The sequence below is a fragment of the Cydia strobilella genome, chromosome 22 (assembly GCF_947568885.1).
Source record: "Cydia strobilella chromosome 22, ilCydStro3.1, whole genome shotgun sequence".
Taxonomy (NCBI): domain Eukaryota; kingdom Metazoa; phylum Arthropoda; class Insecta; order Lepidoptera; family Tortricidae; genus Cydia; species Cydia strobilella.
In genome coordinates this window covers 7,899,020-8,043,198 of record NC_086062.1, presented here as the reverse complement: position 1 = coordinate 8,043,198, position 144,179 = coordinate 7,899,020, and the positions used below count along the sequence as shown (strand labels likewise).

At 41.3% G+C, this 144,179-nt stretch overlaps 7 protein-coding genes across 7 annotated transcripts in view; 4 read left to right on the top strand and 3 right to left on the bottom strand.

Moving 5' to 3' along the window:
- The window catches only part of LOC134751605 (uncharacterized), a 30,408-nt gene extending 7,202 nt beyond the window's left edge, over positions 1-23,206 (top strand). The window contains exons 5-21 of the mRNA XM_063687081.1: positions 385-1,675; positions 2,710-2,847; positions 2,893-2,972; positions 3,015-3,171; positions 6,766-7,116; positions 8,556-8,741; positions 10,863-10,977; positions 12,332-12,461; positions 13,121-13,554; positions 13,858-14,136; positions 15,541-15,718; positions 17,063-17,171; positions 17,859-18,037; positions 18,953-19,034; positions 20,524-20,641; positions 22,124-22,346; positions 23,093-23,206. Of these exons, the coding sequence (XP_063543151.1) occupies positions 385-1,675; positions 2,710-2,847; positions 2,893-2,972; positions 3,015-3,171; positions 6,766-7,116; positions 8,556-8,741; positions 10,863-10,977; positions 12,332-12,461; positions 13,121-13,554; positions 13,858-14,136; positions 15,541-15,718; positions 17,063-17,171; positions 17,859-18,037; positions 18,953-19,034; positions 20,524-20,641; positions 22,124-22,346; positions 23,093-23,160 (4,118 nt within the window). The 3' untranslated portion in view covers positions 23,161-23,206. The remainder of the gene's footprint in view (positions 1-384; positions 1,676-2,709; positions 2,848-2,892; positions 2,973-3,014; positions 3,172-6,765; positions 7,117-8,555; positions 8,742-10,862; positions 10,978-12,331; positions 12,462-13,120; positions 13,555-13,857; positions 14,137-15,540; positions 15,719-17,062; positions 17,172-17,858; positions 18,038-18,952; positions 19,035-20,523; positions 20,642-22,123; positions 22,347-23,092) is intronic.
- Positions 23,207-25,197: 1,991 nt separating this feature from the next.
- LOC134751404 (heat shock protein 68-like) lies at positions 25,198-27,474 on the bottom strand. The gene has a single exon (XM_063686798.1). The coding sequence runs from the start codon at positions 27,380-27,382 to the stop codon at positions 25,301-25,303; it is 2,082 nt and encodes a 693-aa protein (XP_063542868.1). The 5' UTR covers positions 27,383-27,474; the 3' UTR covers positions 25,198-25,300.
- A 2,224-nt stretch (positions 27,475-29,698) lies between these two features.
- LOC134751437 (protein lethal(2)essential for life-like) lies at positions 29,699-30,542 on the top strand. Its single transcript, XM_063686846.1, has one exon. The coding sequence runs from the start codon at positions 29,782-29,784 to the stop codon at positions 30,445-30,447; it is 666 nt and encodes a 221-aa protein (XP_063542916.1). The 5' UTR covers positions 29,699-29,781; the 3' UTR covers positions 30,448-30,542.
- Positions 30,543-33,365: 2,823 nt separating this feature from the next.
- On the bottom strand, positions 33,366-34,246 carry LOC134751442 (protein lethal(2)essential for life-like). The gene has a single exon (XM_063686850.1). The coding sequence runs from the start codon at positions 34,133-34,135 to the stop codon at positions 33,602-33,604; it is 534 nt and encodes a 177-aa protein (XP_063542920.1). The 5' UTR covers positions 34,136-34,246; the 3' UTR covers positions 33,366-33,601.
- Positions 34,247-38,167: 3,921 nt separating this feature from the next.
- On the top strand, positions 38,168-49,333 carry LOC134751433 (uncharacterized). The gene is made up of 7 exons (XM_063686841.1): positions 38,168-38,388; positions 38,707-38,876; positions 44,701-44,873; positions 46,267-46,367; positions 47,056-47,216; positions 47,820-47,918; positions 49,016-49,333. Exons 1-7 carry the CDS (start codon positions 38,297-38,299, stop codon positions 49,108-49,110), a joined length of 891 nt encoding a protein of 296 aa, XP_063542911.1. The 5' UTR covers positions 38,168-38,296; the 3' UTR covers positions 49,111-49,333.
- Positions 49,334-54,261: 4,928 nt separating this feature from the next.
- On the bottom strand, positions 54,262-96,440 carry LOC134751449 (tyrosine-protein phosphatase 69D). The gene is made up of 27 exons (XM_063686857.1): positions 96,181-96,440; positions 91,308-91,497; positions 86,096-86,355; positions 83,049-83,794; positions 80,787-80,990; positions 79,790-79,896; positions 78,451-78,595; positions 76,974-77,065; positions 76,752-76,892; positions 75,504-75,728; positions 74,910-74,986; positions 74,331-74,434; positions 74,009-74,139; positions 73,219-73,363; positions 72,550-72,735; positions 68,851-68,976; positions 67,193-67,278; positions 66,643-66,746; positions 65,383-65,528; positions 64,649-64,840; positions 63,290-63,439; positions 62,035-62,212; positions 60,965-61,080; positions 60,255-60,386; positions 59,528-59,691; positions 58,029-58,164; positions 54,262-56,689 (listed from the first exon to the last, which is right to left on the bottom strand). Exons 1-27 carry the CDS (start codon positions 96,260-96,262, stop codon positions 56,618-56,620), a joined length of 4,437 nt encoding a protein of 1,478 aa, XP_063542927.1. The 5' UTR covers positions 96,263-96,440; the 3' UTR covers positions 54,262-56,617.
- Positions 96,441-96,765: 325 nt separating this feature from the next.
- Positions 96,766-142,083, top strand: LOC134751604 (uncharacterized). The gene is made up of 22 exons (XM_063687080.1): positions 96,766-97,121; positions 112,126-112,366; positions 112,919-113,090; positions 113,906-114,077; positions 116,713-116,892; positions 118,308-118,459; positions 119,842-119,949; positions 120,824-120,969; positions 122,819-122,922; positions 123,312-123,477; positions 123,749-123,858; positions 126,022-126,077; positions 126,138-126,226; positions 126,573-126,739; positions 127,973-128,136; positions 128,401-128,544; positions 129,166-129,335; positions 135,684-136,274; positions 137,146-137,257; positions 138,053-138,185; positions 138,373-138,533; positions 141,190-142,083. The coding sequence occupies exons 1-22, from the start codon at positions 97,022-97,024 to the stop codon at positions 142,081-142,083; spliced, it is 4,332 nt and encodes a 1,443-aa protein (XP_063543150.1). The 5' UTR covers positions 96,766-97,021.
- The last annotated feature ends 2,096 nt before the right edge of the window (positions 142,084-144,179 follow it).

Here is a 144,179-nt window from a genome sequence, read left to right as displayed (position 1 = left end):
TACTTTTATTTTATGGGTTTATCGACTTTTTCTTATCACTCGTTGATCGTTTCCATGCTTAGACACAAAGCGTTTAAACGTTTCTTCTTAAAAAATCAGCTACTGTTGTCTCTTATCTGACTGACTGGAAATAATAACAACAAGAAAAAGTCGAACCACCCTTCTGCTTGCTTCTGCATGTCGATAATAGCTATAAGTTTATATTAAGATTAGTTAGTAGTTACTGAATAAAATTAAGAGAAATCTGAGACACTAAAGAGATACCCATACAACAAAATTTTATAATTCTTAGTAGATTTTTTCATTCAAAAGTAAAATTGCTCTCAAGTAGTTAGTCCTGAATACTCCTAAAATTGTGTTTACATTAGTAAAGTAAAATTTCAGATGCGAGTAAAGTCGACGAGATAATCAGAGACGCAAAGAAAGCGAGGGCCGAAGGTAAACAGTTCAAATTCGATTACCAGAAGATTCTGCCCGACTACGACAATCCCTTCCAACGTAAAATAAGAGATGAAGGCGAGAAGGAAAAAGAAGATCCTGCAGAAAAAGAACAGATACACAAGTCCCCTCGCCCTCCAAAACTTAATAGAATATCTGTCAGCAGAAGTAGAGATAGCAAGAGGAAAAGTGACAGATACGAGAGTTCCAGGAGACATTCTGATAGATATGATAGACCTAGAAAAAGCGATAGGGATAGGTATAGAGAGAAACATACTGATAAGAGTAAAGAAAGGGATTCTAAGAGAGAAGCTAAAGAATCAGCAAAAAGCGGAGGTTCAGAGAATGTAATCGAACAAGACCCTAAAGAGACAGATGTTAATCTCAACGATTACTTGGTGTGTGACAGTTGGTCGTTGGACAACGATGACAAAACCGCAAGCCCTCATGTTGACGACAAATCTAAAGCTACTCCCACAAAAGAAAATAAATCTAAAGAGGTTAATAAAACTACAAAAGATTTAGATAAAAAAAATGAGGATCTGCAGAAAGAAGCAATTTTAAAAGCAGTTGACAGCCCAGGACTGAAAAAGATAGGGAAACTACAACCTGTTATCGATTCCTTTGAATATGAAATAGATCCAAATGAAGACGAAATATTGTTTGATGAGGATTCTAAACCAGAAGACTTTGCTAAAGTTAAACCTAAGAAAAGCTTCGATTACAACCAAGATACGAACATGTCTGACAGTTTAGCTGATGACAATTTCCTAGAATCGGTTATAAATGAAATTAAACAAGAAAATATAAGTGATGATGAAAGTCAAGATAAAGGTTTAGTTGAATACGATTCTCCTATAGTTGACTTTAAATGTCAAGGCACACCTGAACTAGATGATGATAGCCGGCAACGTCTAAGTCGAACAAGTGACTATAGCGATAGTTACAGATCTACTGACAGTGGCTGTAAAAGTACTGAAAGTGGATACAGAAGTACAGAGAGTGGATATACCTCTAAAAGTGACACACAGAAAAGTTCAGAAAAAAAAAGTAAAGGTAGAAAAGAAAGAGAGAAGACAGCGGAGGAAAAGGTATTTTTGTCGGTAGAGAAAGAGCTTGATGAGACGTTGGAGAGGAAGGTGTCGAGGTCTACGATAGTGTCGCTGGAAATGTGGGACTTTGTGCTCAAGATATGTCAGCCGCTGCTGTTTCGACATGATAAGACCAAGTGTTACAAGTAAGTGCTTTTCATTGTATAGCATAGACTAGTTATAAGTACCAATACGTGTTTAAGAATTTTTTGTTGTATTTGCGCACAATCCACCGCTTAATGTTTCGCGTGCTGCGGAGGAAAAATACTACTGTAGTTGCTATTCTGGTACAAGATTTGTTAAACTTTTCTATTTCTCTGGCTCTCATGTCAGAGGATCGTTGTCGGCATCACTGGTCGAAATCTATAAGCGGTTTTCGTAGTCTAGTAGTGGTATGTTGCTATATTAAGGGTGTCACATGCGCGTTTCTGACTTATGAATTACTAATACCCATACTAATATTATAAATGTGAAAGTGTGTCTGTCTGTCAGCTGTACTATATGTTACTGCCTGCAACATAAATATGCGACGCACGGAATTGCATAAATACCATGTAAGCAATAGTTGTTGGGAATCCATACACGAAAACTGCTCAAGGTGTATGAAATCTTAATTCAACAATTACAGTCGACGAGTAGAAAAATAAATTTTCACCTCAGCAGCTCGAACAGGCCTACTTTCGTCACTCCCTGGAGTGAGGAAAGTGCGACTTTCCTCACTCCAGGGAGTGAAACAATGTAGCTTTTTAATTTAGTGAAGGCCATGAACTTCATACTACGGTACGGTACGGTACGGTACGGTCCGGTCCGGTCCGGTACGGTCCGGTCCGGACTTACTTTTTTTTCTGTTTATTCTGTGTAATTCGAAATACATTTTAACCTTTAATATGTTCTCACTACTGAGGTGAAAAATTATGTGTGCAACACGAGAGCAAAGTTATTTTACATCTCGTGTTTTTGAGTCCCTCGCTACGCTCAAGATTCTACCTTAGAATCACTCGCTTCGCTCGTGATTCAATTATAGAATCTTTCGCTTTCTCGGGACTCAAAATAAACACTCGCAAGAAAAACCAACTTTCCTCTCTTGTTGCACAAATAACTATTGTATTTGAACAGCGCACAATGTTTCGCCTACAGCTTCAGCCAACCACAACCTAGTAGTTAACCCTTCGTTTTCCAGACAAACCCGCGTGCAGCCCAGCGTGTGGTGGGCGACGCGACCCACGGCCTGCAACTGCGTGCGCGGCCGCGGCGTCGTGCTCAGCGAGCTGCGCGCGCAGCGCATGGCGCTCGTGGACCGCGTCTACTCCACCGACCAGTGAGTGTACCCCGAGTGTACTCTACAAACCCGCGTGCAGCCCAGCGTGTGGTGGGCGACGCGACCCACGGCCTGCAACTGCGTGCGCGGCCGCGGCGTCGTGCTCAGCGAGCTGCGCGCGCAGCGCATGGCGCTCGTGGACCGCGTCTACTCCACCGACCAGTGAGTGTACCCCGAGTGTACTCTACAAACCCGCGTGCAGCCCAGCGTGTGGTGGGCGACGCGACCCACGGCCTGCAACTGCGTGCGCGGCCGCGGCGTCGTGCTCAGCGAGCTGCGCGCGCAGCGCATGGCGCTCGTGGACCGCGTCTACTCCACCGACCAGTGAGTGTACCCCGTGTGTACTCCACAGTGTACAGACAGGTGGACATGGCTCATGGTGGGATCGAATCGGCTGACGGACGGCGCGACTGATCTATTTGCTGCTCGGCACGGAGCGCCCCCCCTACTATGTACTATTAGTCTCTAGATATACAGAATAACAGGTTAGTTCTTATTATCTTAGCTTTTAATATTTTTAATTAATAAGGGAAGGGGTGGGAGGGGGGAAGAGCGTATATATGTCGACGGCCGATCGTAAAGTTCCTGTGTAATGTTTTGATGGTAACATTATACCAATAGATAAGTAGGATAGGTTCGTTAGGTTGCTTCAGATGCCCGAAGGAATACGAGTAGAGGAGCCCCGCGTGCGCGTCAGGGAACGAGAGAACGATTTTCACGATTCACGATATGCCTAGGAATTTCATGATCTGCCTGGTATTAAGATCGGCCGCCGACATATAGACGAAGATAGACTGGCTTAACAGCGAGTTTTAAGCATGATGATATTGATGATTAGTTTTTTTGTCATGTGCTATGCTTTTGAATCCCATTTTAATTAATTAGCATGTATATTATAGTAAAAATATTTAGGATAAAGCAAAAGTGAAACAAAAAAGATTTTAAGTGAATTACTTCAATTGCTCGAGTGTAGTTAAATCCAAAGGGTAATCGTACATCGCGCTTATATGTTTTTATTTCAGTACAATACGGTAAGGCGCTACACAAGCGTGCTAATAATTGCATCAGGCAGATCATCTTATTTTCTATAACAGAGTACTAACAAATTATACTTTGGTAAGCTTTTAATTTCTTTTTTTATCCAAACTTCGTAAGCCGTCCAACAGATTTAAGTTTCAACAAAACTGTACTTAACATGTTTAGTAGCAGTGCAGTGTTAATTGGTATGTCTTTTTTATATTTTACATCTGGTATTACATTACAACATCAGGGGCCGATTGCATAACAACTTGTAACTAATAATATTAGGGAAAGTCTCTTTCTAATCAAAGGAATTGGAAAGAGACTTCCGCTAATATTATTAGTTACAAGTTGTTAGAAGTTGTTATTCAATCGGCCCCAGTAGGCCGAGCACATGATTGACGCGACAGTATCTCGGCGCGAGATAGACTACCCGTCTTTTACTAACTGTATGAATTAAAGGGGGACGGGTAGTCATATGTCGCGGCGAGATACTCTCGCGCCAATCATGTGCTAGCCCGGCAGGTGCTATTATAATAAGCACATTACGTAACTACGTCGAAAATGTAAAGGGCCATAATTATGTACTGCAATAGTCATTTACGATACTAGTGCCAAAAATAGGAAATTCGCAACGAGTGGCGAATTTTAAAACACGACCAAATTGAGTGTTTTAAATCGACACGAGTTCCGCATTACCTATTCGCAGTGGCGTAGCGTAAACAAATCTGGCCGTGGGCGAAATCGCATCTGCGAGGCCCTTTACTTTCACTGTGCCCAAAGGGGCCTCGCGCGAGGCCGCCCTTGGAGCGCGAGGCCGTGGGCGACGGCCCACTTCGCCCACGCCTAGCTACGCCACTGCCTGTTCGCACGTGTATCGCACAACGTTTTACAGTACACATGGCCCTGTAAATTTTCTACGTAGTTACGTAATGCGCTTATTGTAACACCGGTGTCGTAATGTAGCACAAGATGTAAGATAAGATAATTATGTAAGAAATTTTTAAAGTGTAGTTATAGTATTTATAAAGATGTAGTTCTTACTATAGCAGGTAATTACAATTTAGAATGCTATTTTTTATTTTTAGTTTGTGCTTGATTGATAGATGGATGGATCTTAATTTGCTATCTCAGCTATGGCAGGCTTTGTCAATACAATCAAGGAAAAAGACATTCGCAACACGCCTCGTTAAAATATGGTATAGTATGAATTTTCTTAAATGATTTTTACCTAATCTGTTAAACAAAAGCCATTGTTACTTTTGTGCGAGCGGTCGGCGATTGTGTGCTATTGTGTCTGAGCGCGTGGCGTGCGCTCAGACACAATAGCACACGCCGTGGCACGCGTTCAAACACAATGGCACACAATGGCCGACCGCTCGCATAACAGAAACAATGGCTTTTGTTTAACAGATTAGGGTCTTAGGCGTAAAAATCATTTGAGAAGATTCATACTATACCTACAGTTTGCTTGTTTAATTATTGACTACACTTAATTTGTGGTAAGGTACGACTGCAGGGACCGGACAACCCTTTCCGCGATAAAACCCTTTCAATGGGCGACACTTAAACAAGGCTAACACATTGAAAGACTTTCCCTTTTGAACTGCAAGCCCATTCATACCCTTACCTTTGACTAACCCTTACCGAAAAGCTAACCAAAAATAAGGCTAGCTCTTAATAAGGGTTACCCTTATCTTTAAGCGCTTTTTATAAAGGTTTCCCTTTGCTTGAAAGAGACAGGATTAGTATATATCTATGGAAGTGTATGAAAAGGAAAGAAAATACGTGCCTAGTCAAAGAACGCCGCCGTCGCCGCCGACGATCGCTCGGATTCGAAGTAATGTGTGCTTTATGAACAAGGTAGACGACTTAAATTAGCACGCTTATATACTAAAAGGGAAACCCTTTATAAGGCTAACCCTTATAAGCAATATGCAAGGTGTTGGTGAGCGGATGATAAGGGTTTTTTAAGGGTATTTGGGCTACCGATTACTCAAATGTGGTAGCTTTATATAAGGGTTTTTAAAAGCAAAACAAAGGGTTTCGTCTGGCAAAGGGTATGGTGAGTTAAGCCTTATGCAATACCCTTATAAAACCCCGATAAGGGATAGCGGGCCGGTCCCTGGGTACGAGTAGGATTATTGAACCCTTAAAACTTTCCGTCAACCACAAACTTTTAAATACCCGTACCCTGTCCTGTCATTTAGAGCTAACAAATTAATTAATTAGTTATTATATTCGTGAAATGAAACCCTGAAAGCCAGCGGTATTTAATTAATGTATAATTCCAATCATTATTATCACTCGAGATATTCTCGATGTAGTGTTTTTAGCAACCGATTAATATGATAAACTTAACGAGATTATCGACACGGTATAAAGTCGTCGTCAATAGAACTTGCAAATAATATAAACAAATCATTTTAATATTGTCTTCGGTTACCGCGATAGTTACTCATGAAATAAAACTATGAAAACGGATTATATCGTCGGGATGTATTATAAATTCAATATACGCGATATAATCCGTTTTCATAGTTTTATTTCAAATCATTTTAAATTTATATAAATAAACTATATAACCCTTAAATGCATGATTTTTTTTCTGTTGAATCTGTGAGCTGTCCAATGCTTTGTATATATTTGGCAACAATATGCATTTAAGGGTTAAGTATTAGACTGTTGATAAGGTCATGGTTGTCCTTTTAAAGAGCGAGATTACGAAGTAATGAAGGTATTTCATTTTTAGTTAATTTAATTATTAATATTTCAGGGAAAATAACCTTCGTAAAAATGTTAGGTTATGTGTCAGACGCTAACAAAATCTGTCATATTTGTTTACATTATTGGCAAGTTATATTGACGACGACTTTAATATGACCGTAACAATTTCAGGATATCTGACGGCCCATTCCCAACCAAACGCAGCTGGTATCCGCCCCTAGAGCATTGCCTCACAGAGAACGTCACTGTACTATCTAGAGAGGAGGCGGTGCCCCGCGCCGAGGGGGCGCCGCCCCAAAAAGAGGCACCGCCTGAAAAAGATGGGGCGTTGCGTCAAAATGAGTTCAGCGTAGAAGGAATCTCGCTTTGTATAAAGGGAGTCGAGGGGGCGCGGACCCGCGCTGAGGGGGCAGAGGGGGCGAAGCTCCGCGTTGAGGGGGCTGAGGGAAGGCAGCGGCGGCCGAAGGGGGCAGATACGCCGCAGCATGGAGACACGCAGTTGCTAGATCGAGAATATCAGAGGTAATGATATCTTATCTTATTAAATAGTACATTTTGATGCTAGTGCGGAAAGTATGTCATTACTTGAGAAATTACTGAAGAATGACATTTACGCACGTGTATCGAACGACATTTTTTAATACAGTTGCGAAAAATAATAAAAACAACAAGTAAAGAATAAAAACTTTGGAAACTTAAAACGCCTCTTAGTAAGAAAAAAACGCCTCTTCTTTGACAGGCGTTTCAGCAGCTATTCCTACCTCTACCTTCCATAGCTATTCCGTTCCATTCAGACAAATTATTAAGAACGGTTTTTCAATATTAAATATTAAAAAATAAACTTGTTATAATGATGAAGAGGTAAGTAATAAAATATGAGATATGTATATTTTTGGTATTATTACATTAACAGTAGGTTTTTATGTTGATTACGAGGTTTAAAGGAAACTAATATGTATTAACACTCATCAATAAGTAGTCATGAATTGGAACAAGTATAAATTAAAAAAAATTGGAAAAGTAAAAAGCACTAGTTCGCGAAAACCAACTTTCCGCACGCTAGACCATGTAACTTTTATAATATCTATGTAAAACCCTTTTTATGTGCAAATACTCACTCGTTGCCATTGTAACCGTTTTCTTCCCTTGGACAACCACACTTGAAATCCTGATTTTACAGTATTTTAATGTATCAAACATGCATTTTTGTGGTAGTTTTATGCCATTTCTATAACAGGCCAGAGAGATAAGTTATTTGACACATCTCCAGCCCAGCACAAAAACACAGGGGATAAGTTCACTTTAGTACACATTGACTGTATTTCTCTCTGTGTCATGTACTTGTTTTGTGCAATAAAGTATTTACTACTACTACAAAACTACGAATTTGTTATGATCTCTAAACCCCATCACAGACGGAGCGATAATATATAGGCAGATACCGACAGATAGGAACCGTGCGCGTTGGAGGGTCTGCCATCTTGTGGCCTGAATCGGAACCATAAACATGTACATCACATGTACATTGACACTTCACGCCAAAGCAAGTGCTGCCATCTTGTGGGCTACTTTGGAAGCATAAACTACACATTTACGCCTCGCGCCAAAAAATCTGACGTCTCCTGTGCTGCCCCCTACAGTTTATGCACGCTCCCTATACGGCATCTGCCGATATCTTTTACGTACTATTTGACAGAGCCAACACGAAGCTGTAATACATATTTTAGTATCTGCCGATATCTTATCGCAAGGCATCTGCAGATATGCCTTAAGATGTCTTGCAATGTATCGGTCGGTATATTTCGTCTCTCTCACAATGTAGGCGCTAGACAGAGAGCGATATATATATTAGTATCGTTGCGTGTGTGGTGCTTAGCGATACTCGCAGATATCTGTCGGTATCTGCCGATATCGTGACGAGCTTAACCGGCTATTCTCACTTGTACATTTGTTTGTCTCAGGTTTATGGAAGCCTTAGAGGTCGCGGAGGCCCAGGTTCAATCCCGCAGCACCACGCCCGTCCGTGCAGAAGACGCAGAACAGAAGAGAGCAGAAGAGAAGGAGAAGGTGAAGCTGAGCAGCGAGGGCTGGAGCCAGGAGAGCGAGGTCGATGAGGAAGTCGGGAACACAAGTGTGGTGAAGAAGAGGTAAGTGATGACTAGAGATGGGCTGAATATGGAGTTTGCCGATTACGAATAATCGGCCGAATGTTTGGTTCATTTATATCACTAATAAACCATTTGAAAACACTTCAATTACATTAGCAGCTAAAGATAAATCGCTTCCTAGACAATTCCCTATAAACAAACGGCCAAAAGGCAAGGGACTCGCAAGTAGGGTAAATATACCGATTCTGGACCGGTGACGTCATGATGACGTCACAGGCAGAAACTGCATATTTACCCTACTCTCGCAAAATTCTTCAAATAATCACAAAATTACAAGGGAACCATTTTAATCATTCGGTTTTTAACCTGATCCGTAGTCCATAAATAAGAAATTGGTCTTTTTTTGCATAAATGTAAAGTTGTAAAAAATAGGGTTGTTGACATGTTGAATTTTATAACTTAATCTTGTTAAATAGATGGATAATGAGCAATTGTGTAATTTTCAACCAAAAGGGTACTTATTGTCGGTTGTCAATAAGGCGCTATTTCCATATAGCTTCAATTCGAAATCAACCTTATCGACAAGCGACAATGTCGTACCTTTTGGTTGAAAACGTCACAATTTATCACAATAAATGGGAAACTTAAAAAATATATGGGAATAATAAAATATACCTGTTTTTTTACTTCTAAATAGGAAAAAAGTCATGGTACCATTCGATTCCTTTCATTAAAAAAAAATTGTATGGCAACAATATAATAAACGCAATATTTCACTGACAAAATCGCAATTTCCTTGTTTTCCATACATCGAAACGCTTCTAAGCAATAGCGACGTTACATGCTAAAGTCACGATGTATTGCCATTATCATAGAGTAACTTATACTAGAGCGGTACTGTCATAGTAAATTTTGTAACCCCAGTAAATTCACTGCCATCTGTCGACACACTTTAAAACTAAAAATGAAGATTTATAAAAATACGATAGAATGTATTTAAATATAGATAAATGTTTTTTTTTATTTGCATTAATTATTTTTATGATTTTGACCCATGTTCTTCCACTGATATGCGTTAAAATTGTTAAATAACAAACGAAACCGTCAACGCCATCTATTCGACTGTAGGCCAAAACTAGTAGCGCCCTCTGAACGAGAATCAAATTTTCTTGATTTTCGAGGCACGTTTTTTCCTTAGACTGTATCTATCTATTACGGAGTTATATCTATCTTTGCCATTATGTAAGGAGCGTTTCGTCAGTGCGGGTGCCAAACTTTAACCATCATTTGTGCCATTTTCAACCAAAAGGTTACTTATTGTCGGTTGTTAATAAGGCGCTATTTCCATATAGCTTCAATTCGAAATCAACCTTATCGACAAGCGACAATGTGGTACCTTTTGGTTGAGAACGTCACATTTGTGACTTACGCTCTAAATATACGTCCTACGTACGTTTTACGTACGCTCGAAATGGGCAAAATTGTTGATACCTATAACTTTATATTTATAACATGTTATACTTTTTACACAATTTTGACAATAAATTATATTAACAAGTTTGAGAACAAATCAAATTATTTTATTAAATATTTTGATTTGTGTTTTTTAAAGTAGTCACACTACTATATATAAATTAAAAACTGTAATAGATGTCATATATTAAAGAAAAAGTGACGAAGCCCTCCAGTGGTGAAGGCCGGATTCGAACCGGCATCTTTAGCTATCGCGGCTAACGCCATGAACCCCTAGGCCACCCCGCCAGATGCCGGTTCGAATCCGGCCTTCACCACTGGAGGGCTTCGTCACTTTTTCTTTAATATATGACATCTATTACAGTTTTTAATAAATTATATTCTTATTCTTTTGTATTGCTTTAAGACAATGGGTCCCATACAGAATCCTCAAAATCTCGAGGAATTTTGTACATACACCCGCCCGTTGCTGCTCACATAGTGTCATTGACCGCCGGCACCATGGGCGGGACAGCTATTTAATTAAGCGCGTGCGATAGAGATAGCAACAGGCGGGTTGATCTACGAAATTCCTCGTTCTAAGCGTCCTTTCTTTAGAAATCATTTTAATGCATCGCCATCTGCGTTGAATTCGTCGCATTCAACCTCACTAGCAATCTAATCTGAAGTTAAACTCTCACTCTACAGCAGAAAACAGAAAGGGGGAGAGAAAGAGAAAGCTCGTAAGAGGAAGAGATCCCCCTCCACTCTCTCCTCCGCCACCGACGATGAGGAGGTAAAGAGGAAGAAAGCCAAGAAGAAGGTAAGTAAATACGATGCGGTGAAGGTAAGCGCTGGTGGCCTAGCGGTAAGTGCGTGCGACTTACAATCCGGAGGTCGCGGCTCGTACCAATGACTTTTCCGGATATACGAAATATCATTTTGATATTTACCAGTTGCTTTTCGGTGAAGTAAAACATCGTGAGGAAACCGGACTTTTTTAGTAGTTTAGTTAGTCCCAATAAGTTTCGTCCTAGAATCCTAGAAGAATTCCTAATTTCCCCTATGGGAGAATGGAAGGTGGAAGATCAGATTGTGATGGTTGGTGGCAGTCGCTTTCGTAAAACTAGTGCCTACGTCAATTCTTGGGATTAATTGTCAAGCGAATCCCAGACTTCCATTAGCCGTGGCAAATGATAACGCAAGGAAGAAGAAGAAATACGGCATGCACCTATAGAGAACGTGCGTGTTGGAGGGTCTGCCATCTCGTGACGTGAATCGAAAACGAAAACTATTCACGCCTCTAAGCGGGTGCTGCCCTTTACAGTTCACGCCCGCTCTATTTCGCATAATAGGGTCTGCCATCTACTGGCTTAAATCTAAAAATGAAATCTAGACATTATGCTTCGCGCTAATGAATAGGGGGCATGTGCTGCCGTCTACGTACGGTGCATGCACGCTCCCGTGCACAGGTCTCGTGTTTTAACCCTTAAATGCATGATTTTTTGTATAACTTTTTAATAAATTGAAATAGATGTGTCATGTTGTATAGATTGAGGGAAAAATAAAGAAAAAAATCATAGTATTTAAAAAAACCATCAAATATACGATGCATATATACATCATTCATTATGCATTTAAGGGTTAAGATGTCGCGAATGGAAAAAACTAATAGAATATATTAAACACATACAATATCGACTAACAAAAGCACAGCGTACACAATGGAAGGCAGGACCTTGAAATTTGGAACATCAAATGGTGTAGAGCTCAAGGAGTAAAAATGGGGTTGAAAGTTATTTCTGGGTGAATCAACTTTTAGAACACTTAATTTCGTGTCCCTAGACTCAAAGAAAAATCGATTTTCCATAAACCATGTTGATTTTTTAACTTTTTTGTTTACACGGGCATTATTAAATCCATAAGTATTAATTTACCATACAAAATGTAACTTTTATATTATCAAGTTGTTAATTTTAATGTGTTAATTATTAAATACCTATGTATCTAATAATGCCAGTGTAAACAAAGAAGTAAAAAAATAAACATGGTTTTTGAAAAATCGATTTTTCTTTGCTTTGTGGGTCTAAAACACGAAAAAAGTGTTCTAAAAGTTGATTCACCCTTCTACGCTAACTCGCGGTCGGATTAAGTTTGGAACTTTAATATTCTTTCAGACGAGTAAAAAGTCAAAAACGAAGCTGGCGAAACGGCGACGCACGGAGAAGAAACATATGAAGAAGCTGAGAGAAAAACAGAAGAAGAAGAAAGCTAAAGCAGTGAAGATCTCTGAAGAAGAGGAGGAATGTAAGTTTAAACTTATTGAAGGCTACTCTTATTTTGACTTCGTTTTTTTTTTTTTTTTTTTTTTTTCAATTATACTTAGTTTTTTAGCATTAGAAAAAAGGTAAACAATCTTGATGTGTCTTTTATTGAAAAACGCTTTTTAATAATTACTTATAAAAGCAAAAGAATGTAAATAATCGTATATGATTTACAATTGTTACATAATTTGCCGTTACATTATTTTTCGAAAGTGTTTTTCAATAAAAAGACACTCCGAGATCGCTTACCTTCTTTCTAATGCTAAAACAATATGGACAATTTTACACAGACCTAGTCCCACAGTTAGCTCAATAAGGTGGTGTGTGGGACGTGTATTTCATAGATTTATAAAAATCCTTAATCCTTCATCGGAAGATCAGCGCTGGAAGTCGCCAGCAGCATGCTGAGATGGAGCCATTTCGTGACACTTTATTTTCACTTTGTTCTTTTAATGTATGTCTATTGTCTGTGTGTTTACGAATAAAAACTATTATATTCTATTCTAAAAACTTCAGATAAACGCGTTATCATATAAATCTTATTAGGCTCTTTTAAGTACGTGGCTCCATACCTTCTCAGTTATATCTACAATCAAACTTCGTCAAATTTTACATGTTTAATGTCATTGTTTCGCATTCCAGCACCCAAGAAGAAATTAAAAGACAAGAAAATTAAAAAGAAACTAAAACTAAAAAAGATCCAAAAGAAGAAGAAAAAAGCAAAATCCAGCAGCTCATCCAGCAGTAGTTCGTCCAGCTCCGACTCCGACAACAGAAAGAGAAAGAAGAAAAACAAGAAAAAGAAAGAGGAAGCTTTCGACGTCAACATTCTTAACAATATCAAGACTGAGAAGTTGACAGATGACGAGAAATGCCAGGAGATGATAGAAGATTTCTCTCCTAGAAGACAGCAGGAGAAGAGACCGGAGATTATTAATGTGAAGGAGTTGGGGGTTCAGATAAAGCAGGAGGTGGAGGAGGAAAGGATGGAGGAGACGGAGGCTATGGATGATTTTGATTTGAGTAATAATAATGAATTTATGGATACCAGTAATGTGGAGAAGAATGACTTCAAGGTAAGTTTTAATTAAATTAATGAAATATCAGTAACCATTTTCTTAAGCCTACGCCGTTTGTCGTCTGTAGTTTGTAGTGTGGTTTTTACTCTGTTTTGTCATTTTACACGTCTTGGAGGGCCGGTTTCATAAATACTAAGCCATAAAAGATTGTCATAAGCAAAAATCATACGACTTTTATTATAAGGAACTTCCGCTTGTATTACAAGTTACAAGCGTTCAGAAGACCCCTGAAGCAAATTTGTACATTTGTAACTTGTTACCTTTGAAAACATGAATTGTTAAAAAACTCTTTCCTTTCAGGAACCCCAAGACCGCCTAACACCGCAAAGACCCGAGGAGAACTCCCAATGCTCCTCCCAAGACTCGGCGTGCAGCGAGAAACCTCCCTCCTACGAGAAAGACGAGAGTCATCTCCGGCCCTCCTCGCAGAACTCCAACTATAGCTTTAATGACGTGATCGCGAGCCAAACTGGACTCTATAACAAGGGCATAGAGGCGGATGACAATGAATACGAACCCGAGAATTATGAGATGTATGAGCAACTGGCGATGGCGTATCAGAGCGATGTCGCTAGTAATGTAAGTCTTTCTTTTTAACCTTTCAACGATATCATAAATGACACTGTAGCAATTTCCATGCCCAAATGTTCTGATATGCTTTCATAGCAATTTTGTGTCTGACAGCGGTTAGACAAGCGTAGTTTTACGTTTTGAAATTATAGATTATAATATTGTTTTCATACTCACAAAGCTAAAATGGAAACAATAAAATTAAATAGCGCCGTTTTAAAAAACGAGTCTCGGCATTTTATGAAGTACATTAAGTGCCGGTAACCCGCTCGGCGGGTTCTCTGTTCTTAGTCGCTTTCCTCTACAAAGAAGGAAACTCTGGGATCGGCAGTTGGCAGTGAATGTGTTAAAACTCTTTATTTATTTACTTCTCTATGTACTCATAACATCTTTATTGCTCATATATTACAGTAAATACTGACCCTGTAAGGGCACAGCAATTTATTCTTATACACCAAAGATGGGCATTATTCGAATATTTTTTTATCGAAATAATCATTCGAATAAACAATAATTCATGATTTTTTTACTCACGAATGATTTATTCGCGAATTTACTCGTAATATAGTGTTAGGTTAGATGTAGGTAACGCGAGGTTGTTATTTTGTCGAAGATTTAGCGGTTTTGTCTGTCGTTCTTTGGCTTGTAAGAAAAGATGGCTATGGGCCTTTGCAAATTTACATACTTCAAAGATATATAAGCACGCAAGTGTTAAGATTCCTAGCTCTTTGAAATTGGTTCGACAGCTCTGCATTTGTTTTATATTTACTATAATTCATACACTTTTTTTGTACAATAAACAGACTGTTTACAATCGTACTGTTGCCCCAAAGCAATATGCCGTAGCGGAACAAGGAGTGGGCATACGCATGGTAGGTTGTTAAGGCGGTTGTTATATCGGTAGTCTATTAATTCATACAGTGCATACGTAATTCGGGATAATCTACTACTACTGATTGCAATAACTGCAACCGGACGATAGTTATTGCAATCAGTAGCTGTCCTTATAAATTAGTTTTATTATAGACAGTTTAAATATGTACGTAGATTTGTATTTACTGCACGCAAATAGTTCTCAGCTATGCAGTTTTAATGTATTCCCAGTTCTAAAAACATCAAGATTAAGCAAGATCTATCATCGGAAGAAACCGTGAAGCTCCCGCGGGGGGCTATCTTATGCTTGAGGTGTCCCAGCATCCCCAAGAATAAGGTATCTCCCAGGGTGGGGTCTTCAATACGCATGGCAAGACAAGGAAGCAACAAGTCACGTGAAAATACTTAAGATTATTGAAAGAAAGTTACAAAAGTGCATGCGTATTAATCGTGCTACTGTTTATTTTTTGGGGTTGTATAAATATTTTACTATTTCTGTGTTGATATTTATATAACAAGTTGTTTTATAATGTTTTTCAGCAAGTACCTCTGCCTAGCGAAGAAGGCACGCAGCGAATAGAGACGGTGGTGCGGCGGCGGCTCGGCGAGATCAAGTGCGACTGGCGCGCCGGCGCCGCGCCGCCGCCGGGCGCGGGCGCGGGCGCGGGGGCGGGGGCGGGGGCGGGCGCCGGCGCCGCGGCCAGGCCCAGTCGCTGGGGTTAGTACATCTTACACAATTAGCTCCATGCATGAATTTATTTTTATTTTTGGATTCATAATTCGTTGGAACACCGGAAATGATAAAAATACTTTTGTAAACCTTAACATTATTTTATTAAAAAATATTTAAAATGTTGAAAATTTTTGAGCGGTTGAAACGCTCATAATTTTTGGCGCGAATTCGACAGAGCGTGATGACGTCACACGTTGGGCGGCCCAACTGACGTTTGCTACTAATGACACTAATCTGTCGAACGCGTGACGTCACGTGGCGTTTCGAGCGTTTCGCTCACTAGCTTTTCGCGGGCAAATTTTTGTACTTTTTATTTATAATTTTAAGTAATTAAATGGTAATTTAAAAACGGAAATGCATTTGTAACATGATATAACGGTAACAAACATCCGAATAAAACATATTTCGTTCAAATATAAACTTCATGCATGAGGCTAATTCTATACTGAGTGGCCTTAGTGGGTACGAGATTAAATAGCTTGATTATATCACTATTGTATATAATACTTTTTCTACGAATCAACAAAATTAATACTCTAAACTAGTATGATCATATAGGGAAACAAACCAAAAGTAAGCAGCTAGGATACTCGAGCAGCTGCGATACCTTCACACGCCTTCACCGGCCGGGCCGCGTCACTTTCTCGTAACTCATGAGGCCCTGGTACTTGCTCCGCGCTAAATTCAATTTTCATACAGGTTTTTTCTTGATTTTGGCCACAGTAGCCTATGGAGAGTAATGTGAAACGCTAAGCGGTCTTCGTAGCCTATGGATATTGCTATTTTAAGAGAGTCGCATGCGCGTTTCTAACCTATGTAGCAATTGTTGCTTCTTATACAACCTAATATAAATAATTAAGTTGGCTATCGTTTTGTTTCGTCCTCTTGACCGCGGCGGCACGTCATTGGTCAATTTAATTGGTCAAATCCATTATAGTTGACTACAGCGTTTGCTTATAAAGATTATAGTTGAGTCCCCATAGTGAAAAGTATGCGATTTCAGTTTGGTATACGAAATCTTAATAGGGAATATTACGCGAAACTCTGCGTAGAGTGCGCCACTACCACAATCTCAGGGTCTATCGCGAAACTAGAAAATCGAAATGTCTCTGAAACACACAGACACAGTATGTATAAGTTACTCTAAATAAATAAATAATTAATAAATAACTCTATGGTTTACTAAAAAGACTAGTGCTGCACTCTGGTGGCAGAACATTGCAGTAATAGCCTGCAAATAATAATTCAACAATTACAGTCGACGTGTAGAAAAAGTAATTAATAATACCAACAAAGAAACTTAAATATACATGTACCTATACGTTCCAGGTTTGAAGCCTGGCGAGGTGAACATCGTGCTAACAGGAGGCTCGGACTTCACTCCGGAGCCCGTGTACCGCATCGACACCATCACCAGCAGGAACGACAACAGCTCGGGGTACGACTCTATTACACTACACTCTGGAACAATGAAAATGGATTACTTTGTATTGACATTATAGGAATAAAAGCCTGGCGACGGGCGGCTCGGACTTCACTTCTAAGCCCGTGTAGTCATCGACACGATTACTAGCAGAAACAAAAACAGCTCGGGGTACGACTCTATTACACTAAACTCTGGAAAAATGGAAACGGGTTACTTTGTATTGACATATCCTTTATCCTTTTTCATTTTCATGCCAACTGTCTTCAAGAAGTTTGGAGACGGAAAAACCTACTTGCTAAGAGAGAAAATGTTTTACTAAAATGTACTATTTTAATTTATTGAAAAAATTTCATTACAAAGCGCATATGTATTTGTCTAAAATAGAATTTCACTTCAATCCTTAACAGACCAACTTAAGAAACATAATTTAAGAAAAAAAAATTAAAAAGATGATGATTAAGCATGGCAAGTATTGCCCAATAAAAGTCGCATTTTTATTGCAAAAGTCACATTTTTGTCCTCGAACCAAAATTTAAAAAAACGGCCATGTCATAATTCACGCACAATGTAGCACATGTCACAGACAAGGGCCAAAAGTCACGAAAAATGTGACTTGACCATCTGGCAACATGAAGGGTTAAGTAACCTAAAAACAAAATATTGAAGAATATTAATAATATACCATTTAAAAATTTCCAGCAGCTACGATGAAGCCTACATGGACATGTACGGCGCGATGGACCGGCTGCAGTACGGCGACTGCTTCTCCGCGTCCGACGCGCAGTCGCAGTCGCAACAACAATCGCAGTCGCAGTCGCAGGAGAAGGACCGACGCGGAACACTGGACGATAGGATCGATCAGGCGTTGAGGCACACTGGTGAGGACCATTTGTGACATTTTCAACCAAAAGGTACCACATTGTCGCTTGTCGATTAGGTTGATTTCTAATTGAAGCTATATGGAAATAGCACCTTACTGACAAGCGACAATAAGTACCCTTTTGGTTGAAAATGGCACATTTACTTATAAACAAAGAAGATATAATAGGATAGAGCGGTATTGTCATAGTAAATTTTGTAGCCACTGTAAATTCACTGCCAACTATCGACACACGATTAAAACTGATGTACCATACACATGATGATACACATGATGTGATATGATGATGGTGTTGTATGGTGAATACCATAAAATTATTTATTTATAGGGGTTAAAGTTTTTTGTTTTAAATAGAAAATATCCACAAGGAGTACCTATACCATGTGAACGGTACAATGCATGAAGCTAGGCGTACACTAGCAAGACCTTGCAATTTACGTTACATTGCCTACTACTAAGGGAGACTGCATTCAATAGTTTGGTCAGATACCGCAATGTAATGAAAATTGCATGCAAGTTCTTGCCAGTCTAAACCTCGCTCAACGAACGACGATCTTAGAATCGTGCTCAAAGTAGGAAATGTACAGTCAGCAGCAGAAGTTGCTAAGCGGGCGAGGTGTTCAAAATGATCTTGACGCGACTTTAGTGTTAAGAGAATAAGAGCGTGTCAAAGTAATTTTGAACACCACGCCCGCTTAGCAATTTTTGCCGCTGACTGTACCGAGATATGTTTGTTTAAGGGGATACCATGCCCCAATGCCCAAGGGGATACAATGACCTTCGATCTGAATCCCTTAGTTTTCTAATGTTTTTTGTGGCTTATCATAATATATGTAGTGCAAAAGTATACGATTCAAAACTTGTCAAAAATCGATGAAAACCTCGGTTTTAATAAATTGTAATATTGTTATAGTTTTGGGTGACATAGCGATGGAGCCGGAAAATAAGGAGGCGGACGCTGACAAGGACAACAGGGACAAAGGCATACTGAGCACGTGAGTACAGAATAGATAACTAAAGACAGGACGCTGATCACGAGGAAGTTTGTATAAAAATAGTTATTGATTCTCGCAGTAAAAACAAAAAAAGAAAAGAAACAGCAATGGACAACATGATATTTACATCAATAACAATAAAAGTCATTTGTTCAGAGGGTCTACTGCGAAATACGAAAATCGAAAATCGTTATCTGCCTCTCTATCACTCTTGCATATTTGTGACGTTTTTAAACCAAAAGTTACCACATTGTCGCTTGTTGATAAGGTTGATTTCTAATTGAAACTATATGAAAATAGCGTCTTACTGACAAGCGACAAAGTACCATTTTGGTTGAAAATGGCACATTTATTAAGAGATTTAATGAATTGCCTGATTGATGTCCAGCAATTAAGCTTATTCTCAAATTGAATGATTGCTATTACACTTTATCGAGGCGCTATAAACTTACTCTAGTTGCTGTTACTGATTCCACGCAGACGAAGTCGCGGGCAAAAGCTAGTTTATAAATATTAAAAACAAATGTGTCATGTCAGGGGTGCGATACTCTTCGCTTCGGGCAAACTCGGCTGCGCTCGGCTCAGCATTGCTCCGAGCAATTATTAGGGTTGGCACAACTTGACGTTCCCTTACGTACACGACCACAGATAAGATAATGACTTGAATTTTGTCAACCCTAAGTAGCCGAAAGGGATAGTGCCATATATTAGAAAGGGACAGCATGATTCGATCCCAAACTCTGTTAAACTTCGGTTTTGTAGAAAGTCTCCTTACTATACTATTATTTTTTCACCTCAGCAGCTCGAACAAGCCTACTTTCGTCACTCCCTGAGGAAAGTGCGACTTTCCTCACTCCAGGGAGTGAAACAAAGTAGCTTTTTAATTTAGTGAAGGCCATGAACTTCCACTTCATACTTTTATTACTTTTTTTTTATGGTATGGTATGGTTTAATTAATTAGTATGAGTTTTGAATGATTCACGGTTAGTTTCACTAGACTTATATTGACCGGGATATAGACCGTGATTACCTTCTGTATTATTTGTGAGCTCCCGATATTTCGACGCAGTTACATGCATCATGTTCACGGGTGACTGAAGATAGCGGGTGGGTGTCAAAGTTGTGTAGACCGCGCTCTGTCTACCCTCATTCTAAGGTAATCACGGTCTATATCCCGGTCAATATAAGTCTAGTTAATTAGTATGTTCTCACTCAAAAATTCTGTGTGCAACACGAGAGCAAAGTTATTTTACATCTCGTGTTTTTGAGTCCCTCGCTGCGCTCAAGATTCTTCCTTAGAATCACTCGCTTCGCTCGTGATTCAATTCTCTCGCTTTCGCTTTCTCGGGACTCAAAATAAAAAGATTCTTTCACTTTTTCCGGACTCAAAATAAACACTCGCAAGAAAAAGCAACTTAACTCTCTTGTTGCACAAATAAGTAATTCTGTGGTGATGTGTCACGCTCACGCTCACGTGGTGTCGGCGCAGGTCGGGCGCGGGCGCGGGCGCGGGCGCGGGCGCGGCGCGCGGCTGTAAGCGCGTGAGCTTCGCGGACGGGTACCGGCCCGGCCAGGACTCCGACACCGAGGACCCGCCCGCTAAGAAGGTACACCGCAATATATATACATTGCTTCTTTTGCTTTATTTAGGACCCCTTAGGTTCGTTTTCTTCTCTCACTGAGCGTATGCGAGATGGATGTGCGTGCTCGGACCCACGGAAAACAATTATAGGGTGCGTTAGGATAAGATTGAACGGGTTTTTCATGCGGGGTAAGATGAAAAGTTGCCCATAATGCTTCGGCATAAGGAGGATTTTTTGTCTTACCCCTCATGAAAATCCCGTTCAATCTTATTCCGACGCACCCTATTTTTGAAAATTGAAATTGAAATTGAAATATTTATTGCAGACCGTGGTGTAGTGTGTTAGTATAGGTACAATTAATATTTACATGTAACATAGGTATTTAAATTATGGTTAGTTTTTACATAGGACGCAAAACAAAACAAAACAATTACAAAAAAATCTAAAATTACAATTCTAGACTTTTAGTTTTTGGTGCAATTTTTTTTTTTTACTTTTTTAAAGTGCATTTTAAATCTATGTTCGTGTTTTTTTTCTATCGAACGAAAGTTCCTACAGAAAGGCCTCAACGTTGCTAGTAAAATTTTAGATCTAAAAATAAGCTACGACTTTTCAAAATCTCCGTTTAGAGCCTATTGCACGTTTGTACCAAAGATAAATATAACTCCGTAATAGATGGATACAGCCTAAGGAAAAAACGTGCCTCGAAAATCACGAAAATTTGATTCTCGATCAGATGACGCCACTAGTTTTGGCCTACTCTCGTATAGAGGGCGTTGACGGTTTCGTTTGTTATTTATAATTTTAACGCATATCAGTGAAAGAACATGGGTCAAAATCATATAAAAATAATTATATAATGCAAACAAAAAAAACATTTATCCATTTTAACGTATTTTTATAAATCTTCATTTTTAGTTTTAAAGTATGTCGATAGATGGCAGAGAATTTACAGCGGTTAAAAGTTTTACTATGACAGTACCGCTCTATCTTATTATATCCTCATTGGTTTGTTTGTACTTATAATTTATTTACAGAAGGACGGTAGAGTAAAAAGAGCGAAGCTCTTTCTTTCCGTCTGTGTTTGAGAGACGTACTTACTTACATAAATACGAGTACTCGCTCTACGACAGTCTTCCCGACCAAAAATGTTATAAGGTAAACTCGCATTATTTGGTGACACGCCTAATTCGGTGATACAAGTTTTGAAGCATGACACCGAGGAAAGCTAGTGAATTAGGGCCTTTTAAATGGGATCTAACGGCCTCGGCGGCTTTGCCGTGAGGCCCATTTAAAAGGCCCTAATTCACTAGCTTTCTTCGGTGTCATGCTTCAAAACTTGTATCACCGAAAGGCGTGTCACCAAATAATGCGAGTTTACCCTACCTATATCGGTTTTTCCTACATTGATCTTACAGGAATTTCAGAATTTCTCCAGCATCACTTGACACGGTTTGTGTGTAATTTCAATTTTGGGCCAATCTATATCGGTGTCGTTTACTCCAGCGCTCTCGCCCCCGGCGCGTGGGGTGCGCGTGGCCGTGCCCCGCGCCGCACCCCGACCACGTGCCGCTGTGGGACGCGCTGCCCCCGCCCCCGCCCCCGCCGGGCTCGCCCCCGCCCCGCGCGCGCCCCCCCGCGCCGCCGCTGCACCTGCTGCGCAGACCGCCCCCGCACGCGCACCCGAGGGGGCTGAGGCCGCCGCATCCGCATCCGCAACACAAGTTCGGTAAGGAACATATCCGCTTAAACGCTTATTACAAGCTGGCGATCGGACGATGACTTGCGATGGTCTTTTTCCGTCCCAAAATATCAGAAAATCGTTAGCGACATTTAAAATTTAAAAATATTACGATACAAGTGCGAAAAGTAGGTAATTCACAACGAGTGGCGATAAATTAAAACACGACCGAAGGGAGTGTTTTAAATCGACACGAGTTGCGAATTACCTTTTTGCACGTGTATTGTACGTTTTACAGTGCATATGGCCTTTTAAATTTTCGACATACGCACGTATAGTGCTAGTTACCGCATATAGGGCGGTAAATTTGCACAATATGTACTGTAAAAATAGTTTGTGCTCCCTACCAAGCTTTGTCAACTCGATTGCCAAAAATGTTTAATGTTTGATATTTGTGACGTTTTCAATCAAAAGGCCACATTGTTTACCATTGCTTAACATAAGGACGAAATTGGATTGCATCTTTATACGAATAAACGCTCAGAGCGTCCTTATGGCAAGCGACAATGTGGTACCTTTTGACTGAAAACGACACATTTTTGCACTACTATTTTTTTATATATTTCAAATGTACTGTAAACGATGTGCTGGTATTTCGTGAAACGGAAAACGACCGGCGCCATCCGTAAAAATACTACGACCGACCAACGCCATTGCATGCGATTATCGGTCCCATTTGTAGAGGCCATTATGTATATTCTTTAAATGTATGTATAAAACGTTATTGTTTTCAGACCTCAACGTGCCAATGCCCGCGTTCATGCCACCGGAGCCTCCACCCGGACTCATTTCCTTCCAGTAAACGCCCAGTAGTCAACTGTTATTAAATGACTGTAAACCGTTAATTAAAACATGTTAAACTGATTATATCGTATGATTTCTGCCAGCGCCACTACAATTACGTCTAATGACCTAGGAGGATATAACCAACGGAGACGTCGTCTGTAATTTGCTGTACTAAAAAGTAACGTCACAAACGTCAAAAATCATGTCAGATAAACGTCAGTCCATACATTGTGTATGACCATTGGCCGACTATTTTCGAAAGAGTGGAATGCCTGTTAATGGCTACTCCGTTTGGTTATATCCTCCTAGCTAATGACAGATCAGTCAGCAGTCGGACCATAGTCGGACAAACTGGGGTAATCAAACTACCATTTTAGCACCTATATTTGGTATGTCCGGATATTCCGGATGTTGTATCCGCATTTTTCAACCGATTCTCGTGAATTTTTGTGAGCAGGTTTAGTTAGGTAGAAATGGTAGAATTTTTTGTGTCGTTTCGTGTTGTAAATCTCAAAATGATATTTTTAGCAAACATCAAGGTTTTCTAATAAAGTTGTTTCATCAACTGTATATAGCAGCTAGGCCTTTTCATAAATTTGAAATAAAGAAATAATAAAACCTAAATATTTTGTAAAATATTAAAATGAATTATTGAAATAAAAAGAACTGGCCGGTTATTTTTCCAAAATCTAACCTAACCTAATCCTCTATTTGTGGCTTTTCATTACAGAAGGGTACTGTCCTTTTGCTTCAAGTGCAATAAGAACCTGTATTTTTATTTCAATGAGTATATGGCTTCCTACTCTTCCTAGTACTTTTTTTAATTATTTATCATTTATAACACCATCCCGCCAGTTAGTAGTTATTTTCCTAAATATTATACTTGGCATGGCACTCTTAGCAGGTGTGTTATATGAATAAGGCCTACTGTCCACGACGCGTAGCTGCATAGACGCTGCATGAATACGCAGTGCAGCTGCCATGCAGCCCGGCGTACAGACGTTGTCCACGAAGCGTAGCGTAAGCGTATCGTAGCCTACATTTCCTTTCATTCGTGAGAATGTCGTCCAACGATGAAGACGTTATTTACAAAAACTCAACGTGCTATTCCTTGCGATGCAGCCCGGCGTATGACATGCAGTACGCCCAGCGGCGTGAAGCTTGCATGCAGCGTCGCTGACGCGACGTTGCCGCTCCGTCGACAGAGTTGTGCGGTTTTGTATGTAGGCTGCAAGCAAGCGTACAATGACGAGTACGCGTCTGCAGCTACGCTTCCGTGGACAGTAGGCCTAAGACACTATCTACAGGTATCATGTATCTACTATAGGGATCATATCAAAGGATTGATTCACCCCGCGCCGCATCGCTTCGCTTCGCGTTAGCCTAAACCAATAAATTTATGTATAACTCAGTATTTTACCTATTGTCCTATTGATATCCCAAACTTTAATCTTTATCAGATAGTTTATTTTTCGCTTTATCACCTAAACGGCTAATAGAACCCGCCTAGCGGGTTCCCGGCACTTAATCACCTATCCTTTCTCAGGATCATATGAGGGATGAGGGACATAAAATTTTCCCTGACCCTCTTAGCAGCTCTGGCTAGCGAAACGTGTCCTGCGAAAGGATGGATCTCGAGTTAGACCACGATAAGTCTGCAACGACTTTGATAGCACACGCGGTGCAGTGTTATATTAAACGTCAAACTTCTATGAAATTTTGACGTATAAATAACACTACTGCGTGTGCTATCAAAATCGTTGCATACGTCCAATAGTTAGCTATAAGTACGTTCCAAACAATATATCTAGTCAAATATGTAAATTCGATTAATACAGTACCAATTGAATATTCAACAGATTCAACTATATCCTTTGAAACGTACTTACAAATAGACATGAGCAAAAAGATTTGAACAAATTCTAGTTTCTTGTTTCATCTTTGTTTTCGTATTCTGCATGTAAGTGGATCAAATAAGTTAATTAGTTAGTCTTTATGCTCATGCCCAGTCTACTAATGAGTAGTTTTGAGTATTTAAATAAAACAAAACATCTTAAAGAGGAACTCATATTTTTATTAAACAAATTACTTAACATAAATCAGTCTTTGTACAATATTTACAAAATCAATTTGAAAATCCTATTACCTCTAGAGGTTTAGTCCACTTCTTCAATTGTTGGGCCGTCATTTCTGCTTTGGTATCCAGGCATGCCTCCCATGCCACCGGGCATGCCTCCCATGCCTCCTGGCATTCCTCCCATGCCACCGGGCATGCCTCCCATTCCTCCCATGCCGCCGGGCATGCCTCCCATTCCTCCCATGCCGCCGGGCATGCCTCCCATTCCTCCGGGCATTCCGCCCATGCCTCCTGGCATACCTCCGGGCATGCCTCCTTGGTTGCCGCCCGCGCCGCCGCCGTGCATCTTGGTCATTACCGGCGAGCACACTCTCTGCACCTCCTTCAGCTTATGCTCGTACTCTTCCACCTCGGCCAGAGAGTTGTTGTCTAGCCATCTCAGCGTCTCCTCGCACTCGCTGCGAGCAGTGCTCTTGTCCTGCTCGCTCAGATTGTCTCCCGCGTCGTCCAAGGCTTGCTTCACGCTGAATACATAGGCCTCAAGCTGGTTTCTCGCTGATACCCTCTTCCTCTGCTTCTCGTCTTCATCCTTGTAGCGCTCGGCCTCTGCGAGCATTCTGTCGATGTCCGCCTGCGACAGTCTGCCTCTGTCGTTCTTGATGACGATGTTCTTACTCCGTCCGGTGCTGTTCTCCTTGGCCGATACGTTCAAGATGCCGTTAGCGTCGATGTCGAAGGTGACGTCGATCTTGGGCACCCCTCTGGGCGCGGGCGGGATGCCGGTCAGGTCGAACGTGCCCAGCAAGTTGTTGTCTTTTGTCATGGCGCGCTCGCCCTCGTACACCTGGATGGTGACCGCCGGCTGGTTGTCAGAGTACGTCGTGAATGTCTGAGACTGCTTGGTCGGAATCTTCGAGTTGCGTTCGATGATTTTGGTCATGACGCCGCCGGCCGTCTCGATGCCCAGAGACAACGGCGACACGTCGACCAGCAGCACGTCCTGGATCCTGGAGTCGTTGGATCCGCTGAGGATGGCCGCCTGCACCGCCGCTCCGTACGCCACCGCCTCGTCGGGGTTGATGGAGAGATTCAGCTGCTTGCCGCCGAAGAAGTTCTGTAGAAGGCTCTGGATCTTCGGTATGCGAGTGGAGCCCCCGACGAGCACGACGTCGTGGATCTGGCTCTTGTCCAGTTTGGCGTCGCGCAGCGCCTTCTCGACCGGCTCCAGTGTGCCGCGGAACAGATCCGAGTTGAGCTCTTCGAAGCGCGCGCGGGAGACGCGCGTGTAGTAGTCGATGCCCTCGTACAGCGCGTCGATCTCTATCGACGCCTCGGTGCTGGACGAGAGGGTGCGCTTGGCGCGCTCGGCGGCCGTCCGCAGGCGGCGCAGCGCGCGGGTGTTGCCGCGCAGATCCTTCTTGTACTTGCGCTTGAACTCGTCCGCGAGATGGTTCACTAGCCTATTGTCGAAGTCCTCGCCTCCGAGATGCGTGTCGCCGGCCGTCGCCTTCACCTCGAACAGCGAGCCCTCGTCGATGGTGAGGATGGACACGTCGAAAGTGCCGCCGCCGAGATCGAAGATCAACACGTTGCGCTCGCCCTTCAAGTTCTTGTCCAAGCCGTACGCGAGCGCGGCGGCGGTGGGCTCGTTGATGATCCGCAGCACGTTGAGGCCGGCGATGGCGCCCGCGTCCTTGGTGGCTTGGCGCTGCGAGTCGTTGAAGTAAGCCGGGACCGTGATGACGGCGTCCCGCACTGTCGTGCCCAAGAACGCCTCGGCCGTCTCCTTCATCTTCGTCAACACCATGCTGCTGATCTCCTCCGGCGCGAACCTCTTCGTCTCGCCTTTGAACTCGACCTGGATCTTTGGCTTGCCACAGTCGCTGATGACTTTAAACGGCCAGTGCTTCATGTCCGCCTGTATCTTCGGGTCGTCGAACTTGCGTCCGATGAGTCGCTTGGCATCGAACACCGTGTTGTTGGGATTGAGCGCGACTTGGTTCTTCGCGGCGTCGCCGATGAGTCGCTCGGTGTCCGTGAACGCGACGTAGGATGGTGTGGTCCGGTTGCCCTGGTCGTTCGCGATGATCTCCACATTCCCGTGCTGGTAAACTCCCACACAGGAGTAAGTCGTTCCAAGATCAATTCCTACAGCTGGCATTTTTCGTTGATTAACTTTAATAACTTCCTTGCACAATATAATAATATATCACGTAATAACGAGAGGTATTCACCACTCAACTTCTCCGTACTTTCACTTTTGTGTTCAGATATAAACTGAGTTCCCGCCAGAGCGCGGCTGCTTATATACCCCTCGGAAAGCGACCAATCAGAGCGCAGTATTTTCTAGATTATTCTCGACAACTGTTCGGCGGCCAATCACGCTCGTTAACAACACGACACGAATATCATGAATGTTCTCGACTCTTCCGGATTAGTGAGGGAGATAGAATACAATGTTATATGAGATTGAGAGAGATGGGCAATTTAGTAGTAATACCAGTTCTTGAAAAATAATGAACTTATATGGTATTTTGTAAGTTTTATGACTTTGAAATTTAATGTTAGACTGAAATTTAATCTTACATTAAAATTTAGTACCTACCTACCCATTTTTTTCATGTAATTGATACGATAATAATGGGAATATGAGTACATTTTCGTAAACCTTAAGGGATTAGTTAGTTAGTAAGGTCATAAATACTTGAAATTAGAAAACAAAAATATATATTTTAGACCTATTTTTTCGTAATAAAGGTAAAAAAAACTTAGCCCTGATACATTTGTTCCACATCTCAAATAATGTAACTATTAAATACGAAAACCACATGCTACACTACAAAGGCAATTTATTTGACTTGTAAATACCTATATATTTTTCACGAACAGTATTTTTTTAACGAACACAATGTTTTTAACGATGTTAAGCAAAACTATGTACCATTACCAAGATTTTAAATTCTTCGTTATTTTTATTTTTACAGTGGTATCACCGCCCTCTTCTATTGACCAAACCATTACGAACGAAAGAGAAAGCGTTATCCGTTGCAATACGCATCGGAAAGGGAGAGTATGTATCTTCTCGAATGTACGACAAACTGCGCTATCCAGAACTTTCTTGAGGCGGGCAAAAAATAGACTGCGGTTACAGCGCCACCTTGTGGAGAGTAGCGTTCTCAATACTGGTACATGGCTTTACCGCGGGCTTTACTACTATCATCTACTATCAAACTCAACGTCAGTAACAGGTAACAGCCAGGAAAATTATACTCATCCCTTTTTTTTGGGTGCTAGTACTAGTGTAAGACAAAATAATATGATTCTCTCTGTCTATGTTTGAAATGAGACAGTCCTTTGACAAACTATACCTATATACAACATAATAAAGATAAATAACCGCAATTTCAAGATTTTATACTTTAAGTATCAAATATCAATCCGTCTACGACTACGATATTTGCATTTTTTTACCTATTAGAGTTTTGAATGATTCACGGTTAGTTTCACTAGACTTATATTGACCGGGATATAGACCGTGATTACCTTTTACCTACTTCTTATTTATGTATAGCTGTCCCAAAAAATCGGCACAATAAAAGAAAATTCCTTTATCGTTTTGGACTCAAAATAATTAGTTAATTAAAAAATAATCTCATAAATAGCAAATATTTTTACTGTCCAAGAATAATAGACTAGAGTTAGACCAAGATAAGGGCTCATCCATTAATTACGTCACGTTTAGGGTGTGGGAGGGGGTCAAGAAAATGTGACACGTTAGAAGGGGGAGGGGGCAGTCACAAATTTTGTAACGTCGCTTTAGCTACATCTATAACCGAAAATGGTTTTGATTTTTTAATTTACTGTTAACAGTAAGTAACTAATAGTTTTTGCAATGGTAATCGTTTTTATGTATTTTTATTCCTAATTGGCTTCGTGTTATGAATTTCTAACAATACTTTTTTTTTTAAATAAAACTATGAAAACGGATTATATCGCGTATATTGAATCCCGACTTCTTTAAATTTAATATACGCGATATAATCCGTTTTCATAGTTTTATTTCATGATTTATGAGTAACTGTCGCGGTAACCGAAGACAAAATAATGCTTTTTTTTGTTAAATTAATAAAAACTAATTGAATTTTTTGATTTCGTTGAGAACAAAATTGCCAAATATGTGACGTTACACCAAGGGGAAGGGGTTCGCCAAATGTGCTATGATGCTATGCATCCGAGATCACATATCATTACCACCACTTATCACCTGTTTGCATAAACACCTTTCAATAAAAATTGCATCATAAAAAATATCAATCTCCTTCAATGAGAGTCGGCCATGATAACAATAATATCAACGCATCCAACGTGTTCCTACAACGAAACAAACACGTCAAAAGTACGAGAAGCTTCCACGTGTTTCTACTTGCCGATAGATTTCGGTGCTGCTATATAAACAAGCGCCGGCCGGCGTTTTGCGTCAATTGTCAAGTGAATTCTTCGAAGTGCATTTCGCTGTGATTTCCAGAAAAACACGAAAAGTACGCTCAAGACGCGCTCAAGATGAAGACATTCAGTGCATATACGAATACTTTCATCTTCTTAATCATCATTGGAGCCAATTTAGCTTTGGCTGAAGAGAAATGTGGAGAGAAATCAGAGAGACGAGACTTGTACAGACGGCGGAACAGCTTATTCGATCAAGACTTCGGCTTGGAGTTCGCGCCTGGTGACTTCCTGACTTCCATGTTTTTTCCCTTCTCGTTCCACGACTACTATCGGCCCTGGCGTCACCTAGCTTCAATCAGCAGAGACGTCGGATCCACCATTAAGACGGATAAAGACCAGTTCCAGATAAACTTGGACGTTCAGCACTTCAGCCCTGATGAGATCACAGTTAAGACTTTAGATGGTTATGTAGTCGTTGAAGGAAAGCATGAGGAAAAGGAAGATGACCATGGCTTTGTCTCCCGTCAGTTTGTGAGGAGGTACTCTTTGCCTGAGGGTGTTGAGCCGGAGAAAGTGGTATCTCAGCTGTCCAGCGATGGAGTCCTGACGGTGTCGGCGCCGATGAGGTTGCAGTTGGAGAACACATCGGAGAGAGTGGTGCCCATCACACAGACTGGCCCGATTAGGAAAGAAATTAAGGAAATAAAGGAAAGCCCTGAGCTTCCTAAAAACCCCTATACGGAATCCTGTGAGAAAGACAGTTGCTCCAAGAAAAATTAGGTACCCGTTTTTGTTAATCTCTATGTTGAGTGGCTAGTCATCTCATGAAAATGTTATTTAAGACTGATTTTTTTTAATAAAAAATATTTATATTAGTTTTTTCTTTTATTTATTTTTTCTATTTCTCCCACAAGAATATCTTACTCCGAGGTCCAATGTGACATTTATAGGATACGTTGAAGAAAAATACCCGGATTAAAATTACAAAATGTATTTTTCTTGCAATACTTTCTAAATATTCGTTTATTTTTTGCCGCTAAATTATCTTAGTGCAACATGGTGCAACAAGAGACTAAAGTTAATTATTACTGCTAGGTGTAGGTATGTACTATGTACTATTTACTGATGTTGAACTAGTGACAGGTACCTACCAGAAAATTTAGAAACTTTTGCATAGAGATACAACAACATACTCTCAAAAGGTCTTAAAGGGAAGCTAACATTTTGTATAGTTATTTGTGCAACAAGAGAGGAAAGTTGGTTTTTCTTGCGAGTGTTTATTTTGAGTCCCGAGAAAGTAAAAGTTTCTAAGTTAGAATCTTGAGCGTAACGAGGGGCTCAAAAACACAAGATGTAAAATTACTTTGCTCTCGTGTTGCACACATAATTTTTCACCTTAGTAGTGAGAACATATTAAAGGTTAAAATGTGTTTCGAATTACACAGAATAATACAGAAAAAAAAAGTATGAAGTGGCAGTTCATGGCCTTTACTAAATTAAAAAGCTACTTTGAGTCACTCCCTGGAGTGAGGAAAGTTGCACTTTCTTCACTCCCTCGAGTGAGGAAAGTGCGACTTTCCTCGCTCCAGGGACTATCAAAGATAGATATAACTCCGTAATAGATGGATACAGTCTATGGAAAAAACGTGCCTCAAAAATCAAGAAAATTTGATTCTCGTTTAGAGGGCGCTACTAGCTTTAGCCTACTGTCGTATAGATGGCGTTGACGGTTTCGTTTGTTATTTAACAATTTTAACGCATATCAGTGAAAGAACATGGGTCAAAATTATAAAAATAATTAATGCAAATAAAAAAAATCATTTATCCATACTTAAATACATTTTATCGTATTTTTATAAATCTTCATTTTTAGTTTTAAAATGTGTCGACAGATGGCAGTGAATTTACTGGGGTTACAAAATGTACTATGGCAGTACCGCTCTAGTATAGGTTACTCTATGCCACTATATATTCACTGCCATCTATCGACATACTTTAAAACTAAAAATGAAGATTTATAAAAATATGTTAAAATGTATTTAAATATGGATAAATGATTTTTTTATTTGCATTAATTATTTTTATACAATTTTGACCCATGTTCTTTCACTGGTATGCGTTAAAATTATAAATAACAAACGAAACAGTCAACGCCCTCTATACCAGAGTAGGCCAAAACTAGTGGCGCCATCTGATCGAGAATCAAATTTTCGTGATTTTTGAGGCACGTTTTTTCCTTAGACTGTATCCATCTATTACGGAGTTATATCTATCTTTGATATTGCCAAAGGTGCTCAAAAGTATCAGAAGAAGCACTTTAAAGCCCCGTGGGTTTAAAAAAACTACTTGCTATTTAAAAAATAAAATAAAAAAAAAACTTTTAACCGACTCACGCTTGGCAGGTTTCTTATCATGTATTTATTTTATACTCATCATAACACAGCCAGAATCATGTTTATTCCTGCCTAACCTTGAAATATTCTATAAATAGACTGGTCGAGACGTCGCACCTCGTTCCTCGTTGCTATGGGCATTGTATCGGTCAATGCACTAAAGTGCAACATACATGATACCTACTCATACCAACCTTGCATAAGTTGCATAAATGTTGCGCAACTTTAACCATGCAGGTGGCCAACAATGCCACCGCAATTTTTCGATACTAGCCTTCTCTTTATGTATAGACGGTGGCGCCCTCAACTACGCATTTTTGTAATTTGGTGTAGATGTCTGGGACTTCGTATTTGTATTTTCATGTAGGTAACGAAGGTTGACATTTTTTTTATCCGCTCTAATTGTAAGAAAAAAGGTTTTTACAATTTTTTATTATTAATTACCTACACCCACCGTAGAACGCTTTTCATCAATAGATAAGTTTTAGTTTTTCTCTAGTGGCAAAAGCAATTTTTTTCTGATGCTTCCACCTTTATGTTCGTTTTTTAGGGTTCCGTACCCAAAGGGTAAAAACGGGACCCTATTACTAAGACTCCGCTGTCCGTCTGTCTGTCACCAGGCTTGTATCTCATGAACCGTGATAGCTATAGACAGTTGAAATTTTCACAGACGATGTATTTCTGTTGCCGCTATAACAACAAATACTAAAAAGTACGGAACCCTCGGTGCGCGAGTCCGACTCGCACTTGGCCGGTTTTTTCTGTCTGTCTATTTAATAAGTGAAACGCTACTTATTTTTTGTAGCTAAAATTAAATTAATAATTGTCACGTAAATAGTAAAGTTAAGAAATATTCTTTCATAATTTATGCAATTAAGTAAGTAAACACTTTATGTACGAAAAAGAAAGGAATCAAGGTTACATCAGATAAAAGTAGTACAAAGGCGAACTTATCCCTAAGAGGGATCTCTTCCAGTTAACCTAAAGAAGTTAAGTTAATTTAAAAGGCTAAAAGGAAAATTAATGTGGTGATGCTGGTGACTGACTTACAATTATGTTTGTGTTTGATACTGTTGGTACTTTCAGATTAGGTTTGAGAGGGTAGTCTAATTTCTGCCTTAGTCACTGGTTTACTCAAATGTATTGAATAAGCACAAGGTCACCTTGTTAAGGTAGGGCGTATTCGAGAGAAATTACTACTATATTTCTTAATCAGAATACGCCCTTAATTAAATGGATGCCCACCATATTTGTTACACCTTGTATGTGGGGTAGGTTAGGGTAGTCGTAATAAATAAACCATAATTTACACATAAAAGGAAATTTATTTAAACCTAAATAACTAAGGAGTTTGACCTATTTTTTACAAAATCAGTCTTTGTCACATAACATAAAATTTGGAAATGCAATTGAGTATGAAAATACTGACATGACTAAAAACTAAAACGCGGCCATAGAAATTTAGCTCTCTTATTGGCTCTGCCATGTAGCTAAGAGGGCTATATTTTATGACGAAACTAATTACTAATTAGAAAAGGGAATTACTTCTGATCGCCGTTGGCCTGTGGCGACTGATCCTTGATTTCCTTCCTAACCGGTCCAGTCTGGCTGATGGGGACACTCCTCTCGTTCTTCAAAGCTGGAGCCACGCGGGGAGCGATGATGGACAGGACGCCGTCGGACGAAAGCCTCGACTCCACTGTCTCAGGGTTGCAGCCTTCAGGGAGCGCGTACCGTCTTGAGAACTGGCGGGAGATGTAACCGTGTTCGTCCTTCTTTTCCTCATGTTTGCCCTCGATGACGACGAATCCGTCGGCTGTTTTGACGGTTATCTCTTCAGGCGCGAAGTGTTGAACGTCGAGGTTTACTTGGAACTTCTCCTTGTCGGACTTGATGGTGGAGCCGACGTCTCGCGCTGCGGCGGCCAGCTGCCTCCAGGGGCGGTAGTAATCTCTGGACAGCATTGGAGATACGGCCGCGGTGAGTAAGTCGTCAGGAGTCAAGGCGAGCCCGAAGTCCTGTTCCATCAGGCGGTGAGGATGATCCAAGCCCATGATGAAAGGTAGCAGAGACATTTTTGCGTTGGTTAGCTTAGATTTCTTCCGCTTCAAATAAGATCGCAGTGCGTTGCACCGAATGTTTACAGTTGCGTTGCTTTCTTTCGAATAACATGACGCTTCGCCGGCCGGCGCGCTTATATACAGACAGTCGAGTGCGACATCTAGCGGCGAGTAGAATTTTCGAGAACAAAGGCGGAGCGTGTGGCATTCAATGTGTGTGTTAACGGTAAGATGTGTGGGGCACCAGCTGTTTATTGATTCGTTAATGGGACTTTCAAGGTGATTCGAGTACATTCTTTGTTTGTCTAGACGAGTAATGGATGTATTGTATTGTAGCAATATGTACTTAGGTCGTAATATTATGAGAGCTGGCGAGGAAAATACTTTATTTAGATTGTGTTATTTAAATTAAATTAAATTAATTAGGTACATAAGTACCTATATCTATATTATAAACACAGATTTTTTACGAAAAAACCGACCAAGTGCGAGTCGGACTCGCGCATCGAGGGTTCCGTACATTACACAATTTAAACAATATATTTTTATGTGAACGTGAGTGAAAGGTAAATTGCGGTTTACGATTTATGGCGTATTAAAAAAAACTACTTACTAGATCTGGTTCTACCCAATTTTCGGTGGAAGTTTGCATGGTAATGTACAATTGTACATCATATATTTTTTTTAGTTTTATCATTCTCTTATTTTAGAAATTAGAGGGGGGGGGGGGGGGGACGACACACATTTTACCACCTACCACCTTTGGAAGTGTCAGTCTAGAAAAAAATGATATTAGAAACCTCAGTATCATTTTTGAAGACCTATCCATAGATACCCCACACGTATGGGTTTGATGAAAAAAAAATTTTTGATTTTCAGTTCTAATGGGGACCCCCAAAATTCCCAAAATTCTTTTTTCTATTTTTGAGTTAAAATCTTAATGTGGTTTACAGAATACATCAACTTACCTTACTTAGACGGACGGACGGACGGACGGACGGACGGACGGACGGACGGACAGACGGACAGACAGACAGACATGACGAATCCATAAGGGTTCCGTTTTTTGCCATTTGGCTACGGAACTCTAAAAAGGGTTCCGATAATCGTCTCTTCCTTTTTTAAGTTAAGTAGTTAAAACGACTTAGACAGAGTAAATTTGTTTGGTACCTCTTTAATTGCGGTTGCAGGCATACTATGAATTAAAGGGACACCCTGTTTAACTAATGTAATGGTCAGATCATTTAATATTTTCTCTCTAAAAAAGACATTTCCGATAGAGACAAGTAAGCGTCCGACTAAGCTAACTTTGCACAGATTGAAATAGAACAAAGTGAGGCAATGTCATTATAAAAACATCTTATTTTCATATAAATAAATTTCAGATATATGATGACATTTGCAGTAGTTGCAGTCAGAGGCGTATTTAAATATTTGGCACCCGGGCCATTGGGCCTCTGCCGCCCCCCATGACCCATGAAGTAAACACAAAAGCATATTTTTTTCTCAGTGCCTTTCTGCAGAGCTTGGAATCGAACCTATAGCCAATTGTGAGCGAGACCGACGGCCCAGCTCTGCATAAGGCCGGAGGCCCGGAGCGTCCGATTGCGGTGTGCTGCCCTGTGAGGCTTAAGGCTAGGGTTGCCACCTTTTTTCTATACACATATAGTATTTTTTGTCAAAATATTGAAAAAATATAGTATTTACTGAAAAAAAAAATAGGACGCCGATTTGAGGCGAATTAAAAATCCAAGTCGCATACGATGCGATATTGGTGACATTTGTATACCCAATCTTGAGTGATGAAAATATAGTATTTTTCGTACTATATCGTTTTTGTATAATATATAGTACAAGTGACTGAAATATAGTACGATACTATATGTAATGTAATATTATGAAATAAATAAATATCATATCATATATATATTATAGTATGGGTGGCAACCCTACTTAAGGCCGAACTGCAAAAGAACAGAGCTTAAAGCACTGGTCATGTCTAAGGGACTTTGGAGACATCGCCATTTTTCTACCCTCCCGCTCCGGGAATTTAGCATACGAAGGGTTATAAAGAAATATTTTTGTATTTTATATGTATTACGCTTAAAGTCATTATACCTAAAATGAAGCCTTTTCAAGTATCCTAATACCGTTGGTGTTGGTAACCGTTAGGTTGGTAAGAAAGAGTTGCCAATTTTCGGCAATAATTTAGAAAACACACATAATATGTTTTAGATAGCCTAGTAAATACTCAGAAGGCTATAATTTAGTTTCTACTGCCACGTTCTCATGCAGTATCAAAAATTATGCCACGCCGAGGTCACGCCGATCACGCCGCCGCCGCCGATCAAAAAATCATCGAACGCCGCCGCCGCACGATGATTTTGCCATCGACGCACATGTCTAAGTCTAGTAATACTAGAATTTTTGTATTGAATGACTACAACAATCCCAAATTGGTAAAATTTTCGAACACATGACGGTTTAAGGAACAGCTGACCGTTATTTAACAGTCCTTTTGCCTTATATTATTATATTCATTCATTCAAGTTCCATTCATCTTTTGCGTGTTGTATTCATTTAGTATTCATGCAGGGAACGATAGGATAACATCATGGCCTGCCTGTGATACTTTAAATCGCGAAATTTTCGATCATTAGCCCTCACTTCATAAGTCGCATAAAAATTATACCCACCCTGTTCATCAACGATCAACCAATTCATCAATTTTCACTATCTAGATAACGTATTGCTTAATCATAATATTTACATTATTCATTATCTATTTGCTCTGGAGTAGTCTAGAAACCTTGAGGTAGGTCACGAACCGCGTTCTAGAACACGTCGATCGATAAGAAATTGCTAGAACGGAAGCTTCTCGATTTTCGCGAACTTCAATTGCGTGCTACTCGAATCCAGGGGTTCGAAATCGTTGGTGTTATATAAATGCCTCGGTTTTATTACAAGATTTTATAGTTGATTGTCAAAATGATCAAAGCCTATTATTTAACTGAAAATCATCAATTAAAGATAAGGTGATTGTTGATAGGTGTACTAAATGTGACAATCATACCTAGGATGTTATTTTGAGACACAGGCAAGTGAGGGTAATAAATAACCTATTGCAAACTTGTTCAAACATCGTTCGATGTTTCATTTGCCAAATTTACTTTTTTATTATTTTTGAATAGAAACGGAACAGCAGAACTTGACCAATAATTAGGTATATCCCACCAAAAACATTTTCATGTAAAATGTTACCAAGATGGCTCACATTGTCATAAAGTTATCAGAGGGCCGCGAACCACATTCGACGTGTTGCACTTGTAAATTCGTCCGTAAGTGTGACAGGAAGGCAAAACGTTGAAGTGATGTTTAACGTGTTTCGATGTAAGATCTCATGTAGAACCAAGCTTCTAACTCCTCCACACGCCCTAACTCTACAAGCCCTAACTTCACAAACTCTACACCATGGTCAAAACATGTTACGTTTCATGCTTGTTGTCATGTGTAACGTTTTATTACTACATGAACTATTTTTGTAATTTGTAATTGATTTGCTAGAATCATGGTTAACACAGATGTTACATCGAAAAGTCCAGCACAATTTTGCCGACTTACGGCGTGCAAATTTTACTATAAATACTTAATTACTAACATGCATTTACTCTATATTTACATTGTATATAACAGAAAAGTAAGTAATGAACAGTGAATACATTTTTTGCCTTTACGCCTTACGCCCATACTATAAATGTTGCCGAGCCCTGCTCCACACCTAGCTCGAATCCACTACTCGACACTAGATGGCGGTAAAAAATGTTGTTAATAATATACTATGGAAGCAATGACAATGGGCTATTTATTTGAATATTAAATAATGAACACCATTTAATCCATGTGTTAAAATAAATAAAAAATAAACAAGACTAAAATAACACATATGAACACAGTTCTGGCTGAAAGAATTTAGGTCATGGTCATGAAAAAAAAAGTTGTAAGCTGGCAGCGTTAGGTGTCAAAACTGTCAAAATCACCAATCATTGTCAATCAAATGGTGAATACTGAATAGTCAAAACTCAAATCAAAACAAAAATAATAAATTTGTGTATAGACCTCTAGTCCTTTAAAATAATAAATAATTAAAAACGTCGTTTGTAGTTAGTCTTAGTTATAATGGTGAATTATTGCTGCGTACAAGGATGTGGTCGGAACAGCAAACAAAACAAACATTTGAACTATTATAGTTTGCCGAAAGAAAAACGACGGTATTGTATTAATTTTATACTTGTAATATCACTATTTTAATTTGATTGTATGTAAAAATGCCTAGTAAATCTTATATTATATTTTTGTCCGTGTATGTATTTAATTCTTTAAAATTTGAGAAGCATGCATTGGTGTTGACAACATGTACTTTATCATTTTGTTTGATCAATGGTGTCTTTATGATTAATTTTAAGGTTTTTGTGCATATCTCATCACCACTAGCCTATAAACATCCTGTTGGTCACTGACCTCTCATGCAAGACCTCACGAGATGGTTTTGGTCAATTCTCTAAACAATTTTTTTTTTATAATCACAGGCAAGTGCAATGGCTGCAAGCGGCTGGGCGCACGGACCTGCTAGAAAAGGACAAGGTGCTGGTTTCGCACCGGTTCTGCTCCCGACACTTCCCTCCCTCGTCTATAAAAAACAAACATCTTTGTGACACTGCTATGCCCTCGCTTTGTCTACCTGGGACTACTGAAAAGGGTATTTTTGATTTACCAGTTCTAAAAGTATTCAACCAAACTTTCATCTATTTTAATTTCTAAGACGGGAGTCTCCCAACCTGGCCCAAACAGCCCAGTAGACCTGTACCAATAACTTCTGAGGTTATAAGAATATTAATGTTGCTTATTTTTTATATATAGTTTCCAGACCATATACTAAACCTAAAAATAATATTTTGTGTCATCCTAGGTATTTGCTTAGGTAGAAATTTAGGTATTTCTTTTTTCAATCAGCATTCTGTAAAAAAAATATTCGAGACGAAATTCTTTGTTTCCCTGTAAAGGCAAAGTGGCTTCCGACGTACACACGCATTTTGTGTCATTTTCATCCACGGCTATAATGGCATTTAATAAATACCTAATATTGATCCTAAAACGCCTAAAAAAATATTAGAGTCGGTAAGTGAAGTGTTGTACTTTACAGAACATTGTTATATGTTATTCAAACAAATCTGTGTCAAATTCATCCACCGCTTTTATTTAAAAAAATTTTTTTCTAATTAACACCCTGTATCTGCCACAAAAAAAAATTCATATTATTAAGTTTACGTCTACAATATTATAATACCACATTGAGACATCATTCATAATTTGGGTCATTTTGATCCACGGTTTTTTTACTATCTGGCAAAATAAAACTCAATTGAGCAAGGAGGGCGTGCGCGGGGAAGGGTACCTACGCGGGTGGGGTGCTTATTATACTTGCCGCAATATCAGCTGGCGACTGAGATCTTAATACTATCTCCTTTACCCTTGTTAAGACCAACCAAGAGATGGCATTATGAGCTGTCTCGCCACTAAGTTTTGCGATACAGTGTATTTATTTCATTCGGAGGCATAATTACATTGTCTTATCAATCTTACCGTAGTAGGTATATAAATATAATTAAAAATAAACTGTAGGCTGCACTCCTCATACTGACCAACATTTGTGACGTTCCTAATCAAAAGGTACCACTTTCTCTGACAGGTTATTTGTATAAAGATATAATCAAATTTCGTCTTTATGGTAAACGACAAAGTGGTACCTACCTTTTGATTGAGAATGTCACAACAGCGACTTAAAAATTACTCTTGTTTCGATTTTTAGTAGACTTTTTAAGTTTATTTTAAGACGCAATTTATTGTGATTTTTGTTATGTTTAAGCGTGGCAAGCAACATTAATTACATTGATGATGATGTTCATTAAATACAATATTTTTTCATACTATACTGAACTGTCACCCTATACATGAGAATGAACAGCGCCCTCTTGACAATGATCATATATTAGGTCAGGCTTTAATATGTGTCATAATTTAGTAAAGTCCCCTTTGTGGATTCTAAGTTTCCGAGTTACAGCAGTTTAGTGAAAGCGTTTTTTTTTAAATATAAATTAAGGGTTGAATAAATAGGAAAGAAAATTTGATTATTTTTGCGCTACGACGCACGGTTTAGGAGATACAGCCCTATAAAGTTTTTTTTATTGTTTTTTTCTTTTTTTCTTTTTTACATTGTGTTTTTTGTATATTACTTTGGGGTTTCATAAAGGGGAACGAAAATTTAATTATTTTTGCGCTACGACGCACGGTTTAGGAGATACAGCCCTATATAGATTTTTTTCTTTTTCTTTTTTACGTTTCTAAATCTTAATTAAGGGCTTCTTAAGGGGAACGAAAATTTGATTATTTTTCGCTACCATGCACGGTTTAGGAGATACATCCCTAAAGTTTTTTTGTTGTTTTTTTTTTCTTTTTTTTGTCATTGCGTTTTTTGTTATTACTTTGGGGTTTCATAAAAGGGAACGAAAATTTTATTATTTTTGCGCTACGACGCACGGTTTAGGAGATACAGCCCTAAAATGTTTTTTTTTTCTTTTTTGCGTTTTTAAATCTTAATTAGGGGCTTCTTAAAGGGGAACGGATATTGATTATTTTTGCGCTACGATGCACGGTTTAGGAAATACAGCCCTATAAAGTTTTTTTGTTATTATTTTTTTCTTTCTTTTTCTTGTTTTTGTATATTATTTTGGGGCTTCATAAAGGGGAACGAAAATTTTATTATTTTTGCGCTACGACGCATGGTTTAGGAGATACAGCCCTATAAAGATTTTTTTTTTAAATTTTGCGTTTTTTTAAATATAAATTATGGGTTGCATAAAGGGGAACGAACATTTTATTGTTTTTGCGGCACGCACGGTTTAGGAGATACAGCTCTATAAAGTTTTTTTCCTGGTTTTTTTTTTGTTTTTTTTTTTAAGTATTAATTACGGGTTTCTTAAAGGGGTTTTTTAAATTATTTTTGCGCTACGACGCATGGTTTAAGAGATACAGCCCTATAATGATTTTTTTTTAAATTTTGCGTTTTTTTTAAATATAAATTATGGGTTGCATAAAGGGGAACGAAAATTTTATTATTTTTGCGCTACGACGCATGGTTTAGGAGATACAGCCCTATAAAGATTTTTTTATTGTTTTTTTTTCTTTTTTTCTTTTTTACATTGTGTTTTTTGTATATTACTTTGGGGTTTCATAAAGGGGAACGAAAATTTTATTATTTTTGCGCTACGACACATGGTTTAGGAGATACAGCCCTATAAAGACTTTTTTTAAATTTTGCGTTTTTTTAAATATAAATTATGGGTTGCATAAAGGGGAACGAAAATTTTATTGTTTTTGCGGTACCACGCACGGTTTAGGAGATACAGCTCTATAAAGTTTTTTTTCCTGGTTTTTTTGTTTTTTTTTAAGTATTAATTACGGGTTTCTTAAAGGGTTTTTTTTTAATTATTTTTGCGCTACGACGCATGGTTTAAGAGATACAGCCCTATAATGATTTTTTTTTTAAATTTTGCGTTTTTTTTTTAAATATAAATTATGGGTTGCATAAAGGGGAACGAAAATTTTATTATTTTTGCGCCACCACGCACGGTTTAGGAGATATTATATCTATATATATATAGCTATAATAGCTCTATAAAGTTTTTTTCCTGGTTTTTTTTAAAGTTTTAATTAAGGGTTTCTTAAGGGGAATGAAAATTTGATTATTTTTGTGCTACGATGCACGGTTTAAGAGATGCAGCCCTATAAAGATTTTTTCCTCTTTTTTTTTCTTTTTTGCGTTTTTAAATCTTAATTAGGGGCTTCTTAAAGGGGAGCGAAAATTTGATTATTTTTGCGCTACGATGCACGATATAGGAGATACAGCTAATACAGCCCTATAAAGATTTTGTTTCTTTTTTTTTTATTGTATTTTTCATGTATTACTTTTGGGTTACATAAAGGGGAACGAAAATTTTATTATTTTTGCGCTACGACGCATGGTTTAGGAGATACAGTCCTATATATTTTTTTACAATGCATGTGCTCGAAAAGTGCGTTTCCTACGGAGCCATATCGTGCGGAAAGTACTGCTTTTCCGCACTAGTGCTTTTTGTTTTCAATTTTTTTTTACAGTACAAATGGTGCTACTTTCTCGCACTAGTGCGGAAAAGAGCACTTCCCGTGCATATGTCGAAAGTTTAAAGGGCCATATGTACTGTAAAACGTACGATACACGTGCGAATAGGTAATTCGCAACTCGTGTCGATTTAAAACACTCCTTTTAATAATTAAACTTATTTGCCATGACATGTTTTTTTATTTACTCGCACAATGCATAGTAAAACATTGTATGATACACGTGCGTAAAGATGATTTCCGCACTTGTTGCATAAATAGCAATTTTTTTTATCGAAGAATGAAAGAAAGTCACGGTATTAATAACCAAATTTTACTTTAGTGGTACCTTTTCCCTATCACTGTCACAAATGTATGTGGCGTTCACGTAAACGCGATATTTTTAAGATTTCCCTGCGCAATGTTGCCAGCTCGCTCGCAAATCAAACATGTACTTACAGTTCTTTTGCATAATGGTGACATTGTACAATATCTATGAGTTTTAAATAGGTAAAAGATAATTCGACGCATTCTTTGCTTGCTTGTTGCTTGTTGTTGTGTTGTTTGCGTAACTTCTTTGAATAAGTTGCATTAATTTGGCGCACAGGCGAAGTAAACATGCGTTGCGTACGGCAAGGTCACGCCGCGGCCCCACCCTGCACGGCCTCCGTTGCCCATTCAGACCGCCCGCTAGCTTCGTTTGAACGCAAATAATATTTTTGTAATATTTGTTTATGCAGTGGATGCAAGTGACACAAATTCATACATCTTATTTATCCCGCATTTCAAATTAATAAGATGTAAACTCTAATATCTTTAATATTCTTTTGTAACGGTGACAGCCTGTTACAACAAAATCATCAAATATCTTATGAAGCTATGCCTTAATAAGACACAAAATCATTTAATGGACCTATTTAAACGATTAAATTCGACCTAAGTAATTTTTTTTAACTCTAATTTTTTTTTGTGTCATTTAGAATATTATGACATAGTATCAGATTGCAGTGGACGTAATTGACACAAACTATGTTTTCACACTAAAAACACTATCCTGAATGCAACACAGTTACATGTTTTCTCTCGAATATTTTTTTCTCCAAGATAATTCAAAATAAAAAATAATTACCACAAAATAACAAATTACTAGAAAAGCAAATTATATATATGACACAAAACAAAATGTAAGATTTACATCTTAACAAAGTATTCATAAGCGAAAACAGAATTGACTTTAATATTTTTATAACCTTGGGGTCAAAATATAGCCAGCGGTACAGGTCTACAGCCCCCAGCAGCAATGCAGCCTGCAATGGAAGTCAGAATGCCTACGCCTAGATTGAAACTGTAACAGCTGCCATTAAAAGCCAAGTTTCTACCATCTGCTTCTGGGTCATAAAGTTTGGAGGTCCCTGATTTGCTGTGGCAATTACCATAATTTATCAATTAAATCATTTATTTATTTACAAGAATGTAGTACACAAAACAAGTTCTTACAATGTAAAAATACATACATTCTGCTTAACAAAGCATGTAAAGAAACACACATACACACACACACACACACACACACACACACACACACACACACACACAGTAAATCCATACTAACATTTTAAATGCGAAAGTGTGTCTGTCTGTTACCTCTTTACACTTTAAACTGCTGAACCGATTTAGTTGAAGTTTTGGTATGCAGATAGTTTGAGTCCCGGGGAAGGACATATGTATGGGGAATCAATAACCGCTGAACTGATTAAGATGAAACTTGGTATGGGGATTGTTTGAGCTGTGGGGAAGGATATACATAGAATAATTTTTATCCACGATATCATTTCTTAAGGGTGTTAAAAATGGGGTCGAAGTTTATAGTAGACCAATTTGGGGGTGAAAAAAGGATGGATTTTAAAGTAGATTTGTTTAAAAATTAAGTTACCTAAATTACTAATTCAGACGAAGTCGCAGGCAAAAGCTAGACCCAAATACTTTTATGTGGAGATAATATTATAATACACATACTGAGTAAATAAAATTAGCCTTTTTTTGTCAACATCCTTGTGTGAATAAACTTTTTGATACATATACCTAGCATTACATAGATGAGCTATACGCGTGCGCCCGTGAGGGACAGAACATACGCAATGCGACAATATGATTAGTCGAATAGATTTGTAGCCCACCATAAACCACACTAGATTTACGGTGGGGAATAAAAAAAAAACTGAGACTGTGACAAGGACAAACAATAAGAGCGCTCTCTCTGCTACTCCTACTGAAAGATACATATAACTATCCCGTTCGGTCATTTCCCCCCACCCCTCATGTCCGATCCAGTTATACTAGATTCATGTTTTGATATCACCTATTTTTGATTGTTCAACATATTCCAGATAGCGAGGTCCACAATCACAAAGGCATTGTGTGTGATAGCTGCGGGCTGGCAGTCTCTGGGTTCCGGTACAAATGCGTCTCTTGCGCGGACTATGATCTGTGCCAGAAATGCGAGATGCGAGAGACACATCCGGATCATTATATGCTGAGGATGCCCAAGCCTTTGAAACATGTAAGAAGATTAAAGTTTAACAATCAAAATCTGAAAGAATTAAATAGGTTGAAGTTTAATCATGTGAAGACCACTCACTAGAGTTGTGCATGCTCGTGCACTGAAAAGATCGCTCCCAACTAGTACAATCTCACAACTGTACTAGTTCGGTCTTTTAGTACAGTAGTACACAGGGAGAGTCGAAGTTTAGTTTTAGTTCGGTTGGATGAGTTGGATCACTCGGATCGCTTTGCTGTCATTGTTACTCCTCGGTCCTCGCTCCCATTCTGCTTCGTTCGCGTGTAGTTTACTAAAACGTACTAAGAGCAGAATCATTAGGGAATAGTTCGGTCTAGTACAGTGGAGGGAATCGTGTCTTTTTGATTTTAGTACATGTACTACACAAGCCTACCACTTACAATGAGTTTGGATCTGCACGCCGCTCCGGAGTGTGAGGCACAATACAGGTTTATAGCCCCGTTATATCCTGAATTCACACCGGAGCATAGTGCGGGTCTGCAACCAATGTGAAGACTGCCTTAGTGCCTTAGTTTTTAGGGTTCCGTACCCAAAGGGTAAAAACGGGACCCCTATTACTAAGACTCCGCTGTCCGTCTGTCTGTCTGTCACCAGGCTGTATCTCATGAACCGTGATAGCTAGACAGTTGAAATTTTCACGGATGATGTATTTCTGTTGCCGCTATAACAACAAATACTAAAAACAGAATAATATAAATATTTAAATGGGGCTCCCATACAACAAACGTGATTTTTTTTGCTGTTTTTTTCCCGTTATGGTACGGAACACTTCGTGCGCGAGTCCGACTCGCACTTGGCCGGTTTTTTTGCATGTGTCAACTTGCTGTTATTTGGGTAATATTTTTTATTTTGTCATTTTTTAATTTTTTTCAGATTATAATAAAATTTGGTGGATAGATAGTTCATTCTGTACAACATAAGCGCAATTTCAACGTATTTCCTACAAAATCTTCCACTGTGTTACGGAAAACTTATGGAATTTTCTATAACCCAATGGGAATTTTCATATATTTTTTGTCCTATTTGTCATTTCGTGTTTATTCCGACCAGAATAAGGAGCTTTTCAACCTAAAAATTTTATCAACATCTGACAAAAAAATAAAAAATGGCCCATTTATAACTTCTGAATTTATCTGACTGCTCTCGCAAGCATAAAGGTACAATGAAAATATAATACCTAAATACATTTTATGTATGGAATTATTAAAGATAGCGCCACGCAGTTTTGAAAGTACCTATATATTTATCTTTAGTGGTGGTTCGTCATAAATATTCGTAGGAAATCCAGAGCTGTAATTGTAGTTTAGCAGCCCTTATCTTCATGAGCTTTAGAAAAAAAAATAGGCATCTTATTTTATTCTACATACGCTTCTAGAAATTGGCGGACGATCTGATCGGCAAGTGGCGCGAGTTTTTCTCCGCGAAGCACGTCACGCCCGACTCGGACAGCGACGATGAGCCCATCACCAAATACAGGTAACACTTCCTACCCATGACATCCAGCTTATTCAGGGTCACCGGTTGGGGTGTAGCAAAGGGTACCCAGGACTCAAATTTAAAAATATCGAGATATTGCACTTCAAAATTTGAAGATTTTGGAGGACAGAAAAAAAATAGTATTTTTTTCAACATATCACCAACTTTTTACTTCATCATGTATGTAAGAAATATTAAAGTATCTTTTGTCATGTATCATTTTTCTCTAAGATCAACCATTATGGAGATAGGCGGGGTAGTAATCGACAATTTTTAAAGGCGTTAGGAATTTAGAATAAGCAACAGAGGCAAGATAGGTGCGACGACGAGCGAAGCGAGGAGGGGTGTGTTAGGTTGACTGCGATCAAAGAACCGGCTTATGTTCTTGTACTATTGTCTGTTACAACCTCACTTATCTCCATAGGATCCTAGAGAAAAATGTTAACTGACAAAATATACTTAATTTGTCATTTCTTACACGACAAATTTGTAAAAAGTTGGGTTCGGAAATTTGTACTTTTCGTCAAAAAATTTCTCTTTTTTCCATGGGTCCCCTTTGGTACACTCTGACCGAATCACCAGCAAGCGATTAATGAAATGTAAAGTATTTTGAGTATCTTAACGTCCAGGTTTTCCCAAGACACTTAAGTACATAAAATGACAAGGTATGAAAAATTTAAAACCACAGGAATCACAGCAGCGTCGACCTATCCGAAGAGGTAAAGCGTGCGATCCGCGCCGAAGTGGCGCGGGTGTCGAAACTGCCGGACCCAGAGGATCCCCAGCTTAAGAGGAAAACGGCCACCGAGCGGCGCCCGATTAAGAGGATACGGATGGACGGCACGATAGGTACTAATAAATGACCAAGCGAGAGCGAAGGTCTCCGTTTCAGCTTCGGCAAAAATGCCTTTGTATTTCTGACCGGATGTCCTCTACATCTGATTCTCGTGAAATTTTGTGAGCAGGCTCTATAATTCTAAAGATTTTTCTTGTCAATCAAATTCTTGGATTTTTTCAAATTGGCGAAACTATGAGGATTCGCGAGGTATGAAGCTTACGAAGCCACTATTTATTGATTATTTATTTTTATTTTTTAAAAGCGCGGGCATATAATCTATTCATAACAGCCAGTATTTCTCTCGCGGTGGTGAACATTTTATGAATTTATCATTAAGAAAACCGCAGCCAAATTACACTAGACCCTACTCATAGTGTTGTGTTCCTGCCGGTGAGTAAGGTTGCCAGAGCTCAACGAGGGTGCGAAGAGTTACGGTCGGCAATGCGCATGTAACACCTCTGGATTTGCAGGCGTCCATAAGCTAAGGAGACCGCTTACCATTAGGCGCGCCGTATGCTTGTTAGTCACCGACGTAGTATAAAAAAAGATTTCAATATGAACACGGGCGGCAAACAACAACTTTGCTCCCTTATCAAATAATCTATTATTTCCAGGGTATGATGACGAGGACAGGAGCGTCCCGGAGGTGGTGTTCGCCGACGTCAACGAAGATGATCAGCTGCTGGAAGTCAAGCACGAAGTCACTGGAGAAGGTACAGTCCAAGTTCCATATAGTTTGATCGATATTATTAGATTTACAAAAGATAAGTTGAAGTAAAAATAATGCAAAATTTATATACCGCCTCGCCCTGTAGCGAGATTTGAACTCGCGACTTCGGGATACCAGCCGCCCATATCACCACCACCACCACTACCACCACCCACCACTCACCACCACTCATCACCGTCTACCACTGAGATACGGAGACTTTGCCCGTCTAATGGCTCCTCTACACTATCGGCAATGATAGACGATGACTGGCGGGCACGATAGTGTAGAGGGCATACTCGGCAGTCCCCGCCAGTCATCGTCTATCATCGCCTGCGACCTAGGAGGATATAACCAAACGGAATAGCCATTAACAGGCGTTCCCTTCTGTCGAAAATAGTCGGCCAATGGTCATACACAATACGGACTGACGACTATCTGACATACAGCATATTACAGACATGGTGTGATGTCTTAGCCAGGCCAAGAAGCTCTACTACTAAAGCTTTATAATCTTAAATAATGAAACTTAATCTTAAATAATGAAACTTTCCTCTACCTACTCTACTATTGAACCTTTGGAAAGTAATACTAAAGTTTAGTAAATAAGGGTCTAGACTATAGGGGGATGAAGTATAAAATAAACAGTTATGAATGCTAACGAACATGATTTATTGCATTCAAATTGATTAAGCTTGTAGACAAATTAATTTAATAATTTACGAGCTCCATATCCAATGAAATCGGGTAAGGACAACATTGGATACACCACCTTGATTGCTAGGGCCAAATACCTAAGTCAGGAAAACAAGACGGGACAAAAACCTGACTGCACAAGTTTAACCTGTACACAACCATAATAAAATATGTCATAGTAAGAAGTAAGACCTATAAATATATAATAAAAATATGGCCAGATCATCTAGTGGTGAATAAGGACTAACATCATGATAAATAATAACCAAAGTTCTCTGAGGTGTGAGACATGTTACAATAAAATAAAATCTGAGATATGTTCCAACAAACACATTACATATCCTAAATATTAATTACTAGTAGTAAGGGTAGTAAGCGTAGTTACAAAACTATCTTTTTTTCCAGAATGGAAGAAGATGGTGCATGTCAAAATAAGTGACGACCTGACGGAGCTCATGATAGAAGTACCTCAACAAAATGCGGGGCACACGGCGTTATGAGTTTATTTATACAAAAAGAGGTAGTTAAGGAAACTTTGAGCTAAAGGCTCTTTTTATGATTATTTGATTAACCTTTTACCAGGCTAAGGGATATATATTTCCCACATACGGCACTTCAAACACGTGTTTTATGTATTTTCGATCAGTAAGACTGACATTCGATTGTCAGTTTTCAACTGTCAGCCTGGTAAAGGGTTAAGGTATAATGTAAATAAATAACTATCGTAAAAAAAAGTTGAATGTAAAATGTGTACCTAAATGTGATAAATAAATTGTAATCAATTACATGTTTCCCAATTTTCTCTCCGTTCCCAGGTGAAACCGGGGCTCACCCAATGAAACTACAACCGATGACAAAGTACGCCATCGCAAAATGTGAAATTTTATGCTAGTTTTAATGTATGTGTTATTAACTAACCAGCTTCTGCCCGCGATTACGTCTACGTGAGATGATGATGATATTGATGATCAAACTATCTCCATACAGTCCAATACCAAATTTCATCGTTTGAAAGGTTTAAGCGTGAATAAGTAAAAGACAGACAGAGTTACTTTCGCATTTGTCATATTAGTAGGGATAAAACGAACCACATGGCCAATATAAGATCCCCTATATTACAAAAATCAAACACAGGAAGTCTAAATAATGGTATATTTTCAAAAATATTGTTACATGACCTGCATTATATATTTACAAAAATAAAAACACAATAAAATTAATATTTCCAGTTTTACAACCGCCAAAGGTACAAAAATTAAATAAAAACATACAATATCCAAGGGCGATATAAGACTTAGCAGTATATTTACATCCGAAGCATACATAACTATATATTTTTGTATTTGTTTGTCTTCTAATATGTGTAGCAACATTTGGTGTGAGAAGAAGATCACTGTTATGGCACTGACTTACTTAAATATTTTGCATATTCTTAATAAAATACGAGTTCAGGATGTATTGAGTATTTATATATATATAGACATATATTTACTACACATACTATAAGACTAATTGAAGAAATTAATAATATTTATTTCATTTAGGCAACATTTTTTAATTGAACACACTTCTATAAACGCAAAATGTCATATTTTGTCCGTTCGTGCGATTCAGATAAAAACAACGATTTCCTTTTTTTTGTTTAAGATATAACAAGTTTAATCAAATAATCAGCATTGAAAATTCTAAGTGCCAAAAGTGCGTTTCACGATAAGCCTTTATAAGGCAGAGGGATTTATTTCAAAGTGAAAGGGTTTCGTTTAGCAAAAGCGTTAAAAATTACCTTAACAAGCGCCAACGGTCCATTTTCCTCCGAAGTAGACTTTTACCTTAAACGACGGATGAGTTGCTATCATTAGGTATTTATATGGACAAGGGTTTCAAAATGTGTATTTCCAAATTTAATAACGGACATAACTAGCTAGTAGGTAGTGTGTTCAGTTAAAAAAACAGCGTAAACGTTAAAAAGCGCGTCTACTAGAAGCGGTCTGAGCTTGAATTGTTCAAATTATCGTTTAAATTAAAATTTTGCACCCCTACAGGGGCTTGTCACCGTTGCGGTGGGGCGAGTCAAGTGGACCAATAGGCTTCAAATCTAGACTAGTATACATAAAACAAAAAGATTTACAACGTTTATACAAAATCCCGTTCCTCCAATATTCAGGTCACCAACTTGACAATTGACACCTGACCTGCAATAATATGTTACTCTCCGAAGGCCGCAAAAACATGTGACACGCTCTTATGGCTCTACAAATAAGATCGTGTTGAGTCGGTAAGCAACGACGATACACAGCGTCAATGTTGACTTGTTTCTCGTTGTTTTCATGTACGGTGAATGTCAATGTCAGCCGACATTTGTCAGTGTGGTGAAACAGGGGCCAGATGGCGATACTACCGCAGCAGGTCTCAGTTTCATACATTTTGTTGGGTGCTTAGACCTCTGGTTTCCGGTTCCGCAGCGCCATCTATTAAACGGAAGTTGTTATTTTGAAGCAGGTCAAAATAACAACTCCCGTTCAATAAATCGTGCTGAATGTTGGAGGAACGCTTTGTGCAGACACTTTCTCATTGTTTTATTTGTCCTTAGTGATACCGATATTTCTCGTAAGCTTCGTAAATAAATATTTGAATCTATGATAAATTTGTTTCAGCTAAAAATAAGAAAAAATATTTGTCTTAAATTGAAGGAGAGTCTTTAGCCGCATGATCGAATGTTACAAAATACCATTGCCAAAAACATGACGGCCAATCATTATTTTTAGCCAGTCCAGTCTAGAGTAGCCGAGGCCAGCTTTAAGTCTTTATAAGGGAATATATTTCCCACATGATTATGAACTCTCAAAATGATAGGGTTCAATTTTGCATAATTTCTGACACCCTTATGACTTATAATAGTATTGTCTTCGGTTACCGCGATAGTTACTCATGAAATAAAACTATGAAAACGGATTATATCGCGTATATTGAATTTATAATACATCCCGACGTTTCGAACTCTTTACAGCGTTCGTGGTCAACGGGTGACCCGTCACCCGTGTCACCCGTTGACCACGAACGCTGTAAAGAGTTCGAAACGTCGGGATGTATTATAAATTCAATATACGCGATATAATCCGTTTTCATAGTTTTATTTCATGACTTATAATAGGTTAAGTCCGTTGTAAAATAATTTGGCAACACCATAACCATCACATTTTCATAGAAGATTGGTGTTTATGGTGACGTTGCCATTATTTTATAGTAGATTTAACTTTGCCAGACTCAAATGTAAAACCTATTTAGACTGTCCAAGAACTTGCGTGCAATATTCGACCGTAATATACAGTGGCAAAAAAAAAGTAGAAATTAAAAAGTGGCAACACTGTAGTGTCGTCCCATTCAAATCAATCTAAGAAAAACGGGACGACACTACAGTGTTGCCACTTTTTAATTTCTACTCTTTTTTGCCAGACTGTAACGAAAATATCTTGAACCGTCTAAATGGCGCTTTAAAGAACATTAGCACCATTCAACTCGCCCCACCTCGCAGGTAGTTTCCGATTCGTACTAACCTAACTTACTCTACGGTTGGTTTATAAAAAAGTCATAACATTTCTACGTGTTACATCGTTACAAAAAGCTAAACCTCAGTCGCGGGGCTCGCGCATTCCCAATCTAATACTGAACACATTCGGGGGGTATGTGGTTTGTAGGCCGTTTAGTAAATCGAAATTATTTGGTTACATAATAGTGTTGGCTAAAACTATTCTTTGGTGTCTTTCCTAGTCATCTCTCATCATCGATTCGCTTGTTTAGATTCCAATTTGACCCCTCGCTTCTTATATAAAAGTTCGTTTTTAGGCTGGCAAATTTAGACCTCGGGAAGTTGAGGTTAAACCAATCTAGGGTTCCTTTAAACTAATTCTAGACTAGACCCCTAAACGGTTGTTGATGGTTTAGTTAAACAAAGACTTTCAATATCAATTATTTTTAGTACGCACAATTAAATTAAATCCTTGTTTTTTTTTACACGAATTAAGTTCTTTTGAATCACAAGCATTTAAAAAACTACGACTTGAAAGACTATAACTGAGTTTACCCCTTTAACTTAGACTTCTAACCTAAGACTAGTTGTAGCCAACACTACCTATAACATTAATAGCAATTAAAATTAAAAATATCCTGGTGATAATTAGGAACTGTTAACACACGTCCACCGAGGGTTCCGTACTTTTTAGTATTTGGTGTTATAGCGGCAACAGAAATACATCATATGTGAAAATTTCAACTGTCTAGCTATCACGGTTCATGAGATACATCCAGCGGTGGCAGCACGGTTCCATTTTTATCGCCTGTCACTTTCGCACTTACATACTTGTTCGAACGTGACAGGTGATAAAAATGCGACCGTGCCACGGCCGCTGGTGACAGACAGACGGACAGAGGAGTCTTTTTACCCTTCAGGTACGGAACTCTAAAATTCGTGGGTCTTATAACTAATAGTAGGGAAGGGATAAATAACTCAATATTAGCCTCGTTGTTCAGCCTTAACCTACAGTGGAATGCCGCGCGCCCTCTACAGGAAGTTACCGGTTGGATGTGAACTACGTTTGAATTCGAACTCGTCATTTTTAAGCGAGATTTTTAGGTACATTAAATAAATACAAATATCGAACAAGTCCCAGAATCCAGAATATATTGGGAACTAGGTGGAATAATGATAATGATGATATTTTGATCGTGTATTCAGTGGGGTTGGCCGGTCGAAGTGTTTTACAGATGGCGCCAGCATTGATTTACCTGTCAATCCCTAGAACTGTCAAATTCTTGTATTTTTTTGGAATTTTATGACTTGGATGACATCTATGCCAACCATTGACTGTTGCCAACCCTATTGAATTAAATTTTACGTTTCGTAGGCAGTCAACAATGTCTGAAATATTGCAGAAATAACTACTTATTAAACATGCAAAACTAGGCGCCAAGTATCAAAAAATAGAAACTGTGGCAGTCTTAATTTCTCCCGAGAATGAAATATCAATAGAAACCTCCTCGTTTTATACACGGTGGCTGAAAAATAAGTGCATTCCCGTTGCCAGGGAGGTTTTGAGATTATACTGAGCAACTTTTACTATGGGACCAATCACGCAATCGCGAAAAAAAATTTGGCTGTTTCATACATTTTGGCAGGTCCATTTTCTATGGAAGGGTAATATTTTTTTGGCAATGCACTTATTTTTTTGCCACCTGTATGTTTGTGTAGTTTACATGCTCTTTTTCAGTTTTCTTACTTTAACGCAGTTTCGAATGCAAACGGAGATATTTCACTATAATTTCCGTACGGAACGAAAAAATACCTTTTTATTATTCATATTTTTACTTAAATTATATTGCTTTCCGATAAAAAAAAAACTAAATAGGATTGTATACTTTGTTGTTATAGTGAAATAGTATGCAGTATCAGTATGATATCACATCCACCGATTTTATTTGGTAAAAAATATTAACATAGTGTATATTTTATTTAGCTCATAAAAAATCTAATTACGTCGCTTATTCTACATAAAAATACAGACAGTCATACATGTCACAATACAAAACGAGTCTTGTATTAAGTCTATAAAAAATACGTAAAAATCATACATATAAAGTTCAAAAAATGTCCATGGATTGTGCACACTGGGGGCGATACGATTACACTTTAATTTTCTATATTAACTGCTATTTAATTTTAGGTTGAGTATTTTCATTTATTTACATTACCAATATTTCCATATATATTTCTTCTATAGTTTTGAGAGACAGTATGCACGCACCTTTATTTTTGTGCTTGGGGTACTTTGAAAAAACGGCCTTAATTCTGAAATGTATGGTTTTTAGAAAACCTTTTACATTTGTGTCGTTTTCAAGTAAAAGGTACCACATTGTCGCTTGCCAATAAGAACGCTCTAACAGGTTATTCATATAAAGATGCAAGCAAATTTCGTCCTCATTGTAAGCGACAATGTGGTACCTTTTACTTGAAAACGACACATTTAATGGCAAACGCAGTACAATCACCTCTAAAGTATTAAACAATTCTGAATATGACTGTACTCGAGTTGTATAACTTAAAAGAATACAAATGCATATCATCTGATACTTAAATAAATATTTTAAATTTACTTTATCTCTCGGCATTTTAACTCCTACTTATTCTTTGGACACGATTTCGTTTTCGGTATGTTATAATACCGAAAACTATAGAAAATCCTAATATTAAAGTGACAGATCTACTATAGTTTGATAAAATGATTACTATAAATGTGCGTTCGAATAATTAAATTTTTTTTTTTTTAAATTGGGTAACAAACAAAACTGTTGAAACAAATTGAAATTGTATCATGATTACCATCTACAAATGTACACAGTAATGCAATAAATCATTCTTATTCTTAAAATATCCATTTTATGGACGTTTATTTTAAAAATGAATTGGTTTATTTTCGATAGTCAAAATATAAAAAGTCTGTCTAACATGGCATTTTGACACAAGCTTTTGTATAATCATTAGTTACTAGAGAATATTGTGATTATTTACTACAGAGTTCTTTAGCATTTACGAGTTTGACATTGACATATTCGCTACATTTTGCGTAACTTAATTGCTATACATCTCGCTTGCACTAATATGCCAGTACGCGCGAAATGCATAGAAAAGTTACGCACACGCTAGCGAATATCTCAGTGTCAAACTCGTAAGGCTACATCGGCACGTTCGGTCTCCGTCATCATTCTCACCCAAGTTAAGTATGTATGCTCAATTTCAGTTAGAGAGAAAAACATGCAAGATTTGATTGATAGGGCCAGATACTAAATAAAAACTTGAAAGAAGTTATTCGAACGCACAGGACCAGGTATCTATTGTAGACTAAAGAAATGAAGGCTTTACGCCAACTGTCTATAATGACCTATACAGACACTGAACACACCATAATATGTCGTTTTCAAGCAAAAGGTACCACATTGTCGCTTGCCATACAGGTTTTTCGTATAGATAAAAGCAATTTTCGTCCTTATGGTAAGCGACAATGTGGTACCTTTTGATTGAAAACGTCACATATTATGGTAATACTAACAAAAACAAAATAAATTATCATTCCATTTCAAAATTGTCAACTATCATGTCAAAATATTCAGTAGAAAAGCAGTTTTTTTTTTCATAACCTATCTAATAACTACATTATAAACTGAGATACAAAAACCTAGTGATCACTGATTTGTACATATACTAAACGTAATAAAAATAGAAATAAAAATGTTTTATAAAATAAAGTTAAATTCGTGAGCAAAAAGCAAATACGAACGTCACAGGGAACGATGAATAAGTATCTAAAAACAAGCGAGAAAATTGCAATTTATACACATAAAAGACTTTCTTAAATATTGTATACTTTGCGGGTATTTTCAAAAGGGAATAGATCAATCCACATCTTAAAAAATCACAATTTGACTTACAAATAAACATAGGCAGCACTATTCGTCAAAAATACACATTAATACGACTTTTAGTGTTGCCATGAATACTTGGTTCACCTTTTGTTAGTCAAACTTATAGCCGGTCAAATAACTTTGTCGGTAGAAAAAGGCGCGAAATACAAATTTTCTATGGGACGATAACCCTTCGCTCAATTTTTTTTTAATTTGCCGCTTTTTTCTACTGACGGAAATGACTTGACAGACTATATATTGTATTGTGTTTTTTACGAATTAGAAGCGTAGATATTTTTTACAACTGAATGAACATAGTACAAAAACGCACTGAGACCGAGTTTCCTTTTCGCTCACTCGTTCACACGCTCACTAGTGCCGTCTCACATAACAATCAACATATACGCTCGAGTATACCACAGATAAAATATCGTAGGACAAACGGTGTTTCCGTTAAGTTTGAGCGTCGTTACCCTCATGGGGTGTGCAGGTAAAATTGAGCCTACCGTGCATGGGATAAAGTCCATTTTAGCGCTAAAGGCGTGGGAAGAAAGTTTAACTGTCTTCTAGTAGGTTGTGCAGCTCCGCGTAGTTGAGTATGGCACGGTGGAGGAACTCGTATTGCAACTGCAAAGAAAAATAAATCTGTGTCAAAGTCACACAAGGCGGACACGCCATGCTACAAAACTATAGTGTCTACACGGTGGCTAAAAAATAAGTGCATTCCTGTTGCCAGGGAGGTTTTGGGACTATACTGAGCAACTTTTACTATGGGACCAACCCAGAAATCGCGAAAAAAAATTTGGCTGTTTCATACATTTTGGCTGCTCTATTTTCTATGGGAGGGATTTTTTTTCTATCCCTCATAGAAATACTACTCGTAAATGTATTCATCTGAAAAATTAAGTGACAAAACATAATACACGTAGGCGATGCGGTCCGTAAATAAATCCTACATATCGACGTACGAAATTAGGCAAAAGTTTTGATATTATAATTTTTTACCTCACGAGTGTGAGAAAACATTGCATGTGCCACTAAATTCTTGTTTACTGCCCTTAACACACAATGTACTACACTACCGCTCATAACTATTTAGGCACTCGTCATTTTTTCCATACAATTGTATACAAAATCGACTTTCAGAATTATACCGCTAAGTCGCAGTCGGGTAACAGTTTTTTGTGCAGTTTTTTTTTTTTTTTTTTTTTTTAATAGCCTACTTTAGTGTCCCACTGCTGGGCAAAGGCCTCCCCTCGTTTCCTCCACCCGACCCTGTCGTTTGTAGTGTCCCGCCAATCCGGATAAAATGCGTCCAAGTCGTCCCGCCATCTCATTTTCGGCCTGCCTGCACCCCGGCCAGCACCATCTATGGTGTTCCGTGGGTCCCACTCGGTAACCATTTTGGCCCACCTTTCAGGGTGCATGCGGCAGACATGCCCAGCCCAGTCCCACTTAAGCTTAGCGGTCTGGACACCTACATCTACAACTCGAGTTCTGGAGCGCAGTTCCGTGTTTCTGATTCTATCAGTTCTGCGAACACCTAGTATACTGCGCTCCATCGCAGTTTACTTTATTAATTTAACAGACATATCGAGCTTCAAAATGATGTGCAGAATATTCGTGTACATTGCTTATTTACCAAGTGGCAAGCGTAAAAAAATCCATAAATCGTCTTCCAGTACAAAATCTTATTTTGTATGAACTAGTACATAAGGGTTTTTTAAATCGTTGCATAAAGTAAACTCGAAATTTTGAAGCATGTCTTTGGCAACAATTTGAGGCTCAATATTTTTACCTAAATAAAAATTCAATCCAACATGTGAGAGTCATTTGCCTGCGATCGAACAGTATGATTTTGAAAATAGTTTTTGTAAACAATTGTATGGTGAAAATTGCGGGTGCCTAAATACTTTTGAGCGGTAGTGTATATTTATTCTGTGGTACGAGAGTATGTGGTACATACGAAAGTGTTAATGGTGCCGGCCCGCTGCGAGCGCACCTTGCGCGCGGTGGCGGCCACGTCGACGCGCCGCTCGTTACGCAGCTGCGCGATCAGTATGCACAGCGCCGCAAACAGCGCCGAGCGCTCCGTGCCATACCTGTTATAAAATTAATATTTCAAATATTTGATCCAAATTAAAAAATACCTACAATAGGGGGTATTACTGCAACGTTCTGCCAGCAGAGCGCAGCAGTAGCCCGTATAGTAAACCATAGAGTAACTTATACATACTGTGCCTTTAACCATAGACATAGTATATACAAGTAGTTGTAGACGCGCCACCGAGCGACCGGGGGTAAGAGAATGAATGTTCATATAAAATTTGGGCAGCATAGGATTTTTTCTCTTTCACTCTTATAAATTTCGGTAGTTAGCCATCGCCTCCTACCTATGATGCCAACCGGTCGGTGATAAGGACAAAGAATCGCACTATTTTCTCCTTCCCCTTATAGGAATCGCAATAAGACTATCTTTCTCTATCAAAGAGTGTCAGGCCTTTGGCCTCTAACAGTTTTTTGACAAGTTTTCACAGGTAATAAAATATGACATTGATGCACCAAGGCGGTTTGTTTGCAGAGAACCTACCGGGAAACGCGAATCCGAAAATTCGCTATCTGCCTCTTTATCGCTCGAATATGCAAGAGATGGTAGATAAAAAAATTTTCGTGTTTCACGATAGACCCCCAGATTGTGGTAGTGGCGCCCCCTTCCTACCCCCGACCTAGTCATTAAACTTAGAAATAAATTAAATTAAAAGTGGAAAAATTCACTGTCTTGAGTCCCTAGTGACTCATATATGGTGGAAATATTCGCTGCATTGGGTACGGTCTTGATGGCTCAGATGGTAGAGCACTGTACTAGTGATCCAGTGGTCGTGGGTTCAAGGTCCCACCCAATACAGTGAAAGCATCGTTCGCAGACGTTTCTGCTTAATACAAAATTAACCTAGTCATTTTTGCAGTTTTGAATTTGGACCCCTCTTTCTTCGTATAGAAATATTTTAGCTTGAACAGTTGGCCGCTTTATGGTTCCTAAATAAACACTTAAAAGGCACTTGTCGTGTCTAAATTCACATTTGTTTTCAATTATTAACTTTCACATTCAGATTTAGCTAAATAATGCAACGTTGTTTCACTACCATTTCTGAATCAGTCAAAAGTGACACATCTGAACTAGTGATGTTCCATCGCCGTTCTTATAGTGATGTGAATCTACAGCCACCAAAGGTCGACAACCTGCTTTTATGTCTGTTTTCTAAGTAGGTACTCACTAGCAGTGCAGCATTATGATGGGTCAGAGATCACCAACATTTTTCTGAAGCACCAGTGCGTACGAGTTGTCAGCAACCTTTTCCTCAGTGTACTCAATGGTAGTGCAACACCATGATGTACCAGAGATCACCAACATTTTCCTTCAGTACCAGTGGTCAGCAACCTTTTCCTAAAAGTGCGTATACTGACTGGCAGTGCAGCAGCATGGCGGGCTCGGCGTGTTGTGCGGGTGTGGGCTGCTGGCGCGCCGCGTCGGCCAGCTCGGCCAGCCCGCGCGTCACCTCGGGCACGTGGCCGGGCGCGGTTGGCCACCCCTGGTACTGCAGTTGCCGCACCACCATCACGTCGCCGCTCTGAAATAATTATGGTCGAATCAGGTGTTGACAACCGTTTATTACAATCAAGTACAAAAGGAAAATGATTGCGCTTCGTGAGCGCATTGAAACGGCGAGTCTCAGTGTTTGTGTGTGTGTGTATTTATGTATGTACTAGTTTTTGCCCGCGACTTCGTCTGCATGGACTTAGTAACCGCAGCTAGAGTAAGAATAGCGCCTGGATAAAGTGTAATAGCAATCATGCAATTGAAGCATAGGTATGCTTAATTGCTTATGTACACAAATTATCAGGCACTTCATTAATTATTTCAAGGTTTAAGCCCCTTCTCCGGGGCTTAAACTATATGCCAAATTTCAACTAAATCGGTTCAGCGGTTTAATCGTGAAGAGGTAACACACAGACAGACAGACAGACTTTCACATATATAATATTAGTATGGATACGTTTGTTTCTACTCTTTCGACTGTCAATTTGTCAATCAAAAAAACGGAATAAGGTGTGGGGAATGAGGTCTTCACATTTTATGCGGATCCGCAGACCACTCCGGTGTGCGAGCAGGATGTCTCGCTCACCACCTTACCTTGTTATTAGTGACCCGGAACTGCCGCCTCGTGTAGTACGGACAGGATTCGCTCTCTTCATACTGCACGGAGATATGCTCGTATTGCGCTGTACCGTCGTCCCAGTACCGAGGGCACTTGCCCTCACCCAACTGTAAGTACAACAATGAGAACTTGTTGAGATCCGCAGAAATAGAGATTTCGTTCAAAAATACAAGCGCGATGAACAGTTGGGCAAAAAGTATTCGAAAACACGGACAAAAATGTTTCGCGATTCCGTTTTTCCACAGAACAAACGTTGCGAGAAAATTGTGAGTTGTGACAAACGTGCCTCGCCCGACGCATCTTAGCTAGACAGACCGACCTCAAGACTAATAATTCATACTATGGTCACAGGGCGGACACGCTATACATCAAAAATCACTTGCGTTTCTATGTGTGAACGGTACGTCTGTACACGCGACATGCGTCATAGCGTGAGTAAGTTGCTTAAAAATAGTACTGAGCGGCCGGCAAACGGCCGTCAATCTGGTGTCGCGGGGCGAGGTAATTCGAGTCGGGGCGGGGCGGTGCGTGGCCGTTCCGTATGATAATACTATTACTTATTCTGTGCTATGGTCAATTTTTTTGCCACTTCGTCGTATAAATTCGGCCGCTTCTAAGACGACTGAAACTGTTTTATTTATCAATTTATTTATGGTAGAATTTAAACATGTTACAATTTACGTACTTCACTTAACATAACGATGGTAGAGACGTTGTGTTCGGACACCATCCGCCAGAAATCCATGATGGTGTTCTGCAGCGGGTCTTGCGTGATTATGAAGCCTTCCGAGTTGTCGTATGCTGTGAACAAACATGGAATTACATAACAAGCTAGGAATAGCAATCTTATCCATCCTATAATACAGTCGTAATAAAAAAATCTATAAAGGTGTTAAAATATTTGAATATGCACTTTATTGCCTTAACAATAACGTCGTATTTAGATATTTGTTAGCACTTTGATTTTGTGCACCGTAACTTAACAAAATACGAAAAAAACGAAGGCAACAAAATTTATCTATTGACAAATTTTACTAATGCCTCTTAAAAAAGTTACCAACATTTTTTAATTTGCCGACTCCTGGCGTCCGTAACCGAAGTTACAGAAACTCGACCATGTAGATACACATCAGGCAGGGGTCGGCTATCTTTTACCGTTTTTAATTGTTTACAACTTTTCTCCGGCCCGTAAATACCCCAACTTCAGGGTTCGTCAATCTTTTCTTGAAAGTAAAGCTTTGCAAAAACGTTACCTTTGATGAATGACGCGTTGATGTAGGTGGAATAATGCAGAGGCGGCGCTGGTGCCAATATGACGCGGTTACGGTCATAGGGTAAGTATTTCTGGCTCCAGGCGTCGGCAATCTTTTGCTCGCCAACCACCACTCAATGACTTGAAGACTTAAATGTAAAAGTCCTCAATCTGGGAGGTCGTCAATCCTTTCTTAACAGTGAAAAACCTTAGCCATTTACGGAGTAGATGACCTAATAGTGTTTCTCTGTATGAACTGTATGTCGTCAACCTTTTCTTGACTTACCTTCAATGAACGATGCGTTGATGTAGGTGGAATAATGCAGAGGCGGCGTTGGGGCCAATATGACGCGGTTACGGTCATAGGGTAGGTATTTCTGGCTAAGGCATCGGCAATCTTTTGCTCGCCAACCATCACTCAATGACTTGAAGACTTAACTGTAAATTCTTCAATCTGTACTCTGTATGAACTGTATGAGATCGTCAACCTTTTTTTAACTTACCTTCAATGAAAGACGCGTTGATGTATGTGGAATAGTGCAGAGGCGGCGCTGGTGCCAATATGACGCGGTTGCGGTCATAGGGTAGGTATTCCGGGCTTCGATTCTTGGTCCGGGCTTCTTCTACGGAGCCCGCTGAGCAGGACTTTAGTGGTTCTGTTACTGGCGGGTTCATCATTTTCTGTGGAAACACCATAGTTATTCAGGTTACTTTTTAGGTTTTAGAAACTTACAAAATTTAAACATGGATTCAACTCTAAGGAAAATTCTTGCCCCTAGTTTTATAATTGAAATGGTGGTCTGAAATTTTTTTTTGTGGTCACTGGCTCGAACGTCGACTTTTGACACCAGTTACGGATCCGTACAGAATAGAATAGAGACAGCGCCATCTATAAGACCTACCAAACGCGAAGTACGTATTTGTCTTAGATGTTACCCATCTTATTCAATGAATTAATCTTAGTTTGTATGGTGTGCGTATAGTATGAATAATCTCAAATATGACGTTTTCAACCAAAAGGTACCACATCGTCGCTTGTTGATAAGGTTGATTTCTAATTGAATTTATATGGAAATAGCGCCTTATTGACAAGCGACAATAAGTACCCTTTTGGTTGAAAATGGCACATTAATGATTTTTACGCCTAAAACCCTAATCTGTTATACAAAAGCCATTGTTTCTTTTGAACCTTAAAACCACCACGATACAGCCGCTTTTTAAACGACATTGTTGCTTTGGCACGCGCTCAGACACAATGGCCGACCGGTCACACAAAATTACAAAATGGCTTTTCTTTAACAGATTAGGGTCTCAGGCGTAAAAATCGCGTGTGTGTTCTGTGGACCCTGGAGTCATTTAAAACGAGGAGGGTCAAGATTTAGATTTTTGTATATTTAATTTTTATAAGTGAGAACCTGTAATCGGCTCTGTAATTCTATTGTAGCTTTAGAAATGTTTATAGCTGTTGGTTTTCCATGTATGAAATAAAAATAAATAAATAATTTAACAGTACATGCCTTACACATTATTCATTAACAATTTACGGATAGATTTACTTCAATAAAGGCAGTTGGCGTTATTTGCACCTGCGATAGCATATATATCGTGTGAATGTGTGTGTGTTTTATAAGAGTGCCTTAGAAATAAGTAGACATAAAATGTTGCTACGGCCTAGTATGGTCCAGGATTGTACTCACTTTATTTTAAGAACATCTGTAATACCATGGTTGCAACTAATAAATGAATGAATGTCCATACCTCAAACTCGTGTTCCATGAGGCACTTATCCGCCCCTTCGGCAGTGTTCCTCAAACGATCGATGCTGGACTTGAGCCGCGATGCTGGGATCTCTGTGTCGCCGTAGTGAGCGTACTCGACTAGCGCTCGGTACACGAACACGTATTGTTTCTGGAAAGATAAATATTTATACTTAGCATTGCTATTATATAATTCACGAAAATTTACAAATATACTTTTTGTGGCTATACTTTTTATTGCATGCAGCCCACGCAGGACATATTGTACACGAGCAAAGTGTAAAAAAGTCGCAAAAGAAAACTCTTTGCTTCGCTCGTCACTGCACTGCGAGTCCGGTTGGTCTTGGCATGTGTGCTTTTGGACAGTAATTATCATATCGTCGTCACTAAGTATTAATTAACCTTATTCTAACATTGTAACCAGTTAAAGTGCTGCTGTTATAACTTGAACGGTTGTCACCAAGGTGTCACAATGAAGTTCCTTCGCCAGCGGAGTGCAGCAACGGTGGTGGACACTAATATTGTTGACACAGTTAATTGACCGCTCGCTAACCTTATTGTAACGAAATAAGGTCTACTACTAGTTAGTAAGATTGGGTTGCACCAAACCGTCTGCCACCGTTTTAGCGTTCGCAAAATTTTATTGTATGGAGATTTCATAGTTCTCGCTGCTTGACGTTGATCAGTCTGTTAATTGTGGTTGGTGCAGCTGGCCCTAAGTGTTTGTTTACACAGCAGTGCCGATTGTCGGCTGCTCCAGCAGGCAGTCCAGCGCCACCAGCGCGCCCGTGCAGTGTCACACACTCACCAGCGACTGCACCAGGAAGTTCCTCTGCCGGCGCAGCTCGGCGACGGTGGTGAACACGGCCGCCCGGCGCGCGGCGCGCAGCTGCTCCAGCAGGCAGTCCAGCGCCACCAGCGCGCCCGTGCAGTGTCACACACTCACCAGCGACTGCACCAGGAAGTTCCTCTGCCGGCGCAGCTCGGCGACGGTGGTGAACACGGCCGCCCGGCGCGCGGCGCGCAGCTGCTCCAGCAGGCAGTCCGGCGCCACCAGCGCGCCCGTGCAGTGTCACACACTCACCAGCGACTGCACCAGGAAGTTCCTCTGCCGGCGCAGCTCGGCGACGGTGGTGAACACGGCCGCCCGGCGCGCGGCGCGCAGCTGCTCCAGCAGGCAGTCCGGCGCCACCAGCGCGCCCGTGCAGTGTCACACACTCACCAGCGACTGCACCAGGAAGTTCCTCTGCCGGCGCAGCTCGGCGACGGTGGTGAACACGGCCGCCCGGCGCGCGGCGCGCAGCTGCTCCAGCAGGCAGTCCGGCGCCACCAGCGCGCCCGTGCAGTGTCACACACTCACCAGCGACTGCACCAGGAAGTTCCTCTGCCGGCGCAGCTCGGCGACGGTGGTGAACACGGCCGCCCGGCGCGCGGCGCGCAGCTGCTCCAGCAGGCAGTCCAGCGCCACCAGCGTGCCCGTGCGGCCCACGCCGGCCGAGCAGTGCACCACCACCGGCCGGCCCATTAGGTGCGACCATGCTTCGTTCATACGCTAAAAACAAACAAAAAATGTCCATGTTCAACAAAAAAAAAAACATTATTGGTTTTTGGTTTCGGCTGGTACTCATATGTATAACTATCATGCCTCCTCTACATTATCGGCGATGGTCGTTGGTAGTATCATCGGCAAGATCATTGGGCAAGTATCCACATCATCGCCTGTACAACGCAAACACCCGGCGATTCCCTTTGATGCGTGCCCAAAAAACCGACAACTCACAGGTCGCAGGCGATCATTGGCGATGATAGACGATGACTGGCGGGGACTGCCGATATGCCCTCTACACTATCATGCCCGTCATCGTCTATCATCGCTCATAAGTCGATAACTCGGTCGATACAAAGCGTGAGGCGACTCCCCGCAGGCGGTAAGGCGATAACGGTAAAACGACTTGTGAAACTCGTAATGGCATGCATTATGGAAATCTTCCGCATCCCGCATGCGTAAGTCTGAAATGTCTATAAATCTGAAACTGAGCTTGGCGTCAGCGTCGAGTGTGCGTCTCGTGGCAGAGGCGTCAGCATTTTCCTTACCTTAATAAATTTGAGTATGGACTGCGGATGCTCGGGCGCAGCGAAGTCCTTCCACATGAGGAAGTGGTACTGCCGCACGGTGCGGATGTTGTCTTTTACTTCTCGTGGAGATGTGGGTGCGCTCCCACTTTCCGGATCTTTGCAATCTGAAGAAAATGTATACATTTTGGAATAACACTGCGAACATTGTAATCTATGATAAAGATAGTTTATTATATCAAGTAGGCATATTACAATGCGCTCATGAACGTCAAATAAAGCTACGCCGGCTCTTTCGCCGACGGGTAATGTTTATACGCAGATTTTTTTCTCTTGTTTATGGGCGCAAAGACGTAATTTTAAGCTTAAGTTTTGTATTAAAACTACTGGACTTTCCATCACGTAAGAACCAGTCGCGTAACTATATTCACGCATCACATTTTGCTCTTTTTACCACCCTATAATTAGACAGTAGCTTTTTATTGACGCAGGGGTTAATGCATTTACGCATCTCACCCCCGGGCTGGGGAAGCCCATTGGGGGGTGGTATGTGGGACTCGCTCCTCCCGTAACATCATCTGCTAGCTAGAGGAAGGCGAGAATAAGAATACCCACTAACATCCCCTGCGGCTTCACCCTCTTTGCCGTTAGGGGAGCGTCGTGGCATCGCTTGCGGCATTCTCTCACGTCAATCTCTGACATATAACAATCGAGTTACCATAAAAACACCATTATTTACGAAATACTTTACGCGAGTTACGAACTGTAGTATACAAGGTACAATACAAAAAAACGAACAAGTAGCAAATAGGGAAGATGACACATGTTGAATTTTATAACAAAATCTAGCAACATAGATATTTAGAAAATGAGCAATTTATCACAATAATGTAGATATTAAAATAATATATGGAAATAATACAAAAATACAGGACTTGAAAGTTTCAAAATTTAAGTAATTTTTTAACTTCCAAAAATGAAAAAAGTAAGGGCACCGTTCGATTCCTTACATTTTATCCAAATAAAGATTGTATAACAACTATATACATAAACTTTCTTGTTTTATACATTCAAAATGGGCTCTCAGTGACTTTTGACGTTCACGTTCACTTATCGTTTTGTTAGGAGCGTTTCGCGAGTGAAGTACGACTGTCGGACTTTGACTATCATTTCTAACCTTTGTATTGCTTTAAAGCAATGGGTCCCATATAGACATTTGATTCTAAAAATAAACCTGATCTATTGATACCATTAATGAAAATTTCTCATCTAGCCTATTACCTCCGTTTCTCTTGTCAACGCCGTTGTTTTCCACGATAGGCTGGCCCTCAGAGTTGGTGGCCTGCTTTACGATTTTCAACTCTCTTACGATGTAATCAGAGTATCTGTAACAAGTAAGTTTAGCACTTTATTTTCCGTATCGAAAATAAAGAACAAAATTGTACACACATTCAGCAACGTTCCAATAAGAAGTCGAAAAAAATTTTTGGCAAAGTGCGAGTCGGACTCGCGCACGAAGGGTTCCGTACTACGCAAAAAACGGCAAAAATATCACGTTTGTTGTATGTGAGCCCCAATTAAATATTTATTTTATTCTGTTTTTAGTGTTTGCTGTTATAACGGCAACAGAAATACAGCATCTGTGAAAATTTCAACTGTCTAGCTATCACGGTCCACAGACAGACGGACAGTGGAGTCTTAGTAATAGGGTCCCGTTTTTACCCTTTGGGTACGGAACCCTAAACATACACATACACTGTGTTCACATTGCAAGCAGCTTCCACCGGAGACCAAGGTCTAAGAGAAAGCGTATAACGTGTTATATGCTCACCGTTTTTCTGAGACGTGGTGCACGGTGATGGCACCGAAGGCCCGCGAGCCACGATCCTCATCCGGCCAGTACTTAGAGCATTTCACCTGGGAGTACAGTAAAAACTTTACATAGCAAGAACTTGAAGAACTGTAAGAGTTTTGAATGATTCACGGTTAGTTTCACTAGACTTATATTGAAATGGCCGGGATATAAACCGTGGTTACCTTTTGTATTGTTTTTGAGCTCCCGATATTCCTACTCCTGTGATTTGTTTGTTTAAAAAACCAGTGATATCCGAATCAAACACGCGTAGTGACACTGTGAGTGTAGTATGCTTGGACAGACCAACGAGTGTGAACGCGACCGATGGTAACGTTGAAAGCGAACGCAGCCGACATGAGGCAAGCATGAGGGTAGACCGAGCGCGGTCTACACAACTTTGACACCCACCCGCTATCTTCAGTCACCCGTGAACAAGATGCATGTAACTGCATCGAAATATCGCGAGCTCGAAAACAATACAAAAGGTAATCACGGTCCATATCCCGGTTGTGTTATGAAGGTCAGTCGGGGCACAGAATAAATAATAGTACTAGGTACAGTCGCCATCAGATATATCGGAGCGGCCAAGGCGCTCACAAATATCTGAATACGCCTCTATTGTCAAGGCGTTAGAGTGCGTGTTCAGATATTTTTGAGACCCTTGGCCGCTCCGATATATCTGATGGCGACTGTACAGAAGATTCACTCTAACAAAACGCGTCTATTACGACATATATGACCGCTAGGTGGCGCAAGCGCGAGCATGCGTCCGTTCCGTAGTGGTGCGCGGCAACTACTATGGCTAGACACCAAAATTGGTGTGGGCCGCATGTACTTGTAGCGACGCGACGAAATCGCGGAATGAGCCACGCCTGGTCGGCGTAAGTGTGCCCTGTAAATGAAAGGTAAGAAGCCCTTCCATCGTAATAAAATTTTCACTTTCCTTATTGAAAATGCGGTCCACATGGCGTTTGAAAGTGTATATTTCCCATGTGCTGGTCATGATGTCAGGATTTCATGATGAGATTTTGAAGTAATCTAAGGAACTCTTAGTAGCAGTAATTTGGGTATATTCGGCACGTACCATTTTATTAAGTGAAACTACTTATGAATAAGATAAAATGATGGCATATTAAACTGATTTGTGTTAAACTTTATAGCTGGATAATAATAAAGGGTTTTGGTTTTCAATACCTAATACCTATTAAATTAAAAAATTAAAAAAGCTTCCTACGCTATTCATACGATTTTATGCCAAAAATGATTTACTTACATCATTTTGGAAAGACCTGATACTCTTCAAACTGCTGGATCTATTTCTATCAAATATAACTAAGAACCGCAATGAAACTCGCTTGCACATAAAAAAAACAGTATCGAAATCGGTCAGTTCGTTTGAGAGCTACGATGCCAAAGACAGACACACAGACAGACATTATACGTATACCCCTCTATTTGCGCCGGGGGTTAAAAATACAAGATTTCGTGAATACAGTTGGTCAAACTGTCAGTAAATAAAAACAAAAAAACTATACTCATCCTTTTCTTTTGGGTGATAGTACTAGTGTAAGACAAAGATAGTATGATTATCTCCGTCTATGTTTGAAATTAGACTGTCCTTTGACAAACTATACCTTGCTGTACTCTTCCAAGTTGGTCAGCATCACAATCAGCTCCAGCCCGTGTTCCCAAATCATACGCCAGAAGTCGTTGACGGTCGTGTCTGTTGGGCCTTGTGCGCAAATGAATTGCTTGTGCTCCTGAGGAGAAAAAAATGTTTATAGAATAGGTCTATAACTGTTATAGAATTGTGACGTTTTCAACCAAAAGGTACCACATTGTCGCTTACCATAAGGATGAAAATTGCATGTATCTTTATATGAAAAACCTGCCAGAGCGTCCTTATGGCAAGCGACAATGTGGTACATTTTGCTTGAAAACGACACAATTATTGACGACGGAATTCGTAGTTAGATAAATATCAGATATTAGTAAAATATAAAGGCATAAAAACAAGGGGGTTAAAACATAAATGGAGGAGGATTTTAACACGTTCCCTGTTCGGGTGCCCTCAATGTGGGGTCATGAAGATTTTTTCAGGAGTCCGTGCTTCCACTATCTTCACACACGCGCTCACAATTTCAAAGTGGAACCACACTTGGACGTGTGACTTTGTCAAATCATTTTTGTATGGGGACAATAAACGTAAATACCACCCATTTTTTTATAGGCAAGATTTCTATGACAGAGAAATATTCAACAGAGATATTTGTAGAAATGTAAAATAAGGATACTTTCGCTTTATTGCACCTCAATTAAAACAAGAAAAAGAGGGGTTATACATATTTGATAGAGCGGGAAAAAATGAAACGGAAAAAGAAACAAGCAACGCAATTAGCAGTACCTGGCTAGGCTCCGATGGATCCTTAGTAAGCAGGGGGACAGACAGACACATTAGTTTATAACAAAACATACAGTTACGTACGATTCACGTCAAACTAATGGTGTCAGGACCCATCTAAGACTCAAACTAATTTAAACCTTTTACAGAGTATTTAAAATCCATATTTAAACGGCAGAGCCAATGGTTGTAGGCAGTCGCAGACGCACGGCATTTAAATATAGACTGTAACTACTGTACAAAAGGTTTCAATTCCTTTGACTCCAACCGTATGATGTGAATCGTACATTTTTGTATTAAGAAACGGAAGACAGGTGCAGTAATTAAATAGACGCTCGTATAAGAAGATTGTAGATAGTTTTTATTGCGCTAAATTTTTATGGCGTTGCATCTCGTTGTTAAAATGATATAAAAAAAACCGGCCAAGTGCGAGTCGGACTCGCGCACCGATGGTTCCGTACATTTTAGTGTTTGTTATATCGGCATCAGAAATACATCATCTGTGAAAATTTCAACTGTTAGCTAGCTATCACGGTTCATGAGATACATGTATGCAGCCTGGTGACAGACAGACAGACGGACAGCGGAGTCTTAGTAATAGGGTCCCGTTTTTACCCTTTGGGTACGGAACCCTAAAAAGGAAATAAATGGAAAAGCTTGCAATGTAATTCATAACTGTAAAATTTTACTATGATAATTTTGCTCAATTGTTGCCAGTCATATAGAAAAATTTAAATACGTTTTGCGTCAAACCTCACTCAACAGGACTCAAAATTCAGTTCTAAGTGGTGGCAAACATTATATTAGGTACATAATAGCTGCCAATATTAGTCACATACAAGGAAACATATCTATTGTGTTTTACCCGATGATTATACTCTCCGGTTTCCGATTTCTGTTCATTATCCCAATACCCCTCGGATTCCACCTTTTCCTTCTCACACTCTTTTAACTGTAAATAAATAGAAAGTGGAAGAAGCAGAGTAGATGTTAAGTGCAGAAAGACTTCACACACATAAATAATATAATGTAATAGGTAATTAGTATGGGGGAAACAAAATCAATCGACAAACATTTATAGCGTTGCAACCATCACCTTTAGTTTGAAAATTGCATGTTATTGGTGCATTTTAAATAAGTAATAATAATAATAAGAATGTAATAACATTATTCTAAGACCTTTGTCATTGACAACATCAAACATCGGGTATTTTTATTCTAAATCTTAATCCCTAAAGCCATATCCGTCTGTAGAAAAACGCGGCAAATTTAAAAAATGTATGCGCGAAGGGTTGTCCTTCCATATTTTTCTACTGAGAAAGTGGGTTTGCCAAAGTATAAAAATATCTTTAAATCGAATAAAAACCACGTGACCCTACCTCTCGGTCAATAAGGTAAAACATTTTGTATCTATGGAATTCTGTAATTGGCAGAACAACTAACATCTACATTATTTTAAGATCCGAAGTCACGAATGGGTGATACCATTTACATGATATTGTTAATATTTAACTAAATTTGGTGTTGATAAATGCGGACCAACTTTTCTGTCACTCTTTGCCATGGTTATATTCTTCTGCGTCCCTATACATGGCTCATTATCCATTATTTAAAAGCATTTAAATTACTAACCTTGTATCCCATGACATAGTTCGAGTTGATATAGTCTTGAAACAGTGATGCCTATCTGGGAGAGCTTGATTCTCGTCTGGTCGTAGGCCTTGAAGTCGGTGTAGCGATTCAAGCACTAAATTTGTATCCCATGACATAGTTCGCGTTGATATAGTCTGAGCCGGTGATGCCGTCTACCTGGGAGAGCTTGATTCTCGTCTGGTCGTAGGCCTTGATGTCGGGGTAGCGGTTCACTAACCTTGTATCCCATGACATAGTTCGCGTTGATATAGTCGGAGCCAGTGATGCCGTCTATCTGGGAGAGCTTGACTCTCGTCTGGTCGTAGGCCTTGATGTCAGGGTAGCGGTTCACTAACCTTGTATCCCATGACATAGTTCGCGTTGATATAGTCGGAGCCAGTGATGCCGTCTATCTGGGAGAGCTTGACTCTCGTCTGGTCGTAGGCCTTGATGTCGGGGTAGCGGTTCACTAACCTTGTATCCCATGACATAGTTCGCGTTGATATAGTCGGAGCCAGTGATGCCGTCTATCTGGGAGAGCTTGACTCTCGTCTGGTCGTAGGCCTTGATGTCAGGGTAGCGGTTCACTAACCTTGTATCCCATGACATAGTTCGCGTTGATATAGTCGGAGCCAGTGATGCCGTCTATCTGGGAGAGCTTGACTCTCGTCTGGTCGTAGGCCTTGATGTCGGGGTAGCGGTTCACTAACCTTGTATCCCATGACATAGTTCGCGTTGATATAGTCGGAGCCAGTGATGCCGTCTATCTGGGAGAGCTTGACTCTCGTCTGGTCGTAGGCCTTGATGTCGGGGTAGCGGTTCACTAACCTTGTATCCCATGACATAGTTCGCGTTGATATAGTCGGAGCCAGTGATGCCGTCTATCTGGGAGAGCTTGACTCTCGTCTGGTCGTAGGCCTTGATGTCAGGGTAGCGGTTCACTAACCTTGTATCCCATGACATAGTTCGCGTTGATATAGTCGGAGCCAGTGATGCCGTCTATCTGGGAGAGCTTGACTCTCGTCTGGTCGTAGGCCTTGATGTCGGGGTAGCGGTTCACTAACCTTGTATCCCATGACATAGTTCGCGTTGATATAGTCGGAGCCAGTGATGCCGTCTATCTGGGAGAGCTTGACTCTCGTCTGGTCGTAGGCCTTGATGTCAGGGTAGCGGTTCACTAACCTTGTATCCCATGACATAGTTCGCGTTGATATAGTCGGAGCCAGTGATGCCGTCTATCTGGGAGAGCTTGACTCTCGTCTGGTCGTAGGCCTTGATGTCGGGGTAGCGGTTCACTAACCTTGTATCCCATGACATAGTTCGCGTTGATATAGTCGGAGCCAGTGATGCCGTCTATCTGGGAGAGCTTGACTCTCGTCTGGTCGTAGGCCTTGATGTCGGGGTAGCGGTTCTTGGGCTGATTCTCACGCGCTTCGGAAGCGTGCGTGGTGCGGTCCGGATAGCATTCGGGGAGCATTTGTAGCAGCTGTAACGAGATTCAATACTTCACTCTTTATTCGTAAAACTTAGTATACCTACTTTGGTTAACATTTGTTTTGTTTTGTCTTTTTAACGAACACAATTGTCAGGACATTAAGGACAAACGATAATGAGTATAAATATGTGTTTCAAAAACTTGACAATCCTAGTATCACAAAAAATTATGGCGCCGAATACCATCATTTACAGTCTGGCAAAAAAGAGTAGAAATTAAAAAGTGGCAACACTGTAGTGTCGTCCCTTTCAAATCAATCTAAGAAAAACGGGACGACACTACAGTGTTGCCACTTTTTAATTTCTACTCTTTTTTGCCAGACTCTACGTCAGCTGACAAATTTACGGCTACAACATTTTAAGGCTTCGTCAGACTGCAGCGGAACGCGAGCTTGCGCGTCGCGCAACTGTCACGCCGCAGGATGACAACTTTTTAAGGATTAGTGGTTTAATTGAAGTGAATTAGATATCGTACCTCGAACTCCTTCTGGAAGCCGTAATCGGAGTCGGCCTGCCGCTCGGCGTAGGCGGCCGCGAGCTCCTCCAGCGCCACGGGCGGCATGGCCGGCGGCGGCGCCGACACCAGCGGCGTGCGCCCGCCGATGTGGCCCACCACGTATCTGCACGGAGGGCAATCTTTACTAGAGATGGCCCGAATATTCGCTAATTATTCGGTATTCGGCCGAATAGTTCGGTTCGAACCTCCGAGTATTTACCGAAGAGTATTTTTTAAGGGCGTCCGCTAGTTACCGCGGTTTTACTTCGCGATCAGGTATGAGACGTTTCCGTTACTTTTCATAAACATTCCCGGTCGCCCATTGCAGACCGCGGACCTGAATGAACTTGTTTTCAGCGTTTTAGGCAGTTTTAGCCCAACCGAATATTCGGTTCGGTATGAGCTGTACCGAATATTCGCATTCGGCACATATCTAATCTTTAGCAAGGCTACAGAAACATGGTGGAGATGTTGGGGTTACAGATTTATATGCAAGTCGCCCACGAGTATTTCTAAGGATTTTAAGTGTGTTCCTGATCACATTTATTTTCAGAGATATTGTATGTTTTTATTTTTTTATCGTAATTATTGTCTACATTGTACCGATTAAACGCCTTTTGACTGCGATGTTGCCAATATTGATCTATATATGTATCTGGACATTTTTTTATAGACATACATCAAAGTCCTTTTAACTTTATTAAATCCTCTCAGAAAGCTCACTAGGTCGCATACATATTTCCCACTCATATCCTGTGTTAATTATTACCTTAGCGCGGCCTGTATGGGGTTGAGCTCGACATGTGCGTGACGCAGCGGCTGCTTGCGCGCGCGCCGCGTGTGAACGATGCAGAAGATAATCGTAGCCAATAAGAGTAGAGCGGCTACACCGCAGCATATCTGTAACCACATAACAAACCTCATTTTTAGCCTCCAATCCCGAGTTTCTTAATTTAAATCGAATTTTAAACTATAATGGAAGTGGTGGAAAATGGAACGACTGACTGATTTTAACACATATTATTTTTTACCTTAACTCAGACAAAATAAAGACGATATTTAAAATACCGCCTCCTTAAATAAAGTTTCACCTGTAGCGCAGTTTCCATGTTGTTGGCGGCAATAATCTGCGGTGGTATGGCCGTGTTGAGTGCATTAGTGTAGCTGCTGTACAGGGACGTATCTTCAGTGCCCGCTGCAGAAAAATATATTCTTAGAGCCTCACTTCAGACTCAATTCAATAAGCCTTTATTTAACAATCTTATCAACTAGTTTTACAAAATATTATTTCTCTCTTAACTTAAAATAAACAAAAAATAAACTATTATTATATTTTCGCTGTCAGACATCAGCGGCAAGATTTTACTTTCCAGCATAGGCCTCCCCCAAGTTCCTCCAAAGTTCATGGGCTTTCCTCCGCCAAGTGGCACCAATAGCTTTGAAATCGTCTTCCCAGCTTCGTAGAGGTCTATGGTTTTTTTCTGTCTCCTTCCCTAGGATACCAATCAGTCACTTCTTTGGCCCATTTGTCTTCCTTGCATCGAAGTATGTGTCCTGCCCACTTCCATTTGATTTTTTTAAGGGTGTGAAACATCTTTAACCCTTTACTTCCCACTATGTAAGTGATATTGATGGTTGAAAGGTGAATGTTAGATGCTTAAAAAACTTACGTATTAATTCAACGAAGAGCGTATAGTTCACTGATGGGTCCAATTTCCCATCCGTCGGCGTGATTAACTGATCCTCTCTGTAACAAAAAAATCAGGTGCCATAAAAATCTCGGTTTTATAAGCACTTCTGTCCGTCCGTTCTCTAGTTCCATTTTTTTCTACTAAAGTAACACTGAATAGTAGGTATTACCTGGAACTCTACGATAAATAAATAAATATAATAAAAAATAAAATAATTGGGATCTGCGGTAACTATAGCAATTATCGTAGTTGTAGGGGGTTCTTTTCACTGTGGCCGGTTCTTATGATAGCAGTATACAAAGATCTCTACGTAACATAATCACACTCTATATTCAGACTTAACTTTATTTACAAATAATTCTTACCTAGTTCCCAAAGATCTCCTAACCTTAGCTGCTTCCTTTGTCTTGTCCTCATAGTCAGGCTCAGCGGTAACTATAACAATCTTCACAGGCGTAGGGGGTTCTTTTCTCAGTAGACGAACAAAAACAGCGGTTGTTGCTATCGTCACGTAACACAATCACACTGTATATTCAGACCTAACTTTAATTTAACCCTGAATAGTAGTCTTACCTGATATCCAAAGATCTTTTAGTCTTCGCTACTTCCGTTCTAGCTTCTTCCGTATTCTCGTCATAATCGGGTTCAGCGGTGATTATTGCAATCTTCGCAGTCGTAGGGGGTTCTTTTCTCAGTGGCCGTTCGAAGCAACGACTGCATGTTATGTTGTCATCTTTACGTGTCATGTTCTCACTTATGTTGTCGCCGAGTATCAGTTCGACTTTGGGGAAATTATCGCTGGAAAGAAAGTATAGATGACTGAATAGTATTCCGCATAGTGTTTTTTTGGGTAACGTTAAACGGAGTTTAACTTTTCAGTCAACCATCCACCACCAGTTACCATCGTGAGAGCGTAGTTCTGTGAGCATAGACGAGTAAAAAAATTGCTAAGAACCCATCTCTCTGTGGTGTAAAAATAGTAAAGAATTATTGATTGTAAGTAAAAGAGCTGTAAGATTCTTCCCCATTTAATGTGTACGGGAGATATTACCAAAACAATCTTTTTATAGATTGATGCAGCGCCAGCTCAGGTGGTGTGGGCATGTTCTCCGAATAGATGATCGCCGCTTGCCCAAAGCTATATTCTACTCAGAGTTAGCAGAGGGTAAGCGGAAGCACGGCGGTCAACATCTTCGATATAAGGATGTGCTTAAGCGTCACATGAACGCGTGCTCTATCGATCCTACACGTTGGGAGGAGCTCGCTGCGAAACGGTCATCTTGGCGGTCTACCATCTTCGAATCCATCAAGTCGTTTGAGGAAAACCGCCTCACGACGTTAGATGTAAAACGACAATTGCGCAAGGAAAGACCTAAGTCCTCCTACGTGTATATGTACAACTCTACTGTCGTGAGTGTAAAAGAGTTTTTAAGAGCAAGTTTGGCCTGGCCAGCCACATAAGAGCTCATGAGAGGGAAAAGCCTTGATTGTTGAGGTCGCCGTCATCGAAATCGATGTGGAGGACTATATAAATTTTACTATTTTGCCGACGTGGTTGGTTTAAATATCTATGCCACATTGCAGCGTTCTAGTGCCAAGCCTTGGAAGGACAAATGGACACGGCGAAGTATAAAGGATCACAGTTGACCACGGAACCGTAAAAACATATATTATGTCACTGACATATTCAACCAGTAAACGTTTATCTTACTGGTTGAATACGTCAGTGACGTAGGCGCCTTATGGCCAGAGCTCGCGCATGGGCGTCGGCAAGGCTGGGTTGGAGATCCCTTGCCTAGCACAAGGTACATGTATACTCACTGGTTGAATATGTCAGTGATGTAGGCACCCTCCTCGTAGTCGGAGTTGGCGGCGTGGGCGTCGGCCCACGTGATGACGGGCAGGTCCTGAGGGTTCGTGGAGATCCAGCCCTTGCCTTTAGGTAGACGCACTAGGTACACCCTGGAACAAACAGCCAAGTTGTTTAGTTTGCACAAGAAAGCTGAACGCCGAACCGAGCCAAACCAACCAGCATGTACACACCTGTAGCAGCAAATAGGTCCGTTTCGCTCTGGAATACGAGGAATTCGTACTCTGAGCGAATATTCAGAAGTATCCCCCTTTTTCTCTTCAACCTGCGAAAAAAAAATAGAATAAGAACAATGCCATAAGCTCATTTTAAAAAGTTTACAAAAGAAATGTCAGGGTTGTCAGTGCATTAGCCCACATTCTCCTGCCTTTGAGATCAGTTCCGTGACTACACGGTAGAGATGCAACGGATAGTTGTATGACCGGATACCGGATGTTCGGCCTGACCATCGGCCGTATATTCGGCCCGCGGAACTACACCTATATTCCGGTTTTTCAAGTGCACATTGTGCAGGTTTTTACCTGTTTCGTAGTGAATGTCCGCGCGGACTTATTTCTAGGTTCGAAATGAGTGCGCGTGCAAGTGAGTGAAATGTTTAAATTGTTTTAAAATAACAAAAGAGTACGATTATGACCGTGACTGTTTCTTATATGCAATTTGTTTACTGCGAAATTAAGCAAAAGTTACTATCCGGTATACCGCCGGATATTAAAATAAGGATCGGATACCCGATAGTAACCGAATATCCGGTGCATCTCTACTACACGGTACTACGGTGACAGGGACTACCCTTACCCTGTCGGGATCTAGAGTTCATTTTTTAGCATTAGAAAAATGGTAAACAATCTTGACGTGTCTTTTTATTGAAAAATATTGAAAAACGCTTTTAAAAAATCCTACTATATGAAAGCATAATAATGTAAAAGATCGTATATGATTTATAATTGTAAGTATTGTAACATATTCGCTGTGACTTATTTTTCAAGTGATTTTTAATAAAAAGATACGTTAAGATCGCTTACCTTCTTTCTAATAATTCTAATGCTAAAAAAAACCGGCCAAGTGCGAGTCGGACTCGCGCACCGAGGGTTCCGCACTTTTTAGTATTTGTTGTTATAACGGCAACAGAAATACATCATCTGTGAAAATTTCAACTGTCTAGCTATCACGGTTCATGAGATACAGCCTGGTGACAGACAGACAGACGGACAGCGGAGTCTTAGTCAAAGATAGATATAACTCCGTAATAGATGGATACAGTCTAAGGAAAAAACGTGCCTCGAAAATCAAGAAAATTTTATTCTCGTTCAGAGGGCGCTACTAGTTTTGGCCTACAGTCGTATAGATGGCGTTGACGGTTTCGTTAGTTATTAAACAATTTTAACGCATATCAGTGAAAGAACATGGGTCAAAATCATCAAAATAATTAATGCATATAAAAAAAATAATTTATCTATATTTAAATACATTTTATCGTATTTTTACAAATCTTCAATTTTAGTTTTAAAGGGTGTCGACAGATGGCAGTGAATTTACTGGGGTTACAAAATTTACTATGAGAGTACCGCTCTAGTATAAGTTACTCTATGGTAATAGGGTCCCGTTTTTACCCTTTGGGTACGGAACCCTAAAAACGAGCTATAATGTTACCTTGCGCCAGCTCGGCCGCGGCGGGAAGTCGGGCGGCCCGCGGCCCGTGGGGCAGTACTCCGCCCTCTCCTGCCCTCGGCGACGGGACCGCGTCATCGCCATCAGTCGCACCGTGTAGTTCATGTTGGGCTTCAGGTCTGGCACCCTGAGGAGTTTCAACAAGAAACAGATCTTTAATTTGGTATATATTTCATGGAAATAATGGTACAACATTCAAAACGTAAGGGGTAAGTTACATGTAGCTGTACGACCTCATATATAACGCGGTAGTAGGGCACTTTTTTTCTAAAATAGGTTAAGGCGGTTCCCAGAGCCAAAGGCGAAAAATCTCCTTATATGATCATGTTTTTCTAAGAGGCGTTGATATTCGTAGACGTGGAAAAAATATATGTAGTTCTTGACTATATTATCTTTAACAACATAGCTTCCGATACACGAATTATGACACTTCGCTCGATACAATTAATTCCCAAAGTAACCTCTAACTCGGACTTTCAATCCTACTTTACTCGGTTATTTATTATGTGATACTATAACCAAAGATATAAACAAAAAAAGAAGAAAAAACAATCTTAACGTAAATAGTAATTTCATAGCTTTAGAATTTCGATATTGTAAGGTAACGTTTTTAAAATAAATAAAAACCGACAATATTCGATCAAAATTGACACTTGGCGAGTATGTTCTTTCCCGTTCTTTCTTGCGAAATGTGACAAAGACAGCGGCAAACCGATGGAACGGCCTTAATGTTTTTCCTACTCAGAATCACGAGCTCCTTCGTTCCTACTAGGAGGAAAAAAGCGTCCCAAGTTTTATTTTTCCATTCCGTTACCATTTTTCAAACACATTGCACGGCCGAGTACGGCGGTAACAAAATGGAAAGTACGTAAAATGTATGAAAATTTTGGAACATTGTTTCTTTCCTAGGACCACGGAATCAGCTCATGATTCTGGTCACAAATAACATTAAATTTACATATCCTAAAAAAAAGTCCAGTGCATCACTACAGAAAAAAAATGCCCAGTTCTGGGTTGATGGCGTCTGACATTATTCTGAGTTTACCACAAAACATGCAAACAAACAGCTGTCAAATACGGAGGCAAGTTGTTTTCTTCGATTAAACTTCATCCACGATCAATTTACTCATTGGTATACCTCATCAGAATTGGGGAAATCAATTATTATTCCAGTCCAGCCTCGGCCACTTAGGGGCTTACTTGGTCACTTATTCTTTAATGTATGTCATCAATTTCAATTTATACCTTATCATGTCGCAGTAAGGTTGACCAACGGTCAATTGACTCAACTAGATGGCAGTTAAACAGAACGAGAATTTACCTGGCAAGAAACGTCTCATTGGTGAACAATTTGGTGAGCGGTCCGAACGTGTCCATCTTCCATTTGCCAAACCGGTCGATATAAGTCGCGTTGCCTGTCACCTCCATCTGCAAAAAGGTTAGACGTTTAGGTCATACCACTCCTGATACGTACCTGTGCCACAGAATAAATAATAGTACTAGATGCCTGTGCTTATTCGTATAGTGTAAATCTTTTGAACTGAGCTTGTTTACTCAAAAAGTCTCAAGAATACAATACCATTGAGTGGGAAACCACAAATGAGGGCTATCGTTTTTTTGCTCACCAGTTGGCGCCTCTGTTGATGGTGGTCCAAAAGACTAAAGAACAGCTGTTAGTCATTGAAGTGACATTTGACATTTCGAACTATGGAAAAGACCACCATCTACACTAGCGCCCCTAGCGGCGAATTCATACGCGTTAACCCTCATTAGAATAACTACCTCGTAGTAAAAGCAGATTATAACCGCCTTGAAATGTCAGTATAGACTAACGACTCTATTTCTTTAAACAATAGACTACAAAACACACAACTCAATAATGGCTAACATGACTTTTTTTGCACTTTACAACCGTCGACACCCAAAAAGAATGCACTCTGTAGAAAAACGGCCTCGATACCATAAAATTTCATTATAATATTATCGGCTTATAAATAATCATTTATTTCAGATCTTAACAATCCGTAGATTTTGTTAGTTTATCTTAAGCTAAGTACCTAATAACTAACTAGTGTTCGTATTTACTTAATAATTAACCTATAACTAAAAAGGAACTAAACAACATACAGGTCGCCCAATCAAAACCACCAGGTGCCTCCATATTCGACAGTCGTATTTATCGGATAATACTCTCAGAAAGCTGTTGCGTGTTATGTTACATAAGAGAATAAGAGCGTAAAGATCATAATATATAAATTACTAATAATATACAAAATTATACATACCATTCTAGGCAAAAAAAGTAACAATATACCCACCATGTATCCTTTAATCTCAGCATTAGGCTTGGTCGGTTGCTCCCACGTGAGATTCATGTAGTACCCCTGTTCCACCGAGAAGTCACAATGTATAACAGTAATGTTCGGCGCGTTGGGTATCCCGTCCATAGTTAATGCCTCCATTTCTTTCGACCAGTTTCCGCAGCAGTTGTAGTTACCGCCATATTCGAAGCATGCCTTGGCCTAAAGCAGAATAGGGTATTTGACTTTTTTTATTAATGGTATCAGTCGATCAGGTTTCTTTTGAGGATCAAATGTCTGTATGGGAGGACCCATTGCCTTAAAACAATAGAAAAGTCACAAATGATGGTCAAAGTCTGGCACCCGCACTTTACTGACGAAACGCTTCTAACAAAATGGCAACACATTGTGACGTCCTGACGTCACCATGTAACGTCGCTATTGCTTAGAAGCAGTTTCGATGTATGGAAAACAAGGAAATAGCGATTTTGTCGTTGAAATATTGCCTGTATGTATATTGTTGCCATACAATATTTTATTAATAAAATGAAAGGAATCGAATGGTAGGTACCATTATTTTTTCCTATTTGGAAGTTTTTTTTTTTTTTTTATCTTTGAGGTCTTGTATTTTTTTTATTCCAATTTATTTTTTAAGTTTCCAATTTATTGTGATAAATTGCTCATTTTCTATCTATTTAACTAGATTTAGTTATAGAATTCTACAAGTGTCAACAACCCTATTTGTTTTAAAACTTTATTACCGTGGTAGCGTAATAATACTACTAATATTATCATCATCATCATGCTGAAAGGGCAATCCTTTTTTAGGCTAACCTTTATAGCATTAGGTATGCAAGGAAATCAAGGAATCGATGAGCGAAACATGAGTTTTGTAAAATCGTTATCACTTTGTCGATCCGATATCAAATAAAAAGGTTCATTGTTTTGGACCTGATGCCATGAGGCATTTACTAACAGCTGCCTTTCTCGAAGGATCATCCGAGATCGGATATAATATCGGACCGGACAATGTGAAAACTCTATAACGGTCATAGTGAGGGTATCATAATGAGGGTATCAGCGGAATTTAAAAATACCACAGTGGCCATGATGCTCTACAATGCTTATGTCCGGAGCAAGCTGGAGTTTGGAGCCATTACTTGGGACCCCAGTGAGGAGAAGTATAGGCTGATGATCGAGAGGGTGCAAAGACGATTCGCGCGATACATGTACAAGCGAATTTACGGGTACTACCCTTATATGTATCCCTCTCTTTTCGTGCTGGGTATGGTGGGACTCAGCACTCTTAACCTGAGACGCAAACTGCTACTGTTGATCCATTATTAAGGAATTCTCAATGGTACAGTAAATAACTCATGTGTGCTGGAGAGGTTGGGTATATTTGTGCCGAATGCGCGCCCTTGTCCCGTGGGGCTGAGTGCGTTGCCGGCTAGACGCCCGCAGAGGCTCTTCGCGACGAGCGCAGTGCGCACACGCCGCGCCGGAAACGCGCCTACCGCGAGGGCCCTGGCTATGCTCAGTGCCATGTCCATCGACGCCCCACATATAGACGTGTTTGCGGACAGTGTTGGTGGATTTGGTCAAAAACTTTTAATTTATTTGAATAATAATTGTGTGTAGTTTTTGCAGGGTTTTAATTTAATTTTAAAACGAATTTTAATGTGATGTATATTGTGACATTTTACTTTAATTTTTATTTTAGTTGTTATGACAGTTGTATTATTTTTGTGATTATTTCTATCTAAATGTATATATTATGAATTGTCCTAGTATATAAGCGACTTGGTTTCTGTTGACTGTAATGCTTATATATTTTGAAATAAATAAATAGAAATAAATAGTGATTAACACTTTTACTGTCTGTGCATTACATGACATGCACCGTCAAACTACTCTGTCACGTCTACGTGACGTCAGAAATGGATGGCTCTATAAAGCCTGACCAGGAATATATCACGCGCCATGTTGCGGAATTCCACTGGAACTAATTTTTCATACTATACTGAACTGTCACTCTATACATGAGAATAACAGCGCCCTCTTGACAATGATCTTTAATGTAATTACCTGTAATGCACGGACCTATATTTCATGACAGTAGTGAAAGCGAGGGGCAGTTAAAATGTTAATATAGGTAATGACTGTAATGAGATACTTTTGGATAGAGGGTTTAAAATCAAATTGAATGGGTTTAACCTATCCTAACAACGTGCACATTACTCTTCTTTATGTAATAAAAAAAATACAAAATATTTTTACCCTAAAAACGTAGGTTGTGTGCGGATCGAGGTTATTAAACATGTAGGGCAGATTCCTGTCGTCTCTAATATGGACTGCGTTCTCCGTTGTGTTATTTTTGTCTATTTTCTTCCACACCTCCAGCTGATAATAATGTACGTACTCGGCTATGTCACTAGGTGGGGCACTCAGACCAATAGTCATGGAACGTGCTGTGAATCCATTGATGGAAATATTCGGGACGAAGTCAGGGTCCTTCGGCAATGTGGTCAGATTGGAGACCTCATCGTGATTGCTCCCAGCACCAGTTTCTACTTTCAGTTTTAACTGATACGTGGTGTTTTTCGCTAATCCGCCAAGGACATAGAATTTTGCAGCTTTAATATTAATAGAAGTCGGACTAAAGTGATAGTCGGTTTCCGTAGTATTTTTGTATCTCAATTCGTATCTTTTGATGTCTGAATTGTATTGTTTTACCGTCCAGTTTAAATAGATTGCTGAAGAGCTGACAGGCTTAGCGAATGTTATTGTGACCACGGGATGAGCAACAATTTTAACATGTATTTTACTGGTTAGATTTTTGTATCCATGGGAATCCCAAACTCGACATATATGCGTGCCATTCTGGATGTCGAAAAATTCTTTTGATATCTGTGTACTGTAAGTGCCGATGAGTTTTTTCATGTTTTTGGTCGTAGTCCCGTTTAAAAGGATATCTTCTTCGTTGTATCGTTGTAGTACCCATTCGATCTCGGCTTGGTCGTAAACTGTAAAGGAAAATATATTTAATGATTAAATTAAATAAGCGGATACTGTTCCGTAAATGAAAATTGCCTACTTTATTTTTAAGTCGCTAATATTTTTGAGCAAAAGTTTATATATGATGACGCAAGAATTCGGTCTTTTGTTGAATGAAAAAAAAAAGGCAATACTTGTAGGTTCAATGAACTCCTCCAAATGAAAAAAATAAACTGTTATCAAAAGTTTGAATTCTCTGTTAAACAAATTACAAGGCGTCCGTGAAAATGATAGATAATTTTGATTTCTATACTATATTGGAATTACTTATATTCGTATTGAATCCCTGAACATTAATTGGATATCACTTCTTTGCACACAATATGTTAACTATTCACAGAGGTGCCAACATTTGCTTTGAATCTGAGCCGGGTTTGCAGATTACCTTTACTTTTCACCAAAAACAATTGTTTAAACACGATATAACGTAACGTGTACGTATTTTAACGTATAAATTATATAAACTGTTAATAAATGGATGAGCATCCTCGTGCCTTAGCGGAAAACCCCCCATAACGACAATACGTACGCGATAACCAATACTTCTATATTTTTAGTAGGGATTTTATATATATTTTTTGAACCTGAATTTCTAGGATTATTTTCTGATGCTTTAATTACAGGGTCTCTATTTGACTTGAGAATGTGACAAGGGTGAGACTAGACCTTAACCGTAATAAGGCAGAAAAATGTCGGAAATTACGCTATATTGAACTACAATTTTTATATTAAGTCAAAATAATAGTGGTAAATATTTGGCTAAGATTTATATTGGCGATGTCGAGACCGAACAGTATTTTTTAAAGACCTATAATTAAAAAAGGCAAACAAAGATGAAATAAGTAGGTGCATTTGTCACCCTTATCTTACTCTTTTCTCTCATCTACTCAAAGATTTACTGGAAGAGGTCCCTCAAAGTGATAAGTTCGCCTGTGTACTTAACATTTCGTATTGTTGTTACTTTAATTGTGTTTTTGTACAATAAAGAGTAATTACTACTACCACTACAGGCTGCATATTTGTATTCAATAAGATGTTTGTACAATTGTACGTTTTGCAACGCAGATGTTCAAACATTGTATATATATAAAATGTTGGTTATTTGCCCAGTGTTGTAATGCCTAATCTAAATATGTATATAGGCATATATTCATATTTCCCTAAGGAAGAGTGTGTTCGAGTAATAGTGACATTGTATAGGTACTTAGCAATATCATTTCATGTTACTTTTTGTTTTACTACATGTTAATACTATATAGATACAAATCATATTTTCATTTCTCATGCTCTGAAAGAGGGTCATTGTTGTTCTAAAAGGTGTGCAGAAAATGATACGTGTCTGCACTAGAGCATTTTACGTTCCAAGTACGATTTTTTCTATTTTTTCACAATAAGCAATTGAAATTTTGGTTTTAAATGAATTAGTTATAAAATTTCCATTCTGATATAAATATCCATATTCCATAAATAACGATACTTTTGCCTAAATTGTTATTTGAAAGTACCCTCAAGAAATACTTTAAAAATGTATACTTAGTCATGTTTTTAAAATAACACATGCATTTTACTTACCTCGTATTCGAAATGAAAAGTAGAGTGTTTAACTCGGGTGAAAGGCATCATTTCAGCCTCGGACTATTGGCGCTCTCACTGCGTTCGTGCGCCAAACAACCTCGGCAGACATGAGTGCCTTTCATCCCTTGGTTAACAATCTACTATTAATAAACAACTTTCCAACCGAACCAATCAAATTATGTATTATAAAATATTTTGAAGTAATGTAAATTATAAACTGTGATCTAGATGACATATAATAAACAAAAACCGGACAAGTGCGAGTCGGACTCGTCATCACATATTAAGTTTATATTTGAACGAAATATATTTTATTCGGATGTTTGTTACCGTTATATAATGTTACAAATGCATTTCCGTTATTAAATGATCATTTAATTGGTTTAAAATAATATAAATACAAAAATTTGCCCGCGAAAAGCTAGTGAGCGAAACGCACGAAACGTCACGTGACGTCACGCGTTCGACAGATTAGTTCACATAACATAAGTGTCATTAGTAGCAAACGTCAGTTGGGTCGTCCAACATGTGACGTCATCACGCTCTGTCGAATTCGCGCCAAAAATTATAAGCGTTTCAACAGGTTAAACTTTTTTAACATTTTAAATATGTAATAATAAAATAACGATTTTTATTTTTCCTGGTGTTCAAAAGATATAAATTATGATTAATAAAAAAAACATGCATGTACATACCCTCAAACTCGCATGTCAGCGTCAGCGTCTTATTCTTGTCCGCCGGCAAGTTGAACTGCACGATGCTGTTAGAATCCGCCTTAGGATCAGATTTCATGGAAACTGGTTTTCCAGCAAAGCTTAGATTCAAGTATTCAGTCCTGGCTTCCCCCTGGACCACGCAAGTATAGTTCCTGGCGTCATCTTCTGTGGCGTTCGCGATTTTCAGGATGTAAGATTGGTTTTTGATCTCGGTTGTGTATTTTACTGTTTCCGCGGTTCTGTAAATAAAAATAAGTTATAGTAGTTGCCCTAATAATAGGGTTTAGTAGCGAGGCGTTAATAGAACTCGGTTTCAGCCGGTTAGCTTTTTATTAAACAATTGAGCAACGTAAATCTGCATGTTAGCATAGAGTAACTTATACTAGAGCGGTACTGTCATAGTAAATTTTGTAACCCCAGTAAATTCACTGCCATCTGTCGACACACTTTAAAACTAAAAATGAAGATTTATAAAAATACGATGGAATATATTTCAATATAGATAAATGATTTTTTTTATTTGCATTAATTATTTTTATGATTTTGACCCATGTTCTTTCACTGATATGCGTTAAAATTGTTAAATAACAAACGAAACCGTCAACGCCATCTATACGACTGTAGGCCAAAACTAGTAGCGCCCTCTGAACGAGAATCAAATTTTCTTGATTTTCGAGGCACGTTTTTTCCTTAGACTGTATCTATCTAATGTTAGTGACAATTCAATACAATAGAACATATAATAAAACTATGTTTATTGAAAAAAAAATATACATAATTAGGATTTTATCATAATACCTACAGAGCTACAGTTTAGTTTTATTGCTATTGATGCGTGATGTAATTTTTTTATTTTTTATTTAAATAGGTACAGTCAACAACCTTTTTTTTGTACGTAGACCTTATTGTGCTTATTGTGCGTTATTTTTCTTTAACGATTCTGTATATTGAAGTTTTCTGTTGACTTTTTATTTTATTTATTTATTTGTAATTATTATTTCCTTTAAGATGTATATTATTATTCATACGAAAGGCCAAATCACACCAAATGCATAAGGCAGCACGGCTTCAGCTCAGCAAATAACTTACGCAAACATGTATTATTAATGAGTTCAATACCTGACGTTATTCAAATTTTGGTCGCACTTTTGATATTTAACAGGCAATTTGGTACAGTCACCTGCAATAATATCTAACTCTTCGAAGGCCGCAAATATATGTGACACACCCTTATGGCTCTACAAATAAGAACGTGTCAGATATTTTTGCGCCCTTGCAGGTGGACTGTACACTATATATCTGTGGTCTCATCTAAGCCCTAGAAAACGAAGCCGTGCTGCTCACTGGTGTATGCCTTAAGCAAGCGAAAGCGATAAGTAGAGCACTTTTAGGGCTCCGTACCCAAAGGGTAAAAACGGGACCATATGACTGAGACTCCTCTGTTCGTCTGCCTGTCTGTCACCAGGCTGTATCCTCGTGAACCGTGATAGCTAGACAGTTGAAATTTCACAGATGATGTTCTTATTTCTGTTGCTGCTATAACAACAAATACTAAAAACAGAATAAAATTAATATTTAAGTGGGGCTCCCGTACAACAAACGTTTTTTTTTGCCGTTTTTCCGTAATGATACGGAACCCTTCGTGCGCGAGTCCGACTCGCACTTGTTAATCAACGGTATCGCATTCATAGGATCGCCTTCGAGCGATAAAGACGAAGACATACGATCTTCACGGTAGTCCTGCAGTAATACTAACACTAACACAACTAGCTGACCATCGGTAAACCTTATCATGCTACAATAAAGTGTAGAAATGGTTAGCTTAAAAGCAAAGAGGATATAATAGGATAGAGCGGTACTGTCATAATAAACTTTGTAACCACAGTAAATTCACTGCCATCTATCGACACACTTTAAAACTAAAAATGAAGAATTATAAAAATACGATGAAATGTATTTAAATGTGGATAAATGATTTTTTTATTTGCATTAATAATTTTTATATGATTTTGACCCATGTTCTTTTACTGATATGCGTTAAAATTGTTAAATAACAAACAAAACCGTCAACGCCCTCTATACGAGAGTAGGCCAAAGGTAGTGGCGCCATCAGAATCAAATTTTCGTGATTTTCGAGGCACGTTTTTTCCTTAGACTGTATCCATCTATTACGGAGTTATATCTATCTTTGTTTAAAAGTCAACATGTAAGCATTGCTCAACATTAACTTTTTAGCCGTCAGTTAAGCTACCTTCTTATCAGGGTTTTGGCCCTGACTGTCATTTAAGCTGTCACAAAAGCATACACAAACCTAAGCTTAAGCGTTGACAATCGCGTATTTGGCCTGCATGTTGCTCACGTTGATAGGCTACGGTGATTGCCTAACATAGATTGCAAAGCCATCATCACAGTTTAAAATTAAGTGTTGTCATACAGAAAAATTAGCACATTGGTGGTATTTTCTATAAAAAGGGACCTTATTGTCGATGGGGCTTACGCCATTATAAACGATGCTCCGATATAAATACAATGCCGCGCGACGCTGCGCGGCGTAAGCCGCATCGACAATAAGGTCCCTTTTCATAGACTATTCCCCATTTTACTAACTCACTATTACTCAGTTTTCCTGGAGTTGTGATCCATTGGACGATGACGACGATAAAATAATAACTACATAGTGCGTAAACAATACGAGATACAAGATTCAAGTCTTTATGAAACTGGACACTCAAAGCGCCAATAGACACAAATTTGCGTTTTATTTATTGAAACTCTATTACTTGTTTTTTTAAGTGGAACACGTTGCTCTGTCCATGGAACATTTTTCTATGACTGGCCCCCCATAAGATTTAAAACATAATAAACATAAAAGAACGTTCTGGACATATCCCATTGAACCAATTCGGTTATTTAATGAAGAAAGTCCCTTCTCCTAATTGTGATGAATGTGATGTAGTAGAAGACGTGTACCATGTTATAATGGAATGTGTCCGGAATGACGCTGCTCGGATACAACTGGCTTTTTCAAGCCATAATACTATGTTCAATGTCAGGGGCTGCAATAGCGTTCTGGCTGCTCCTCTGTCAGACTCCGCCATGGCGCTACTGCAGCTTGTACGAAAGGCTATTGTTAATAGAATAAGGTAATTGTAAGAGCATTGAATTGTTGTTTTCTATGGAGCGACATGTTCACCTCGGTGACAAGCTCTTAAATAAAGAGAAAAAATAATAATAAAAAAAGCGAACCCTCCGTCAGAATCCGTAGTAGTTGGCTCTGTAGTTGTTACTTCGCTCGTGTTCTCATTTGTTGCCGTATAATTAACAGTCGTAATCCCACCGACAACCCTATATGTTGAAATAGTCAAATAAATACGTATTAACAGTAAACCATTGACCGCCAAAGATGTCAACTGACGCGCGCTGCTATAGACCAAAATCAACTTTCGTGCATGCCGATAAGGTTCAATATGACGCACCGCGCAAAAAAGGCGCTAAAAGGTGGCGTTAAAAGGGTTAACGACTGTCAAGTTACAGTATGAATTTTCTCAAATGATTTTTAGGCCTCAGACCAAGGGCCTGATGACACGCTTTGATAGACAAAGATAGTCTTATTGCGATTCCTATAAGAGGAAAGAGAAAATAGTGCCATGCTTTCTCCTTATCACCGACCGGGTGGCATCATAGGTAGGAGGCGATGGCGAAATACCGAAATGTATAAGAGTGAAAGAGAAAAAATCGTATGCTGCCCAAATTTTATATGAATATTCTTTTTCTTACCCCCGGTCGCTCGGTGGCGCGTCTACAACTACTTGTATATACTATGTCTCAGACTCTAATCTGTTAAACAAAAGCGTTTATTTCTTTTATGGAGAGGCGCCTTAGTCGCGTGCCGAGTGCGTGGCAAAGCAACCATTGTCGTTAGAGAGCAACTATCGTGATAGTATTATGGTTCAAGATGTAACAGCTCTGAGTTAACGAGTTTGGGTAATGAAGGACGAACGGTTACCTATGTGTGGCCTGAGAATACAGAGCTGCTACATAAATTTGAACCATATAAATAGGACGGTAAAATTTATTTTTAAACGAGTTTGTTCCCGTTCAGTCAGTAGTGGTAGCATTGGTAACCGCTGAACAAAAGAAACAAAGGCTTTTGTTTAACAGATTAGGGTGTGAGGCGTAAAAATCTTTTGAGAAAATTCATACTATAGTTCACCTCCTGACGACTTAGTTTCAAAATTGGACAGAAACCTTATTAATTCGGGCTTATGTACTACGTGTAGGACGCGGGTCGTCAGGAGGTTAAAAAAAGCTTGTAAAATTATGTGGGAAAGTCAGCGTATATTTCCGTTGCTCAAAAAATCTCCCTGGCCGAAATCTTGTATGACGAAAAAAAAAATATCGAACCCGTCAGGAAACGTAGTGTTGGCTCATAATATGACGGCGATAAAAATATAAATAACGGGTCACTCACGTATTTTAAGTCGAAAAACGCGCGACATGTTTCATTCCGTACCGAGGAGTAGTAAATAACGAACCCGTCGTCAGAAACCGTAGTAGATGGTTCTATAGTAGGTACGATGACGAAAAAAAAAAAGAACAAAAAAGAACAAACCCTCCGTCAGAAATGGTAGTAGATGGCACTGCAGTTGTTACTTCACTCGAGTTCGTTGTTGTAGCCGTATGATCTACAGTCGCAGTCATATTGTCACCGACGACCCTATTAGTGGAAATAGTCAAATAGATATGTGTCAATTTATGAGAGATTTCGGCTGCACTAGAGAATAAAAAAATATGAAAATATGACATTATAACATGACAGTTCCTCACTCTTAGCTTAGATTAGACGGACTCTGTGAAACACCGCTATGTCGTAGAAATTGTCTCTTATTTGGTATTCCAACTGTCAAATTTCTTGGTCCAATGTGCATTGCGTCTCACTCTCTCACTAAGCAATATGTGAGACGCAAATACACATTGGACAGTTAGGTGGAATACCACACCCTTAGAAAATATCTACGTTTTACAGCCTTTCACCGAGGACATGTGGCCAGAGGGCCAGCCAAGACAAACGAATATAGAAATTTCGTTATCTGCCTCTTGCATATTGAAGCGACAGAGAGGCAAATAAAGAAATTTCGATTTTCTTTCTTCGCGGAAGGGTCTCAACGGCAATGTAAAGAAAGAAACCAACCCTGTAACAGGAACCGTAGCAGTTGTTGCTTCAGTCACTTCCTCATAGTTTATGGGCTCAGTTTTCCCTTCTATCATCCAATTGACGTTCGGCTTCTCCAGTTTACTGATAAGACATGTGAGGACGGCCTCTTTCCCGTACTCCCCTTTGGCGGTTACGTTCTGTATGTGTCGGGCTGGGTCGGGCTCACCTGAAACAAGGTTGAATTATGGTTACTGATTCTGATCCTCATCAACATTATGGCCAAAAACCAATCTCCCCTTTCCTCCTAAATAAAAAACCTCTGAGGGCCAACTGAGAACATCGAATATTGGAATTTTGTTATCTGCCTACAATGTATCGCTCGAATACCAAATTCCCATATTGACAAATAAATTATCAAATTATAATATGCAAGAGCGATAGAGGCAAATAACGAAATTTTGATTTTAGATGTGCTAGCCGCTAAAAAAAACGAACGACGCACTTTACACGCTATTATTAGCCATTACAAATATTATACAAAACATGTACTTATAAGCTGGTGGCCTAGCGGTAAGGGCGTGCGACTTTCAGTTCGGAGGTGGCGGGTTCAAAACGCGGCTCGTACCAACTTATGTACGAAATATCACTTGATATTTACCAGTTGCTTATCGGTGAAGGAAAACATCGTGAGGAAACCGGACTAATCCCAATAACGCCTAGTTTCCCCAATAGGTTGTAAGATCAGATGGCAGCCGCTTTCGTCAAAACTTGTGCCTACGTTAATTCTTGGAATTAGTTGTCAAGCGGACCCCAGGCTCCCATGAGCCATGGCAATATGCCGGGATAACACGAGGAAGAAGAAGATGTACCTAAGTAAAAAAACGTGAGACGATTTATAACGAGACTAATAATACATGTTCTTTAAAAATCCGTTTTCGAGTTTACAGGTTTTACCCGGTTTCAGGACGGTCGGGGCCTGGGCTGAGGCTTCCGATACTTCTTTTTCTATGACAGGTGAACGGTGATCAACTGATCACATGATGCTTCTATAGAAAACTGAAGCGTCGGACGCCTTATTGCGATTCCTATAAGAGGAAAGAGAAAATAGTGCTATGCTTTGTCCTTATCACCGACCGGGTGGCATCATAGGTAGGAGGCGATGGCGAATACCGAAATTTATAAGAGTGAAAGAGAGAAAACCCTATGCTGCCCAAATTTTATAACAATATTCTTTCTCTTACCCCCGGTCACTCGGTGGCGCGTCTATAACTACTTGTATATACTGTCTATGTATAAGAATCCTCACTTTTTTTTTTAAGTCTTACACAGTTACAACAGTAAGCTTTCCCGTGTTTTCAAGCAGAAAGCATACATACGATAAACCGGTAAGTGAACTTATTTTTTTTTCCTTTTACTTTTAAATCTCGTTTAATGTAGTTTAGCGGGGCAAATGCCCGTTAGAATAATCACTGACGTCACTGGAAATAACATCTTATAGACCAAAGTCCCCCGCCGCGTCTGTCTGTCTGTATGTTCGCGATAAACTGAAAAACTACTAAACGGACTTTCATGCGGAATTTCAGGAAGGTTTAGGTGTATAATTTGTTAAGGTTTTGTGTATATTGTTTGTTTTATTCAATTTTCCTACCCGTGCGAAGCCGGGGCTGGTCGCTAGTACAAATATAAATTAATTCCTACTCATCGTGGGACGGAAAATCCATAGGAAAATATTTATAATATAATTATTTTATGTAATTGTTAGCAGCGTATTTGTTTGACGGGGAAAGTTTAATAATACCATGACGCAAGGACCATAGAAAGTCCTTAAAAATTTAACCCTTTCTTTTTTCCCTGCGGGGGTAGTTGAGAGGTGCCTATTCGAGAATTGGGGTTGCAAAGTGTTACGAAAAATATGAGTGTAATGTCAGTCTTATCATATGGGGTTAAAAACTAGATTTCTCACAAGGTTCTTCACATTGGATGCGGATCTGCACACCGCGGGCCCGCATAGTCACGTCACGCAACCGCCCGTGTGTGCGTCAAGCTTTACGGCTAGCAGAGGATTCATGATGGGATACGGTGGGTGATTTTATCTTGGAATATACTGTAACGTAGCGTACTACGTAGGCGAACGCGAAGCGAAGCGATGTGGCGCGGGGTGAATCAATCCTTTGATATAAGTACCTACAGAAGTGTCCTACGTGGGCGATCTCGTTGCGGACGCGAAATACATAGGCCCGCCGCGCCGCTTCGTTTCGCGTTCGCAAGTTGTTCGCTTACGTAAGACGTTCAAATCAAATATCTTTATTTTGCTTAAAATATGGTACAAAAGATGGACTTAGTAACTAAGAAGCACATGCATACTTCACCAGCAACTGGCATGCAAAAAACCATGTTGCATTACCACGTTGCATTACAGTACCAGATAAGTTTTTATTGTATTTAATATCTATGGGCCAATAGTTGCCTGAAAATAAAGATTTTTACTATTATTATTTATTATTTAGCTTTATCCCACATTAGTGGTCCCCAAGGGTATAAGCCTCTCCATCTGTCTCCACCTCTCTTTGTCGGTGGCAACATCGATCAATTTTTTTCCCGCAGCCTGTACGATGTCATCTGCCCATCTTTTTCTTTGCCTTCCCGCTCTTCTTTTTCCAGCTGGACCTGGCCATTTTGTTACAAGATTTGTCCACCTTTGATCCTGATATCTTGCTATATGACCTGCCCACCTCCACTTTTGTGAGAATAAAGATTTTTCATATCATTATTTCTGAATACTTCTAATGACGCTTGATAATTGATATAATTCCGATTTTGGTAGCTCTTTTGATAGGTATTCCACAGGGAGATAGGGATAATAAATGTTTTAATAATGGGACGAGTATTGGGGTTGGCAACTGTCAAAGGTTTGAATAGATGACGCCATCATAGCTTGCCTTTTTTTCTGTGAGATTTGGCTTAAAGGGCCTGGCATCATGGGTATAAAAATCCATTTTAAAAAACAAAAATTTGACATAATTCTAGGGATTCTCAGGGCAAGCTATGCTGGCGCCATCTGCTAAATGCTTCTAGACCGCGAGCCAGGCGCAAATTTCGTCAGTCATCGCCTCCCGGGCGAAAACTCGTATAGCGGTTAACGGCTATGTATGATGAACCCTCGTGAACGTCAGCTGCCACTCCGTTGGTGGGTTGAGGAATGGCAGTCACCGAAACGCGTAAAACGGTCTATCCCCCGCGATACAACCGGCTGATGATTTGTTTTATTAACAATAGCATCTAAACTATCATCTGACAAAGTATCAAACAGGAGGCGATGACGCCGATGACTGAAAAGAATTTTCTTTTTTACATGTTCATGTGACCAGCTGACGGTCTTTCCACAGCGATACATTCGGCTGACGATTTTGTTTATTCACAATAGCATCTAAACTATCATCTGACAAAGTATCAAGCGGGAGGCGTAGACTAAAAATTTTTTATAGACTATTTGCTGCCATTCCTCAACCCACCAACGGAGCGGCAGCTGACATTCACGAGGGTTTATCATACATAGCCGTTAACCACTATACGAGTTTTCGCCCGGGAGGCGATTGGTCATGGAAATCTGTTCCTGGCCCGCGGTATATTCGACAGGCCAAACCCATTAATGTTACTCCTAGTTATAATCATATTAGGTACATATGCTCTTTAGAAAATTTTATTAAATATAGGACATTATCTGCTTTGGCTCACTTACCACAATCCATTATTTTTTCTTTATTAATTCACACCAAGTAGTTTTTTTACCCCTTTTCTTTTTTAAGTTTCTTAAGAACCATACTTACCCATTTTATGTGACAATTTTCAAGCATGAATATTTACTTATCATACTAAATGGAACAGATAATATAGTAGTACCACTCCTATGGTACAGGTCTGATGAAGGATAACAAAATACATATTATGCTTATCAATAATATGTTATAATTATAATACATTCAAACGAAATATAGATTTTTTCATTTTATTCAATGTTATAATTAACTAGCTTTTGCCCACTGAGCATAAGCTTAATTACTTGACATCAATTATCAGCCAATTCATTAAATCTCTCAATTTCACCCTCCTTTTCACTCTCTTTAGGGGTGATTTCCAACATAAAAACTATCCTATGTCCTTTCCCGGGACTGAAACTATTTATATGCCAAATGTTAACTAAATTGGTTCAGCGGTTTAACCATGATGAGGTATCAGACAGAGTTTCGCATTTGTAATATTAGTATGGAAGTATGGATTACCATTGATTTGGTAGTAAAGTTGAATAATTATAGGAATTGATAAGCCAGTTTTAGTTAAAATATTCTTTATGCAAATAGGCCCCGCAACAAGCACTTCAAAATTTTAGTCAAGAGTAAAAAATGTTTAAATGTATTGTATCCCTTTTGTATCTTATTTGTTTAAGCAATAGTCACAGTCACATATGTATTTTCAAGTACAATATCAATGTATTGTTCTATTATGCATGCATGCAGGAACAAATCGAGCCAACAATTCGATAATTCATGAATATAAACTATAAATATTTCTCTACAAGGCTTAACTTTATATTTCGTATAAATAGTACAAACGAATATGGTTGCGATAGACGCAAGAGCCGCGAACCGGCTTTTGGAAACCAAAATACTATATGAAATACAGCCCGGTACTTTATCTTTGACCACTGGTTAAAATTATGTATAACATCACATCCTGGCAAAACCTATCCTGTGTCATAATACATAAACAGGTAACAAAAAAAAAATGCGCGCCGCACAAGATAACACCTACACTCTCACTACTCTACTTTCTACTCTGACACTAGCGGTAAAAGACCCCACAAAAAAATTAAAGGTTCAATTAAAACAACGTAAAATAGTTAATTACTCACCCGAAACAGGATAGCAGAGCGCGATACACAAAACGTATACAGGAATCATGGAATACTTCCCGATCGAGAGGGCCATCGTCATGGCGGAAGCGACTGCTTTTCACAAACACTGCACGCAATCACGCTGTGTAAAAGACATTGCACGGTGGTTAGATCATTTTACAAAAAGTGTTACACCGTTATCACTCACTATTACTTTAATTAAAACAAAACAAATTCACAAAGCGGCTGCACCCAAAGCCGAACTCTTCCGAACAAACAATCCAGTGCTTAATGTTGCCAATGGAATAAACATTTAACATTTTTTTCACGACTGCTGTCAAAATTTTGAATAAATCTTTGAAAAGCAGAAAATACATAAATTATCTACCACAATCTAAATCTTAGAATATATGTCGTTTATTAATGCAATGGATATTATATCATGTGACATACATATTCCGACACATTTATTTGATATGTACATAGATCGATAATATTTGAAGTATAAATAAAATTGACAAAGATTATGTAAAATCATCAGATTTGGTTTACAAATATATACATTTTATCACAGACAATTTTTCTTTTTTTATTAATGATTTTGTTGCCACTCGCTTCCTTTGCTGTGACAGCTCTAGTGAAGCTATAAATTAGGGATTATATGGCAACATTAATTGTTTATTGACAAGACTAATGACAGACGGCGGGGTCTCGACCGAAGGCAGCTTGCTTTAATTTAAGGATTTTTGACTTATTAAGTGGATTATTTCCGTATTTATTCGTTATTTAAGTGAAAATGTGGATTATGGATGCCTTTTAACAGTTCACGCACGTTCCTGCGTGCATATAGTGCAATAAAATGTATATTCGGTGTATGTTAGGAGCCATTTTTATTATATTTATTTTGTGCGTTCATTGTGATAATGCAGCCAATTACAACGAAAGCAAGGAAATTTACGGTGAGTAAAGATTAACGTTATCTTTATTTAGTGTTTTAAGTGTAGATTAGTGGTTGGGATTAGTGGTTATCGTCGCATCGAGATGTTCACGCCTCTCCGGAACATCCGTATCTGTCAATCTCATCCCGTGTCCGAGGCTGAGTAATATTATTTGCAAATGTATTGCGTATTGCGCGCCTGGTTAATGAAATATTAATTAAATGACCTCTCCTGCCATCGTCGCGGCAGTGCGACCTTCAATGCTCTTAATTAAGCATGACTAAAATTGTCCTAATCAGTCACCAGATACAAAAATAAATAAAAAAGTAAGATTTTCAAATAATGTTAAATTAAACTAAATAAAATCGTTATCTTTATTTTATAAATCATAAAATATTCTTATTGATAAGTCTGGTCACATCAGTTCAACAAATGTAAAAGATCTTAACACACTGCCAGCATGTGATCATAATTTAGATGCCTCTATATAACCCTGTTTTGAAGCTTGTGGTCTTGGGTTCTAATTCTTCCCAGTTTTTCTTTGTGTGATGATTACAAATAATTGTTCCTGAGTTATAGATGCTTTGTGAGTTTTAAAGTATGTATTTATCTGCACAAGCTCTGCATTGTTGTGCATTTTACTTAAAAAAAAAAATCTTTTTTAATTTAATTGTGCTAAAACCTTGATAATTTGTTTAAATTAGTATGCTTTTTACTAGATACATAGGCCATGTAGACGATTAAATGCAGAAGAAGCTGTTGGTTACCCGGGAAGGGCAAAATTCTACCTTATAATATGTCTTCTTTTTGTATGTACTCACTAGCCTTAGTTTATAAGAACGAGGATATTTATCAGATAGTTCATGTAGTTATAATTCATACTAATGTTATAAATGCGAAAGTGTGTCTGTTACCTCTTCACTCTTAAACCGCTGAACCAATTTAGTTGATATTTGGTATAGAGATAGTTTGAGTCCTGGAAGGACATATCAAAGTTTTTATCCTAGAAGTCATCCTTTAAGGGATGAAAAAGGTGGGTGGAAGTTTATATGGGGAATAGATAAAACCAGACAAGTGCGAGTTGGACTGGCCCACTGAGGGTTCCGTACTTTTTAGGATTTGTTGTTATAGCGGCAACAGAAATACATCGTCTGTGAAAATTTCAACTGTCTAACTATCACGGTTAATGAGATACAGCCTGGTGACAGACAGACGGACAGAGGAGTCTTAGTAATAGGGTCCTGTTTTTACCCTTTGGGTACGGAACCCTAAAAAAGCAGATTGGTTAAAAAATAAGCTACCCAAATTACTATCTCCACACAGGCGAAGTCGCAGGCAAAAGCTAGTTATGAAATAATCTGAAGTAGTAGTAGTAGTAAATCACTTTATTGTACAAAACAAAAATTGATAACATGAAATTCATATAAATTTAGGTACAAAGGCGAGCTTATCCCTATAAGGGATTTCTTCCAGCTAACCTTAGAGTAAATGAGTGGAAAATTCGAATTAGATAGATAGACAAACTTACAGAACGTACAATAATATTTAAGAAGGAAAACTACAATATTAACGTCTACGAATAACTAAAATACATCAATTGCATTATGCAATAAAATAAATATGTACTAGCATACATAAATATATAGTACTAAATAAATATTAAATAAATATATATATATATATAATATATAAATAATATATATATATATATTAGCACTCAACCAAATCACAGTGAAGTAACATGGTTGATCAGTTTTAAACCCAAAATTTTACCACACTAAATGCTTCATCTGGAAACTCGGGCTTACCTTTGTAGTTCTTTATAGTCCTGACATAAATTAAGTATACATCCTTACAAAATTATTACGAATAAATTTATCTATAAACTGCTTCAAATAAAGTCAAAACATGTTTATTAATACAAATAATCAGTGCTATCTGATAAACTAGGATTTGTCTGATAAAAATGGAACATTCATAGATATAGTCAAGTTAGAATAAGAATAACAATTGTTTATTGCCACATAATCGATACAAGTACATAAGAAAAATAAAATAAAATTACATAATAGAAGAAAAAAGAAAAATAATTATTAGTTTATACAAAACAAATAAATTAGAATATATTGGGCAAAGGGTTTCCAAGGGCAAGTTCATAAATATGTATACATTTCTTTACCTCAATGTAAAGGGATCATAATGAAATAATATTTTGCTAACTTAATAAATAATGGTTAGTTGATAGTGCTAGTACAGACAGATGCAGATTTCTAATGATTATTGTTTGTTGTTTTTGTTTCCAATACACAGTAATGTTTGTGCTTTCTACTAATAATGTAATAAGTTGCCATTAACCTCTTTCATAATTAGTTGTGGCGATTAGGCACAGATTACAAAGTACCTCTGTATTGTTTGTACTTGACAGATTGTGATAATCCATTTGATTTTCTACCCTAAGGCCAACAAAACAAAGACAATTATTTGAATTGTATGATGTTCAGCTTGCAGCTTTTGTTTTTTATGTTTGGATTCTAATTGTAATTATCATATATCAATCTAATAAAAAGTCCATATGAACTGGGTTCTTCTATATTGCAGTTTTAATGCCAAGGTTTATTTATTTATTTATTTATCAAGAAGATAAAACAGAAACATACATGGAACTTTTAGGTACAATAATATTTAATACATTTAATAAAGCTAAATCATCAAACAACAAAATTCGAATTATAAAATCCTAGTTTATTTAGATAGAACTAACAGAATATACCCCTATTCATAAAACTTTACGGGCCTGATTTAGTTAAATTATGTTTAAACCCTTTATTACAAATACATAAGTCAAAATGACAGATAAATACAAAGGGTTCATAGCTAATTCAGGCCAGCGTTTATGAATAACGCCAATCACATATTATAAAACAAAGTTGCTTCCTGCTGTCTGTCTGTCCCTATGTATGCTTAGATCTATGCGACGGATTTTGATGCGGTTTTTTGTAATAGATAGAGGGATTCAAGAGGAAGGCTTATATGTATAATACATCAGCATTGCAGCCGTGCGAAGCCGGGGCGGGTCGCTAGTAGTCTATATTCTAGTTTTCGTGTGATTTTTTTTATGGTACTTGCCCTTGATTGAAACGTGTAAAAAATCTATTAAAAAAACTACATATTTGCGTTAGTACCCTCTTATTAAAACACTTCACAATACATCGTCTGTGTGTTTTGTACAGTTGCCATCAGATATATCGGAGCGGCCAAGGCGCTCACAAATATCTGAACACGCCTCTATTGTCAAGGCGCTAAAGTGCGTGCTCAGATATCTTTGAGTACCTCCGCCGCTCCCATATATCTGATGGCGAATGTACACAGAACCTCATCCTCGGGATGTTGTTTAATCTTTGCAACAAGGACCTACAATTTTCGGTCAGGCACAGGGCGGACACGCTATACATCAAAAATCACTTGCGTTTCGCACGTCTGTATACGCGGCATCCGTCATTGTGTGAGTAAGTTGCTTAAAACAGTACTGAGCGGCCGGCAAAAGGTCGTCAATCTGCTGTCGCGGGGCGAGGTAATTCGAATCGGGGCGGGGCGGTGCGTGGCCGTTCTGTATGAAAATACTATTATTTATTCTGTGGGTCAGGGTCGGTCAAACTTATACACCTTCGTCGCCACGGTTGCATCTTGCAGAACGGTCACGCTTCTGTGCGAGCGTTTAAAAAAAATGGCGCCCTTAGTTTCATTGTCTTACTCATTATTATTTACAACGACGGGACTTAATCGCGTAAAATAAGTATTAAACCCACCTCCGACGTTTCGAGGACGGCGTTGTCCCCGTGGTCTCGGAGAAGACTGGCTAAAGTTGACATCAACATCTTCTAGGCGCGCGAGTTTTTCGAACTACCCGCACTTGGTCTTGTTTATTAACTTGAACGTTTTGCGCACTAGGGATGTTACCGGGTCGACACACAACACTCACAATATTCGATTTTTCAACTTTCGATATTTGGTTTCGCTTACACTTACTAATGACTGGGTTCCATGTGGATGAGATCTTAAAACCTTCGTCTCGATTGAAATTTCTATGTTTCTTGATTTCAATGGCTTCACGGATTTTTCTACTATAAAACCCACGATCTGTAGGAAGTATTCTAGGGTTGTGAAGCTCAATCCAGTGGTTTGGCCCTGATTGTCTTACTGTAACGTAAATAGGTAAATACAGTGATATTTCATCCCTACTAATATTTTAAATGCAAAAGCTCTGTATGTTTGTGTATCTGTCCGCCTGTTACCTCTTCACGCTTAAGCTGTTCTGCCGATCCTCCGTATCCTAAAACCATAACACATTAAATGCGAAGAACCCGCTAGATCGGTTAATTTTGTATTGGAAATGGGCGTTAGGCACTGAGAGTGTTAAAGTGGTAAAAAGGGGTGGAATTTACTATGGAAATATTTATTCTAAGCAGACCAAGTCGCGGGTAGAAGCTAGTGCTAAATAAGTATGATGGGAGCTCTAATCTCCACCTAGTAAGTACTCGTAAGTGATCCGTGGCTCAAATAGACCCGAACTCCATATTCGCCCTAATGGCGTTGTTTTTGGCCGGTCAATGACTTAGCACAATGGATTGTGCAACCATTGTCTCGAGTCAATACAGTACACTTTGTATTCTTAGCCTTCGTTAACTGGGTTATGGTGTTGTTTACCTCATTGGCATTGGCCCTTGATGAATTTAACGCAGGCAAAACACAGCCTTTAAAAGTCTAGTTCAGAAATTAGGACATTCGTGGTGATATATCTATAGGGATTTACTAATAGAGAGCACTGTTTTTAATAACCTATTTATCACTTTGTGTGATAATGATAAAGGACAACTCAATAAAGAAGTTTTTGGCAGGGTACCACCAACAAAGGCTTTTTGCCGCCGCCGCTGTTCTCGTCCAAAACATAACAGATCTATTTATGGGTATGAATCAACTTTTAGAACACTTAATTTCGTGTCCCCCTGGGACTCCCTAGCAAAGAAAAGACGATCATAATCATAATCTTTATTGTTTGTGAGAAATGGGTTACATTGCCAGTAATTACTTTTGTAACAATTGTACATGGATTAAAACGAAACGGGAACGATTTTTCAAAAACCATGTTGAGTTTTTTACTTTTTTTGTTTACACGGGCATTATTAGATCCATAAGTATTAATTTAACACATTAAAATAAACAACTTGATCAGATCAAAGTTACATTTTATACGGTAACGCAGCACAAAAATATATAAAAATAGTGTGTCCCTGATTTTTGTATTGGGAGAAAACTTTCTTCTGCTCAACATGGTTTCATGTTGGAAAAAATCAACATGGTTTTTGAAACATTGATTTTTCTTTACTAGGGAGTCTAAAACATGATTTCGTGTTCTAAAAGTTGATTCACCCCTATTCAAGTCTATACATTTTCATCATCAAAATGTACAGACTTGGATACGCCGCCGGTCGCGTGCGTCCACTCGTCCAGTCCGCGGCCTGATACTTTTACTTGCTAGCGGATAAAGTGGGTACATAGATTATGAAATAATTAAAGGGTTCATTGTTTTACATTTTCAATTTAAGTACGTAATTCCTGTTTATTGATCACTTACATAATTGTGTTTCATTGGCCAGCAAACTTTTGGGGCCTCGTGCCTTGAAACTGTGACGCTTAAAATTCTAAGTTTTGGATCGTTTTGCTACGTGGTTCCATCTTGGATTCCTGTGTTTTCTCGGCTTTGGATATAATTCATTGCGCCATAATCAATGTTGCTGCCAAACAAAATACCATTTTTTATGAGGGCACAAAGACGGTTTTTCCTTGTAGCCCCAGGCCGCAAGATGAATTTGATGAATGATAGCAAGGTTATGTACCTATTTTATACCAGGTTTACCAAACCGGCTAGTATGACGTGTATTCTCGCGCGCGACTCCATACATCTAGCGCGACTACAAGTATGGAGTCTATGGAGTCGCTTGCGAGAACGTAAACGTAAGTCATGCTAACCGGTCTGGTGGGCTACCTAAAAACCCGCACGTTGATTATCGCTGCATTAAAGCATCAACGCTTATGCAGGTAATGCTCGTAATATCACAAATGAGCTATCTCTGCGTAATATGGCATTACGTATATCACTCCTAGAAATCAACCATTACTTCAAACATCACTCACTACGCTAGCGCGAACGACCGAGCGAATCAATATTGACGCGCTGATATGAATGGTCAGTTCAAGTATATACACAGTGCGCGTAATGTAATGTATAATGCCACTTGTGATTGTGTCATGCATGTTTGTCATCCCACTCGCACTCAGTTAGTGCCATTTCGCGCGCGCCCGAGCGCTGTTCACGCTCCGGCGATGTACCGTACCGAGTGATGTGATATCTCGATGTAATATTACGTTTTCGAAAAAGTAATGTGATATAGCATTACTTTTTGAAGCACTATTTCGCGCATGTCTATTATGCAGGTGTAAGTAAGTAATTAGATCAGATTCAGGTAAAATTATGTACATTAAAAAAACCCTACAAACAAAACACCCCCTCTAACTCGCCGCCAGCAGGCAGTGTGCCCAACAGGCTGGCTGCATTTCCCCGTTGAATAGCGATGCTAATTCTCTGGGCAAAATACTGGCCAGCCCTTTGGTCGCCCGTGGCATCCACCAAACGCGACGCCAAACCCTTATATAAGCGCCGGGCGCTGGGTCCCCACGGCCCTAACGTTTCGACCCCAAAAGGCTCAAATATGTAGCCACTGCCGAGCGTGCTGTACTTGCGCCGTTTGTTATCCTCGGCTGTTGAGGCCGCATGCCCAGCCCCAGTGCTGGTGCCCGGTAAGTGGGACGTGGCAAAAGTGTCTACGCACGTAGCGTCCCAAACCAGAGGCCGCCCCATACTCCAGGGCACCAGCGTTATGCCGTCGGGCCTCTTGCCGTCATCCCTCGCCAAACCAACAGGCTCCAGTATAGCCGGCACCTTTACGCTGACAAGAGCCCTTCGGATGACATCGTTTAAACTGGCATGACGAGGAATCCGACCAGCACTCCTGCTACAGGAGAGGCCATGATGACCCAGGCTGTCTACCATGGAACCACATTGACAGCGATGCGGGACATTAGTCACTGCCCCTACCCGCAAACTGGCAGCCAGACGAAAAGTGACATTATCTAGGAGCGTACCTATCAACGGAGAAGGTAGGGCCAGTAACCACTGGCCAGACTCCCATTCCGCAGCAGCAAGAAGACGAGCACGCTCTGCCAAGCTAGTTGACGTATCAAAAAGATTATTCCGTACTAGCTGACAGAGCGGCTCGTCCCACTGCCTCTGCGAGCAAAGGTTGGCAGGTAGGTCGACGTTCGGGCAAGACACTGACCACACATTCTTAGCCTCGGCGCAGTACGCCGGCTCTAGATCCCCAAATGAAGAAACTAAAATACCCCCTATCAATCCCTGCGCGCTATGCACCGAAGCCAAAAAAGCAGGCAACGCCACACTGGAAATATTACGGATTCCCAAGCCACCGAACCTAATAGGCAGAGTAGCCTGGCTCCAGCACCTTGAATCAAAAGAAATGTTAAGAATTGACGCCAGGGAATCCTTTACCAACTCGTCTAGCTTCGAAAGAAGATTAGGGAATTTCCAGAAGTGACTACAACGAAGAACGTATGTAAACTTAGGTACAAAAAGGCAATGTCGAATGATGGTGTAAGCCGTGTGAACGTTAATCTCCAATAGGCGGTCCGAAACTGACTTGAAATTCTGAATTTTGTCCTCAACATAATTATCAAAAGATTGATCCAAAACGGGAGACCCAAGGAGGTTAAGCGTGCTCTCATCCACAATTTTTATTCCAGGAGCAACCTCTCTAAACTTGTCGACTATACTTTCCTTTTCCAGGTTAGTGCTGGAAATGAAAAGTTCACACTTCGAGAAATTCAGAGAAAGGCCAATGGAACCAAAATCTGACGTCAACCTCTGTAAGTCACCCAAAACAGTATCCACGTCACCCCCAAGAGTGCCGTCATCCAAGTACCAAACATTCAATTTAGATTTGAGTTCTTTTATAATGGGATGGATGGCAAGACTAAAAATTGCTGGACCCAAGGGATCACCCTGTTGGCAGCCAACAGACGAGGCTAAAAGATTTGACTTAAATAACAGTTTAGATGGAGAGCTGTAACATTGCCAAACAAAATTGTACGATTCCGGAATTTTCTCCCGGACCTGTGTCAGGAGGGTACCTCTGTCAACGGCGTTAAAAGCATTCGCAACATCCACCTTTAACAGCACTTCCCCACCCAAACGCCCCAAATACGTTCGAACTGCGTGGACAGCGGCCTCACAGCCACTCTTCGATCCGAAACCCACCTGAACGGGACTGAATTCCTTACCCAGCCTCTCCAAGTTATAGCGACAGGCAATTTTTGCAGCTAGGCGACGAAAAGTGGTCCCAACAGCAATGGGCCGTATACCACCGTCCTTTTTTAGAAGAGCGCATAGATTGGCACCATACAAGATGTCCGTGATACTGGTTGGCACCCCACCCGCAAGCATTTTATTTACGAGGGCCGTCAAGTTCTTCAAAAGATCGTCACGAGTACCATTACAATCACTACTCAAAAGGTCCTTGAGGTGCTGCGGGGTAAGACCGTCCAAACCCCCCGCAGAGCCATTTGGGAAGGACATGACAGCCCCTAAAACGTCTTGTGCCGTTACTTGAAGCGCCTCATCACTGGCTTGCGGGGGGTCCGGGAGAGAAAAGTCAGCCGCCGGAGGAGGATGTTTCTCTCTCAGTGCCGCAAGGGTCTCAGGACTAACTGAAGCCACGACATCATTGGAAAACAACAAGCGAGCTGCTCCCTTAATGTCACCATCACACACCTTACTTTCCACTAATTTGGCCGTATTTAATCTACGATCCCGATGTGGAAGAGGTCGAGCTAAAGAACCATTAAGGCAGTTTGCCTTAACTTTACTCGTAAGCGAACTTCGTCCCTGATCCTTGGAATGAACATGCAACACTCTGAAGGCGAAAGTTAAAAGTTGCTCCCAGGCATGAACCGAATTCTCAGACACGACCGCCCCAATGGTCCCTGCCAAACATTTTGAAACTGCGACACGAGCGCCCCTCGGGATACGCTTAAGAACGGGAAGGGTATCTTTAAGGCCACTAATAAATTGCCAAAAAGGAGGGCCAGGAACCTGTGGTTGTAATTGTACACTACGAGTAGGCCCGGGGTCAGAAACATCAGGAACCGAACATGGGATGTGCGGTCTATGCACCTTCGTAATATGCACGTTGAGACCCCTGGTACCTCTGAAAAACCGGGTTTGGGGGCATTGTGGGCAGCGCCCACAAATAATAAATAATAAATAAATTAAAACAAAAACCGATTTAAACATGTCAAAAATAAAACAGAAAATAATTACAACAAAATACGCTATCAAATTAAAACTGTAAATGTCATCCCACAATAAACCCAAATAACACGCCAACCCTTAAAAACACTAAACTAATCTATACAACTACAATCAATATATACAATCTATATAACTTATACTATCATCCAAAACTTACAATTAACGAATTACATTCATACATAAAGTTATTAAATTTATCGTTATTATTCCAACACAACACAGAGAGAGAAGGAAACAGACGTCAACCCAATAAATTACAAAAAATAAATTCTATTTTGTCAAAACCTACAAACAAATTCAATCGACTTTAAGTCTATTCAAATTCGTAGTGAAAGCACTAAACAATTAATAATAAAAAAATATTAATACAATAAGAAATGTCAAACTTTAACGCACTACTACAAAAATTTACCTTAAAACAAAATTAAATCACTAATAATAAAATAAGACAACCTAATATAGGCACCTTAAACACAACACAATATATAGACTTATATTGACCGGGATATAGACCGTGACAGTTGGTTGGGCAGACGGAATCGTACGTGAAGGACTCTCGCCATTTTATTGAGATCGTACAGGACGTTAGGATTGAACCTGATGAAGTGATGGTCAGTTTTGACGTAGAGTCATTGTTCACTAACGTACCTGTAATTGATAGCATTGAGGTAGTAAGAAACAAGATCCAGGAGAATGGCATGCCAATAGAATACGTAAGGCTCCTTGAACACTGCCTCACTACTAATTACTTTCTGTTTCGCGGGCAATATTATATACAGGCAGAGGGAGTAGCGATGGGCAGTCCGGTGGCTCCAGTGGTGGCTAACATTTGGATGGAACACTTTGAGCACCTAGCCCTTTCTGCGCCCCCAGTTCCCGTTAAAATTTGGAAGAGGTACGTGGATGATGTGTTCTGCATAATTAAGGGTGGTAAACAGGAAGCTGAACTGATGCTAGGACACCTTAATAGCATGCACCGATCTATGTCGTTTACATTGGAAATGGAACAAGAAAGGAGTATTGCGTTTCTGGATGTGAGACTGAATGTTACAGGTTGTGGCATGCTGGGACACTCAGTCTATAGGAAACCGACTCACACGGACCGCTATTTACACGCGAGCTCGCACCATCATCCCAGACAGTTAAACTCGGTTGTGGCATCACTGACTAATCGAGCACACGCTCTGTGTGACTCGCTACATCTAAACCAGGAGCTGAACCATGTTCAGAGTGTCCTGAGGATGAATGGCTACAGAGTTAATATGGACAAGCGGGACACAAAAACCAAGCGCCTTACTCATCGCGTTGAGAGACAGCCAGCGTTTATGCCGTACGTCAAGGGTGTGACAGACAAGATATCAAAAATACTAAATAACTACTCTGTAAAAACTATCTTCACCCCGCACAGGAAAATTGCACAATTTCTGCGGTCGCCCAAAGACAATTTTCCGCTGGAAAAACCTGGTGTATACAAAGTTGAGTGCAGCTGCGGTAGTTCGTACATTGGGCAGACCAAACGCACTATTGCCTGCAGAATTAAAGAACACATTGCTGCGGTCAAGAACAATGACGTTCGCAAGTCAGCTATTGCTCAGCATCTCCTTGAGTCGGGTACAAATCACTGGATCGAGTTGCATAGTCCCAAGGTCATTTCGACAGAACGCCACTATATACCAAGGTTGGTAAGAGAAGCCGTTGAAATTCACAAATACAAAAATTTTAATCGTGAAGATGGGTTTAAACTGTCAAATGTGTGGAATCCTGTGATTTGTTTGTGTAAAAAACCAGTGATATCCGAATCAAACGCGCGTAGTGACACCGTGAGTGTAGTGTGTTTGGACAGACCAACGAGTGTGAACGCGACCGGACCAACAAGTGTGAATGCGACCGTTGGTAACGTTGAAAGTGAACGCAGCCGACGCGCAAGAATGAGGGTAGACAGAGCGCTGTCTACACAACTTTGACACCCACCCGCTATCTTCAGTCACCCGTGAACATGATGCATGTAACTGCGTCGAAATATCGGGAGCTCACAAATAATACAAAAGGTAATCACGGTCTATATCCCGGTCAATATAAGTCTAGTGAAACTAACCGTGAATCATTCAAAACTCTAACAACACAATATATGTATAAAAACACAATTAAGATTAAAAGTTGGTGAATGTCATTATTGTAAAAAATTTGATAACTATCCCCATGCAACAGCACTTAAAAATACAAAATGTCTCAATGAAAGTTCATAAACAGGCTGCTTGAAGTTGACGCGCATGCTACTAGGAAACAGCTTGCCGGCGCCCTCTCTCGACACACTACCAACGTAACACGTTCGTCATGCAGCATACATAACAATAGCTCCGTCGACGACAACTAACTTCTACATTCGTACAGTAAATAAATCCAAAAAGTTCATCGTTGCTGGGGATCGAACTCGGGACGCTGATGCTTTCACAGCCAAAAGGAGTGGCGTATGCCACTAGACCAAACGGACCGATATAAGAACTGCGAATTTAAGAGTCTTATTACTACAGCTCAAAGACCGTTGCCCGTTTGCCGTCACGACCCACGTTTAAGTTCACCCTCAAAAATAACAAGATAAAACAAAATAGCACAAATCACTTCAACCAATAAATTGTAACTTTAAACCTTTTTGTACACCACAACACTACTTAAAGTTCCAGCACCGCAGTCCTGGTGTTGATTTGCGTAAATAAAAACTCCGTGTTATGTTCCTCTGCACTTCTTCTGCCTCCGTATCACTCCGGGTTTATTTAAGTTTTTAATACTCATGTGCACACTTTCACTGCGAGATAACATTGTCGCCCAAAAATCAAGCACTATTCTTTAAGTTTAACTCGTTTTCTAGCGCTAAGGCAGCAGCTTTCCATTTTTAACAACGAAAATAACTCGGAGCTGATGTGTTTACGTTGAGTGCGGGTAGGGGGTTGTACATAATTTTAGAGTAAGTAAGTTGACGAAGCCTGTTGCGGATAGTGAGTTTGTGTTCACCTGACGAAGCCTGCGTTGCGGATATAAAATTACAATTATAATACACAATTGTATCTTTTTCGTAGGTTGTTACGTATTGATTCAGGTATAATTATATCAACCTTCGTTCATTCCGTTAAGCTGTTAACTATGTCGACGACTGCACAAAAAACTCTTACACTCGACATGTCTTGTCAAACACGAAATTGCAGTTTATGCCACCGCATAATCTTGCCTTTTATGATATCATTATAAATGTTGCCATCCTAAACTGGGTCAAACCAACTTGCTAAGCGTGTCAACTGGGCTCTCATTCACCACTTCGTTAGTGTAACCAGTAGCAATTTGAGATCCGATTCTATCGTCGACGACCGAAGTCAATGTCGGGCATATTGATAACCGAGCAAGCGAAAGATTCCAAAATTGAAAGAGCATTGCGAATGTTTTGAAAGTTGATATCTTTAGCAAACACACAATTTTTCACCACACCTACGCGAGGAAAATAACGCTGACTCTTAAACATTACAAATCAAATCCAAATGACCATTGTTAAATATTAATAATTCAAAATCATCACAATTCCTACCAGCCAACATGAAGAAACAGCTCAAAATTTGCATTATATTACTTTGCCACCCTTGTGAACAAAATACAACTTTTTCATCGGTGTTTGAAGAATTTAGAGATCCATTACGAGCTTAAAAAAATAAAAATCTTTTATTTCGGACGATACAATCCATATTTAGTTAGTAACAAATAATCCTGAATCCTTTATATGAAGGCGAAATGTATACATATCATTGACGTCGACGTTATGTCGTCGCTACTCTCTACTAGTGTAAGGGTCGCGTTTAACTGGAGTTCGACTAAATGTTAAGTAAATAAATAGGCCTTTAATTCGTTGCGATCGCGGAAAGCTGCAAGTGCAGCGCCCTATATAAGTTCGGGGAGTAGATCACGCGACTACTCGTTCTAGTTTGCCTATAGTGCTATAGTAACGATGTAGAAATTTCTTTGAATGCGTGTATGTATGTGGGTACCCAAGCCCATACGGCTGAAACGAATATTGTCGTCATTGGAGTTTTAAAAATTGCGAAATTTTCACATGGAATCCACATGGAAAATTTTCGGAAACTTCTCATATTTTTGTATGGGAATCGAAATTTTCTATTTCTGAATTGAGAGTTTATTTCATTTCTTGTGAAATATTTGTGAAATTTCCGAGTACTTTTCCAACTTTCACGTTTATAGTTAGAATCCGTCTGGAGTTAGATGACATAAGGTACACGTAATTATTCATGTTATAATGTTATTGTTTAAAAAAAAAAACCTTTCACTTTTTAACTGTTACTCCATAAAACTAATGTAAAAGGCATCTTAGTTTTATTAATTTCTTAGACTATTTGCTAAATATTTCACCTTTCAGCCAACTTCACCGTTCTTTACTCAATACCTCATAAAGCGAACAAACAGAATCTCATCACAAAACTCGGTCCAAACAAATCCGAAACTTTCTCATGTTAAAATGCCGTTACCACCGAAAATTTTATTTTTATTGATATAGATAAGTCTGGGTCAAAAGCTTTTAGGTAAATCTCGTCTCGTGACGTTAGACTGACTCATCACATTACATATGCATCGAATTCCAAAACTATTCAAATATGAATCTTAACACATTAGTCATAAAGTCGAAAGTAAGTCTAATTAGTCTTGATCCACTTTCAAGGGTCAACTATGAGATATAAAGAGGAAAACTGCAAGGTTTATTCTGACCACAAATGTGTTTAAGCTTAAATATTGTCCATTTCGTAAAAGATGTTAGCGAGTACAAGATAATAAAGGAGGTTTATTATGAAATGAACGTGTTGGTTTATTATATGGGGCATTTTCTATGAAAAGGGACCTTATTGTCGATGGCGCTTACGCCGCACAACGTCGCGCGGCATTGTATTTATATCGTATCATCGTTAATAAAATGGCGTAAGCGCCATCGACAATAAGGTCCCTTTTTATAGAAAATACCACATATGATGTATGTAATAAATGCTTTATGATTCATAAATTATGAATGTTACGTTACCGTAGAAAATTGCACGTAAAACTTATGACACCCCTCTTTTTGCGTCGGGGTTTAATCTTTTCACCTTCACGTCAATAAAGTAATAGAGGTGTCATCAAAGCCAAGCCACAAATTGCAACCCGCATAACATATCAAGTCGTGACGTATGGGTACTGACTTTATATCAAGTCAATGGCGGCGAAAAGGTTAATAAGGGGTTTTCTTAAAAGCAACACTGTTGTTATTAACGTTATATACAGGCTGGCTAAAAATAAGTGCATCCCCGTTGCCAGGGAGGTTTTAGGATCATACTGAGCAGCTTTTACTATGGGACCAACAAGGAAATCGCAAAAAAATAAATTACCCTCCCATAGAAAATGGACCAGCCAAAATGTATGATACAGCGAAATTTTTTTTCGCGAAGTCGTCGTTGGTCCCATAGTAAAAGTTGCTCAGTATAATCCCAAAACCTCCCTGGCAACGGGACTGCACTTATTTTTTAGCCACCGTGTATAACGAGCCTTCCATTGTTCCAGTTCCGTCCGCGCCACAGAACCTAACCGCAAAGGCAGTGACATCCGAAGACGTCCACCTCTTCTGGGCCCCGCCGAACAACTTCACACGCCACCCCGAACCGAAGAGAGAGCTCCAGGGAGATCAACCGGCGCGGGAGTTCGACTGGTACAAGAAAGACCAGCTCAAGTACAACGATGAGTTCTCGTCGTCGGACATTTTGAACGGCATGCGGAAACGAGATCTGCGTTCGCATAGGCATAGGTATGATTTATATTTGTATGTCTTTAGTCGTCACGGAACAATGGTGTTCCGGATATTAGGGAGGCCAACACGTAGAGGCCCTTTGTACACTTTACTAACATGTAAGGTGTGTTTATGCAATGATTTATATTTATTATTGTAATGCGATGATGACGATTGAAGTATGTAAAAAGTTTATAAATAAAAACATAATTTGCATGTCTAAATGACGAAATGTGATGCCGCTGGGGGTCTAGCCTAGGAGACAATCGTTGATAGAAAACGCCAATCGAAACTTTTTTTATTACCATACAAACAAGCATACGGCCCTGATAGTAAGCAGTCACCGTAGCCTATAGACGCCTGCAACACCAGAGATATTACATGCGCGTTGCTGATCCTTAAAAAACTTAAACACTGTATGGAAATAGTCACGTAACTTTTTGTATTATCTGTCATCCCCATGCATTTTTTCGTTTCGTTTGGCATTTGTCAATGTACGATTGTCATCTTTGCTAGGCCCCCTGAAATCACTTTATACCACATTTCTAGCAAAAAAAATCTTATTTCTAGGAAGCGTCGCCAAGATAACGCCACAGAGCACAACATTCACTCCGAACACTCTGACGGTACAGACACACATCTCGACATAGAAATCGTAAAGAAGTCGTTCACGCCGACGTACCCGCATAAGGACGCCACGCAAATCGCCTATGTCCTCTATTACGAGCAGGGACAGCCGAAGGTATGTAAACTTTTTACTCGACCGAAATTGTGATTGTTCTTGTTTAGATTAATCGCTTAAATTTAAGTTTTAAAAAAGATTGAGTCTTCTCCGAGACCACGGGGACAACGCTGTCCTCGAAACGTCGAAGGGTAATTTAATACTTAATTTTATGCGATAAGTCCCGTTTTAGTACATATTAATCAGTCAAAACCGGACAAGTGTGAGTCCGACTCGCCCACCGAGGGTGGTGTTATTGTTATTAAATACTCTAAGCTTTTGGAATATTACTTAGTACTAGATATTTGTAAACCAAAACTTCAGCGTAGGATGTAATTCAAATTAGTATCATTTTCAATCTGATTCCACAAGACAGGCCTGGCCTAGCCTAAGTAGTGTGGCGGTCATAGGTTAAGAAAATCTTGTACACTGGTAAATAATAGTAGATTGTACAACAAGGGCATAAAGCGATCCATTTTTATCCGAGGCAATTTAAATGGACATTTATGCCTGAGTTATACACTCTGCTTTTCACTTCGAGTGTGAGTAATATATATAAAAATATCCAATATTTTAGGTTATTTTACCGTATTTATTCTAGACTAAAGTAAATTGTACTCGGTTGTGTCGGGGGCGCGGGGCACGCCGGGCGGGGGTGCCCCGGCAGGGCTGGCAGTTTGTATGGCAGATTTTGGACTTTATTGCTAAGTGAATAGGGGTCGTAATAGATGATTTTATTTTATGCTCTAGAACATAATAAGTAACTTTATGTCGTCTATGCACGACTTAAAGTCGAACTTTACGAGCATGAGAAGTGAAAACTATATTTTTGTTAGGTTGACGCGGCGCCGGTGATCGGCGTCCCTAGCTCCGCCGATGTGAAGAAGATGAATTACTTCTCTAGCGACCTGACTATGGCGGATTATTCGAAGGCGACGAGGAATTTGACGCTGCTCAATACGGCTGGGAAGCTGACGAAAGTCGTCGGTTTTAAGTTGAGGAATTTAAGTAAGTATTTGCTTTAATAGTTATACCTATTACAAAATATTGTATCAATATACGTCTAACTTGTATCAACAGCACCTGATTGTGATTTGTTTGCATGGAGATGGAGGACTGTGTGCCGTGTCTGAAGTATTGTGAGACGATGGATGATAGGCTTTCCACAGTCGGTGTATAATACTACTGTGTGGACTACTGTGTGGTGTTATGTGATGTGTTATTTCTGTTCTTCCTGTGTATTTTGTATCTTGTACCTACTTTTGTATTATATTTTTCTTAAAATGAAATATTTTGTTAGATTAAGTTTCTGGGGATCAAAGGGAGAGGCCTTTGCCCCGCAGTGGGACACTACAGGCATTAAAAAGTTTCTCGGCGCATTGGTACTCGTATTTGCTGTAATGCCGTGTAACCATAATTGCATTAAATAAATGATAAATCATCAAAACGTTGTCAACGCCTTTCGGGAGTTATTGGCGCTCTTTCTGTATCAGTAATCCAATTTTCATGTAATAATCATTATCACAGATTTAATATATGGGGCATTCTATGAAAAGGGACCTTATTGTCGATGGCGCTTACGCCGCACAGCGTCGCGCGGCATTGTATTTATATCGGAGCATCGTTTATAATGGCTTAAGCGCCATCGACAATAAAGTCCCTTTTTTATAGAAAATACCACATATACGTTAGATGACGCAAATCAAGCGTGCCGACTTTTTCATACAAAATTTACGCATAATATAATTTTAAAATTACTTATCGGTGATAGGTAATATGTTCTTGCCTTTGGGTGCTTTCCATTTCTGGGCTGTTGCAGTTAATTATCATGCAACGAAGCATTTTTTAAGTTTTCACGGACGTCTGGTTGCAACAACTGACGCGCGTGAACTGTAAAGAGCGACGGTCAATCTCGACGCTTAGTCGGGGTTTGGACACGCGAAGTAGATGCATTTGCGTCTTCTATGGTATATATAAATATAGCACAGAAATAACTGTGATCATTACTTTCATTACACTCATGAATTAAGAGTCACTGCACACCATAGACATAGTATGTATATATATACACAAGTAAATATTAGTTATAGACGCGCCACCGAGCGACCGGGGGTAAGAGAAAGAATATTCATATAAAATTTGGGCAGCATAGGATTTTTTCTCTTTCACTCTTATAAATTTCGGTATTTCGCCATCGCCTCCTACCTATGATGCCACCCGGTCGGTGATAAGGACAAAGCATGGCACTATTTTCTCCTTCCTCTTATAGGAATCGCAATAAGACTATCTTTCTCTATCAAAGAGTGTCAGGCTCTTGCTGCACACAGAATAAATATTTGCAACAACGATGAACGGCAAGGAAGTTACTCAAGTTACGCATTGATTGTCGGCGTTTGGAATCCTCTTTGATGTTCTCGTGCATAATGATCGCTTACTTAATCCGACGCCTTGCTTTCACATTTCCGGTATTTACTATTGCACGGCACATCGGATATGAGGCGAAACTAGTAATCTATAGTAACAAACAAAACGATTGCATACCGGTTTCTGGTGGAATGTGTGAGACCACGAAATACTTTTATACCATCTTTTGTACCACATTTTTAAGCAAAATAAATAGATTTGTATTTGATTAAAAACAACCAGATTATCGTAACAATTAATAATATTAAATTATGATCGATTACTTAATCCGACGCCTTGCTTTCATATTTTCGTTATTGACATCTCATACATCGGTTTATGCTACATCGGATATGAGACGAAACTTGTATACAACAAACAATAATAATATTACTGTGCTACTTTACCGCACTTTACGTGACTATGTCGAAAGTTTAAAGGACTGTAAAACGTTGTACGATTCCCTCCCTTTGGTCGTGTTTTAATTTATCGCCACTCGTTGTGAATTTCCTACTTTTGGAACTTGTATCGTAATGTACTATTACATAATCTGACGAATTGCTTTTATATTACCATAATTTATTATTGCACGCTACATTAGATACGTGGCGAAGCTTGTAATCTATTATAGTCATTTACAAAATGTAACCGAAGTAACGTATAATTGATTTGTATTGCAATCTTTTTATTAGGGTTCCGTTCCCAAAGGGTAAAAACGGGACCCTATTACTAAGACTCCGCTGTCCGTTCGTCCGTCCGTCTGTTACCAGGCTGTATCTCATGAACAGTGACAGCTAGACAGTTGAAAATTTCACAGATGATTCATTTCTGTTGCCTCTATAACAACAAATACTAAAAACAAAATAAAATAAATATTTAAGTGTAGTGTAAGTATACAACAAACGTGATTTTTTTGCCGTTTTTTGCGTAATGGTACGGATCCCTTCGTGCGCGAGTCCGACTCGCACTTGGCCGGGTTTTTTCTGTCAATCACTTTGGTGCTGCTTATTTAAAAATACTTGCCTAACCAAATACTCTTTCAGCATACACATCCACGCAATCTACTTGCATATTAATATGTCGACCGGGTACAAAATTTAATTGTCAAATCAAAAGCCTTAATTGCAACAACCTTAATTAGTACGAGTGTGAACTAGGGTATCTAATCTATATATCAAAGATAACAGCTGTTTAATCTACCCAAGAAAATTAAGTCTAATACCATATTTTATCTTTCCAGAGCCCTTCACCCCCTACAAGATCTGGGTGCGAGCATTCTATAGCTTCTCACTAGATGGCGTCAAGTCGTCAGACCTTTTAGAGCGTTTGGGCGACGCGTCGACGCCTTTATACGTGCTCACTGACGTCAAGCCACCTTCGCCGCCGATCATCATGAACCTCACATGCGACCAGCCCAATGGTAAGAGATAAGACGTGTTTTTTAGAACCCTCTTCACTCTGTCGAGACAGCACACTAGACGGCGTGAAGTCGTCAGACCTTTTAGAGCGTTTGGGCGACGCGTCCACGCCTTTATACGTGCTCACTGATGTCAAGCCGCCTTCGCCGCCGATCATCATGAACCTCACATGCGACCAGCCCAATGGTAAGAGATAAGACGTGTTTTTTAGAACCCTCTTCACTCTGTCGAGACAGCACACTAGACGGCGTGAAGTCGTCAGACCTTTTAGAGCGTTTGGGCGACGCGTCCACGCCTTTATACGTGCTCACTGACGTCAAGCCGCCTTCGCCGCCGATCATCATGAACCTCACATGCGACCAGCCCAATGGTAAGAGATAAGACGTGTTTTTTAGAACCCTCTTCACTCTGTCGAGACAGCACACTAGACGGCGTGAAGTCGTCAGACCTTTTAGAGCGTTTGGGCGACGCGTCCACGCCTTTATACGTGCTCACTGATGTCAAGCCGCCTTCGCCGCCGATCATCATGAACCTCACATGCGACCAGCCCAATGGTAAGAGATAAGACGTGATTTCTAGAACCCTCTTCACTCTGTCGAGATAGCTCACTAGACGGCGTGAAGTCGTCCGGCCTTTTAGAGCGTTTGGGCGACGCGTCGACGCTTTTATACGTGCTCACTGATGTCAAGCCGCCTTCGCCGCCGATCATCATGAAGGAAAGGAAGGAAAATTCTTCAACTACAAGATCTAGTTGTGATCATTCTTCAGTTTCCTATTAGATGGCGTCCTGTCATCAGGCTGTTGGAGCATCTTTAAAAATAACTGAATCAAAAGTGACTATACAACCTTTTTTTTGCATTAGAAAAAAGGTAAACAATTTTGACGTGTATTTTTATTTTTTTATTGAATAACACTTGAAAAATAAGTTACATCAAATATGTAACAAATACAAGGATATATATTTACATTGTTTTGGTTTCATAAGCAGTGGCGTAGCTAGGCGTGAGCGAAGTAGGCCCTTGCCCACGGCCTCGCGCCCCAAGAGGGGGCTCGCGCGAGGCCCCTTCGGGCACAGTGAAAGAAAAGGGCCTCGCAGATGCGATTTCGCCCACGGCTAGATAAGTTCATGCTACGCCACTGTTCATAAGTAAATATAGTTTAAGTGAAAATTCATTAACCTTATTCTTGCAAGATTGTCAGTGGAGTTTTACGAATTGTTAGCTAACATTGTGGATTTTGTTAAAATTAATGGATCGGGTAAAATGAAATGAATATGACCTTCAAAAATGTTATAAGGTATCTGCACCAAAGAACGCCCATCGTTATGTTTATCCTTGATTTTCCTTTTTAAGGTACTAGGGAACATGGGCGCAACGCCAACCCCATTCTGTACATACTTATTCCTTTAACATTTCAGGTGTCCTCTACCTCCAATGGCGGCAACCTCTGGAATACAACAACAGCTTGGACCAGTATGTGGTGACCCTGAGGAAGATACCGGAGCTGCAGCCCCGGACCAGGCTCAAACTGCCCACCAGCAAGGCGGATATTGAAACTACCATCAGTGTCGTAAGTATCATTACTATGACTATCCCGTACAAAGAACAACACATACACCCGTGTCAAAATAAGAATTATTCATATTTAATTATACGAACGGGACTACCGCGATTTAATTTCACTGTTTTTAGCTTAAATTCCGACGTTCCCCGTATAATTAAATACCCGACCCGTAGATCCATTCGTATAATTAAATATGTGTTCAAAACGCGAGAGTTTAAAGTGTTATAAGAATTATTCATATCGGACAAAGGTGGTCAAAATTGCCAGTACTTATACATTTATTAACACTTATTAACTTATTCACTCTTTATACATTTAATGTATTTATTTTACATCAATATGTCTAGGAGGATATAACCAAACGAAGACGCCACGTCTGTAATTTTCTGTCCAAAAAAGTCTGCCGATTTTTGTTGGGGAGGGGAACGTCAAATGTCTACGTAACGTCAAAATAGCCATGTCAGATAAACGTCAGTCCATACATTGTGTAGAACCATTGGCCGACTATTTTCGACAGAGGGGAACGCCTGTTAATGGCTACTCCGTTTGGTTATGTCCTCCTAGTCAATATGTATTTCTATTATGACTCCAATTGCGTTCCGTTCTTTGCATGTGACGCTCTAACATATTACAAAAATCGACATGAAGTCAACCTAAATATAGAAATAAATAATAAAATAAAAAAATAAAAATAGTTTATTTACCAAAAAATTATACATTGTTTTATTAACCTATGATCTCCACACTAGGCTAGGCCTGTCTTGTGGAGTCAGTTGAGACAATTCCAATTTTTAATTAACATCTTCCTACGCTGAAGTTTTGACATTGTGCTAATACTAGGTGATACAGGAAAATTAATTATAATACCATTTTCCTGTATGCATTACCAGTGTATGTTTGCGAAATTCACGGAAGGCCTTAGTAACAAATTTAATACTTTAATTTTTGAATTTTACGTGTTACTTTACAATTTTACGTGTTACTTTACATTTGTATGTTGTATTTTGTGTGATAAAGTTTAAATTAAGAATACATTTTTCGTGTGTGAACATGTAGTTTGGTTGTGGTAAATAATGTTTTAATAGTGTTTTGTGAAATAATATTATATCATGAGGATTAATAGTGTTGTAAATAAATGTTTGAAATAATATTTATTGTCTAACAATCCTAAGTGGACAAACAGATTAGGAAAGAAAATTAAACGATTAAAAATGATTATTGTTTCAAAAACTTGTTATTTAACTGTACAGCGAATAAAATAATTTAAATAAGTTAATGTGACGTCACAAAGTTTCTGACACCCCTCCCCCCTAAACGTGTGATGTAATTGATGGATGACCCCTAACGACCGTTTATGGTACAGTATATAATGTGTTTTTTTTCTTCAGTCGGTGGAGCTGTGGAACGCGACGCGCTACGAGGTGAAGATATACGCCGTCACGCTGTCCGTGGCAAGTCCTTTGCTACTAATCAACGGAACCACATCCGAACCCAAAGTGAGTGCCAGCACCAATTTAAAATCCGTCCGTCCTATCCGCACGTGTATCGTACAACGATTTACAGTACATATGACCCTTTAAACTTTCGACATATGCACGAAAAGTGCTCTTTTACGAACTAACACTAGTGCGAGAAAATAGCACCATATGTACTGTAAAAGTAATTTAACATTATTCTGTGAATATCGTAATTGTTTGTAATAAAGATGAATAAGATATTTTACAGTACATATGGTGCTACTTTCTCGCACTAGTGCGTAAAAGAGCACTTTTCGTGCATATGTCGAAAGTTTAAAAGGCCATATGTACTGTAAAACGTACAAGACACGTGCGAATAGGTAATTCGCAACTCGTTTCGAATTTCCTCTTTTCGGCACTTGTATCGTAAATAGCTACTTTACCACAACGGAGGCAAATGAAATTGCGCCTCATCTGATTGTAAGCGGACTGGCAACTGAAGCGGTTTTATAATGACACTGCCGACCACTGCAGAGCGTCTCCTGTCTCTGTCTCTTGTCTTAGCGCGAACTGTCGCTTATATGTTGCCTACCGTCTAGTCCGTCGCGGTCTCCGGTCCCGGTCTTCTGGCCCGGTTCTGGTGATAATTAAAACAATGTGTATTTCAGTTTATATAATCATTTATTGGGTTCCGTACCCAAAGGGTAAAAACGAGACCCTATTACTAAGTCTCCGCTGTCCGTCTGTCTGTCATCAGGCTGTATCTTATGAACCGTGATAGCCAGACAGTTGAAATTTTCACAGATCATGTATTTCTGTTGCCGCTATAACAACAAGTACTAAAAAGTACGGAACCCTCGGTGGGCGACTCCGACTATATGTGTACCGTTCTATAATGTCGTATCATTTACAGGAGGTGTCTCCCGAGTGGTGCCAAGTCCACCCCGAGGCGCGAGCGCCGAGCGACCACATAGAGCAATCTACTATGAACGCCGCCATACTTGGAGCAGGTGCCATCGCCCTGCTCGCCTGCGTCGGCGCTGCCCTACTCTACTGGAGGCAAGTAGCTAGGGTCTCTTTTATTTCCCATAAAGTTTTAAGTCATAGTGTGTTGTTTGTCCGCATTTTCGTTAGTCATAATTTGGTTTTTCTTAGAAACGCGTAACTTTTTAGAATTGCTATAAAACAAATTTTATTTTAATTTTTTATAGATGGGGAATGACTTACGCATGGGTCTCTATTGTTTCCCATGTAGTTTTAAGTCAAAGATAGATAGATAGATAAACCATTTATTCGTTTATTCATAATGTATTGTTTGTCCGTATTTTCGTCAGTCATAATTTTGTTTTTCTCAGAAACGCATTTTTTTTTTTTTTTTTTTTTACTAGCCTAATTTAGTGTCCCACTGCTGGGCAAAGGCCTCCCCTCGTTTCCTCCACTCGACCCTGTCGTTTGTAGTGTCCCGCCAATTTGGATAAAATGCGTCTAAGTCGTCCCGCCATCTCCTTTTCGGCCTGCCTGCACCCCGGCCAGCACCATCTATGGTGTTCCGTGGGTCCCACTCGGTAACCATTTTGGCCCACCTTTCAGGGTGCATGCGGCAGACATGCCCAGCCCAGTCCCACTTAAGCTTAGCGGTCTGGACACCTACATCTACAACTCGAGTTCTGGAGCGCAGTTCCGTGTTTCTGATTCTATCAGTTCTGCGAACACCTAGTATACTGCGCTCCATCGCTCGCTGGCAAACCTTGAGTTTGGACTTTAACGCCTCAGTTAATGACCATGTTTGAGCACCGTAGGTTAGGATAGGCAGGATACACATGTCGATGAGTTTGCGCTTGAGACACAGGGGAAGGTCGCCCTTCAATAGCGCCTTCATGGACCAGAAGCTCTTCCAGGCGTTGTCAATACGTCTATTGACCTCTATGGTTTGCCTGTTTTCGAAGGAGGCTATCTGGCCCAAATAAATGTACTCATCAACATACTGTATATCCTGCCCATCTACCGTGACCCTGTGTTTTGCTCCATTGGTCATCAACTGAGTTTTCGCTCTGTTCATTGTGAGTCCAACCTCAAGGCTCGCTGTGCTGAGATCTTGTAGCATGTGTTGTAGTTGAGATGCCGTGTGGGAGAAAAGGACGATGTCGTCGGCAAAACGCAGGTTAGTTAACCGTTTATTACCGACGACAATGCCCAATCCTTCCCACGAGACCGCCAGCTTTTTGAATATCTCCTCTAGGCAACTGGTGAACAGTTTAGGAGACAGCGGGTCGCCCTGTTTAACGCCTTTCTCTATTTTAAATATAGGACCAGGTGCGTGTAATTTAATGTTGGCTGTGCTGTTATTATAAATTGTTCCAACGAGTCCAACGTATGTCGGGTCTACACCCTGATTCTGCATGGCGGAAAATATAGCGGAGTGTTTGACGCTGTCGAATGCTTTGCTATAATCTACAAAACCAAGGTATAGAGGCACGCTGAACTCGTTGGACTTTTCTATTAATTGATTTAAAGTATGGAGGTGGTCGGTTGTGGAGAAACTAGGCCGGAAACCGGCTTGCTCGGGTGGCTGATGTTTATCTAGCAGTGGGGCAATTCTATTTTCTATGACCTTTATAAACAGTTTGTAGATATGGGAGGTAAGACTAAAACGCATATCTTTTCAGAATTGCCATAAAACAAACCTAACCTAACCTATTTCTATAGGGTAACCTTACGAAAATCCTGAAAAATTAACGGTTTCAGATTTATGACTAATGATAATCTGACAATCATTACATTATGACTTTCAATAATTATGTCAAACAGAGGGACCTCAAGTAACTAGCGTGTGACGATGTAAAAATGTTACCTTGTCATTCATCACACATCTTTTGTACATTTCACTGATGAACATTATTCTGAACAGGTGCAGGTCCCGTCTTAGCAAATGCATTAGTGCCGCCTACAACTATCTCGAAGAAGGCGGCGAAAGAGCCGCCAGGGCGCCGTTAAACTCGTACAAGAAACCTGGTAAGTTCTCAGTCACTATGTCTTCACCAATAGTAGCGAATAGAACAACGTCCCAAAAGTATTTGCCACCCTCTAATATTCTTAGCTTGTGGTCCACGGAATAAACCTTTTTTGCTGACTTTATTCGAATTAGCTTCCGAATGAAATTTCAAGTGGTCTGGAGGGTTATCAACTGTTCGAATATTTGTAACTGTCGAGTTGTCCAAAAGGACCTGTACGGTGCACTCAAATTATTTTGATTACTTCGCCCGGTAATTCTGCTGCTGACTATACATTGCTGGGATAATGTTCACCGAAATTAGTATATTAATGAAACAATTCCAAGGGGCAGTCAATTCTTCAAATTTCCCTACGATTTTTGTCACAGTGTATATATATATTTTTTACAGTGGTAAATTGCTCACCACTACGACCGGCGGGTTCCCCCACACCGGCGGGGCCGGAGAGTTCAAACAAACCGCCCCGCATCGGCGGCGCGCAGCACCCCGTAGTGTGCGCGAGAGACTTCCCCAAGCATGTGGCTGCGTTACATGCTGATGGAGATATTGGATTCAGGTATTGTTTCTTATCAGTTTTGTCACAGAATAAATAATAGTACTTGATACAGAAGGTTCACTCTCTAACAAAACGCGTCTATTACGACAGATATGACCACTAGGTGGTTCCGTAGCGGTGCGCGGCAACTACTATGGCTAGACACCAAAATTGGTGTAGGCAGCATGTACTTGTAGCGACGCGACGAAATCGCGGAGTGAGCCACGCCTGTTTTTGAAAATAAATGACTAGTTATATTTTTTAAAATTAATAATATTATATTTTTTAACAGCAAAGAGTACGAGATAGTAGTTTCGAAGTCTGCCGCTCTCGGTCACACGAGTCACTACAGCCACCGGCCAGAGAACCGGCTCAAGAATCGTTATTTGAACATCACTGCATGTAAGTAACAGAAATTTCGACTATTATTGATTTTCTCTCCAAGTATTATATAGGTATATGTCGGCGATAGATGAATTATGACGAATGCCATGCCATAGCTAAACCGATACAATTTATAAAAATAAAAATAACAGGAATGTAGTGAGGTAGACTGCGCCACTTTCCAATTCAAATCTGACTGACGGTTCCTCTCAGGATGCCAGCCCCTTTTGGGCTGTCATCAGAATCAGCCAGGAACCAATCCATTCAAGCAGCTGTTCGGGTCATTCAAATAACAGTCACTGTATCGCAGCTAAATACTTACATTCCATCATTCTGACCTTCCACACGTCCTCGTGGGAAGAGTACTATGCAAATAAAAACTCTACAGGAACAACAAGTCCACTCGGCCATCCTGATCACAATCATATGTGTAAACGGACTTTACATAAATTCGCTCAAAGAAGTCGAATTTAGTAACATAACAATGTCACAACAATTTCAAAGCCAAAACAAGTTCGCAATAACCCTATTTGCTTAGAGCTTTATTATCAGCAAAACGGAACAGGTTGTTTCGACTGACTAGTAGTAACCCGCAATCTGCAATTGGCTAACAACCAATGAAAAATCACACTACTCATTGCGTAACCCGCAATCTACATCATTGGCTAACCACCAATGAAAAACTACAGTACTCATTGCGTAAACCCGCAATCTGCATCATTGGTTAACCATCAATGAAAAACCACTACTCATTGCGTAAGCCCGCAATATGCATCATTGGTTAACCACCAATGAATAACCACTACTCATTGCGTAAACCCGCAATATGCATCATTGGTTACCCACCAATGAAAAACCACTACTCATTGCGTAAACCTGCAATCTGCATCATTGGTTACCCATTAATGAAAAACAACTATTCATTGCGGAAACCCGCAATCTGCATCATTGGTTACCCACCAATGAAAAACCACTACTCATTGCGTAAACCCGCAATCTGCATCATTGGTTACCCACCAATGAAAAACCACTAATCCCACTTCTGATGTCGGCGATAGATGAATGATGACGAAGATTAATGATACTCGATGAATGCCATAGCTAAACCGATACAATTGATAATAATAATAATAACAGGAATGTAGTGAGGTTGACTGCGACACTTTTCAATTCAAATCTGACTGACGGTTCCTCTCAGGATGCCAGCCCCTTTTGGGCTGTCATCAGAATCAGCCAGGAACCAATCCATTCAAGCAGCTGTTCGGGTCATTCAAATAACAGTCACTGTATCGCAGCTAAATACTTGACATTCCATCAAACGCAGCCGTCATAAATTCATAATAGACGGTCTGCGACATATATTTTTTTTTCCATAGATCGGATAGAAGTTAGGGGAATTCTAGAACCTTGAGTTTTAGTTCTGGATTGATTGATCCGTTCTTGTTAAATCGTCGGTCAATCAACTGGGATATCGGCAGTATACGAGAGGAATGTTTCGGAGATCCTCGGTTTTGTTTGGTCCAGTGATAGACGTTACTGATGATTCACATCACTATGTAAACTACTTAGTAACCTTCCTGTTTTTTTTTTGTTTTTTTTTTTCGTCCATTTGGACAGGCTAAAGCTCTAAGCTATACTGCCTTCACCGAGTTAAAATGAGTCCTAACAAGACGACAATACGTCATACGTTTCTATTTGTCGACTGTAATAGTTGAATTAAGATTTCTTATATACAACAAAACAGTAATTGGGTACTTTTAATGTGTGGGCTCCCAACTCAACTATAATATTCATTTCGAAACGGTTTAGTCAACTATAATGAAATTGACCAATAAGCTCGCCAAAATCGAGAAAAAAACTGTCTAAAAAATTTATTTAGCAAGGAGCAAGTACCAGGGCCTCATGAGTTACCATGTTAATCATGAAGGTTTCGTTGACCAACCCGCCGGGCCCCGGCCGCCGGGGCGCTTTCTCTGTTTCTTAATAAATAAAAATATTCTACTAGTTTAAAGTATTATTTTTATTGACTCGTAGACGAAGTATTGTATACAATAGTGATATAATCAAGCTTTTTAATCTCGTACTGAATAAGGTCACTCGGCAAGCTTTGTGGCTTTAACACGGTGCTCGAATGAAAAGCTCTCCAAAAACACGTACTCTATATGCATACTGTATCCCCAGACGACCACTCCCGCGTGTGCGTGTCGGCGGGCGCGCGCTGCGGCGCGGCGGGCTGCGCGGGCGCGGGGGGCGCGGTCGCGGGGGGCGCGGGGGGCGCGGGCGCGGGGGGCGTGCAGTGCGGCTACGTCAACGCCAACTTCATCGACGGCATGCGGCCCGAGCTCGACGGCTACACCCGGCGGAGGATCGACCACAACATACGCAGGTACACTACCCTTCAACGCATACTGATGGATGCAGCCTACATACAACGACAAAAAAAAAGCAGAAAAGTGCGAGTCGGACTTGCCCACCGAGGTGCTGTATTTTTTAGTATTTGTTATTATAGCGGGAACAGGGTGAAAATTTCAACTGTCTAGCTATCACGGTTTATGAGATACGGCCTGGTGACAGTCCTGGGCTCTAAACGACTGGCGAATTAATTGTTTTGACAAATTAGAAAAGAGTTCAGATATGTTTGCATCCTTATCGGGCTGAAATTTATTTTTTCCTTTAATTTATTATCCATCATTTTATCATGGTATTAACATTTATTTTAATTTCTCCCTCAGACAACCATCAGTAAAACCCGCCAAGCCGCCGCCCATAGTCGCGGAAGGCATCGAGAGCGCGTTCCTCAACATCGAATTCTCCGGAATCGTGGAGAGCGAGCAGAGCGATAGCGATAGCGAGCGAAGCGATAGCGATCCGGAGCTGGACGATGTTTATGTCGACGTCGGTAAGTTATAGACACGTTAAAAAATCAGCCATATGCTTCGTCCATATAGAATGGGGTTGGCCGGTTTTTAATTTAATTTAATCGTATGGCTTATGGTCGCATATACATATAATATAATAATTAATTGCATATTGAGTAGGTACTATAATTTAACATCTAGCTTCTTCACCCATCGGGCTGCGTTCACATCAGGGCAGAGCAGGTCCAGGGTATCTCACGTCCGCAGGAATTGCCACTAACACCCTACACGTGTCCCCTGGGTGGCGCTAATCGAGTAACAACCTTTCGGCTGCTGTACCTGTTGTCACCAGGGACCGGACAACCCTTTCCGCGATAAAACCCTTTCAATGGGCGACACTTAAACACGGCTAACACATTGAAAGACTTTCCCTTTTGAACTGCAAGCCCATTCATACCCCTACCTTTGACTAACCCTTACCGAAAAGCTAACCAAAAATAAGGCTAGCCCTTAATAAGGGTTACCCTTATCTTTAAGCGCTTTTTATAAAGGTTTCCCTTTGCGTGAAAGAGACAGGATTCGTATATATCTACGGTAGTGTATGAAAAGGAAAGAAAATACGTGCCTAGTCAAAGAAAGCCGCCGTCACCGCCGACGATCGCTCGGATTCGAAGTAATGTGTGCTTTATGAACAAGGTAGACGACTTAAATTAGCACGCTTATATGCTAAAAGTGAAGCCCTTTATAAGGCTAACCCTTATAAGCAATATACAAAGGTGTTGGTGAGCGGATGATAAGGGTTTTGTAAGGGTATTTGGGCTACCGATTACTCAAATGTGGTAGCTTTATATAAGGGTTTTTAAAAGCAAAACAAAGGGTTTCGTCTGGCAAAGGGTATGGTGAGTTAAGCCTTATGCAATACCCTTATAAAAGCCTTACCCGATAAGGGATAGCGGGCCGGTCCCTGGTTGTCACTGATCAACCTCACAGCAAGTTAACCGAGTCGCTGATGCTATTTCGAAAGGGTTGGCCGGTCGAAGTATTTTAACCTTTCGAGACCCGGACAAATTTTGGACGGGTCTCGAAAGGTTAAAGATGGCGGCAGGTTTTACCTATCAATCCTACGTATAGTGACAAATTCTTTTTTTAAACTAATATCAAGCTCAGTCAAATCTCGTAGAACAAAACTAAAGACAGGTACTAAAACCTATTAGCGTTTGTTTATTAATTTGGTTTATGTGTTCATCTGTAAAAAATGTCTTTGTTTCGTATAGATGGTGTCCCAACGCGAGTGAAGCTAGAGTGGCTAATATGGAAGCGGCGCTACATTGCGACTCAAGGCCCCACCCCGCACACGCTCGACGCGTTCTGGCGTATGATCTGGCAACACAAAGTCCATACTGTAGTCATGATTACCAACTTAGTCGAACGAGGGCGGGTGAGTATTTATAGTATGAAATTTCATTACAGACCTCTCGTCTAGCCGCGCCTTAGACGTGATACTTTCCAGCCTAATATGAAGAACATAATAACAATATCGAAAAATGAAAAATTGTTTATTTTGTTAACAATAGAGGGTACAGTTGTAAAGGTTGGAGTCTTCTAGTAAGTATAAAATGCCTGTGACAGAAGACCCCGCTCTTCTAAAACAAAAATATTCCATTGCATGTTTGAGAAAATTTAATTAATTGTTGTTTTTCAGCGCAAATGCGACATGTACTGGCCGGGTGGCGGTCGGGGCAGCTCCGCAGAGTTCGGCGGCGTGCACGTCACGTTGTTACACGAGGACGTGCGCGCCGCCTACACCGTGCGCCATCTGCGGGCGAAGAACAACAATCATAAATCGGTAAATGTACCCGTTATTGACTGCCACCTCTCTAACGTGCATCCTTGTTATTTCCGGCCTATTTATAACCTAATTTGAAATAGCGGTGCGGTAACAAAACATGCAGTTTAAGTATGGAAAGCCTGGAAATTAGCAAAACCTCATTGAAAAACAAGATCACGAATGTGCGTCTTTTTAATCGAATGCGCCATACATTGCTTTTGTAGAATATAAGGCTTACTTGATAGCGGATTTAAGACAGATTGTGTTCAGGATGTATTTTGACTTTTATCTTTTAAATACAGTGCATCACTAATCACGACATATTTCCGTTTCGTCTATACAAAGCATTTTCATTACATACCGGGAAAACTATGTTCCAGATTATCAGCGCTAGAAGCACAGTTTAACTGTGAATGTATTTGTTATTTTCACACGCGTAAAGTCCGTTAAATCGTCGCCACTGTTATTTTGGAGGGAAAAGGGTGCCGAGAAATGAGACACGGTCGTTTATCGTATGGCTATATTCCGACTGACAGGCCTGTTGCCGGGTGCAACCGGCTGACGAGAAAATCTCATCTACCCCCAATATCTTAAACCTAACAGTATTAAACGACAATCGACATATTTTCTTGTGTACAGGATAGCGAACCGGCAAGTCCAGCAAACGAAGCCGACGCGGCCGGTCGCATCATAGTCCAGTACCACTACACCGTGTGGCCCGACCACGGCACGCCGCGGCACCCGCTCGCCGTGCTGCCCTTCGTGCAGGCCGCCGCCGCCGACCCCGGCACCGTGCTGGTGCATTGCAGGTACCAAACATAGATATAGTCCAGTACCACTACACCGTGTGGCCCGACCACGGCACGCCGCGGCACCCGCTCGCCGTGCTGCCCTTCGTGCAGGCCGCCGCCGCCGACCCCGGCACCGTGCTGGTGCATTGCAGGTACCAAACATAGATATAGTCCAGTACCACTACACCGTGTGGCCCGACCACGGCACGCCGCGGCACCCGCTCGCCGTGCTGCCCTTCGTGCAGGCCGCCGCCGCCGACCCCGGCACCGTGCTGGTGCATTGCAGGTACCAAACATAGATATAGTCCAGTACCACTACACCGTGTGGCCCGACCACGGCACGCCGCGGCACCCGCTCGCCGTGCTGCCCTTCGTGCAGGCCGCCGCCGCCGACCCCGGCACCGTGCTGGTGCATTGCAGGTACCAAACATAGATATAGTCCAGTACCACTACACCGTGTGGCCCGACCACGGCACGCCGCGGCACCCGCTCGCCGTGCTGCCCTTCGTGCAGGCCGCCGCCGCCGACCCCGGCACCGTGCTGGTGCATTGCAGGTACCAAACATAGATATAGTCCAGTACCACTACACCGTGTGGCCCGACCACGGCACGCCGCGGCACCCGCTCGCCGTGCTGCCCTTCGTGCAGGCCGCCGCCGCCGACCCCGGCACCGTGCTGGTGCATTGCAGGTACCAAACATAGATATAGTCCAGTACCACTACACCGTGTGGCCCGACCACGGCACGCCGCGGCACCCGCTCGCCGTGCTGCCCTTCGTGCAGGCCGCCGCCGCCGACCCCGGCACCGTGCTGGTGCATTGCAGGTACCAAACATAGATATAGTCCAGTACCACTACACCGTGTGGCCCGACCACGGCACGCCGCGGCACCCGCTCGCCGTGCTGCCCTTCGTGCAGGCCGCCGCCGCCGACCCCGGCACCGTGCTGGTGCATTGCAGGTACCAAACATAGATATAGTCCAGTACCACTACACCGTGTGGCCCGACCACGGCACGCCGCGGCACCCGCTCGCCGTGCTGCCCTTCGTGCAGGCCGCCGCCGCCGACCCCGGCACCGTGCTGGTGCATTGCAGGTACCAAACATAGATATAGTCCAGTACCACTACACCGTGTGGCCCGACCACGGCACGCCGCGGCACCCGCTCGCCGTGCTGCCCTTCGTGCAGGCCGCCGCCGCCGACCCCGGCACCGTGCTGGTGCATTGCAGGTACCAAACATAGATATAGTCCAGTACCACTACACCGTGTGGCCCGACCACGGCACGCCGCGGCACCCGCTCGCCGTGCTGCCCTTCGTGCAGGCCGCCGCCGCCGACCCCGGCACCGTGCTGGTGCATTGCAGGTACCAAACATAGATATAGTCCAGTACCACTACACCGTGTGGCCCGACCACGGCACGCCGCGGCACCCGCTCGCCGTGCTGCCCTTCGTGCAGGCCGCCGCCGCCGACCCCGGCACCGTGCTGGTGCATTGCAGGTACCAAACATAGATATAGTCCAGTACCACTACACCGTGTGGCCCGACCACGGCACGCCGCGGCACCCGCTCGCCGTGCTGCCCTTCGTGCAGGCCGCCGCCGCCGACCCCGGCACCGTGCTGGTGCATTGCAGGTACCAAACATAGATATAGTCCAGTACCACTACACCGTGTGGCCCGACCACGGCACGCCGCGGCACCCGCTCGCCGTGCTGCCCTTCGTGCAGGCCGCCGCCGCCGACCCCGGCACCGTGCTGGTGCATTGCAGGTACCAAACATAGATATAGTCCAGTACCACTACACCGTGTGGCCCGACCACGGCACGCCGCGGCACCCGCTCGCCGTGCTGCCCTTCGTGCAGGCCGCCGCCGCCGACCCCGGCACCGTGCTGGTGCATTGCAGGTACCAAACATAGATATAGTCCAGTACCACTACACCGTGTGGCCCGACCACGGCACGCCGCGGCACCCGCTCGCCGTGCTGCCCTTCGTGCAGGCCGCCGCCGCCGACCCCGGCACCGTGCTGGTGCATTGCAGGTACCAAACATAGATATAGTCCAGTACCACTACACCGTGTGGCCCGACCACGGCACGCCGCGGCACCCGCTCGCCGTGCTGCCCTTCGTGCAGGCCGCCGCCGCCGACCCCGGCACCGTGCTGGTGCATTGCAGGTACCAAACATAGATATAGTCCAGTACCACTACACCGTGTGGCCCGACCACGGCACGCCGCGGCACCCGCTCGCCGTGCTGCCCTTCGTGCAGGCCGCCGCCGCCGACCCCGGCACCGTGCTGGTGCATTGCAGGTACCAAACATAGATATAGTCCAGTACCACTACACCGTGTGGCCCGACCACGGCACGCCGCGGCACCCGCTCGCCGTGCTGCCCTTCGTGCAGGCCGCCGCCGCCGACCCCGGCACCGTGCTGGTGCATTGCAGGTACCAAACATAGATATAGTCCAGTACCACTACACCGTGTGGCCCGACCACGGCACGCCGCGGCACCCGCTCGCCGTGCTGCCCTTCGTGCAGGCCGCCGCCGCCGACCCCGGCACCGTGCTGGTGCATTGCAGGTACCAAACATAGATATAGTCCAGTACCACTACACCGTGTGGCCCGACCACGGCACGCCGCGGCACCCGCTCGCCGTGCTGCCCTTCGTGCAGGCCGCCGCCGCCGACCCCGGCACCGTGCTGGTGCATTGCAGGTACCAAACATAGATATAGTCCAGTACCACTACACCGTGTGGCCCGACCACGGCACGCCGCGGCACCCGCTCGCCGTGCTGCCCTTCGTGCAGGCCGCCGCCGCCGACCCCGGCACCGTGCTGGTGCATTGCAGGTACCAAACATAGATATAGTCCAGTACCACTACACCGTGTGGCCCGACCACGGCACGCCGCGGCACCCGCTCGCCGTGCTGCCCTTCGTGCAGGCCGCCGCCGCCGACCCCGGCACCGTGCTGGTGCATTGCAGGTACCAAACATAGATATAGTCCAGTACCACTACACCGTGTGGCCCGACCACGGCACGCCGCGGCACCCGCTCGCCGTGCTGCCCTTCGTGCAGGCCGCCGCCGCCGACCCCGGCACCGTGCTGGTGCATTGCAGGTACCAAACATAGATATAGTCCAGTACCACTACACCGTGTGGCCCGACCACGGCACGCCGCGGCACCCGCTCGCCGTGCTGCCCTTCGTGCAGGCCGCCGCCGCCGACCCCGGCACCGTGCTGGTGCATTGCAGGTACCAAACATAGATATAGTCCAGTACCACTACACCGTGTGGCCCGACCACGGCACGCCGCGGCACCCGCTCGCCGTGCTGCCCTTCGTGCAGGCCGCCGCCGCCGACCCCGGCACCGTGCTGGTGCATTGCAGGTACCAAACATAGATATAGTCCAGTACCACTACACCGTGTGGCCCGACCACGGCACGCCGCGGCACCCGCTCGCCGTGCTGCCCTTCGTGCAGGCCGCCGCCGCCGACCCCGGCACCGTGCTGGTGCATTGCAGGTACCAAACATAGATATAGTCCAGTACCACTACACCGTGTGGCCCGACCACGGCACGCCGCGGCACCCGCTCGCCGTGCTGCCCTTCGTGCAGGCCGCCGCCGCCGACCCCGGCACCGTGCTGGTGCATTGCAGGTACCAAACATAGATATAGTCCAGTACCACTACACCGTGTGGCCCGACCACGGCACGCCGCGGCACCCGCTCGCCGTGCTGCCCTTCGTGCAGGCCGCCGCCGCCGACCCCGGCACCGTGCTGGTGCATTGCAGGTACCAAACATAGATATAGTCCAGTACCACTACACCGTGTGGCCCGACCACGGCACGCCGCGGCACCCGCTCGCCGTGCTGCCCTTCGTGCAGGCCGCCGCCGCCGACCCCGGCACCGTGCTGGTGCATTGCAGGTACCAAACATAGATATAGTCCAGTACCACTACACCGTGTGGCCCGACCACGGCACGCCGCGGCACCCGCTCGCCGTGCTGCCCTTCGTGCAGGCCGCCGCCGCCGACCCCGGCACCGTGCTGGTGCATTGCAGGTACCAAACATAGATATAGTCCAGTACCACTACACCGTGTGGCCCGACCACGGCACGCCGCGGCACCCGCTCGCCGTGCTGCCCTTCGTGCAGGCCGCCGCCGCCGACCCCGGCACCGTGCTGGTGCATTGCAGGTACCAAACATAGATATAGTCCAGTACCACTACACCGTGTGGCCCGACCACGGCACGCCGCGGCACCCGCTCGCCGTGCTGCCCTTCGTGCAGGCCGCCGCCGCCGACCCCGGCACCGTGCTGGTGCATTGCAGGTACCAAACATAGATATAGTCCAGTACCACTACACCGTGTGGCCCGACCACGGCACGCCGCGGCACCCGCTCGCCGTGCTGCCCTTCGTGCAGGCCGCCGCCGCCGACCCCGGCACCGTGCTGGTGCATTGCAGGTACCAAACATAGATATAGTCCAGTACCACTACACCGTGTGGCCCGACCACGGCACGCCGCGGCACCCGCTCGCCGTGCTGCCCTTCGTGCAGGCCGCCGCCGCCGACCCCGGCACCGTGCTGGTGCATTGCAGGTACCAAACATAGATATAGTCCAGTACCACTACACCGTGTGGCCCGACCACGGCACGCCGCGGCACCCGCTCGCCGTGCTGCCCTTCGTGCAGGCCGCCGCCGCCGACCCCGGCACCGTGCTGGTGCATTGCAGGTACCAAACATAGATATAGTCCAGTACCACTACACCGTGTGGCCCGACCACGGCACGCCGCGGCACCCGCTCGCCGTGCTGCCCTTCGTGCAGGCCGCCGCCGCCGACCCCGGCACCGTGCTGGTGCATTGCAGGTACCAAACATAGATATAACTCCGTAATAGATGGATACAGTCTAAGGAAAAAACGTGCCTCGAAAATCAAGAATATTTGATTCTCGTTCAGAGGGCGCTACTAGTTTTGGCCTACAGTCGAATAGATGGCGTTGACGGTTTCGTTTGTTATTTAACAATTTTAACGCATATCAGTGAAAGAATATGGGTCAAAATCATCAAAATAATTAATGCAAATAAAAAAAATCATTTATCTATATTTAAATACATTCTATCGTATTTTTACAAATCTTCATTTTTAGTTTTAAAGTGTGTCGACAGATGGCAGTGAATTTACTGGGGTTACAAAATTTACTATGACAGTACCGCTCTAGTATAAGTTACTCTATGCAGGGACCAATACTATATACATTATACTACCTTATGATTAACCTCGGAAGGCTCAATGTACAGTCGCGGACGTTCCCGGTGAACCACTTCAAAGAAACTTTACCTCGATCCTTACGAGCGAGCGAAACTCCGCCTCCCATAGAGATAACCAATTACGATGCATTTAGGATTCATTATGTTCATAATGAAAAGGGTATAAACAGGTAATGAGACAAACAATAGGTATAAGGACAGTTTATTAGTTGTTGTTGTATAGGCTAAGCTTCGCCTCCCCATATAGATAACCAATAAAGATGCATTTTGGATTCCTTATCTTAGTTTGCAAATGCCGGCCGTCACAAAGACAATGAATGCCAATAAACTTTACCTGAGCTAACCTTTTTAAGTGCCATGCTATTGGTTATCACTTTTATGATACCGCCTGAGCGTCTGCAAGACCTTTAAACGATTTTTGCCCTTAAGGTGGTTCACCGGGAATGTCCCCGATTGTACAATAAAATGTACATATTCGTTTCAAAATCCAATTATACCTTTCATGAACCAAATAAAGTAGCATTTCTTTTATTTCATTGCTTTTTCAAACAAACGAAATTCATCCCAATTTACTGTAGTTAAAAAAAATTAAAGTAGGAAAATTTTGTTTGGCGGGTTACGAGTTAATGTCGAGTTTTACTTGACAGTATGGCAACTCGAGGCTTCCGCTCGCAGTGTTGCCCTTCCTGAAGTGAAGACAGTCGCAAAATAACAGTTTCGAAGTTTCACAGAGCTTCAAAATACCGGACTCTTTGAGTACCAGTGTCGTAGGTCGCCAGAGTCGCATAATACCATATTCGCAGAACACCAGGTAACCACTCTGGTGGCCTACGATTCTGATATTCAGACAGTCTGGTATTTTGACACTCTGATATTTTGCGACTCTGGTATCGTGCTTACAAAGGCTCGTAATTACGGACCTAAACTAGTACCTAACAACCTCTAACTCGTAACAAAATAATGACATGTGTTACGCTATGTGTTTCACGTAACTTTAACGCAAATTTTAAAGAATTAACTGTAGGCACTTAATATGCACCTTAAATATTTCAAAACTAGCAATAAAAATGTCTAAGTTTACTCATAGTTCGATATTTTATTAGCTTTTTTTATTGTTAACAGTGCTGGCGTCGGACGGACAGGCACCTACATAGTCCTCGACGCACAACTCAACCAGCTCAAGCTCACCGGAACCCTCAGCCCTCTCGGGTTCCTCTGTCGCGCGCGCACACAAAGAAACCATCTCGTCCAAACCGAAGAACAGTATGTGTTCGTCCACGATGCGTTACTCGAGCACGTCCGCTCAGGAAACACAGAGGTCGAGTTCTCCAAAGCGAGGGAATATCTAGTCAAACTACTCCAACCTATCTCCGATGACGAGCTAGCCGTTTTAGACCTTAAACCTACCAAGCAGAAGAGCGTTAATGATTTAACAAACGGTATAGAGAACGGCGAAACGGCCAGTTTAAAATCAAGCAAAGAAGTAAGCGAAAATAATGCGGAAAACGGCAGTCAACTCTCGATAAAGACTGAAGATTTGAACAGTGAGCAAAGCAAGAGTGTTAAAGAGGATGATGAGACTAAAGAGGTTATGGTGAACGGGGATGAAAGTGAGGGGGTGTACGATTTGGCGCCGAGGTCCACAGACACGTACAGTAAGAAAATGCAGGCGTATAATAATATGACTGATCAGGAGAAGGAGGAGATGAGGAGGTGAGATATTGTTTTATTTCTATTACGGTTTTAATAGTGTAGTCGGTGATCCTGCTTACGATGCTGGAGGCCCCGGCTTCTAATCCCGGTAAGGGAATTTATTTGTGTGTTTATCACAAATATTTGTTCCTTGGTCAATAATTCTGGGCTAATCAATATATTGTCGGTTGTCGATAAGGTTGATTTCAAATTGAAGGCATATGGAAATAGCGACTTATTGACAACCGACAATAAGTACCCTTTTGATTGAGAATGGCACGCATATCATCGTCTAGTATTCACAACAAAACCTTGTTCAAAAAGCACGCGTGTTTAATATCTAGGACTATGAGCCTAAAAGCACGATGGCACAATGTCGATTTATTAAAATTATTTTAAAAGGGTCACTCACATATTATTCAGTCGAATAGCTCGATATGTTTCGATCCCATTTTCGAGGATCCTCTTTATATGTCGATTTATCCTCCTGACTCAATATTTTCGAGCTTAAATTGAACTCTGTTAAATTGACAAAGAGTCAAAATTTAATTGGGGCCTATGTCCTACGTGTAGGACGCGGATCGTCAGGAGGTTAAGTAAGATTATCCAATATTTATTTATTATTTATTTACCACCTCCTTAGTTACACTGGAATAAATAAATAATAATAAAACTCATTTATTTGAGACAATTGAGTCCATATTTCTTAAATTAATATAAAATAAAATAAATATTAAAATCAAAATTAAAATAAACAATTAAAATAAATATTAAAATTAAAGTTAAAAGTAAGATTAAGTTAAAGCCTAAAATATAAAGTGCACATTTGTATGACATCCTGTTATAAATGAATTATATTTTGCCATGTAATATTGTTGATTTTTCCTAACAGGGCGAACCGAGTGGAAAATTACGCGTTGCTAGAGCGCATGCGGTCTCTAGCGAACCGGAATCAAACGTATCAGGGCCCGCCGCCAGTCAATCTACTCGAGAAACAGTTCTTGGTAAGTCATATTTGTTGTAATAGTACATTTTTGTCGAGGCTCGGAAGTAGCTACTTGCTGGCTGAGGATTCGTTTTAAACAGACGACCATGGGAGTCCGTTTAATTGAATCCGAAGCCAGCAAGTATCCTTCCAGTCGAGTCATATATAGTGCTTTTCTCGAAAATGGCGCAATATTTCACAGAAGCAACGTTCTTACGTATATATATATTTTCACAGAAACAATTGATAAGATTTGCTTTGCCGCCTTTTTATTTTTTTAAATTAAAAAACGAAGTGTATTTTTCTGCCGAAAATACGCCATCCTATTTGAGACAGCTAAATAGTCGCAGTACCGACATTATAATAATAAGTACTGATCATCTGTTTGGCTGTTTATGGACCTATGCCTTCATTTGATATGGCGATTTAACTTTTTTTAAAGTTTGAAACTCGACAAATAATGGAATTTGTATGCAACATCGCAGTTCCGAAATCGAGACTGCAATGTTTTTAACTTTTTAATTTTTGACTGACCATAAACGATGAACTTGAAACGATGAAGTTAAGTTGACTTTGCCGTCAGTTTTTGAGAAAATGCGTTTACCCATTAAATGTTAAGGACGTCAACTAATTAAAAAAACATTTGAAAGGGTTAAAAAAACATTTATTCTGGCGAAATAAACCCTATTTTTACAATTTATACTTCTGCCAAACTGCAACTATTTGTTGGCAGCGAAAATTAGCTAAATTGCCTAGTTAATTACTATGAGAATAGATTGAATAGAATCGGCTGAATAATATTGTTTGTTTCCAGCTAATAACACGGTCGTGCGTGGACGCGTCCGTGTCTGCGCGCGCGCCACACAATTTGGACAAGAACCGGCCCGGCGCCGCCCTGCCGGCCGATACTGCGCGCGTCATGCTGGTGCCCAAGCCCGGCGTCGAAGGTAATCCGTCGAGAAACTAATGTACGACTCCCACCGACCGGCTGTACATTATGTATGAATGTACATTATCGAATTTATGTCGGGATTGTATCTGTCTGTTGGCACTGTGGCTTTAAATTTTGAACGTCAAAATTGGCTTTAAAAACTTTATTCTCAAAACTAATCACACATATTAAACTTTCAACAGGAAGCGAATACGTGAACGCATCATGGGTATGCGGCCGACGGCGGTTGCGAGAGTTCGCCGTCACGCAACACCCTCCCCCCGACGCGGCGCCCGAACTGTGGCGGTTACTATGGGACCATACGGCCCAGCTGGTTCTACTGCTGCACTCGCCGTCCGACCCGGTAACTGTCTCCTTCTGTCTAGTGTAGTATGAGAGTGACGCAGCATCCTACCCCCAACGCGGCGCCCGAACTGTGGCGGTTACTATGGGACCATACGGCCCAGCTAGTTCTACTGCTGCACTCGCCGTCCGACCCGGTAACTGTCTCCTTCTGTCTAGTGTAGTATGAGAGAGACGCAGCATCCTACCCCCAACGCGGCGCCCGAACTGTGGCGGTTACTATGGGACCATACGGCCCAGCTAGTTCTACTGCTGCACTCGCCGTCCGACCCGGTAACTGTCTCCTTCTGTCTAGTGTAGTATGAGAGAGACGCAGCATCCTACCCCCAACGCGGCGCCCGAACTGTGGCGGTTACTATGGGACCATACGGCCCAGCTAGTTCTACTGCTGCACTCGCCGTCCGACCCGGTAACTGTCTCCTTCTGTCTAGTGTAGTATGAGAGAGACGCAGCATCCTACCCCCAACGCGGCGCCCGAACTGTGGCGGTTACTATGGGACCATACGGCCCAGCTAGTTCTACTGCTGCACTCGCCGTCCGACCCGGTAACTGTCTCCTTCTGTCTAGTGTAGTATGAGAGAGACGCAGCATCCTACCCCCAACGCGGCGCCCGAACTGTGGCGGTTACTATGGGACCATACGGCCCAGCTAGTTCTACTGCTGCACTCGCCGTCCGACCCGGTAACTGTCTCCTTCTGTCTAGTGTAGTATGAGAGAGACGCAGCATCCTACCCCCAACGCGGCGCCCGAACTGTGGCGGTTACTATGGGACCATACGGCCCAGCTGGTTCTACTGCTGCACTCGCCGTCCGACCCGGTAACTGTCTCCTTCTGTCTAGTGTAGTATGAGAGAGACGCAGCATCCTACCCCCAACGCGGCGCCCGAACTGTGGCGGTTACTATGGGACCATACGGCCCAGCTAGTTCTACTGCTGCACTCGCCGTCCGACCCGGTAACTGTCTCCTTCTGTCTAGTGTAGTATGAGAGAGACGCAGCATCCTACCCCCAACGCGGCGCCCGAACTGTGGCGGTTACTATGGGACCATACGGCCCAGCTAGTTCTACTGCTGCACTCGCCGTCCGACCCGGTAACTGTCTCCTTCTGTCTAGTGTAGTATGAGAGAGACGCAGCATCCTACCCCCAACGCGGCGCCCGAACTGTGGCGGTTACTATGGGACCATACGGCCCAGCTAGTTCTACTGCTGCACTCGCCGTCCGACCCGGTAACTGTCTCCTTCTGTCTAGTGTAGTATGAGAGAGACGCAGCATCCTACCCCCAACGCGGCGCCCGAACTGTGGCGGTTACTATGGGACCATACGGCCCAGCTAGTTCTACTGCTGCACTCGCCGTCCGACCCGGTAACTGTCTCCTTCTGTCTAGTGTAGTATGAGAGAGACGCAGCATCCTACCCCTAACGCGGCGCACGAACTGTGGCGGTTACTATGGGACCATACGGCCCAGCTAGTTCTACTGCTGCACTCGCCGTCCGACCCGGTAACTGTCTCCTTCTGTCTAGTGTAGTATGAGAGAGACGCAGCATCCTACCCCCAACGCGGCGCCCGAACTGTGGCGGTTACTATGGGACCATACGGCCCAGCTAGTTCTACTGCTGCACTCGCCGTCCGACCCGGTAACTGTCTCCTTCTGTCTAGTGTAGTATGAGAGAGACGCAGCATCCTACCCCCAACGCGGCGCCCGAACTGTGGCGGTTACTATGGGACCATACGGCCCAGCTAGTTCTACTGCTGCACTCGCCGTCCGACCCGGTAACTGTCTCCTTCTGTCTAGTGTAGTATGAGAGAGACGCAGCATCCTACCCCCAACGCGGCGCCCGAACTGTGGCGGTTACTATGGGACCATACGGCCCAGCTAGTTCTACTGCTGCACTCGCCGTCCGACCCGGTAACTGTCTCCTTCTGTCTAGTGTAGTATGAGAGAGACGCAGCATCCTACCCCCAACGCGGCGCCCGAACTGTGGCGGTTACTATGGGACCATACGGCCCAGCTAGTTCTACTGCTGCACTCGCCGTCCGACCCGGTAACTGTCTCCTTCTGTCTAGTGTAGTATGAGAGAGACGCAGCATCCTACCCCCAACGCGGCGCCCGAACTGTGGCGGTTACTATGGGACCATACGGCCCAGCTGGTTCTACTGCTGCACTCGCCGCTTTACTATACTCAAAGATATATATAACTCCGTAATAGATGGATACAGTCTAAGGAAAAAACGTGCCTCGAAAAATCACGAAAATTTGATTCTCGATCAGATGTCGCTACTACCTTTGGCCTACTCTCGTATAGAGGGCGTTGACGGTTTCGTTTGTTATTGAAAATTTTTAACGCATATCAGTGAAAGAACATGGGTCAAAATAATAAAAATAATTAATGCAAATAAAGATAATCATTTATCCATATTTAAATACATTTTATCGTATTTTTATAAATCTTCATTTTTAGTTTTAAAGTGTGTCGATAGATGGCAGTGAATTTACTGTGGTTACAAAATTTACTATGACAGTACCGCTCTATAATATTATATCCTCTTTGCTATACTAGATTAACAAGCATTTAATCACACTCGTCAAAGGTTATATGCCGACATCATCGTGTAATATTTTCAAATAAACAGATATTATAAAATCCTTCTTCATTGCAGGAATGCGAAACGTTCTGGCCCACCGAAGACGAAAAGGAACTGTTTGTCGCCAACTTCAGAGCGAGCTTCGTTTCCAAGGACACCTACGTAGCCCATCGGAAGACCAGCCGGAAACCTACCCCTACGGAAACCCCCGTCGAACCGGAAACCAATGGCTACCGACGGCAGGAGTCAGACTGTGCTGACGACGAAAGACTAATACCGGAAAACAGCTCCCCAATATCAGACGTAGAACCCGCGTATCGTTTCGATAGAACGGAACTCAGACTCGAGCGTCTCAGTACTGGAAACAGAGACTTATCCGCCCGGAAATCCATAGCGAACGGTGACCTATTCTCATCGTTTTCGGAAAAGAAATCCGGCCCCAAATCACCTAAAAGTCCTTCGAAAATGTCGCTCAAAAACTTCAAGTTAAGCTCCCCTACTAAATTCAAGTTCCCTGATTGGGGATCGAGAACCGCCGGCTCCCCTCCCGATGTAGCCCCGCCCCCACCCCCTGTAGCGCCCTCTCTAACTGTCGAAGAAGAGGCGGAACTGAGACGGCCTTGCTACAGGTTCGAAAAGGTCGAAAGCGTACCAGACAATACGCCTTCAGACCGAATAATAGAAGTAACGAACGTCAGCGTACATTCATTACAAGACGATTACCAATTAAGTGTTAAGTTTATACAATGCTCTGGTTGGCTAGATGGTGACACCACAGAGTATACACAAGGGAAACCGGAGGAGAATGAGTTTGTTAGAGCAGTGCGGGACGCTGTGAGTGAGAGCGAGAGGGAGGAAGCTGTGGATCGGCTTATAGCGCCGTATAGGGAGTCGTTCGCGTTGATCGAGTTCGTTGCGGGGTGCCAGATGGAGTACAAGAATGGGCCGGTGGTTGTGGTTGACAAGTAAGTATAGCTAATTCAGGGTAGTTTACCATATATATGAAATTGTTTTAGAGCAGATACGAAAATATATATACGGAAATACACGAGAAAAAAAAAAAGTTTAATTATCTTATATCACAAATAAATCATGTGATGTGGATAAATATATTGTGATGTGTTTGAATTTTATTTTATAGTATGAATCTGTTGGTCGTTACATAAAGAGTTTGACTTCTTAGCGCCACTTGCACCATCCCACTAACCCGGGATTAACCGGTCAAACCTGGAGTTCATGGTTACCAGTACAATTTGACACTGGGTTAACGGTTTAACCGCTTAACCTCTGGTTAGTGGGATGGTGCAAGTGGCCCTTAGTAAAGTAGCCTGTTTGTGCCGAATATAAAGTTAATTTATTGTCTGAAGCGAATAAGGCTCTAGTGGCAAAAACATTTAGCTGAAAATCGATTAATCGATAACCGGCAATGAGCTCTTTTACTACGAAAACTTCATATTTAGCCGTTTTTCAAAAACTGTACACAAAACGCATGCTCCGAGCGTGCACGCTAACAACGTGCGTTTCGTGGTCTAGGCGTAAGTCGTGTTTAATACTACGGCCACACACTATGCTCCTCGCACTGCCGCGATATTGCCCGCTGCTCGCGTTGCTCCGGCTACACACTGCCCTACTCGCGACGCTCCATACTTCATTTCATATTGCCGGTCCTTTGACTCGCGCCAAAAAACCTACAAAATAGGGAGCGGTAGGCATGAGGAGCAGCGCGGCCACACTACGTCTCCGCCTACTTCCCGTGCCACTCGTCGAGTATTAAATCTCCGCCACCCCGCAGATTCGGTTCCTGGAAGGCGATGTCCTTCTGCACGCTGAGCGCGGCGTGCGGCGGCGCCCGGGGGGACCGCTCCCTGCCCGCCGCGTCGTTCCGGCCCGCGAGCGACGACTGCGCCGACGTGTACTGCTGCGCCGCGCTCGCCGCGCATGCGCGCTGCGCGCAGCCCCAAGGCCCGCCGCCGCACTCGCTGCGCGCGCTACTCAAGCAGTACTGCGCGTTAGCTGCGTACGATGTAGCGAAGAGCTGAGCCAGGTACTTTATGTCCAGTCTGTATACGGTCTAAGAGGCCCGCGAGCGACGACTGCGCCGACGTGTACTGCTGCGCCGCGCTCGCCGCGCATGCGCGCTGCGCGCAGCCCCAAGGCCCGCCGCCGCACTCGCTGCGCGCGCTACTCAAGCAGTACTGCGCGTTAGCTGCGTACGATGTAGCGAAGAGCTGAGCCAGGTACTTTATGTCCAGTCTGTATACGGTCTAAGAGGCCCGCGAGCGACGACTGCGCCGACGTGTACTGCTGCGCCGCGCTCGCCGCGCATGCGCGCTGCGCGCAGCCCCAAGGCCCGCCGCCGCACTCGCTGCGCGCGCTACTCAAGCAGTACTGCGCGTTAGCTGCGTACGATGTAGCGAAGAGCTGAGCCAGGTACTTTATGTCCAGTCTGTATACGGTCTAAGAGGCCCGCGAGCGACGACTGCGCCGACGTGTACTGCTGCGCCGCGCTCGCCGCGCATGCGCGCTGCGCGCAGCCCCAAGGCCCGCCGCCGCACTCGCTGCGCGCGCTACTCAAGCAGTACTGCGCGTTAGCTGCGTACGATGTAGCGAAGAGCTGAGCCAGGTACTTTATGTCCAGTCTGTATACGGTCTAAGAGGCCCGCGAGCGACGACTGCGCCGACGTGTACTGCTGCGCCGCGCTCGCCGCGCATGCGCGCTGCGCGCAGCCCCAAGGCCCGCCGCCGCACTCGCTGCGCGCGCTACTCAAGCAGTACTGCGCGTTAGCTGCGTACGATGTAGCGAAGAGCTGAGCCAGGTACTTTATGTCCAGTCTGTATACGGTCTAAGAGGCCCGCGAGCGACGACTGCGCCGACGTGTACTGCTGCGCCGCGCTCGCCGCGCATGCGCGCTGCGCGCAGCCCCAAGGCCCGCCGCCGCACTCGCTGCGCGCGCTACTCAAGCAGTACTGCGCGTTAGCTGCGTACGATGTAGCGAAGAGCTGAGCCAGGTACTTTATGTCCAGTCTGTATACGGTCTAAGAGGCCCGCGAGCGACGACTGCGCC

Bases quoted from the DNA above. Each gene is read 5' to 3' on its own strand.
- LOC134751437 (XM_063686846.1), top strand. From the start codon at position 29,782: ATGAAGACATTCAGTGCATATACGAATACTTTCATCTTCTTAATCATC.
- LOC134751442 (XM_063686850.1), bottom strand. From the start codon at position 34,135: ATGTCTCTGCTACCTTTCATCATGGGCTTGGATCATCCTCACCGCCTG.
- LOC134751404 (XM_063686798.1), bottom strand. From the start codon at position 27,382: ATGCCAGCTGTAGGAATTGATCTTGGAACGACTTACTCCTGTGTGGGA.
- LOC134751449 (XM_063686857.1), bottom strand. From the start codon at position 96,262: ATGACGATGGCCCTCTCGATCGGGAAGTATTCCATGATTCCTGTATAC. The intron at 74,140-74,330 runs GTGAAACTTTAT...ATGTGGTTACAG, and splicing joins ACATGGAAACTGCGCTACAG to ATATGCTGCGGTGTAGCCGC. The intron at 66,747-67,192 runs GTGAGCATATAA...TACTTGTTACAG, and splicing joins CACCACGTCTCAGAAAAACG to ATACTCTGATTACATCGTAA.
- LOC134751604 (XM_063687080.1), top strand. From the start codon at position 97,022: ATGTATATTCGGTGTATGTTAGGAGCCATTTTTATTATATTTATTTTG. The intron at 129,336-135,683 runs GTACCAAACATA...TATTGTTAACAG, and splicing joins ACCGTGCTGGTGCATTGCAG to TGCTGGCGTCGGACGGACAG. The intron at 138,186-138,372 runs GTAATCCGTCGA...AACTTTCAACAG, and splicing joins GCCCAAGCCCGGCGTCGAAG to GAAGCGAATACGTGAACGCA.
- LOC134751433 (XM_063686841.1), top strand. From the start codon at position 38,297: ATGGTGAATTATTGCTGCGTACAAGGATGTGGTCGGAACAGCAAACAA. The intron at 38,877-44,700 runs GTATTTTTGATT...AACATATTCCAG, and splicing joins ACCTGGGACTACTGAAAAGG to ATAGCGAGGTCCACAATCAC. The intron at 47,217-47,819 runs GTACTAATAAAT...TATTATTTCCAG, and splicing joins ACGGATGGACGGCACGATAG to GGTATGATGACGAGGACAGG.